Source organism: Phaenicophaeus curvirostris, chromosome 6 (genome assembly GCF_032191515.1).
Source record: "Phaenicophaeus curvirostris isolate KB17595 chromosome 6, BPBGC_Pcur_1.0, whole genome shotgun sequence".
In the NCBI taxonomy this organism is placed as follows: Eukaryota; Metazoa; Chordata; class Aves; order Cuculiformes; family Cuculidae; genus Phaenicophaeus; species Phaenicophaeus curvirostris.
In genome coordinates, this window is record NC_091397.1 from 52,853,243 (window position 1) to 52,983,068 (window position 129,826).

The 129,826-nt window shown below is 39.9% G+C and overlaps 3 protein-coding genes across 4 annotated transcripts; 2 read left to right on the forward strand and 1 right to left on the reverse strand.

Moving 5' to 3' along the window:
• The first annotated feature begins 1,682 nt into the window (after nt 1–1,682).
• RFTN1 (raftlin, lipid raft linker 1) lies at nt 1,683–90,284 on the forward strand. 2 transcript variants are annotated; one of them, XM_069860197.1, is made up of 9 exons: nt 1,683–1,836; nt 32,360–32,546; nt 43,053–43,158; nt 58,802–59,216; nt 63,338–63,541; nt 71,778–71,893; nt 83,256–83,359; nt 85,490–85,571; nt 88,897–90,284. In XM_069860197.1, the coding sequence occupies exons 1-9, from the start codon at nt 1,692–1,694 to the stop codon at nt 89,320–89,322; spliced, it is 1,785 nt and encodes a 594-aa protein (XP_069716298.1). In that variant the 5' UTR covers nt 1,683–1,691; the 3' UTR covers nt 89,323–90,284. The 2 variants fall into 2 exon arrangements, with proteins under 2 accessions (XP_069716298.1, XP_069716299.1); XM_069860198.1 differs by lacking the exon at nt 1,683–1,836 and adding an exon at nt 32,208–32,238.
• A 6,398-nt stretch (nt 90,285–96,682) lies between these two features.
• OXNAD1 (oxidoreductase NAD binding domain containing 1) lies at nt 96,683–116,857 on the reverse strand. Its single transcript, XM_069860199.1, has 9 exons — nt 116,768–116,857; nt 114,665–114,735; nt 111,397–111,556; nt 111,070–111,133; nt 108,052–108,158; nt 104,425–104,566; nt 100,698–100,940; nt 97,713–97,821; nt 96,683–97,058 (listed from the first exon to the last, which is right to left on the reverse strand). The coding sequence occupies exons 3-9, from the start codon at nt 111,525–111,527 to the stop codon at nt 96,904–96,906; spliced, it is 951 nt and encodes a 316-aa protein (XP_069716300.1). The 5' UTR covers nt 111,528–111,556; nt 114,665–114,735; nt 116,768–116,857; the 3' UTR covers nt 96,683–96,903.
• A 402-nt stretch (nt 116,858–117,259) lies between these two features.
• DPH3 (diphthamide biosynthesis 3) lies at nt 117,260–119,950 on the forward strand. The gene is made up of 3 exons (XM_069860200.1): nt 117,260–117,397; nt 117,886–117,960; nt 118,420–119,950. The coding sequence occupies exons 1-3, from the start codon at nt 117,290–117,292 to the stop codon at nt 118,483–118,485; spliced, it is 249 nt and encodes an 82-aa protein (XP_069716301.1). The 5' UTR covers nt 117,260–117,289; the 3' UTR covers nt 118,486–119,950.
• The last annotated feature ends 9,876 nt before the right edge of the window (nt 119,951–129,826 follow it).

A 129,826-nucleotide genomic window follows, 5' to 3' on the forward strand; every position in this document is an offset into this window, starting at 1 on the left:
ACATCTTTTGGAGACAGGGAGCCTAGAATCATAGAATCATAGAATAACCAGGTTGGAAGAGACCCACAGGATCATCGAGGCCAACCCTTCCTATCAAAACTAGTTCTTCATTCTCTGTGTTTGGTTAGTATCAAGGCAGAGGCAGCCCTAGTCTGAAATTTTTCAGGTGCTCATTGCTATCTGTCAGAGGTTGCAGGGAGGCTGAAACACCAATCTTTGTAATGCTTTATGCGGCACGTTCGCACGGAATGAATTCTATGCCTTGATGTACCTGGAGTGGCCCATGGGACCCCCTCTTTGTCCCTGGGTGCTTATTCTGCATGACTCTCCCTGGTCTCAAGGCATGAGTTTCTCTGTGTAGGTGGAGACAGGATGTTGGGTGGATTGTAATGAAAAACTTCACGTGTCTAGCTGATGTGCCTTTTTGTCTTCTCATACTCAGTGCTGGTTGAAATAATTTGCCTCAGTGCAACCAGCATTGTTGAAGAGAAATGAGAGGATTTTGTATCATCTGAGTATTTTCACCAAGCAATTCTCCCGTTCTTTCATACTCAGATGAGCCATAACATGCAGGTTGTGGAGAAACCTACATGATCAGGGGGCTGGAGCCCTTCTGCTATGAGGACAGGCTGAGAGATTTGGAGTTGTTCAGCCTGAAGAAGAGAAGGCTTTGGGAAGACCTTAGAGTGGCCTGCCAGTAACCGAAAGGGATGTGCAAGAAAGCTGAGGAGGGACATTTTATGTAGGATGAGGTGGAACAGCTTTAGATTGGAATGGTGAAGGTTTGAATTAGACATTATGAAGACATTCGCCCCAATGAGGGTGGTGAGACACTAGCACAGGTTGTCCAGGGAAGTTGTGGCTGCCCCATCCTTGGAAGCATTCAAGGCCAGGTTGGACGGGGTTTTGAGCAGCCTGGTCTGGTGGGAGGTGTCCTTGCCCATGGCAAGGGGATTATAACTAGATGATCTTTAAGATCCCTTCCAACTCAAACCATTCTATGATTCTCTACATGGTTGTCAGCAGTAATCCTTAAAATGTGGAGTGGCAGCTTCTTAAGGAGAGCTAGATTTATCTGGTCCAGTTCTGTAGTCATGTGCCTCTTCTGGTTTGCAGATGGCTTCTATAAAGTGCCATTATTTCCTGTAGCTTACCTGAAAAAAAAAGAGGCAGAAGGAAGTGATTTCTTAAATGCTGTTACTTCTCAGCAAACCTGCTTTTTTTCCATTGACTTAAAAGTCTAGATATTAATTTGAACGTTGCAAAGATCTCTGTAAGATAATGCTATCTGCTCTCATAGTAACTGCATATGCAGAAATTGTTATTAAGTTGTCAACCCATATGTTAGCAAGTTATTTTGCATTTTCAGCCACTTTTTATAATAGAATATGTGTATTCCAGGTATACTACTGAATGCATATGAAAGATGCATTAAGCTGTCAATTTTCCAATAAAATAATAGCATGCCTGAGAGTTGATATGAGTAGAAGTATGTATTTCAGTTACTCTCTGAGCATTTATTTAATTATACGATTTCATACAGTTTGTAGGTAGCTTGTATTTAAAAACTAAAAATGACCATAATGTACTATTGTGTTGCATGAAACCAGAAAGAAAAAAAAGAAAGTAAATGGTGTTTATGCATTTTTCCTTTTTTCCTTTCCTTGCTTTTTGTATCAGGAACTGCTGAAATGGGTTGTGGATTGAACAAACTAGAGAAGCATGATGAAAAGCGACCTGGTAATATCTATTCAACTTTGAAGAGGCCCCAGGTAGAGACCAAGATAGATGTTTGCTATGAATATAGATTCCTGGACTTCACAACACTAAGTGATAGTAAGTACACAATATTGTTCTTCAGATTTTTCTTCTTCTACTCAAGTTAATGTGTTATGTGCTCTATGATGGTTTTTGAAAAGTATGTGTAATAGTTAAGTTTTTGAAATGTCTTTAGTTTACTTAAATAAACGCCTTCTCTTTGATCATAACGCGGATGTGCACTGAGAGTTACTGTAAAGTTACTGAGAGTTTTCTGTAGATTTTTAACCTTAGAGCTACTGTAGGTTCTCAGGTTTGGTTTTTTTTTTTCTTTTAAGCCCTCCCTCTCCTCTTTTTTTTGTTGCTTACTCTAATATGGATTTTGCTTTCTTAATTTGCGTTTTGCCCAGGTTTCACGTGGTAAAACAATTTAGTTTATATACTCTTCTGCTCTCTTTTCTTACTCCCCTTCTGCTCCTTGTGCTCCCTCAGGAGCAGTTTGAGAAGTTAGTGTTTTCAGTTTTGCTAACTTACCTTAAATAACTGTTACGTGCTTACAAAGACTTACAGGTCCACCCACACGGGTGGAAACAGGATACTGGGAGACACTGAAGATCTAAATCATCAAAGGGGTGAAGGTCCAGTCTCACGCAATTTTTACCCTTCTTTCTTTTTCTGCTCTCTGAAATAGTCTTGCTTCATTTCACATGCCAATTGACAGATATTTCATTTCTTTCCTTCCTGATTGACATCAAGCATCTCTGCCAGTATTGCTCACACCATCGCCTGTGCCCTCTTTTACTTCAAAATTAGCCTGTTCTACAAGCAATGACTCCTCACACCATTTGGAAATCTGAAGCTTGAGCAGAAGGCTGGGACCTGCTTCTTGCTATATATAAACCAACACAGTACCAAAATCTGTTTTAGCCAGCTGGCAGGGTGCCAGGTAGAGCCTCTACGCTTTTGCCCTGCAGCGTGTTGCTGCTTCTCTTGTTTTGCAAGTCAGGTCAAAGGAAAAGCCAACGCAGTATGTCTCTCACTCACTGTGTGAGACAAAGAGCTGCTGGTAACGTTGCTTGGTGTGATACCTCTTGTGCAGTTCAGAATGTTCAGCCCACAATAATGTGAATTTGTTGTTTTTTAAAACTTGCTGCAAGTAAATTTGAATTTGGGAAAAGGTGGAGGCTTGGAGTAGGTGGCTGGACAGGAGTGTGCTTTTGTAGGCAGTGTGGGAGGTGAAAAATTTTCAGACTTTTGGTAGTGCTTATCTCCTGTCCTCGTGGATTCTGATGTTTTTTTGCTACGCTAATTGGGATGCACTGCAGTTATTGAGAGCATCAAACAAGTAGGAGAGGAATTTTTTCATGTTTATGTATCGCATTTTTTTCTCCATTTATGTATTTTTATTTCAAAGTGAACTGTTTGTTCTTTGATACTTTGACAACTTTTACTGAGATATACTGCACACTGTGTCATCAGTGTAAATGAATTGATATTGAGGATACACTTCTGGGATACTTATCGCTGTTCTGATTGTCTCATAAGCTTCAGCATGTGCATTCTCCTGATACCTCATGTAATTTCATCTTTTCACTGTATGGAGGAAGAATCACTGCATGTGATAGCAATGTGACTTGCCTTGTGTACAGAGGATGTCTGGCACAGGGAAAAAAATTAAACCCAGACTTTCCAAATCTGATTAAATGGATGGGTTTGTTGCGAAGCTTATTTGTACGCTTTTCTTACTCATCAAAGATTGCTTTATTGTGATTGTAGGAGGCATGGCTTTAAAGAGATTGTGAGTAAAATTACTTTTATCAAATTCTTTGGCTTGCCAAAGAGTATAAGCTATTCAGCTCCCATTGAATTCTGCTTTGGCATGCTGTATAGCCATCACTCTGGTCTCCAAAGATGACAGTGGATAGGCAGACAAGGTGGGGATGAGGCTGTTGTTCCTGTTCTTTTTCCTTAGTATCAACCATGTCTGTGTGCTCTTACGATTGGCAGAGCAACAGCTTGTGGTTATTCAGCTCTCCCTCTGTTCATGTCATTGGCTGTATGAAGGCTCACATTCCACTATGTAGTGTTACAGCGTTCCAGGTTTTTTCAGTGGTGGCAGCATCACTGGTTCATTTATATTTTCGCTCAGAACTAACCTCTGCCGGTGTTCATGATGAGTGTTTCAACTATGCCTGTGTGGATTCAGAGGCTTCTAAAATTGAAATGCTCACAGCTGTGTAAAAAGAGCTTTTGGATTGCGAGGTGTGTCTTCTGTGACTCTACTCTAGCCCTTTCAGTGTGTATACATGTCCTGACATCCCTCTTTTTCCACAGTTTTTCGGCTTCATCAGGTTTATAGAATAAGGCATGCTAAATTGTTAAGTGGCTGCAGAGTGTTTTATTGTATTCTTATTCTAGGCCTTATTTACAACACTAGGGAGCCTGACTCTGAAGAGGGGTACTCATTTTTCTCTGGGGCTTTTCTATGATGTTTGCCGCTCTGATAACTATCTGCCACAAGTGTTTAATCTTAATGGTGAGAAGGGTGTGATTGTCTCCCATGTTGCAAGTTGGAGCTAATACACAGATTACTGCCAGAATTTTTCCAAGTCCTTAGTGTTTCTTCACATGTCCCAAAGGAAACTCTCATTGACTTTAGACATAAACGTGGATGCTGGTCACATTTGCGGTTAGAAACTGTATGAATTCTCCAGTCTGATACCCATATAATCATAGAGTGGTTTGCTTTGGAAGGAACCTTAAAGATCATCTAGTTCCAGCCCCTCTGCCATGGGCAGGGACACCTCCCACTGGATCACATTGCTCAAAGCCTCATCCAGCCTGGCTTTGAACACCTCCAGGGATGGGGCATTCATGACTTATCTGGGAAACCTGTTCCAGTGCCTCACCACCCTTCCACTAAAACATTTCTTCCTAATATCTAATCTAAATCTCTCTTTTCAGCTTAAAACCATTACCCCTCATTCTATCCCTGCACTCCCTGATAAAGAGCTTTTCTCCATCTTTCCTGTAGGTTCATCCATAATCAGATATCACTTCTAGAACTTGGTGCATGTTTTAACTGCAGTTTCACAGGCAGCTAGGTGGATCTAAGTCTTCTGCAGTTATATGTAGGGCGATACTGCTTTACTCTCTTGCCTCCTATCAGCTCTGTGAATTGATTTAACTCATGGATCTGGCAGAAGGCTGTGCAGTCTTTTTGTTTGGTTGCTCTCTGCCAGATCACTGTCTTGTGGAAGGGTCTGAAGAATGCTGGAGCTGGCAGAAGTGATGGGAGTATGCAGTCAGGAAAAGAAAAAGGACCTTCTTTTAATCAAGGAAAAGAAAAAGGACCTTCTTTTAATCAGCTCACACTGTTATGAGCTCATTCCCTTAATATCACTGCTGAAAACAGGAATAAAATACTGTCACACCAGTCATTTCTTTGCTGTGTTAGCCAGAAACTTAACTTTTCTTGCTTGCTGTTTCTTGTTACCATTTACCTTCTAACAGAAACAGCTGAAGGAGTGTAAGGAAATATGCTCCTTTATTGTACGTTTTTATTAATTTCCAGACTTGAGCTTTGCTCTGCACTAGTGCAAATGTCTAGTGGAGAAAAATGTGTAATCAACTTGTATAAGTACTCTATAAAGCATAGATGCAAAAGATGAAACTAAAGTTGCAAATATAACCTTCATTCTGAGGTTTCTTAGTGTTTCGGAGTTGTTGTACTTGGAAGTAAAGTGTCTAGAGAAAGATTTCCTGGGCTTTGAAGGAAAGCAGACTATAAAGAACTTGCATTTTCCATCATATGCCACAACACTGATAATCTGTGTGTTTCTTCAGAATGAAAATGGCTAGATTTGCCACTGCCCTTTACTTCTTGAGCAAGTATGGTAATGGAAAATAACAGAGGTTTATTGTTGGCTGGAGGTTGGCACCAGAAGAACAAGGAGCACGTTGCTAAGGCATTTCAAAATCTTGGCGTTGGGTATGCTTGTTTTGAGTTGTCAGCTTTGTAATGTCTGCTTATGAGCCTTACCTTTCTGGTTTCTGCTAAGGTGGCTTCTTCCCAGAAATCACAGTCTTTCTTCAGTGTTGTCCCTTGACAGTATTATCCTGTGCTCTGTTCTTAGTCATCTGTACTGTCCAAAGCTTGTGGGCTGCGGCTCTCCCTCAGATGAAATCACACCAGATTTCACCCAGGTTAATTTGATAAAATCATCACATCCTTCTCAAGAAGACATTAATAGGTTTGTAAATTGGATGTCTTCATTGCAGGGTCAGCAAAATGCTAGAGGTGCAGAATAGAGCAAGACCTTTCCCCTGTCGGCAGCAGTGAGCTGTTAGGTTGGCCTGACTGCAACGTGTAGCTTCATTCATGATGTGCTTACCCAGCTCCTGAACTCTGTCCACCTTACTGTCAGGTCATTCCCTCACTGAGTCAGTCTCACTTGTCACTGTACAGTCCACTCCTGCATCATCTCCATCTCCAGCCAATTTCTTCTGTCAGGTTTCTACCCTCAGTTGTTTTTATTGCTGCTCCCCCTGAATCATTCCATCTGACAAGTCCTGATGCTCCCAGTGGTTGATGTGATGGATGCAGGTAATACCTTGGAAATGGGGCCCAGAACTGAACACAGTATTCGAGTTGCGGCCTCATCAGTGCTGAGTTCAGGGACAGAATCACTTCCCTGGTCCTGCTGGCCACGCTGTTTCTGATGCCAGCCAAGCTGTTATTGGGCTTGTGGGCACACTGCTGGCTCATGTTCAGTCAGCTGTCAGCCAACATCCCCAGGTTCTTCTCCACCAGGCAGCTTTCCAGCCACTCTTCCCCAAGCCTGTATCGCTGCATAAGGTTGTTATGTCCCAAGTGCAGGACTCTGCACTTAGCTTTGTTAAACCTCATCCTGTTGGCCTCAGCCCAGCGGTCCAGCCTGTTCAGATCCCTCTGTAGAGCCTTCCTACCCTCCAGCAGATCAACACTTCCTCCCAGCTTAGTGTCGTCCGCAAGCTTGCTAAGGGTACATTCAATCCCCTCGTCCAGGTCATTGATAAAGATATTGAACAGGACTGGACCCAGCACCGAGCCCTGGGGAACACCACTCGCGACTGGATTTATCTCCATTTACCACAACTCTTTGGGCCTCGCCATCAAGGCTGTTTTTCACCCAGCAGAGAGTGCGCCTGTCCAAGGCTGGTGGTAGCCAGTTTCTCAAGTAGGACACTGTGAAAAGCGGTGTTAAAGGCTCTACTGAAGCCCATGTATACTACATCCACAGCTTTTCCCTCATCCGTTAAGCGTGTCACCTTGTCATAGAAAGCAATCAGGTTAGTTCGGCAGGACCTGCCTTTCATAAACCCACGTTGACTAAGCCTCATCACCCGATTGTCTTGCGCGTGCTGTGTGATAGCACTCAAGATGACCTGTTCCATGACCTTCCCCGGTACCGAGGTCAGACTAACAGGCCTGTAGTTTCCCAGATCCTCCCTCTAGCCCTTCTTGTAAATGGGAGTAACATCATCCAGCCTCCAGTCAAGTGGAACTTCCGCAGTCAGCCGGGACCGCTGGTAGATGATAGATGGGGGTTTGGCAAGCACTTCTGCCGGCTTCCTCAATACCTTTGGGTGGATCCCATCCGGCCCCATAGACTTGTGAATGTCTAATTGGCCAAATATACACTTATGGCCTTTGCTGGAAAAAAAACCACAAAAAGATTATATATCCCCCACCTCAAGTGAAAAATGGTTGTTATTTTGCATCCCTCTCTGTATAAATAAAAGGAGCTGAATACTGGTTGTCTTGTACCTCTCTTATCTCCATGTTTTATTGGAATTAAGAAGTAAATAGTGAGTGAACATGAGAAGGTCGTGCTGACAAATGGAATAGCCTTAATTTAAAGCAACCAAGTTTTCAACCATGGCTTCATGGGGCAGGCTGGTTTGTTTTGTTTTGTTATTTTGTTTGAAATAGAAATATTTCAATAATCTACATTCCTTCCCTGCTCTTATCTGATGTATTTATTTTGGAATACTTCTTTTGAGATGGTGGGTCATGCAGAAACTGAGCTCTGATTCTTTTTCACCCTTTATTTCTTACATCTCTTTTCAGTTATGATGACCTGAGAGAAACCAAGAATCTGAGTTATTTATCGCTTCCCCCTACTCTCCCCCCTTGGAATAGTATAGTGGATTTTGGTATTTTGCTTTGGGTTTGTATTTTACTGACTTGCTCGGGTTTTTTTTTGGTCTTGCTTTACATTCCTACACTAATTCATTGGCCTGATGAGTTACAATGCATTTTGGCCTTGAGTAAAGTTGGCATGAAACATATGTTAGCCATGTGATGGGAATGGAATAGGGGTATAAATTTTTTTTTAAATGGCGAAAGCCTATATTCTGCACAAGCCGTTTGTGCTATAAAACCACTAAAATCCAGATGTTTTGACTGACGGAATGAAAAATAGCAATACTTCCCATGTTCCAAAGTTGTTCTTAAGTTATAATGTGAATACAAGGGGATATGTGTTTTATCTTTAATGTCAAGAGTTTGTCTCTTCGGTAAAAAAGAAGAAAATTATTTAAAAAGTAAGGGTATTGATGACATTTAAACATTTCCACTATTCTTGTTCTCAAGTATTTTAAGTGTTGTATGAGGACATGTATTTTACTAGGAAACTACTCCTAGTAAAACAAATGTACTACACACATAAAGACTTCATATTTGAGGCTTTTTTTTTTTAATATGTATACATATTTATATGTATGCATATATATACATAAAATTTGAAAGTGTATCTATCTTTGAAGTTCTAACAAGCTTCTGGACACTATACAGTAACGTTTTGGAACCAGTTATAGTGCTTAAAAAACCCATTTGTTACATTCATATTACAGTTGCTGGAGTTTTGATTGATTTTTATTGCCTTTTTCCCTAATAAAGACACAAATAATGAACCTTTACAAGGGACGTAATTACTGTGTTACAATCAATAGTTAAAGAAACATTTCACTATGGACATAGTCTTAATTTGGGAATAAACTGAAATTTATTGTGTAATTGTACACTGAAATTTCAGTGTAAACTGAAATTAGTAAAAACTCCGCAGTATTTCTCCCAAAGTCGGAGAAGAAAAAGTTTGATTGGAACTTGAAAGTGTCATACAGTGGGAAGTGTGGGAGTTCAGGATGGAGAAGGCATTTTTCCTGTAGAATAAGTGGGAATTGTTTATCAGGAAATTCTGTTTGCTGCAAAATGTAACATTTGGTTTTGACTTCAGTATTTACCATCTCTTGCTATCACTAATTTTTGTATTGCATTAAGCAGTTATTTGTGCCTGGCTTCTGCTTTCTGTTTCCCTTCACCATTCACTTAAAAAAAAACCAAAACCATCAAAACCAAACAAAACCCATCCACTTCTCTGAGCAAGTGGCTGTATGTCTGAAAGCAAACCTTGCAGCCCTGCTTTTGCAGGTGTTGTTATTTGATTTAAGACTAGTAAAAGCAATTGTTTCCCCATTGGTGAAGTTATTTAATTTCCTGTTTTCATTTCTGTAAGCAAAAGAACATAAATGAAATTAGCGTTCACGTTTTGTATTTCCGGTTGACCAGGTCTGTTACCACCATGTGGTCCTCAGGAGTGATGAAATAAAATTAGCAAGGCAAAATATTTTTAGGTTAATATTTTGTTGTGATAGCTTGAGCTAGACTCTGTATAGATTGTGTGCAGAAGAGGTCAACTATTACTTCTCTGTAGCCCACATTCTGCTTATGCTTCCCCTTTGATAAAGCTTTTTCCTTGTTCATATCTTCAACTTGGTTTGATTATATGCACTTGAACATATGAACACGATAAATAGAATATATAAAAATAAAATGAATGGGCGTAAAGTTGTTTGGATCTGGGCTTCAGTCCTCTCCATTAATAAGGCCATGAAGAAATGAAATTGTTTGGCTTCCCTTGGTATTTTGTTTCAGGTGAATTACAGTCTGTAGTAATACGTAACCCTTCAGGACTTGCCACTGTAAGTCACAGGAAAATTAAATGCTCATGCTGTAACAGTTTATAAAACTTATTTGTGTGTCTTGGGAAACTTGCAATTTGACATAAAAGGAGCATTCCATATGTTAGTAGTTTAATAAATGTAATAAATTACATCACAAATGCAATTGCTTTAAAGAATTGTTAGGGATAATTTGAACTTTTTACCATGGTTGGCTTTTTAATAAGGATGCATAACTCGAGTAAAATCTGTTAGACATATTCTAGTTTCTAAATACAGACTTTGCTTTCCATAATTATTGTATGTAGATCGTTGTTATGATAAACCGCATGCACACGTTCTCTCTTCTATATGAATAATCATATCTGTATATCAATAATATGTGTGTAATACATACGCAAACAGATGTATTGCATATGCATCCATATTATTAAGAGGCATAATTCATGAGGACATGAATATTCACTCTTTTACATTTTGCTTTGTGGCCACACTGTGCAAGAGAAAGTACAAGGAGCTTAGATAACGTCATATCATGCCTGTGACAGAACTGGGAATCGCTCCTGGGCAGTCTAGTGCTTTAATGGCTGGATCATGGCCTTCCAAACACCCTTCTCACTGAATCTAAAGCAAGAAGCTGGTCAATATTTTGTGAGTTAAATTTTTCTAGTACAGTCTCTAGATCAAATAGAACCATGGCACTTGTTTTGTGTTAGAATAATACGTTATAGGCTAGATGGAAGCTTACATACAACATGGTGTCTGTATTGGAAGTTTTAAATATGTTCAAGATCATGTGTATGATGTGTTTTGAAATTGTATTTTCAGCTTGTGATTGGACACAGAGTTTTCTTTTAGATGCTTTTATGGATTGTCACCCCAAATATATCTAGCAATGAAATAACCTCTTCTGCGTGGATTCTGCATATGTACTTGGGCAGTGGGTGTGTGAAAATGAAAAATGGACTGGAGAAGAAGGAACACCTGCAGGATATTTTCTATTTATGCATGTTCTACAGTGTGAAAAAATATGAATGTGGCAATAGTTATCTTTGTGCTAACTTTCCTAGCGTGTACCAATCCTTAGGCTGAAGAGCGGGTAGCTGTAGGACTCCATTCTTACCATGCACTTGTTCTTTGTATCTACTGTCTTAGCTGAAGCTTCTTACTGTAATGAATTCTTAGAAGAGATACATGCCATACATCACACATACGTGAATGTTGTAATTCAGTCACATCATGGAAAAATACAGGTCCGTCTAAAAAGAACTCTGAACTTCTGAGAAACTTTTCTATCAGCAACTCGAGAATTACACTGAATGGCCCTGTCTTTTCTTTTGCCTATGGCTTTGCACATTTTTCCAGTCTTTGTGTGGTTTTTGTCCTCCTAATGCTGTTCCAAGAGCTGAGGAGCTGCAGTTGGCAGTCTGCAAGGCTGGTAGACAGGCATTTCTGATGGAATGGTGAAATACTTCAAGCCACAAGGGCCCAATCCTTTTTTCTCAGAAACAAAACTTCTCTGTTTAACTGGAACAGGAGATCCCACAGTGGCTTGTAACTTTGAATAATAAATGTCTCATGGTTTAATTATGGAAGAGAACTGATTAGGAGTCAGTCATCTCTGCAGTAATCTGCTTAATCTTTTTAGGACTTGTTACCACAAATTCCTTGACACGGGCCAGATAAAAGATGATAGACAAAATCTGTGCAATATTTTAATTTTAATGGAGTTCCTAGTCATTTGCTTTGTAAATAAGTGGTGGTGTTTGGCTAAAATCTCATGCAAATGAAAGGTTTAGAATTGATTAATCCTTGGTGGAAGATACCCCCTTCGAGAGAAAACAGAAATGGGTGGTGTCAGCTGCTCTTGACTGTGAGAAATCATTTTTCTTAATCATACTGTAAAGAAAACACCTTGATTGTGTGGTGTTTTTTTCTGTTTGCATTTATTTTTCTGATCTTCTGTATGAGGAATGAGGAGTCTCTATGAAAGCAATGTGGATACATAGCTATTTCGCATCACCTGTAACAGTGTCTTAGTGGGTCAGACCCAAGGGTCCATGTGGCTCAGCACTGGCTTTTATTGGGCTGTGCGTGTCTTAAGCCAGTTGTGTGGTGCGAGAGGCGTTGGAGCAATAGCTTCTGGGGAGTTTACACTGCATTAAATGCATTTTGAAGGTTTTACTTTGGACAAGATTTAATGTCCTCCTGTACACTGAACATCCCACTACATGTGGCTCAAAGAAACCTGAAGGAAAAGAGTCTGTCAGATGTTTGCTTTCTGGCTTGCAAGCCCTTCTGGGAGCCACTTGAGGAGGTGTGATTCTTTCCCAATGCCTATCTCAGGCAGATGACTGTAGCTCATCATTGCGTCCGTCTGTGACGCTTGTAAAGAGATTTCACATATAGAAACAAACCTAATTTCTGTTCCAGGTTTGTTTTCTGTTCCTCCTTTTTCATATATGCAATCAACTATCTGATGACTTCTCTTTACTGTTTTTCTACTGGCCAAACAAAGATGGAGTTCAGGATGGAGTGATGAGCATCCTCCTCTAGCTGTGGCAGTGACTGTGCGAGCACATCCAGGTGAGCTGACTCACTCCTGCTTCCTCTCAGCTTTTGTCTGAGGAGGAAGACATGGACCGTGCTTTACTTTCTTGAGTTTTCACTCTTCTGTGTGCTCTGTCCTAGGTCACTGGAGGGTACTATAGGTGTGGGACACAAGGTTGGATTGGTAGAGGTAGTAGTCACCTGTCTGCACTAAGGTTACTGCGGTGGTTCAGAACTTGCTGATGTTACAAAGGATTGACATGACTTTGTCATCACTGGATGAAATTTTGATAGTCCAAACCTGCTCTCACAGGTGTGGCTATTGCCTCATGGAGTGCCACGAGTGCAGTATCTGTTGGTCAGTGGCTGACCAACTTGGGGTGGGCAAAGTCATGATGAAGGTCTACAATGGCATCCCTCATACTGTTCCAAGCACTGCCCTTGCAGAGAGGCACAGCAGAGCTGAGTGTCTAGAAGTGAGGAGGTTCGCTCTTCTCCTGGTGGCATTTGATTATTTATCCCTTTTAAGTGGGTGTAACTACTTTGTCTCTTCCCCGACTCTCAATGCCCATTTTGATTTTCTTCCTGTTGGCAGATATCTTTGGCTGCTGGCTTCATGGCTCTCAGGAAACGTAACAGCCTTAGGACTGAGTTGTTCGCTAAAGAAAAGTGTAGCTGAAAGGTAGCAGCAGCACACCATGCAGGAAAAGGGAGGGGTGATGATCAATCTTCTGTTCTGCTGTTCTGAGAAGTGACAAAGGAGGGAGAAGTGACAAAGAGAAGAGTGATAAAGTCTGTTCTTCTGCTCCCCTAACTTGGAGATGGGAGTCTTTTGAGGACAAGGGAGAGGGTTAGTACACACTGATTAAGTCCTGCAGTATGTAGAGAGCTCTCCCCTATTCTTTACAAGAGAACAAACATCTCTGCCTGGGAAGCATCTGTTCCTTCCCTGCTTTCCTTTTAGCTTACAGAGGAAATGGCCTGCCAGTCCTGTTCCTAGGATTTTGGCTGAAGCACCTAGTTCAGAGCAGGACCGTGCCCTGTCAGCTGCCTGATAGGCTGTCAACACTCTGCTGACATGTCAGCTCGTATGAAGCTCCAAAGGGTCTTCATAGCCAGAATCCTTCAAGCCTAGAAACAGCCTCCGCACTCTTTCCCACAAAAAAATGCAGCAATCAAGATGTCTGTCAGCCTCGTGATGAGCTCTAACATCCCTAGCCCAGGCTCCCTGCCATAGCTTTCCTGCTGCTGCACCCCAGAAAACACCGGGTGCGTTAGTCTTCTCAGCTGAAAAAGTGGAGTGGAAGGCACAGCTGCAGCTGAACTGCAGTACATCAGCAGAAGAATTCAAGTAACACCTTTACCAGCTTTATTCTCAGAGATGATCAGCGTGACCCAAAAGTTACAAGGATGTAAAAAGCGAAGTAGAGAAAGTGGGATCTACAACTTCTGGGGCAGGGGGTGGTGTGCTGGCGGAGCCTGCACCAGAAGCATTCCATAGTGGACTCACATCTCCAGAGGATTAAGTGGAGTGAAAACTAAACAGCAGAGCTTGGACATCTGGCACTGAACCTACAGTCACGGGGAGAATATGTGAGGTATGCACCCTATCTAGAGGCTGCATGCTGAAACGTACCCAACATCCTTCCAGTGAACAACACCCACCCCTTGCACCCCCCAGTACAACGTGACTCATCCGTGCTGTGGACTCTCTCTGCAGAGGATCACACATGCAGCTGAGAGAAGCTCCAGGAGCAGGACTACGTTGCTGCTGCTGCTCCTCTAAGATGATATGGACCACGTGATTTCACGAGGGGAAAGCACATTGCCCTGATGGCCTTGGCCACCTATTACTGTGTCTTCCAGGGTGGTAGAAACACTCTGGCTTGGACCATGCTGTTGTAGGTTGTAGGTATGGAGACCCCAAATACCGTGCTTAGTGCCATTGTTGTGGTGTTGCCCTGTGTTTGAACAGAGAAGTAGCTTCACAGCAGCATCTCTGAGTCTGGAAGCCTGAGAGGGCTGTGTTAGTGTGACACTTCATATCATAGAATCACCAGGTTGGAAGAGACCCACCGGATCATCGAGTCCAACCATTCCTATCAAACACTAACCCATGCCCCTTAGCGCCTCATCCACCCGTCCCTTAAACACCTCCAGGGAAGGTGAATCAACCACCTCCCTGGGCAGCCTCTGCCAGTGCCCAATGACTCTTTCTGTGAAAATTTTTTTCATAATGTTCAGCCTAAACCTCCCCTGTCACTTGGGAGAAGAGGCCAGCTCCCTCCTCTCCACAACCTCCTTTCAGGTAGTTGTAGAGAGCAATGAGGTCTCCCCTCAGCCTCCTCTTCTCCAGGCTAAACAACCCCAGCTCTCTCAGCCGTTCCTCATAAGGCCTGTTCTGCTCACTTTGTTCCAGGATAAATGTGGGCATTCATGCACAGTGGCAAGAGGAGACAGGGTTTTCAAAAAGGGGGGAGCATCAAGAGAAAGTTGAGCAGATAAAATAAGGAAGGAATATCAAGGGACAGGAGGAGCTGAACTCACAGACTGGAAAACCTTGAGGGTGATTGGTGACAGTAAAAATGAAGGGAACAGATATTACTTGACTTCGTAAGTAGGAAGAGAAGACCTGGCATTGCGTGAGTTTTCAGTGTTTTGGGAGCCTTCTATTGCCAGAGGTGTGCCTTTTTCCTGTGTTGATATCAATGAAGCATGGCAGGGGCTGCGGCTGTCGTTCTGACAAGATTTGCTATCGAATTCTGTCTGAATAAAACCCATGGTATTGTTCATGGGCGGGCATGTGGTCTTGTATTGAAGAAGACAACTTATATTTCTGGGTTCAGATCCCTCTTGGGTCTTTCATGACAACCTGTTTTGTTTTTTGAATCTGAACGTGACATGACAAACTCCCCCGAGTGTTTTAGACATATCCTTATTGAACAGGGAAAGGTTGCTTTAAACCTTAAAATGCTATCATTTCTAGAAGAGATCAACATTCAATTTAAATTTTGTCTGAAGAATAACCTGAAAATATTTAGGTAGTTTAAGTCCATCATGTCTATTGTGCATGGAAACTGCAGGATTTCACGTTTTCTTTGCTCAGTTCTGTAAATAGGCAGAATTGTTGCTTTAGCAACAAGCATAATTGTGACTGCAATTTAAATTAAGATTATGAATATTGTACTCAGCAAAATATAATGTAGTTTGCAAACCTTAATTATTGTGTCTCAAGCATTAACTGTTCAAGTTAGTCATTTTATGGTATTTGCATGGGGTTTGTGTGTGGATGCTTGACCTGCGTTTTCTTTACCTTTGCTTCCTGTAGGGGAAGGCATTGATCCTGTGTCCACGATAGTGTGTTTTCTATGTGAGACCTTTGTTTCTGTTCTGTTTTTCAGTGCCTATATGTCTTTTCACAAGGGATAGGTAGCCTAATGAGTGTTCTTCCTTGTGCCAGATGTGAATATACTGCTAAGGAAGATCTCAAACTGGTGCTGGTACGATGCACCTTTTTGCATTAGGTCTCAGTTTAATGCTGCATTCCAGGTGCTTCTGACACCTGCTTGCTGGTTCATGGCCAGTTTGCAGCAATTTCAGGGCTCTTCAGTGTAATTTCTTGGTGAAATACTGTTTGAACGTTACTGTCTTACAGCCATAACATATTACAAAGCTATTAACGACTAATCCAGGCCTCTAGATTGTGGTCTTCTCTTTAAGTGATGAAGCAGTCTGGGAAGATGTTCATGGCTTATGTGGAGGACAAGAACTTAATAGCATTTTCTGAGCACTGTGTTGGTCTTGCTCTCAGTTCCCATGCCAGCTCATTTGGCACTTGTTCAGGTATCTTGGCAAAACCCTGGCATGTGTTTGGGATTTTTGCCCTGTATCAAACACTAAACACAAGTCTCAGTGGCTTCATCTTATTGCAGTCATACAAATATGTGATACCCTGGACGTAAGAGGAGTCCAGGTGACATAATTACTGCATGAAATCGCAGCTTGCTTTCTGTGATGTAACTTGCACACACAGCAAACTCTTGGTTTGTGTGCAGTCAAGCTTCTGCAAATTATTCGATACTTATGACACATTGTGCTAGCTGATAAACTTAGGATCATCAGCAGTGTCATTTTCCAGATATGAGGTGGCATGTGAGAAATTTCAGCTGAGTCCGGTACTTAGTCAGCTGCTAACTGGTGTGGCTCATACTGGTAAATGGTAACCCATGCATTGTGATAAGGTCTTGTACAGGAACTGCAAGTTAAAGGCTTTCCAGCCAGTTGTTTTATGTAAACCCTGCTTATTTCATATAAACTGAGCTCTTTTTCGATGAAATTGTAAAGAATTCAGCTTCCTTTCCTTTCCCTCTCCCTCCAAATCATCATCCTCTCAACTTGAGACTTGCACTGATTAGCTACAGATTCTTCTTGAAAGAAACAGTCCTTTCAAGGGGAAGAGAATCTCATTAAGCCTTTGCTGTGAGCTGCAGCTCTTGATCAACACACGAAAGACAAGCTTGACAGTCATCAGGTGAGTAAAGAACTGCAAAAATATTACCTGCCTCTGTTAAACAGTCATCAGTTGAAAGAGTTCATCTCAGTCTGAGAATACAGAGGCTTTCGTGAAGTATGTGGCACAAAAAAAAATTACAGACAGCAAGGATGTAAGAAGTCCTAAAGATGCCATGTGTTTCCAGATGAATTGATAAAAGCGCTTAAATCTGAAAGAGAATTAGGTATGAGGTTTGCAAATAAATAGATGGAATTCTGAGAAAGTTAGGTAAACTGAGACATGGTTACTGGTGAAATACAAATAAACAGCAGTCTACTGCTGTAGTTCCTCAGTTGCTAAGCCCTCTATCGGTGGTCTTTTATTTCAACAATTGTTTCTTGAATTTCCTAGTAACAATGGATATAAGAATTGACAAGTAGTGCTAAATTGCATGGGTTAACTCGCTAGTAATTATTGTACCGATTATTAGTAAGCAAAAAACATAGCATCTGCTTTTATCTCAAATAACAAAACAAAAGAACGGAAAGAGAGTGACAGAATAAATGGTCCTTTGTTAAGTTATTGTCTCATAAAGTTTGGAACTGTGTCAGAATTGCTTTTTTGTTTTGTTTTTGTTTTGTTGTTTATTTACTAAGGAATGTTCAGCTCAGATGCAGCATCTGTCATTCTCTGCAGTGCTGCTTCTTCCCGATTTTTCCAGCTGGGTTGAATGCCTTGATGAAGCCTTTCAAATGATCAAATAGATAAAATTGTACATATTCTGTGGGATTATTTTCATTGTTCTTCACCACATGTTCACTGAATAAAATACTTCATAATTTTAAGACTTTGTTGTCAAGCTGCACTCTTGCACTACTTGTCAGCTTTGTTATTTGTTTAGTTTCTTTACTACAGTGAATTTGGGGGCAAAATTGGTCTCCTCATCAACAGATACTTTCAGGGAGTTCTTCCAGAACCATTGGTGGAAACTCAAACTGTTTTATCTGTGATATTTCATTATTAGCCAGTAGCAGATGTGACACTTCATGACCTAAAAGGACGTAGAAATGTTCCTCTGTTTTGCAGAATACACTTGGGACTGGAGAGAAGCTCAAGTGTCTTGAACGTGGGCTGTCATATGATTAGAAATTAGAGCCACGTGAGGCTACTTGTGACCTCTCTTTGGGCTGCATTATTAGGAACAGCGAGAAAACGGTACGAGACGTGGCATAGAGGCTTTGCACACTTTCACGGGTTTGTTCCTGAGGTATTGTCTGTGCTAACAGTGGCTGGCAAGAATAAATGAACGGTTCTGTTCTTGTACACTGCCTGTGAATATGCATCATCACACACCACTGTACCACCTATAAAGTTTATTTTGTATTCTTTTTAAAGGGAACTAAGAAATTGACCTGTTTATTTGTTTCTGTATTTTATTATTTAATCAGTAAGAATGTACATTTATGAAACTAATTTTTTTTGTATGTCACTAACCGGAAAGGGATCCTATCCAGGGGGTAAGAAAAGGCTTAGATCTTAAGATTGTTTACATAAGGCTTTTTAATTGCTACCTTTATACCATGAAAAAATTCTGTCCCTGTTGGACAGGACATCTGTTACTTCTTTATTGCATATACTTACTGGTTTGGGATTAGAGTATAATAACGTCATTAACTCATTCTTCGGCAGCTTTGAAGGTTGGGTGTCTTTGCTTCTTGCCTTTTCATCTCCATTAAATGTTTTAGATTCAGCACTTTTCCTGACCAGACTACACTGAGAAATAAAGGTAAAATGATGGCTTTTCATAAACATTTGGAGAAATACTCTGCTTCTCTTTACAAACAGAATTGCAACAACAACCATGTTATTGCAAAATAAGAAGCAAAAAAAAATATTATTGACTTTGGTCATTCTGTTCTAATAATGCTTCAATTTGTGGCCATTTTCCCATGGCCCACATTAAACAATAGATTTGCATGCTATCAGTATTGCTATGTGGGAATTCTTCACTTGAACACAGAAACTGGCTGCATTTTGCTGAAACAAGAGAGCAGGAGTTCGGATTCTGGAGAGTGACAGGAAAATTTGCTCTAAGCAAAAAAAAAAAAAAAGCAGTGTCTTTTGCCAAGAAAAACTTTTTTCTTTGCTAAATCCATCACCCATGCTCTAGCAGACTTGCTTAAAAAACCAAAACAGTACTTTTGGGAAGTGCTTTGTTAACTTTTAACAGCCTTTTCCACTACTCTTTGGCTTTCTATCAAGCGTTCTTGCCAAGTTGAAGTGATGTGGTATGTTTGGCAGTGACATACGCCTTTTAGGTGCCAGTGGTGAACTATTGCTTGCTAGTAATTTTCAATATTCTGTGAAAGCCTTATCACTGATAAATACACTGTTAGAGGTGTTATAAAAGGCAATATTCCGTAGTATCTTTTGCAGGATTTAATTTTCAGGTCCTTATTTTTGAAGGATTTTTCTTTTTTAGGAGTTTTGGAAGTGGTGGAGCAGTGAGCTTTTCTGGTTTGTTTCTGGACTGGTTTCCTAGGGAAACAAGAGTTAAAAAAGGCTCGCAGTCTGTCTGTCTCGTTCCTCCAAATAATTATAACAGGACAATTTCGAACCAATTTGCTAGACATTTTTAAAGGCAATTAGGCTGCTCCAATTTTTTTGAATGCTGGCAGCTGGGTAGAAGGCAGAGACCTGTGTTGATCAGGGAGAGGTGAGGAGAACCAAGCCACGTTGCATGCTCCTCAGTGACAGCTTGCTGGCTGGCAAGCCGGTGCATTGCTCCAGCATAGCCACAGAATCGCTGTTTCTCATCACTTTGAGGAATCCAGGGGGTGTGAAGAAAAGAGAAGAAGAGAAATCTGAGGCTGTGGCAGCAGTGAGGTCGGAGAACAAAAGCCACATCAGTGAGACTCACCCTGCATTTGCTATGCTAATGGAAAAAAACTTGAGTAGGAATTTGTATAATAGCACTGGTGATACGGGAAGTGAAAAGTTAGCAAAAAGTGTTCTGTCTGATACTGATTTTGATCAGATCTTTAATCACCTTTGTGTACCAACAGAGCTGGAAAATCCAATAACGTATTGAGTGTAAAGTAGGTCCTCTTTGGCATAGCTGTAACTCTCCCTTACCTCATTTCTAAAGGATGGAAATGCCTAATTCATTGTGAAGTAACAGATCCATTTGGTGACTCTAGCTTTATGTCTTCTAGAATTAGTTTTAGTCTGTGTTGTCATTCTAAAAATCGTAGATGGGGTAATGCATGGCTCTTCCATGTGCCAAATTAATCAGGAACCGTTCGGGAAATTGCTTAATTGGGATTATTGCCACCTTGTATTTTCATATATGGAATCATAGAATCACTAGGTTGGAAAAGACCTATTGGATCATCGATTCCAACCATTCCTATCAAATATTCCCACACAAATCTTGGCATGTTAAATATGCCATTGGAGAGGGGGTTTGCTGTGACCATTTTAAACACTGAGGTTCATCTTCAGACCTGTTCTGCTGCAAATACCAGAAAAGCTTCAGTTTCAGCTGGATTGCTGCCTTCAGAGTACCCGAGATCTCCAAGTACAGCTTTACTGTGGCATCGAGAGTGGGTCTTATGGGGGTGATACCAGGTCTGCTACAACAGTGAAATTTAACTCTTGCTTGTGTACAAATGCAGGCTCTTCACGTGAAACCTAACAAAGGTTTTCTGACATTTCACAGTGATGAGAATATATTCCTGTTGTCAATACAGCTGAACAAAAAGCGTAAGTGTGGGGCAGGAATACGGAGAGAAATGGTAAATACTTCCTGCAAAATGTTTTGCATTGGGTTTTCATTGCAAGCAGGTTCTCCAAGCAGGCTTAATGATTGGAAACAAAGACAAATCTAATTGACTTTTTATTCCTTTTTGAAATTCAGAGTTTTCCTGGAAAGTTCAATGCAGTTAGATGGATCAATTTTGTTTCTGTTGATAATCTTACAGCTGTTGTATGTTGTAGGTCTTGTAAAGGTGCCCATGGAAGTGTTTGTCTTACGATTGCTACAGGGTTTAAAAAAATATCCGAGTGCATTATATCTCCCTTTCCTCTGACTTTAATTTACCTGCCCCTGAATATATCCTGTTTATATTGAATTTCATTGTGTAGCATTCTTTTACCCAAGTTGCTTTTTCAAACACCCAAACCTGGGGCCAACATCTAATTGCAAAAATACCTTCAAGTAACACTGATTGCTTACTCATTTAATTCATGTTACATTTTTGGCCACTTTAACATTTATTTAGTTTTGCCAGTAAAGCTGAAAACAATTTAACAGACATTTGTGAAAAATTATGGGTTTTCCCAAATAGGGATATTTGATTTAAAGGAACACCAAAAATACACTGAAAAGTTACACTTTATGTTATCTTCCAAATGAAAAACACACATAATTTGGAAATATCTTCTTTTTATCTAGAGAATAAGATATTTCAAGCCAGGAAAAAGATAAAAAGATGAAAGTCACTATGGTCCTTATTCCAGTTTAAAATATTAAGTGTTTGGTATGTACTAATGCCTTTTGTAGAAGAGGGATGTTATTGGTTGATGTAGTTAAGAAATGAGAATATCTGAAATAGGGTAATAAGTGGACTTTAGTGACAGGATTGGGAAAAAACCTTCCATTTCTAGCTTTAAAAAAAAATCAAACAAACTTGGCACACATCATCCTAAATAAGATTTTACAAAAAAGACTGAAAACACGTATTACACAAAAGGGGGAAATGCATGTAAAACATTGGAGATTTAAAGTGAAAAGAAACAGAAACCTGCAGGTAAGATTTGAATAAAGCACTCAAGCATTTATGAAGCTGTGTGTCCTTTTTCTGTATATGTATACTGCAAAGTGCCACGTATATAGAGGCATGACCTGCCAAGAGGATTTTGGTTTCCCTGGAGACTATCGGTTCACAGTTGCACAGGTTAGCTTGGGGAATAAGAGCTATCTTAATAAATCCAAACCTTTCTTCCCAAGGTTATTGGATATGTCAGTGAATTTAGATCTTTGTGTTGAAGGCTGAATTTATAAAATGCAAACTTTTAATTGTTCTCTATAATTTCCAGCCATTTGTCCTGACGTGTACTTATGATATGCAGCAATTATCTTGTGAACTGGGGGTAAAAATTCTCTATATTTTAATACTTTGATGGCAGTTTTATCTTCTTGTTTGTCTGTGTTCTGCCAAGTCTTTGATTTTAATCACACTTTTCAGTGTATCGTGAAAAACATACATCAGATCATAGTGCGTGAATTCAGCCACAGTTACTGCTGTTTACTTCTTTCTCCTCCCATTTCCTTAAATGGGAGGAAATCCTCCTGACATTTTTCAGTTTGGAAACTAGACTTCAGTCAGATTTATACTTGTTAACTATCTCGTGAATATGGAAAAAATCCTAATGTAATGCATGCAACCTCCTTTATTCATCTGTGCTTGATTAAGAAGAAAAGCAGTAATCTCAGGATTGTTCTCAGTTGGTTTGAATGGAAATATGTAGATTGATATACAAACCTTTCTGGTTTTTAGCTCCTTGAAGAGTCAGCACATGCAGTGTTTTATTGACAATAGGATATACTGATTTGGAAAGCTTAGAATTGCTACAAATCCCATTTCAGAGGAGATTTTTTTTTTCAGATAGCAAAATATACCATAAAATGAATAAGTTCTGCATAATTTGGAACTAAGTAAAGTAAGCATTTTTTTGTACTCTTCTGAGGATATTATCTGTGCTTTTTAAATTTCTTTTACTGTGGTCCAAGTTTGCTTCTTGTAAAATTTGCAAAGAATCCAGTGTTACTTCTTACATTCTGCAGTTCTAAAATCTGAAGTGAAAATTTGCCAGAAGTATGGAAAGAACATCATGGTGAAGCAGAAAACAGAGAGGAGTAGAGAAAAGAGAAAAGGAGGAGGTTATGCCAGGAAGAAGAAGACTTGTATGTGTTAAGAAGTATGAGAGGGAGAGAAAGAGAAGATCTGGTAGGCTGCATGGTTAGCTGCTACACTTGGTAGTGTTCATTAGCATTGCTGCTGAGGAAAGTGGTGAGCATGTTAGCTAGAGAGGGATCAGAGCAAAAAAAGATGCATCGGCACCAAGTTTTTTGATGGCACAAACTTCTAAGAGATCGGAAGACTGCAGTTTTACCTTTTTTTTGACTCCTTAGGTAGCTCTTCCTTCCCTGCCTTTCAAAGTATATCATTACTGGCTTCTTGCTACAAGAGGACATAATTTGCTGCACCTCTATTGGAAGTGATGGGAAGTCCGATTTCCCTACTTCTTAAGCTGTTAAAATTAAAGGCATTTGGTGTTTAACTTTGGCAGCCAAAGGAGTTTAGCTTTGGTGTCTAAAGGCTTTAGGGCAGGGAACAAGTACTTTTTTGGGGGGCTTGGAAATAGATGTGAATTAAGATGCTGGCCCTTCCTGTAATTCAGAATTAACCCGTTCTCTGTAACTCAGTATAATACTTGCCTTTTAGAGCTTGTAGAGATAACAAGTCTGTATGAATAAAATATTGTGACTTTGAACACTTTCTCCTTTTAGTTAAACATAATTGGAGTTTTCTTGGGTTTGTGAAATGTAAATTATCTGTCTCTGTTGTCTGTATGTTTGGTCTACATCAGTTTAGGAAATACAACCAGGTAGGAGGGAGGGACAAAAAATATCATTTCAAAGAGAAGCTCAAGTACAGAAGGGATAGGATTTGGTTCTTTTTACTGTGCACAGTTTAAATGAGAAGTCCTTCCTCTTTTTCATCTTCTTTCATTTTGCTTATTGCATAGTCATTAATAGTTCTTGGATCTAGTTAGAGGCCTTAATTTTATCCATTTTGCGTAATACTGTCCGCAAACCAATATATGTAAGCTGTGAGTCACTTAAGAAGTGCTTGTCTATTTATTTTTTCATTTAGTGGAGGTGATAGCCTGGGTATTTCCTTTCTTCTGAAACACCAAAAATGAAACCATCCCATGTATAATCACTTCATGTTTGGGGCAAACATACCCAGTTCTTAAGATACTTATGTTATGCTTGCAAGGTACAGAAATAAAACTTTGACTGGACAACAAACAAGATAACTCAAATACGCAATTAGATCGGAGGATATAATTGATTAGGTGAAGTTGTCAAATCTCATTGCTTCTCGTTGCATCTGTGAGTTATTTTAGTACTTTCTTGATTTGACTAATGTACCAATCTACTGTTTCCTAAAGGAAAGAAAAGAATGTTGTTGTATGTCTACACATATACATATATGCACAAATGTATGTATGCATACATATATATGCATATATTTAGATACAGAGATAAGGATCAAAAGGAATATATGCAGTTTCACAGTATTTCTGTGGTTTTTTTCCCTCTGCCTTCTTAAGATACGGTGCTTTGCTTTTCAATATTTTTAAGTCACTTGATTGCATTTTCTCTGAAAGCAAACACTGGGAACTTATTGAACAGTCATCCTTCATTTAAACTCTCTATTTCTCTTCTGTATTCATTCTTATTTTCTTTGATGGGGACATTTATTGTATTTGCCTTGAAGATTGAAAGAAAAACCACTGAGAATGTAATTTAGCATAACCAAAAAAAGCAATGTGATTTATTCACATCTAGTGTCTCGCCTCTGCCAGCAGCCTGAACAGTAATGCAACCAGAATGTCTGTTTTGTCTTGAGAATTAAGAAACCTCTGTATACACCTCATGGAAGCTCAAGCTTTATTAGAAAGGAAAAGAGACTGAAGTACAGCTTGTATAGTTGTTACTCCAAAAGCTTGAGCTTTTAACTCATTCAATTCTGGCATTAGTGTGTTTCAGATAATTAAAGCTGTGCAGTAGTGTCAGAAGCACCACATATTTTCTGCTTGGTTAGTCGTACTGCTGTAGCATTTGTTTAGTAGGTTTTAGTTCAGAAACAATTATTTTGAGTTCACAAAACTTGCTGGAAGTATTGTTTATTGCCTTTCCTTTGTGTTCTTTAAGTCATATTATTAGTGGATTTGCCTTTATTTTCATTGCAAGCGGTCCAATTCTCTGTTAGGTTTTTGTTGTGGTTGTTGACAGGAAACAATTTGTGGATTGAATGAGGAAAGAATAGTTATAGTTAAGCGAGAGTAATATTACTGCATTGTTTTGCCATCCGTAAAAGAGAGTTTCTTGAAGTGTTTTTAACAAAGAATGAAATTTGCAATAGATGCCTTAGTATTTTTTCATTTGAGATTGACACTGACTGGAAACCACTGTCTTGTTCCAGGACCAGTCAATAAGTGTTTTGGTAATCCTTGAGTAGTCTGCTTTCTGCTCTCTAGAGTAACAAATTTGCCTTACCAAGTCTTACTAGTTGGAAAGGAAGACAATCTAGATTCCTTCAGCTGTTCCAAGCCAGTAAGTCAGCAGAAGTAAGAACTTTTTTTATTTGTAGTACAGAGAGGGGATCTTTTCCAGTCTGTGCTGCATCATGAGAAAAAAACCCAAAGTTCCCAACAGATTTTTAACCTGCACCTTCCTCCAGCTGAATTCTGCTGTTCACTTGCCTCTCTGCAAGGAGATGCGGTACCATTCAGCCCTCAGGGCCTGCACAGATAAACCTGAGGACTCTGACAAACCAAAAAGAGACCTGACAAGATGATCTTTCATTTAGCTGTCAGTGGTTAGCTTGCAGGAACTAGATGCTGGGAGCCGCACTGGTTTGTTTGTGTATTCCAATAGCTGTGAATGTGTGCCTTCTGTCACTAGGATTGTACCTTCCAACAAGAAATCACAGTTCCAGTAATACAGGTAATTCCAAAATTTCAAGTGGGGTCAAAATTCACAGAACCGTTTAATCTTTTTGATCATGTAAAGTATGAATAATTACTTTTAAAGTTTTGAATGTTATCCAAATGGAAAACCTTGCTGCGTTTGACATGTTCCTATGAAATGTTTTAATGTAGGTGAAATTGCATCTTCCGATGGGAAACGTTCTAGTTAAATTGTTTTTATTTGCCCTATTGCAAAGACAATGTTTTGCTCTACTAGCACTTGGCCTGCTGTAGATTTGATTTCTTTAAATTAAACTGAAGTTGCTGGAAAGGAGTTAATAATATTCAGTTAAGAAACAGCAATCCTTGTACTAAATAGAGGAAGTGTGTCTGCTTTGGTATTCTACAGAATGATCAAGGCTGTTGTAAACAATCACGAATATGCTTGGAAAGTGCTTTGTGTGAAAGTATGGGAAATTTTGTTGCCTTGGACCAGATTTATTCATTTGCATACACACATCCTCGGTCATACGCTCTCTTCCCACATTATTGTCTCCATTCATTGTTGTTATTTAGTCTCCTGCCAGCAGACATGCAATTATGACCACCTTGGTGGGATGCATGAGGCACAACAGAGCAAGCTAATAAAGGCAGGAGGTAAATGGCCAGATCTATTATAAAGCCCTGCAGGATATCAGTGGATGGTGTTGGGTAATGGCTGTATTACCATATGACCATAATTTTGCTTGTACCTTATTTTTATCCTACATGCTCGTTGCTAGATCTGCTAAGGATTGTGTATACTAACACCTGGCCGTTATATCCAGATTCCTTCAGGTGGTCTTCTGCGTGCTCTGCAGAAAGGAGATTTGGGTGGGCAGCAGCAAAAATACCGTGCTAGGTAGGGAGCCGCATGGAAGCGGAGAATAGGAGTGACCACGTGTGCGTGTAGTGTTTGATAGGAATGGTTGGACTAGGTGATCCAGTGGGTCTCTTCCAACCTGGTTATTCTATGATTCTATGAACATTTGCTCATTTCTAGCTCACAGGCACTACCCTGCTTATAGACCCTATCTTTTGAGCCCATAGCGTGGTGAGGGAAAGCTGAGCTACGGTTGCCCTTGCAGCCCTTCTGTTGGCTGCCTTACTCATCTGAGGAGGCCTCTGTAAGCTCTGAGCTCTCCTGGGGAGGAGGTGTGAGGACATTGTCTTTCCCATGAGTCACCTACAGCAACTGAAGCTTTGCAAGGTTTGAGGTCCTGGGAGGAGGAGGTATGAGGAGCAGCACGAGCGACTTCATAGCTTGCTGGCTCTGGGTGCCTCAAATGGGAATGACTTACAGGAATGACCAGGGGCTTGGGAACAACCTCATCCTGTGCTTTGAAAAAGAAAACAGTATGACTGCATTTCTTGAAGGGACCTAGCCTCTTGATGTCCATTTGGCCTGATCAGGTAGGCGTATTGTGCATGTGGCTACCAGCCAGGGAAGTGAGTGGCCGTGTCGCTTAATAGTCTGGGTCTGGTGAGTTTGCTGGTCTTCCTTTTCTTGTTTCAGACCCCATTATACACTGCATTTTGAGCATGTATCGGTGCAAAGTGCTTTCTTCTGTTCTGAGCACAGACAGAGAGCGCGTGTGAACTGTGTACGCACCAATTTGTTTGTTTTAATGCAAAGGAAAAAGGCTTAATGTTTCATAGTGAACTGGGGAACGTGACTTTGAAAATGCAGATGAGCATGAAAACTTTAAAAGTGAATGGAAATGAGCTAAAAGGGATCCAGTGGTTTTGTGGAACGTTCTCCTGTAATGTGAACTGTCATAAATGGCTCCATCAGCCTTTGGCAGCTGTGACTAGAGTAAGAGCATAAAAGTTGAAGCAGGAAAACATGTTAAAAAATGAAAATACCAACATCAAATTTCTGTTGTTGTAGTAAACAAACTAAATAAACACCTAACGCAGGATAATAGAAATCTAGAGTAGAACCTTATGCTTGTCCTTCTAAATAAAGTATTAAAGATGTGCACTGAAGAAACTGACCTACATTTGACCCTGAATTTGACCATTTCAGTAAAGAGAAATTAAATAAATGCCATTTTGGCATTTAGCATTTTGCTTTTCCTGGAGCAAGGCTATCAATCACATAGAAAGAAATTAAAAAACAAGAACATTTCTTTTAGCTTTGTCATAAATGTAACTAACAGGAAGGGGAAATTGCTGCTTATCAAATAGAATGGAGTTAAAATTATCTGATTCTGTTGAGTATATATATTATATAAAGATGTTCTGTAGTCGATGATTGTTTTAATTAAGCATGGGCTAATAGATGAATCCATCCTTCTTTTTATAATGCATAATAGACCTTTCTCATTTAAAACTTTTCAGTTATAGCATCTCAAAGGTACCAAATCTTATGGTTTTAATATACGTAGATAAAAGTAGCCTACATGTAGACTGTTGTCTTAACTGTCTTTTTTCTAAATACTTCATCGGGTTACATCTACCTCTTTAGCATGGACCATAGCACAGCTGTCAAATGTCATATGAGATGCTTCAGTTTGAAGCCGGATGAGGTCGGTGACTGTTTCATCCCTGTGGTAGCAGCCCTGGCTGATCCACTGGAAGGGAAAGCAGAGCTCTAACACAGGAGGAGCTAGTCTCCTCTATACTGGTCTCCCCATCTGTATTTCTCAGCCTGCTCCCAGTCTCTCAGGATCCCTGTGACAGAGTGCACCACCTTCTTCTGTTTCCCATAAATTGCTTTTTGGAGCTGCAGAGATGACTCCTTCCACATATACATGACTCAACCTGTAGATTTTTATGTCAGCTCAATCCTTTTATTGATTTTTCTCTGGCAAGATGGGGACAGAGTGAGTATTTGGTCAGGTTTTTGCATTAGCAGCAAAGAATGTAGAAGTTCTTCCTCAGGAAAGTCACCTTATGGATATCAGTTGTTTAACACAAATCTTTTCTTCTTAAAGGATCTCTGCGCTGTATTTTTCTATATGTATCTGAGCAGCACTGGAAGTGTTTTCAGCTTCAGTTATCAGTCAGGCAACAAACTAATTTGCCTGGTAATCAGTTCCATAAGCAGGCAGCACTTCCTATTTCCACTTTCAGCCTTAGCAAAATTGAAAAACAAATCATCTGTCATTTACAAGTTTCTTACACACTAGTCTAGATGCACATGGAATAAACAAAGGAATCTTTTGAGGTCAGGTTGTGAAGTGCAGCAGTGAATAAGGAACCATGGAGCAGAATATAAAACTTAGAGCTAATTGCATTTCAAGAGCAACATGGAGGCTGCTAAAATAATTGAGCTTTATCTTTTGGCAAAATAGAGTCTTATAATAAGCACTCGAGTTACACAATATTTTATTTGGTTTTTCATATGCTGTTTTGCCTTACATAAGTCCCTGCTGTACACAGTTTTGGTTTTCCTCTATCTTTTGAAAGTGGCATGATGCGAATTCTCTTTAACAACTAAACCAAAAGTTATAATGGATTTTATTGGAAGTTGTGTAAGGTTTTCTGAAATGTTAGCATTTTTCTAAGGTAAAGTAAGGAAAGACTAGATCAACAACTGGTTTTGTAAATTAGGCATTTTCAAGTAGGTTGACCCTAAGGGTGTGTACTTCAGAGTAATTAGCTGAATAAATAGTTGAAATCTTATCATCTAAGTTTGAAGACTGTTGAATGATGAACACAACTCTCCAGGAAGGTGTGATGTTGTTTTTTCAATCTGCTTTTAAAAGGAACTGTATGATTGGTAACCTAATTTAGTGCCCAGAAAGATACTGGAATAAATAACTTATAAAATATCAAGAGGATGATAAGTAGCAGGGATTTCTTGGGGGGAATTTGCATCACACTAACAAGTCTGCCTGTGGGAGGGTAACAATAATGCACAGCACATGTCTGCAGATCCTGGAAGCTTATGTAGACCTTATTGGCATCAGTTGTGTAACAGGAACTGTCTTTTCTGTTTGAAGGACTGGTAGTCCAAGGAGAAACGAGCAGTAGTTCAGCATCAAACCAAAAAGATGTATTGACTGTAAGGCTTAAAATGCTTCTATCCAGAGTCTCTAAAATTCAGCATTTTCATTAACTATTCCAGCAACAAACTGCTGAGTATGTTTATTGAGGTTTGCCAATATGAGATGTACTGTTTGCACTGTGGAGATCAGAATCCAGAATGATCTGTGAAAACAGAAATGAAAAAAACCCCTAACATTCACTACGGGCAGAGACATTTGGCCACTCTTAGTTGTGGGGGAAAAGAATTTTGTTTACCCCAGGTGATGTATACTGACATGGGATGTACAAGAGGTGTGGAAAAGCTTTTCCATTCTACAAAGTAGTGAAGATGCTTGTGCTGGATCACTGTGGCAAGGCTTATGTACTATACTGGAAGAAAGATAAGGACTGATTGATGAGAATCAGAAGAGAACCATCAAAAAGAATTTAGAAATCTGGAAAGCACAAGGGAACAGGAAATAAACAGAAGAAGGTAAGATTAAGGCATGATGGGTGTTAGGAATTGTAAAATGCTGTTGCAGGAAAGAAATACTCTAGTGAGGAAGTAGCAGTATTGAATTTCAGGCAGGGAAATTTAGGCCAGGTGCTAGGAAAAGGTTTTGGATGGTGAGAATAGAGAAGAATTGAAACATGACTTATGGGGCTTGTGGAATCTCCATTACTAAAGGATTTTAAAAATAGATGAGAAAAACTTTGAGAAACAGCTAAACTAGATCCTGCCTCTAGGTAATAGGAGGGACTAGCTGGATGATCCCTCCCAGCTCTTAATTTCTATAACCTTTCTTTTTTAATGGTCATATGTACATCCTGAGGCTCAAATTACATGCATTTTCACACTTCGCTCTCATGTTTAGCTTTTAGGAGGAAGCAGTAATTCTCTCATGAGAGACTAAATTCTCCCAATAACGACTAAACTTTCTACTAGTTTTACCAAGGCATCCTCTGAAGAATCCAGATACTAGGTTCATATACAAGACAAGCATCAGTTTTCGTAGGTGATTGTTAAAACCTGATGCACCATTATGAGAATTAGTGTTACTGAATAGTGTTTAGTCATTCCATTGTATCCAAGTACAACCCTAATTTAGGATGGTATTCTGGTTTCATATTCTTTTAATTAATTAAACTATTTACTGCATGGTCTATAATTTTTGGAGTCTCTGATCCACAAAAGGGAAAAAGTAGTTCTAATGTCTGGGTTTCTTTCCCCATTTTGATCCTCAGTAGAGTCCAGTAAGTAACAGTCAGACTTATGCATTATTCATTGGGGCATCTCTTTTTAAGACTGTGAGTGATCTCACAGTAGAGCCCTACTGTCTGTCAATGTAAATGTTGCTTGGATTTCTTGTTTTATTTGCAAAAATAATAAAAATTCTGCATCTTACAGTTCTTGGTCAAGAAGTTTCATTATCCACTTCTGGAACATGGTTTTGTATGAAGAAAAAATCATACCAAGCACAGCTATTCTATTATTATTTAAATTATTCCTCTGTATTATTGGTTTTGAATATTTATTAGTTTTTTGATAACCTCTTTCATTATTCATAAAGGGTAGCCGCACAGTCTGATGAAAAAAGCAGTACAATGAAACCTTATTTAGCATAGCTGGCATCTTTCATATAAACTGTTCTTCGGTGTATTTTTTTTTAATGAAGGCCTGCAAGTTGCTGGGAACCTCCATCGTGTTTCTTGCAACATCCCACCCCTTTTGGTTACAGCAGGAGAGGAAACGATCCAGCACCTCGCCGCCCCGTATGCTCTAACATGGTTAGGGATGAAATAATAAATATCCCACAAGAGAAATGGAAATGGTGAGGCAAAGGTCAGGAAAGAAAGATGTCTTTTCACATAAGATGTGAAAAACATATGAAGAATTACTGACAGAGAGAGAAAGAGAATGGAAGGTTAGTTTAGGTGATTTATGGGAGTTTTGGAAGCCTGCAAGAGTCCAAAGAATAAGGGCAACTGCTGTACTGACTGCAGGATCTGGGTGTATGTTGAGTGTCTGACAGGAGCCAGCATCAAATGTTGCACATGAAGGTGTAAAACCCTACAGTAAGCAGACTGGGGAAGGATTATTTTCATGCACTAGGTCTCATCCTCATCTGTAATGATTATAGCTTTGCTTAAACGCTGAGGCATACGGTTCAGTGTCTGTTCTAAAACATTTCTCATCACGACAGGTATGCATTGCACTTAGTGTTCTTGTTGTCAATATATCTATGAAGTACTCTTTAGACATACTGGTAGATATTTGGCCTTAGCAGCATTTTGCATCGGTGATCTCTTAGTCTGATAATACAGCTTTTGTGTAGGTGGATGCTTCTGTTTACTGCTTTTGGATTTGACATGTTCTACCTTCACTGACAATCCCCTTTCTCATTTTGTGTTTTTGACTCATGGCTCACTCTCCTCCACTTGCATTACTATGACGACTGCTGAAACTTTGAATATCTTTTGACGGACTGCCTTGTTTTTATTAAATCCTCCACTTCATCCCTGCCAGACTATGTAGTGAATTTGGCATTTTAATGTATCTGACTTGTTTAATTGCACCAGTCTCTTGTGTGATGCAAGTCCCTTGCCAAGACAGCCTGCTTAAAATCTGAAATACAAAATGGGCCTTGGGAAAGGTCATTTTTTGTGTTAATATTATAGATCAGTGTGGAGCTTGCTTGACGCTGGAGAGTCAGGATTTTAAAAAAACATGGTTGTCCGTTGTAGGATTATTGACCAATTTCTTTTTGTTTCCAGCTGAGCTGCCAGGATCATCTGCAATCAAGCTCTCCTCCTTGCGTGATCTTCCAGCTCAGCTACAAGAATTGTACCAGCAGGGCTTCGTCTTGGCTGCTGTCCACCCTTTCGTGCAACCAACTGATGAAAAAGAGAAAACTCCCCAGGAACAAATCTTCAGGGCTGTGCTTATCAAGAAAACAGAAAGGTAAAGCACTTCCAGTGATCTGGGATAAAAATAGACAATATGATTTCCTGCTGAGTTTTGACCTACATCAGGAAATTATAGCAGTTTACTGTGCAAGACTTGATTTTTTTTTTTTTTTTTTTTTTTTTTTGTGGGCTTGAATAGGCTTAGCATGTTCTTCGTGTTTACAATTCATCTGCAGTTTGGCAGACAACTCAGGGAATAACAAGTTGAAATATGCTCTGTATTTTGGGAAGTGTTGTCATGAGAGGCAAACAAACAAGCCCTATGCCTGACAATTTGTGAGGATCATCCCACTGGTACCCTTTAAGAATTCATAAATTAAGACAGAAGAATTGTTTGCTTAGAAAAAGCGTATTTTGTATTTAGGTGCTTACAGTTAATGCAATTAATTTGAGAACTGCAGTACTAATGCATACTTCTCAAATTTATCTGTAGACTGTAGGCCCTTCTTTCCTCTAAACAATACAAGGATTTAAAATTTTTCAATCAGTGCAAACTCTTTACATAAAAAGATGACTCTCCTGCTTTGTTCAGTCTCTTACAGTGTGTTAAGAGTATTTTACATAATCAAAGTCTGAATATGAATAAACAGGAATACTATTTTTTAAGTTTTAATCTGATTTTTTTTAAAAAAAAACAGAATGTGCTGTTAAGCTGTCCAGGAGGAAATTAAAATCTGAATACTTAAACCACGTATTTATGACTTTTAATGATTTTAATGATTTAAAACGTATTTTAACATTATCTGACTTCCTACAACTCCTCAGCTACCTGCTTTGTTGTAGCCATTCTGTGCAGTTTTCCTACATTAGTTGAATTCCCTAGTCTGCCTCTTTTTACAGCGACAGTAATTAAATCTCATTTGCCTGTCCTAGTCCCTCTCTTTGTGCTGATGCTTGAAGGAAAGCATGTCACTGTTTTAGACACCTCTTTAAAAGTAAAGTAAAACCACCAGTCACTGGTAACCAATTGGTGGCAGTTACAGACAGGGTCGAACTTTGGTCTGTGATCTAAGGAAAAAACGTTTTGCATTTCATTACCAAATACATGTAGGCATTAGGTGTCACAGGCAATTTTAGCTTCTAAAATAACTCTCAGTTTACTTTGATGTGCTTTTAGTTTTATTAATACAGAACTTCACGATGGCTTAGCTGATATTATTGTTTAAAGGGTTTCCAGTTTTATGGTCAAAACATAAACACTGTTTGCTGAACAGTGGACTTCTTGAGTAATATTGGGATAAGCTTTCCTCATTTTGGGGCCTTGCTTTCCCTGCCTACAAAATGCCCTGCTGCAAATAATGAGAGTATTTCCATGCATGAGTTTGCAGCGTTAACTAAGTGCTTAAGCGCTTCTGCTTGCATTGAGGGCCAAGGGCTCAATATATTCCAGGACTGAGCTGTGAAGACACGTCAGGGAAAAGCAGCATCCTTCTCGGCAGAGCGACATGGTCTTTGAGCCAGAGTGCTCAGCGTGTTGCTGTGGTCTCGTACCGTATCCAGTAGTTTACATCTGTGCAGAATGATTGTGAAGAGTAAAAAATCTTAATTGCCTACTCACTCACTTGGGTGCCAGTGTTTCACACACTTTAGACAGCTGTAAATGACTGTACAAAATTGAAGACAGTAGAGAGTCTTGAACCAATTATATTTCCTTTTACATTCACACTCCATTTCTTTGCATTCCCTTATCTGTCATTTCTGACTGCCTAGGGAAGCGGAAGAAACTTGGTGCAGCGGGAAAAAACAGACAATACCAGAAAGGGAAATGACATCAGTCTGGTGTTTCATATAGTTTAAATGTTCCCAAGTTTGGCTGAGACTATGAGAGAAGCTGCTTCCACAGTGTGTGGGTGCAGTGAATGCATTGCCGAGTGCAGTGGAGGGATGGGTGTTGCACAGATCTCAGGTGAACTTGGTCTGCGTAGAGACCAGATGCATTGGAACTGTGAGCTCATCCCATTCTACTAACAGGTGTGGGGGAAAAAGTATGCGAAGGCAGGAAAAGATAAGACACACTGTTAATGTTTTTAATTAACTTTTCTCATTACACTGCTGATAAAGAATAAATGATACTTTTTTTTTTTTCACTGAGGATTGTCATCAGGTCTGTGGCATCTGCAGGCTGTCACTATATAAAACAGTTGAAATGGTTGGACTCGATGATCCGATGGGTCTTTTCCAACCTGGTGATTCTGTGATTCTATGAAATCTTGGGTAGAAGGTGAGGTCCACTTAGGATATTTGTTGATCAGATGAGGGTTTATTTCTGTCATAAGATTTTAAGAGTGTGCATAGTCTAACTACAGTTGTAGGATCATTAGTACCATCATTTATTTTATGAAGTACAAAATGATCCACTGCCATTTTCTCTAACGGTGCTGCCAGGCATTCATGGGGAGCCAACGAATCTTAAAAAGATCCTTACTTTGATGCGGGACCTACCCTTAGGCTTCCTGGGCACTTTCTGCAAAACTCCTGAAGCTGTAGCTCCGCACTGCAGGTGTTTCACCATGGATGGCTCCAACACTACGTGCTTCATCTCTCAGTTGTCCAGCAGGTACCAGGTGTGGTTTGTCACTTTGCTATTCTTGTTGGAATAGCGAAGTGGAAGAGAATTGAAGTTGTTGTATTAGTGCCTCTTTGGTACAGTAATGCCAATTCTGTGTATACAGAGACAGAACTGGATACTCAAATTAATCACCTTTATATGTCAGTTTTATGTTTTAAAATGAATGCTGTTGATTCACATTTCAACAGCTTTGACTTAGAGCATTGCCTGTCCAAAGAAAAGCTGCTATACTGTGATGTGCATCAGGGACTACATTCTGCTGCTATCGTGGAGACTAGCAATGTCTTAACTTGCTCAAGATTATAATGGAAAAAGTAGCGTTTAGACATGTTATGCATTAAAACTCTTGGAAAAGTATCTGTTTGGGTTATTCCTCCTATTTTGCCATTGTCTTGCAGTTTTAAGATCCTTAGTGTGATTTTACAATGCCGTTGTACATTTTGGGTGGCTTTTAAAGTCACTAGGATAGTTTTGTGTTTAATCCGTAGTGGTGTCTCTGTGACTATATTATCTTAGCTATCAAATCAGTTCTGGTAAATAAGGAAGTAGGAGTCTTTCCTGCTCTAGGACATTGGAGAAAACACATTCTTAACATATACAGAAGCCATAAATGTTCAAAAGCGAGGTTTGTCCCTTGGAAACATTAGGCAGAATAAGAAAATAAAGGACAGAATTATTTTTTTAAAATCAACAATACAGTTGTTTGCACTGCAAAAAGTGTCATGTACAATTAAGTAAGTGAAGTAAATATAGGAGTGTTTAATTCTTTAGAGGGAGTAGGAAGGAAGGTATTCTACCAAGTACCTGAAAGACTGCCATTGCTCTCGTTAAACTCAATGTAATACATTTAAATATTTCTGTAGTACCTAATTGCATTGTGCATATTAACCGGTTGATTGGAAGTCATTTGGAAGTCAAATAGAATAGAGTTAGATAAAGGAATAATAACTTTAAGGCTCCTGTGAGTACTTTTTCTCATTCTCTCTCTAAATTTCAATAGACTTCTTAATTAAAAGCAATTGACTGTTTTACTGACTGTGCTGAGTTCTGAGATACTTTGAGTTCTTGGAGTACGCATCTTATAAAAAGAAAAATTCAAGGAAAAATCTTTAAGCCTGGGATTTTATAAGACTTTTTAGCTGAATGTAGGGAAGGCTCCAGGTGTGAAGTGGAGCCCCTGGGCTACTGGTTTGCATTGATTCACACTTGAGAAAAATTGATTCGCACTGATTTACACTTGAAGACAAGAATCTTGGGAAAAGGGGTGTATGGTGGTATCCTGGAAAGCACAAAGATGTGACAGCGTATTTCTTCTGGCTGAGGGGATGAGGGGAAGGTCCGTGCATTTGGGAGGTTCTGGCTAACCAAGATAAGCAGAGCAGCACTTAGGTTCCCTTGGGGAGCAGAGATTGTTATTTCTTCATGTGTGTAATAACATTTCTCTCTTTGCCCTTTTTATTTTCATACTCACTCTTTTTTAATATCATAATCTCTGTTTAGGTGTCTTGTGTTCATTGCTGTTTGGGACAGCTTGTGGCTGCTGCAGATAACCTGCTCCCTGCAAAGAAATTGCAAAGTCAGCCCTTGGACAAAGTTATAAAAAAACCATAGCACAAATCTGCTTTAATTTGTTCCCAGCTCTCTGTAGTGTGACACTCTTGCCTGGTGTCTTGAGTGTTTGAAAATTCAATATCAATTAAAATATTTTAGTTTTCCTTTCCAAATACTGTGTACCAGAAAGCAACCTCCGTTCTCTTCCACAAGGAAAGATGCATGGTCCAGGCTCGAACTGTCTGCTTGCAGTAGTGTTTACATATTTGCTGATGCTCCATATCACCACAGCAGGGTGAAGCTGGGGATATAAATTGAATTCCAGAGAGGTCTTTCCTCTATGTGATTCCCTCAATGTCTTAGGACAAACCCTTCTGCAGGTTTTGCCTCCAATCAATAAAGCAATCAGCAGGGAAACGTTGCCATGTGAAAATACATTAAGTAGTATAATTTAAGAACAATTTTTTTAGAGTAGACTTCTGTGTTTACCTCAAACAATTTTGCAGCTGTTTTCCCTTTCTGTAAAATAATGAGGTGTCAGGTGTGCCAGTGATATACTTGATGAGATGATTCTGATTCTGTTTCTGTAATTTCCCTGTATCCATTAATCGTGATGAAATGTAAACTTTCATCACTTGGCCAAAAATAATTCTATTTATCTGCAAAGGAATTTGACAGACTGAGTTCAAAAGTTTAATAGTAAACCAGGATCTCTTACAGTTTCTTTTTTTTTTTTTTTTTTTCTGGTATGCAATGTTAATTCCAAGTGATTTGATTTCAGTTAATGGTGTCTTCTGAGATATAGCTAAATTCTTGTGTCCTCTGTCATTTAAAGATTGAATTTACAGAAAATACAGAAAATTCATTTAGAGGAAGTCTGGATTTATAGAAAATGTAACATAGCATGATATAAGTGCAAAAGATTGAAATTACTTAAACGAGAGCAGTTGTGTTGTTTCTTTGATGCTGTGTTTTCATTCCAGTTGTCACTGTCCACTTGGTATTCGCTTAATTGTGTCAACTGTAGGCTTCAGGCAGCTAAGTCAGGGGAAATCCTGATCTTTCATACCTGAAAGACTAACTACTTCCACTCTCTCTTTTTCCAGTCATAGCGAACTCCCCTTTTAAGAGTAGTGAACAACTCTTCCCATAAAAGGAAGGGAAACAGTGTAATACCAAGGAACTGATGAAGTAAGAAAAGACATAATTATGTTGGGAAGAAGCAGCAGCCTCTGGAAGAATTATGCTTTGTGAAGTCTTGGTTTAGTCCTCTGGCATTTGGATTTGCACATTTACCTTACACAGGCAAAGGAAAATGTTTTTAAAAGCATCCAGACAATTAATCAAATTTCTGCTTGTTAGCTGTTTCAGACACCTTCTAGCTCCTAAAAGCCTTTCTTCTCTTCAAGACTTTTTGTTAGGCACTTGAAACAGGGAATTCCTGCCTTCACTCCACTTTTCTACGAATCCAGTCATTTCAACATTGGTAGCAGCTGAGTTGGTTGAGTACGATTTACCCTTGCTACATCCATGCTGACTGGTCCCAGCACCCTTCTCCTTCATGGGCCCTGATATGTGCTATGAAAGATCTCTGCAGAAATAGAGGAATTCAGGTTGCAGGCATTTCAGCCCAATATAGTCTGAGAAAAAATACCAGTGATCTCCTCCAGCGGTCCTGTTTTGCCTGAGTTGACGGAACTAGGGACTTTGTATTGGTGCATATATTTTTAATTTAAATATAAATGCATATGTGTTTACGTATATGGGTGCCTGTTTGTTTTTCATGTAGGATTTGGGCTTGAAGCAGGTGAATGTCTGACCTTGCCTTCATGAGCATTAGGATCAAACATGTTTTGTGTGCAAAAGCAGTGTGTGTTGTTGCTCTCAGCAGGCTGATTTCAGCTTGCTTAAAAAAAATATTTATTCCGTACCCAGGAGTCAACAGATATCTTCCTTTAGCTCAAGGGACAATGGCTCGAGTTTTTAAAGCTTGTTCTTTGTTTCAGGTTCAAAGAAATGCATATTTCCTTACAACAACTTTTATCATTGACCCAAAATAAATGTTCTTTCATCTGTTTTCTCAAAATGATATTTCACATTAAAGATGCTTATGTATCCATACATGCCTGAACTTTTCTTAATAAACTCTATATGCTGTCATTAGAAAAGGTATATAAATTTTAGAAACAAATAATATATGTTCCAGTGGTATGGTTTTCTATATTAGAAAATTCCTAGTAAAGAAAATGCTTAGGTAATAAAGTTAAACCAGAGTCACGTGAGTTGGAGTTGAGGTTGTTATGATGCAACATACCTGTTCTTACATTTATTAAAAAATGGTGTATTTGTTGGGTGGGCATCATAAAGCCTGTGGGGTTTTAATTGCTGCCCTCTTGGTTTTCTGATACGCTAGGTTTGCTAGATTTTTTACCTGGAATTATACAGATACCACCTGCTCCTGTAATCATCTTGATGTGGTTTTACTTGTTTGTAATGTAGATCAGTTCGTTATAAATGCACAGTTCTGTTTTTAACTGTAGAGCTATTCCTATGTAGTAGAAAAATCTCAAATCTGCAATTTATTCCTAGCATCGTCTTAATCAGGTAGTTATTGTGGAGTGTCTGTGCACCTTACAGGTGTGCTTTTGGCTTTCTGAATTCATGGGCATGGAGAACTTAAGGAAAATTAGGACCAAATGTTGGCTTCCTCATTTCCTTCTTGTATCTTGAACAGACTGGAAGTCAGGTTTGTAACAGACACCAAGTTGTCAGCTTTAACTGTTACTAAGTAAGTTACTAGTACTCTGCAGCTGGTTATGGTTTATCTACCATGAAATGGTGCTTAACTGCAAACAGCTGTGCAGGAAATGACAGCCTACTGAAAAACCGTCGTAAAATATTTTTGGCGAGTGAACTTCTAGTTATAAGTGAAAATCTTATTTACTCTATGTATTTTCTTCTTCTAGAGGGCCTATTTAGGGTTCAAGATGCCACTCTTTAGGACTCAGCCTTTTATGTATCAGGAACCCTTGAGGGTACCCTCCGCAAACGCCCTCCCTCTGCACAAAGCCAGGTAGACTGAAATTCCATCTCAGCTCCTGGCCACCCCCTGGGAAGAGATCCATGGCGATCACTGGGAGTACAGTACTGACTGACAGAAAAATCCTTCTTTGGGAAAATCAATAAAGGTTAACAAACAATGAGATATGTAACAAAGGAAGAAAAACAAATGAAAGCCTATGGTGTGTGACATACAGTGTAATTTCCCATCAATCTCCACTGTTAACCAGTGGTTATCCTCTCCTGGGGTGGTGGGTAGGAGGCTGCTGTTCCCCACTGCAGGCAAAGAGATGGCATTGCTGGCACTGTCCCCTCTGTTCCCTCTCAGGTATCAAAATGCTTCATACTGAGTACAGGACATTGTAATGAGTCGTGGTGTATCAGCTTCTCCAGTTCATCTTGGCTTCCAAGGGTACAGCCTTACTGTATCCAAGTACGCTTTTTTCAGGACTGAGACCTTTAAATTAACATAAGGAATTTTTATTAGAGGAACAAAGGTAATAAAAAACCCGAAATGTTTTCAGAAAATAAAGGGAGGAAGATTCAGTTTTCCAACCTAGGAGGAGGAAGAGAAGAAGAAATTGCTGACTCTACACACACAAGAAAAAGAAGATCTTTCAAACTCTATGGGTTTACACATTCTTTTTACTAAACTGAAAAGGGAAAGCCTTTCGCTTTCTGTTGAGAAATATTTTGTGATGAGAAAGTGGAAATTAACTTTACATAAAACCATTGCTTTAATTTTAAAATACTTTACACGTTGGAGTCCTAGTCACTTCCTGAGCTATAAAACTGATAGGCTCCAGAGTACGGATCACTTCATTATTTCTCAAATGACTGACATCAGTCCTTCTTCAGAAGAGAACAGGGGAATCCAAGTGCAGGAACAAGACTGAAGTCAGGAGACCTGAGCTCTGCTTTTGACTTTTTCTCTGACTTCTGTGACCTTGATAGATGTGTGTAATTTGGGAGTTCTAATTCATAGTCTCTGATTAAAGCAATCCTCAAAGTACTCCTATTAAACGAACAAAACCAAACCCATAGTATCTTCTGTCCAGTGTAGGATTTACCTATACCTATATTTAGCTACTTCTGTATAGCTATACTAAAAATATTCACAGAGTTTAATGAGAGACTTCTATTATATTAATTAAATGCTTCACGATTAATTTATGAAATGCATTGTTTATTGTATAGAGGCTGGAAATTATTTCTTGTCCACCTGGATTTGCTGAGATTGTTTTTGCTGTCTGTGAAATCCACAGCTATTTATTATTTTCATGTGAGAAGCTGTTGCTTTTGTTTTCTTTGTTTGTTTTTGACAGAGTAATAGGCTCTTAAATGTTTCCTAAAAAGGTGAATACTACCAGCATAGACAAAGACTTGCCTTTAACATGTAGAACATATTTTTCTTGAGCATGGAAAAAGACTTTTTAGTAATAGAGTACTTCTGTGGGAAGATTTTAACTAAAGGTTTTATGGCCTTTAGCAGGATCTGTTACTTATGTTCAGTAAAATAATGTTCCTAACAGAGCAGGATGGTACTGATGCAATTTCTTCCATAAGCCCTAGTGCAGAGGTAGCTCTAGGACTTTTAGAGGAAGAATTCACTGTCTCCTGTTTGCTTAAATATTTACAAGCAGCAAGTGTATTTCAAAGTAGGTGCTTGTTGAAGGGGGAAAAATAAACAGGTCATTTTAAGCAATTGCAGTAAGAATCACTATAGTTTTATGGCTATAAGCTGTATTTGTTAAAATTTTTTGTCTGGAGTCAAGAACGGAATGGGAGCACAATTCATAAGAATTTAGAAAGGAGGGGGAAAACAAATAAGGAAAGGGCTTCAGTGTTCCCAAACCAGAGTGGTACCGCCTGTCCCATGTGTGAGTGAGGTAAGAGAAATGAAGTGAGTATAAAAAAAAAAAAAAAAAAAAGAAGTGAAAGTGGGAGGATCAAGTACAGAATATAATGTCATGTGAGGCTTCAGAAAATTTCTGCGGTATTGCCTAGGAAACACACTGCCAGCTTGCAGTCAGCAGCCTACACATCTCGTGGCTCCGAGTAAGTGTGAGCATCTCAGGAAAGCCCCTGGGACCGCCTGTAGCTGAGGCGTGTTTTATGTGTCACACACTCGCAGTCCTCTGCACAGGGCTTTTGTGCAGACTGGCTTTTGCAAGCGTGGCGTGCCTGCAAAGCCTTTGTTTTGTTGTTCTGCTCCTTCCTCAGCATTCTCCATTCTAACTGCTCTGGTCCTGTAGGTATCGAGTGCATTAAGCGACTGCTGGCCTGAGTTAGTTCTTTACTTCAAACTAGATCTTTTGACTCTGTGTGGGATGTTAGAGTACCTGCTTTGTTACTAATCCCAAGATTATAGGGTAGCTTTTATTTTTGTACATTCCTCCATGTGTTCTCCTAAAGAACTGATAAAAAAAATGATTCTCTGGGTTTTCTCTGTTGAGCAGGTGTATCTGTTTCCTTCACGGGAGTTTGGAGGATATAAAAACTGCCCTCAGTAGCACTACTTTGCAGTGCGTGCCTACAGACTGTTTCTCAAGATCATTCAGGATAACTTCTAAATTTTCCTTGTGCGTATTTTGACCGATGCCATGTTTCCACAGCACTGATTTGTTCAGCAATGTATATGGCAGATGCCGTACACTTTGAATTATTTCAGGAGTTAGTGTCTTCTGAGAGAGAAGGGATTTCATGCGTAGCTTTACATTTCCCAGCAACAAAGCAAAGGTAAAGACTGAAGGACGGACTACTTTGATTAGCCCCAATTTTTAAACATTGGCTTAGAATGGTGGTAGAGAAAAGAAGATATTCCTGTAATTACTGTCTGTGAAACATAGAATCGTAGAATCACTAGGTTGGAAAGGACCCACTGGATCATCGAGTCCAACCATTCCTATCAATCACTAAACATAACCTGCATCAGGTTTCCCTGTGGGGGCCAGGGCATCTGTCAGCCCTTTCGCTTGGAACCTGCTTTCTACATGCTCTGTGTTGCATCACCTGTGGATCTCCTTGGCATTGGCTGTAGATGCCAGGCTGACAAAAGTGTTTCTTGGACAGATAAAGAAATTCTGAAGTCCCTGGGTCCTTACACCGTCCACAGTCACTGGTGTGCTGTCCTTCTCTAGCAAGCAGGTGAGATGCTGTAGCTACCACTTGTCAGAACTGAGTTGAGCTCAATGGAGTGAATGTGCTGAAATAAAAGTTTTGTCTGAAGGTTGGCTCTCCATGGGAAATGTTATAAAGGGATTGTCTGGGTATCCAGTGTTAAGAACAGAAACTGATTTCTTTTTCTGTCTCTTTCTCTAGGTCTCCGAAAGGTGATGTCCACAGTGAAGGATATATCTTGGAGGTAGAGTGCTGCTCCTTAAACCAACTTTCAGACAAAAAGGAGATGCCTGATTTTATTAAGAAAGTGAGTAAAAAAAAAAAAAAAAGTAAGGCAAAACCCAGTATGCTTTTATTTGCATTATAATTACTTCTAGTTCTGTTGACCTGGCAGTGGGAATACACGTACATTTTGAGTAGCTGAAAAATTTCACTAGAGCTTGATGTTTCATAACTTTTAAGTTTCTGAAGGGCTATTATAGTTATGAGAAGGGCTATTATAGTTATGAGAGAAACAGGTTTGTTCATATTATTATAAGAAAATAATTTGTGGCATCACAGGACACTGACCTCTCTCAGATGATATCAACTAAGTTGCCAGTGTAGAAGACAGTCCTATAATGGTGTAAGCATTTTAAATTGAAACAATATATGCAATTTCCATTTTAGTGTCAAAATACCCTGTGGTGGGATAATACTGCAGCTAAAAGGCCTATGAACTCCTGGAATTCCCCAGATTATTTGAGTTTTGTTTCACATGAAGTTAGCAGTTAGATATGGTACTGGTAACCTAAATACCTTTATTATCTGGAATAGTGTTGCTTTCAGTAAGCTTTTATATATACCAGGGAATTTGAAAAAAAAACTGCAATTCTTTATTTGTTGCCTTACTTTTAAAATTATTTTTGATGCTGTAATATTCTTCCAGACTGGAAATTAGCAGATTATGTCAATTTTAGTGAAGACAGATTCATTGTGCGTGTTTCAAATTTTGCAGCATCTGTTATAAAAACTAGCATTAAATGCTATATTTACTTAGCCACATGGTGTAAGAATAGTGTGAGTAGGCATACACCCCTAGCTTTAATCCATTTTGCCGTGATAATAGTTAAGTAAATTTTGCAGAACAAATTTCAACACAGGCTGTCTGAGCTTGATAGGGGCTCAGCTTGACAGACTGCACTCATGTTCAATCTTTCCTTTTTACTATGAATTGTAAAAACTGGATTAAAGATAATGCACCTATGACTATCTGATCATCATCATCACTTAAAGATATATATAGATTTTGCTGTCAGAAGACACTGAAGTTTACTGATCTCTTCCTAATATTCAGAAGTTTGAGTCCAATTTTTGTTTCGGGGCTTATTGTGTTATTGCACTTTTATTCTGACACTATATTCAGTTATTTCAATATATTCAAACTTAGGCAAAACTGATGTAGTTCTTGTGTATCAGTTTCAACATGTTTGATTTTGTTCTTCAGTTCCTTGAGTTGAAGTAGATATATAGGCTTACCTGTCACAACTGGTAGCAAAGTTTTATATCATTACAACAGAAAATTTCTTTACATTTGCAACTTCAGAAAGAGTGTGGCTAACATGAAAAGAAAATGACAGTCCAGGAGTCAGCTTATTTCCATAAATATCCAATTCAGAGACTCGTTAAAATGCTTTTCTAGACATGGAAATGCTTCTGTTTGTAAAAGCCATTTGATTATGGGGTTCTGGAGATGCCTTTTTGAAATATAATAATTTAAATTTTAATAGCAAAAATGTATATTTACTGTTTCTCTGTAGGCTGAGTATGTCACTCATCCTCAGATGTTATTTGATGTAGAGGAAGATGAAGTTCTTTGAAGCTGTTGCTGTCAAGTCTGTGCTGTGTCACTGTCTTTACCTGATTAAACACATTGTGAAAGTCTCAGCACTTTTATGTAAATCCAAGTTAGCAAGCAAGACCTGTTTAGGAGTAGGAATTAATTGTCATACTAACTAATTTGTCTGAGCAAAAAAATGTCCATCACTTTTAAGGGCATGAAAACCACATGTTTACAAATGAAATAAATGAAAAATAAAGGACATTATTCAAAGAAGGTAGTAACAAAAAGCTGTTAGAGGGGACAATTGTTTGCTTTCAATAAAGAACAGCCCTGTAGTTCTTCTCAAACTGCGGAATGCAATTGAAGTTAATAGAGTGTTGTAATTGAATAAGCAAATCCTTGATCATACAGCTTTTCATAACAGAGGCTTTTAGCACAGGTTTACCATCTTACTGCATGGCAAATTACTATATTTAAAAAAAAAAAAGATACCAAATAGATCAGCCATATTTTCAAGACAAAATAAGAAGTCAAAATTTTCTCCAATTATGAACTTACTGGAAAAAAATCCTCTACCTTCAGAACATTAATTTTATTATGCACTGCTGAGCAAGTATTGTTTTCATAGAGTTTGAACAAGGATGCAGTTTTAATATCTTCTTTTCTTAAATGAGTATTTGCTGCATTGAAAATGTACGTCGTATTGAATATTAACTGGTTGCTCCTGGCAAACACAAAACAATTTTGCAGTGGCATACAGCGTAGGTAATATCTTTTTTCCTGCTTCTGTAACTCCATATAAATGGTTAAGAGTAATGAAGTGGAAACAAGGACATTACTTCACCTGGAGAATGCCTCTCACTCACTTAAATACAGTGCCTCGGTACAATGTTGATTGTAAAGCATTTAATAAATGCCGGAGAAAACTCTCCAGTCCGTGTTCTGTTGCTGAGATCCCTCTGTGCTTCAAGACTCTGTCCCAATTCTCTATTTTCTTCTATTTTTGCTATTGCTATGGGTTTTGACCGCAGTAAGAGCCATAGAGGACAGGAAACAGATAAGAATTGGGGGCATAATGTTGCATGGGATGCACTCTTCCTGTACCTTAAAATCTTGTTGGCATCATCCTGTTCTATTTGTTCTCTCATATCAATGTGGGTCTGATACAGCTCAGCAAGTCCTAAAGAGCTCAAGCAGTCCCATGGTGTCTTTGTCATTTAATTCCTGGGCAATGAAAGAAGTAACTTAATTGTTTTGTATGTACTTCACTGCTTCACTGTACTATTGATACTAGCATTCCTGTCCTTAGCTCTCAGGTAAAGCACAGATTAAAGATTTGTCTATTTGCTTTTTAATGAGCAAAGCTAACTTCTGATCACTGTGGCTCAGATCATTCTGAAGTTGTTGCAAGTCAGAGATGTTACTTCTAAAATACTGTATTTTATAATATTTTAATTTATGTCTTGTGTAAAGTAGGGTAGCTTTTAATTGCTTCCTTGGTTGCTTTTTATTTCTGTGTATCCTGTTATTGTTTTTTTTCATCTGTGAGTGTTCTCCTGAATCTACTGAAACAAGTAAGGAAAGAAAAAGCTAGACTAACATCCCAAGAAAAGATGGATATTTTGGATACACAGCCATATATGAATGCTAAATATGTTTCTCATGACCTTTTTTCCCTCATCAATCTGAGTTACATGCTCTAGAAGAACTGTAACAGGCAGAAGGGTTTACTCCTGTGTTCACATCTTTGTGGTGTTGGTGGAAGCTTAGGAAATGGAGGATAGTTTCTTTAACATTTCTTCCCAGTTCTGACTTCTTAAAATTTAGGAAGCACATATTTGTATACTTGGTTGCATGCTTAATAATGCTCTTTCAGGAGGAAAGGAAATTCTTATACATTAACATTTTTCACTTTGACCCCATTGCAGGGTTGATCTGTTTTGTCCCCATGGACTCATTATCCGTCCTTAGGGAAGTATGATAAGCATGGAAAAACGTGGTTTAAAAATGCTGCGGCTTTATGGAAAATCAAATGCAGGAATCTTCTTTTTGTGTTTTTTGACTAGTCAAGGATCTCTCCCTACTAGTCTGTCCTTACTTGACTCAAATGAGGCTAAATCCTTGAAAGAAGCCTGAGGTTGTGCAGGTGAATAATTGATTTTGCATTTTCAGAAGTGGACCAGTTCAGCTTAGAACACGACTGCATCGTGAAACAGCTGTGTAATACTTACCTTACAATGACATCTTCCACACGAGACAGTGTTTGTCAAATAGGTCATTGCTATTCATAGTCATGGTGAACTTCAGTGAGTTTTCAAATGCCATCACCATCTCTAGCTCAAAAGCTGCCAGTAACACGTCACTCCCGTAAGTGTTCCTCTGAACAAATTCCGTAGTCTAGAGTAGCCTAGAAATAATCTTAACTCCTGCAGATGTAGTGAGTTGGCCTGTAAGTTTGTTGAAATTTATTTTCTAGTAATAGCATTGCTGGGCCATGGAAGTCTTGGTACTTCTCAGACTTAAGGGAGTGGGACCCCAGGGAGGAACATGCCAACAAAACACATTGCAAGGATGCTGCCACTTATGTACTTGTTCTGGAGTTTGATCTGAAACAGTGACCACCAGTTCTCCTTGGTACAAAGGCAAGTTGTGTAGGGACTGGGCTATTTGGAAAGAAAGTTACATTAGTAACACTTGCATGAAGAACTCAAATCTTACATTCCTGAAAGATCTGCCGTATTTGAGCCCTCTTGCCAGTTTTATGGAATGTATGATATCAACTCTAATGATAATATAGTATTTACTGTATTTTTTTAAAATAAAATACCAGGAATAGAACTGGCATGAAGAATTGATGTATTTCAAGTGTTTGTTTATGTATTGGAAATTAATACGCTCTACCAACAAGCTTGAACTGCAGTTGAACTTACTCGGTGTACTCCTGAAAGGTGAGACGTTTCTCAGAGGGATTCGATCTTCCTGCCCTCAGTCCTTAGGAGGGAGTGACAGGCAGAAGACGGGGTGAGTTAGGTTAGGAACTCAGGTTAGGTTAGGTTAGGTTAGGGTTAGGAACTGCTATGCACCCTGAACTGCCACAGGTCAATCTCACGACATGTTTCTCCATCCCGATGTTTTTATCAAATTACTGAGGTACTCCTTTTCCTGCTCTGATGTTTTTTTCCCTCCATTCATCTGTAGCTATTTTGGTGTTATCAAGATAACTGCTATCTCAGTTCATGCACGTTGTTTTTTGGAGAATTAGCTCTATTATGGCTGTAATTGGTCAAACATTTTTGTATTGGTATTGTTATTAAAATACAGCTTAATTCTCCGGCTTCTTCTAAGTTGCTAGGTAGAAGGAGAGTTGGAGTACATAGGAGGGCTTCCGTTTCTCCTATAAAATAAAAACTGAACAGCTATTGAATTCTCAAGAGCTTTTTTAATCTTTTCCATAGGTTATAGAACCTCAGAATCATTTAGGTTGGAAAAAGCCTTGGAGTCCAACCATAAACCTAGCACTGCCAAGTCCACCACTAAACCATGTCCCTAAGCACTACATCTACATGTCTTTTAAATACCTTCAGGGATGGTGACTCCAACCCTTCCCCAAGCAATCAGTTCTGATACTTGACAACGCTTTCAGTGAAGTAATATTTCGTAATATCCAATCTAAACCTCCCCTGGTGCAATTTCAGGCCATTTCCCCTCTTCCTATCACTTGTTACTTGGGAGAAGAGACCGACACCCACTTCTACAACCTCCTTTCAGGTAGTTGTAGGCAGCGATAAGGTCTCCCCTCAGCCTCCTCTTCTCCACGCTAAACAGCCCCAGTTCCCTCAGCTGCTCCTCAAAAGACTTGTTCTCCAGTTCCTTCATCAGCTCTGCTGCCCTTCTCTAGACACGCTCCAGGACCTCAATGTCTTTCTTATAGTGATGGGCCCCAAACTGAACACAGTATTTGAGGTGTGGCCTCATAAGCACCAAGTACTGGGGGATGATCACTTCCCTACTCTTGGTTGCCACACTGTTACTGATACAAGCCAAGATGCTGTTGGCCTTCTTGGCCACTTGGATGTTCCCAGTCCAGGGAGTAGTTTAGCCCATGTTTGGCTCTCCACTTAATTCCTACATAGTTAACTCACATTAGAATGAGCATTTGTCTTTTATGATCAAAACAAGGGGACTTCACATATCCATATAGTGTGTAAAAATGATATTAAATTATTTTGAACTCTTGAGTTTTCAACTTCTTTTGAACTCTGATTTTGAACTTCTAAGTTTTAAAACTCTCTTCAGCATCTAACTATGAAATGGAGAGAAGAAGTGAGAGATGAGAAATATGTCATAGGACAAATTTTTCCATAATAATAGGTAATTTATATATATATTTGTGTTTCTAACAGTATGACAAGCAAATGAGAGGACAAAAATCTGCAATTTCCTAGAAAAACAAATGTGAACATTACTAATTGTGTAATTTTTTTTTAGCTTTTATTTGTAATGGCTTAAGAAAACACTGGGTTTTATATAGCTGATCCAGTATTTATCACATTCTTGTCTCTTTTTCTTTGCTGTTTCTTATTCTTCATCTTTTGATCTTTGCATTGAGGTTTCTTTTTTAGAAGGAACAAAGAGATGCAGCTTATATGTTCTGGAGAGCGCTCCACTGTTGGTGGATTTGTTGACTCTGTCACTGCAATTTTACAAGGATCTCTTCTGTGAAGTCTCTGATTGCTCTGTTGGTGCCAGAGTTCCTCAGATGGTTATTGTGATCCTAAGCATTGTTCTTTCCTTTAGATACGTTTTAGCTGGCCTGTTCAGAAATTTCCTGGAGGATTTACAGTGAGAGCAGGTGGCAGTAAAAGACAGAAGAGGGGGAAAATTCAGTGTTTAATATTGCTCAGAGGATTGTTTTTCAAATGAATAAGCAGTTCAAATTTACTTCTATGGCTAGAAAATGACCCCTCTAGAGTACTGTTTATTACCTAGGATTACTTATGTAGATGTGATCTCAACCTCTTCTAAAGTCGTTTCCATCCTGAAAACAAACCCAAAAAATCCCACCCCAAAACCTTCATTTGCCAGGGTATTTGCAAAAGAACAATACAACATTTATTTCTTCAGCGCACTGTAATGAAAAACATTACAGAGCACTTAGTCGACTGCTTTGTTTTCTGCATGTTTTCAGTGCAAACAGAGCTCTTATTTTATTTTTAAGTATTTGGATCTTAGAAGTAGATCTGGTCATGAGGCAGAAGTTGAAGCTCAACATCAATGGTTCAGCTGTTTGTGATCTGCTCTGATAACAGTTATTAAAGTGCATTTTGTTAACATTTTGTAAGTATATATATAACAAGAGATGGTAAAAAATAGCGTATACTGTGTTTTAAACAGCCTGGTGTGAGGGGAAACATCTGTTCCTGGTTAAACTTCTTTCAACTTGTGTTCTTTTGACTAAGCCCTGTAAGAGTGGTGTTGATATATATCTTCCATGAACATTGCAAAACTATTTTCAGGACTCTCCCAGGAGCCTGGTTGTGCTTTTATAATCCTTTGCCCCCAGCAGCTTTCAGAGTCATCCTCTTGACCAAGATAAAAATAGATGTTATGAAGTATGCAGTTGATGTTTTTAATGATCCCACTTCTGTCTGGTGGGAAAAATAACCTTTTTTTAAAAAAAAACAAACAGTGAATATGATAATATTTTATACTGTGCTAAACTAAAACATGGGCAAATTTTTCAAATTATAATTTTGCCTACAAGTAACAGATGGCTCGATGAAACAATGTGATTTTAAAGAAACATTCTTTGGTTTATATAAAGATAAAAGAACGTGTTCCCTGCAAATTAAATATAAAGTTGGTAAGTTTGAGACTGAATTCTTGATTGTAAAAATATTCCTGTTGTCCTGAACCTTTTTGGTTTTTTTGTTTCCATTCCTGGGGACAGAGATGGACTAAACCAGTGTCCCAGTTTTGAATCACATTATTGCTAATTGATAAGTTATTGTTTTCTCATGTTCTACAAAGAACACGGAACTGTGTTCATACAGTTAAAATGGTCATTAGATGCAACACTCAGCTATCAATTTCTATAAATCTTTATTTTCCCCTTGCTTATGTTAACTCACTAGTGTCAAGAGTTTCTCTCAAGAGATTCATGCGATAGTCATGGTCTGCATTTTTAAAATGCCTGTTCTCTACAGCAAGTGCTCGGGACAGAGTTTCTATAGACTTTTGTTTAACAGCGTACATCAAATATTTGGGTTGAGTGAGAGTAGCTGGCTGCTCTGTAGCAGTTTATTCCATGTCTAAAACAATTTCTGAGGAATAAATCTTAAATGATGTGGATAAATTCAGGAATTATTTTCAGTATTTAGGGCAAGGATAGGAGGACATGGTATATTACATGGATTTTAGGCAGGTACTGCAGTCACTGAGCTGTTGTGCAACAATGTTTGCCCTTTGCCAGCTCTGCGAAGAAACAGATGCTAAAATAAGTCAATAATTTGAGAAGAGTTATTGCCCCCAGGGCCACAGAGGGTGAGACAGTGTAGTTGCAAGAGCTGTCGTCCAGTAAGATATGCTGCAAAGATCAAGTGTACTTGCACCATGCTGCACTGCATGTCTAATATGGTTATATTGTTCTCAGGAAGGAATGTGCAACTAACCAAACTGAAGAGGAGTTTCAGATTATTGCTCTCATCCCTGCCTTGGCTGCAGTAGCAGGAGACATACAGCTTGCTGTAACTTAATATCTCTTGGCAGCACTGTCTTAAGAGGCTGTCTTCTGTTTTATTCAGTGCAGCTAAGTTGCAGTAGCTACTTGCTTCACTACATTTCTCCCTGTTCTTGTAGCTTTCAATTCCCTTTTGCAGAGGCTACTGCCAATGAGCACATTATAAAAGTGCAAAGCTTGTGTTCTTTTCCCTGATTGGTGCCTTGTTATGCTCTATCATGTATGCAGCGAGAGCTTGAAGTGTCAAGTCAATGGTTCTGTGGAATGGGCTGTGTACTGCAAAGTTGGAAAAGCAGCGTACATCTGTTTCTTCAAGAAGCTGATTAGTTTTTAGCCAACTTTTAGATCTGCCAACTTCATTCTAATAGTCTTATTTGAAGTTCCTGAACAATCAAATTATGGTCAAGATTTTAATTGAAAGCATCAATATAAACACTGTCAACAATACTGCTTAAAGGACAACTCCATGGTTTGGGATTATGGTAACGTTTTTCAAGGCATCACTCCAATGTTTTATCCCTGATGGCCTATTTTGATGTAATTGGCAGTGAAAATACTTGGTAATTTGAAAGCCTGAACACAGGCTGGGATTTGATTTTCTAAAAGCTACATTTATATTTACTTATGTTTACATGAACATGGGCTATCAATTTCAAATTCAGAATTGGTGACTGTGAATTAGAAAAGATTAAAAATGCATTGGAAGTACAGGTGTAAATGACAGACCATCCTAGTCAGGAAGAATCATAGAATCACCAGGTTGGAAGAGACCCACTGGATCATTGAGTCCAACCATTCCCACCAATCTCTAAACCATGCCCCTCAGTACCTCATCCACCTGCACCTTAAACACCTCCAGGGAAGGCAAGTCAACCACCTCCCTGGGCAGACCGTTCCATTGCCTAATGACCCTTTCAGTGAAGAAGGCTGCATGATTTCGAAATCTGGAGATAGGGAAACAGAGTCTTGGAGCAACAACACTGAGAAAGGAACAGCAGTTGCTGCTTTGCTGTTTGATGAGTAGAATTCTCTTTTTGTTGTAATGTAGTATTAGACATGCAAAAACGCCAAAGTCACAAAAGTTTTGAGCCATTTAGAAAGAGCTAAACCCCATCCTTTCGAACATTAGCTAAGCTTAGTTAGTTTTAAAATAAGCAGTAAACTTATGATGACTGTTGCTGTCTTCTCAGGAAGGAGTGTATGGGACTGACAGAAAATATCAGAGGCAAACTAAAAGCCTGTCTTAATTTTAAACATCTGTTTTCAGGATTGAACAGACTAGAAGGGGGATGTGCAGTGTTTGTGAAGAAACTTGTACTACTAAATATTAATGACAGAGGACGTGGTTGGAAGACTGTAGTCCCGAACATCCTTTTCCAGTTCTAACTCCTGGCACGCAGTACATAGCGTTCTTCTCAAACCACAAGATCATGTTCATTGCATGAAGATCCCTGGTGCTGTGTCTGTTGTCGAAGGAAATTTGTTTGAATCCTAAAAAGAGGGTAGAAAAATACAACCATCTTGTTTGTGGTGCACATTATGAGATCTAATGCCTCTAACATTGTTATTTTAAAAACAACAACCAAATAGACATGCAGACAGACAAGCATTTCTTTTATTGGCTCAGACAGTTTATGCTTGGATTAAATAGATAGCGCTGAGCAAAATTAACCAGCTATTGTTTCAAAGCCATATGTTTGGCCATCGTTAGGACCAAGTAGCAGTCTTTCCCTTAGTCTGCTGCAGAGTTAACTAAATGCATCTGGCCATTGGAAAATCGGTTCATTGCTCCTAGAGAATGTTGTCGTTTCTCCAAGTCATTTTTATTATTTGTGCTCTTTGTAAATTGTTTCTGTTGGTTTTGTATTAGCAGCAGTCCCCTTTACTGGGTTGCTATGACGTTCTTTCAGTACCTTGTTATATCATGAACCATACACCAAACCTATTAACGACGTTTTCAGTCCTAATATCTAGGTTTAGAAGGTGGTTTTTTTTTCCAGATCATCAGGAAGTGTAAGCCTTGAGACTGTTTAAGACTGCTATAAACCGGAGTGCCTTGATGACATTAGTAAAACTGCTTTCTCTCTGAATGCATCCCAAAAATGCCCAGCTGCTGGCATACGAGAGTCAAGAGAAATTTGTAACAGTTGTCTTATTAAATCATTTGCTTGAAAATCCTTATCCAAGGGAGAAATCCTCATTATTAAACTGCTGTGCATTATTTCCCATGTTTATTATTGTGGGTAGAATACTGTCCTGAGCTTATGGGAAGTGTTTGGTTTGCTACATGCTGTCCCATGGGGGAAATGTACAGAATCTCCCTATAAGCAGTTATTGAAGCTGGTGAAAGTGTGTGATTCTGTTCAGCATAGGCTTCTATATCCTTGAGCTTCTCTCTATTTATAAGTAGTACCATTCTGCTCGCTAGGAATAGGAGATTAATACGGAGCTGATAATGCAGCAAGAAATGGAGAATCACAAACAATATGTGGACTGTACAATGAACGTGCCAAGTGTCTTTATTCTGAATAGATTTGAAAAGAAAACCTGTATGTGGCTGTTCAAAATAAGCTTTCAGCCTGGAATCTCTGTTCTGCTTTCATAGCTGTGAGGTTTATATTTTAAAAACAAGTGGTTTCTAGAAAAGAGGGTTTTGTCATTCAGCCATACTGTTGTCAGGTGTGGTTTTACAGATATTTAAATTAGACTGACAGCTATTTTCTAATTAGGTAGGGAGCCTTCAACAGAACTAGAGAAGATGGGACGTAAATTTGCTACATCAATGTAATGTTTAGCGACACTCCTTTGTGCTGCTGCTGGTTCTTTTTGTCCGAATGCAGTATAAAAATTGCAATCAGTCAGTTCCAAAATCGACAATAACACTTCACAAATTTTAAGAAATGTTAATACAAGTGCTCCAGCTAAAATTCAGTTAAGGTAGTGACATCGGGGCTGCACACAGTGCTTGTTCCTATTCCTGCTAGAGTTAGTGGGAAATTTGATATTTATTTCTCAGACAGCAAAGGCTAAATCTGTCATTTTTTTCCCCTCAGGGAAAATGCCAGGTTTCTAATCAAGCAAATTATAGTGATGACATTAAATTCTTTAACAGCCTCAGCCCTCTGTACACATGAAATTTCACCCCTTTTTTCAGCAGGTTCTATTTTTAAACTGGCGTAAATCCAGTTTATTGCACTCAGTTATAAATGAATTTGGATGTACCTACTTGGAATTTATACAGATTGAAATTAAGGAGTTAAATTCTGCATCTGTGGTTGAACAATAACATCTTTTATGATGGAGACCTGTTCTTTTATTTGTGGTTAATATAATCCAAGCAGCACTTTATGAGGCGATAGAGATGTTTCTGTTCCTCTTGGGGAAAGAACCAAATAATGGTTTTTATTACTTTAAATTTTGTTAGAATTTCCTTTTTAAAAATTTCCCATCATGTAAAGAACAAGTGTGGGGCATATTTAAAATACAAAAAAAAAAAAAGTCAATACAACAATTGAAATTAATATGTATCACCTAGTGTAAGGGCATTTTTAATCTAGCATTTGTTCTGATGTGATAGGTGGTGGAGATGCAGTTCTGCCTTTTATGCTACTTCTTTAGTCATAAAATGTAGTATGACAAGGACCTTTGTTAGTTCTCTTTATTCGTGCTCTAAATTTGCACATAAAGACAAGTGACTGTCGTGTTTATCTGATCTGGAATATGTTGTGGGTGACCCTGTCAGAACAGCATCATGTTCTTCCCATGCAGTTCAGCCTTACCCCTCCTTTCTCCTATGCATTGTCCTCTTACTGATTTCCAACACGATTTCTGCTAAGATATCTTCCCAAAAGCCTGGAACAGACGTATCATTTTATTTGTACCAGCACAGGATGCCTCAAATGGCCCAAAACCCACAGGTGGCTGGTAGAAACAACCCTTCTGTCTTGTGTAGCTCCTGGGCATGACCTCTCTGGGTACTGAGGTTTGGGCGTGTTTTTAAGTCTAATTCAAATATTCCGTATTTCAAATACAGGAAACGGGAAATGTGAATGTATGCTGGATGACATAATTAATTCTGGATGTGAAGGCAACTAAAATTTTGTACTCTTTAAGCTCTGAACAGGATGCTGAAAAATCAAATTGTCTTTGTTCGTAGCTCAAAAATGTTCAGGCATTACATTTTATTTATGAGGGGAGCTAGCCTCATCATGGTTTTGTGGAAACTTGGAAGGGAAAACGTGTTTGCATCTGCTGTTGCATCACTTTGCTGTTCTGCAGCTTAGATTGCACTGTTGATGTAACATTTCCTGCTAAACTGACTTTGTTGAAAATAATGAGGTGCTTGGTTCTCCTTTACCTAACTGGGAAAATTTGAAATATAGGTTTAAATAAGGTTTGCTGATTGATGTGTTGGGAAAGGGCCTTGAAGGTACAGTCCCTTTTTCCAGTCCTTCTGCTCAACTGTTAGGTTGATATGACATAGACCTTCACTCAGTCCTTAGTTCCTCCTATTTCTGTTCTGAGAACAAGAGCCTCCAAAGAAAAACTTCAGCATCAGATATTCCTTAGAACAAATACTTTTTTTTTTTTTTTTTTCAGTGAGCCAAGACTGTAAAATATTGCTACAAGAGCTCTGAAAGCTGTTCTCATCCAAATAACAGCATGGGAGAGTCTGCTATAGATTGACAAGCAGGTTTTATTGACCAGGACCAATAACATGACTGCATGTGTACGATCCTCAAACTCTTAAGAGTCGCATACTAGTTAAATTTCTATAATTAACTGCCGTGCGACCTACTAAACAAATGTAGTGGTGTATCTGTAGATTAGTGATTAGAGGTGACCTGAATGTGTATCTCTATCATTGACTGAATAAAAAAACATTTGTAAACTTAGAACAAGAAGTGAGGACCATTAAGCAGATTATGAATGCATCTATCATTGACATTCAGTTAAAGCTTTCTGAGCAAGTTAGTTACACGTTAACTTTCTTTGTAGACAGACATTTGATCAGGATACTGCTAATAGTATTTTTATTTGGAGGTTATTGTTCTCCTAAGCAATTAGCTTTAATTAACTCAGCATCCCGTGTTCGCCAGGCTAAGCACTTGTGAAGACTGTTAGCTTGTTTCCTGGAGAGCTCTGTTTAAGTTCCTGTGATCTCGAGTTAAATTAACGTGGAAAATATCATAGTGGATGGGAAGAGGAAGTTCTTGTTGTTGATCAGGTATAACCTATAGGTTTGTGTATTCAGAACAGTAACACATTACCAGGAAGCAGATGATTCATTTAGAAAAAAAAAAAAATCTGTGGAGGGAAGATGCAGAAATGAGCTTCCTCTTAAAAACAAAATAGAAAAAAGAAGAAAGTTGTATAAAATGATTCCTATTTACTTGCTGTTGAAAAAAGAGGCCTGAACTGGTTACTAGAATTATAGAATGGTTTGGGTTGGAGGGGACCTTTAAAGTCCATCTAGTCCAACACCCTTGCCTTGAGCAGGGACATCTTCAACCAGGTGAGGTTTTTGAGTCCAGGGATGGGGCTTCTACCATCTCTCTGGGCAACCTGTTTCAACATTTCACCACCCTCATTGTAGAAAAGGTCTTCCTTATAGCTAGTCTAAATCTACCCTCTTCTAGTTCCCTTTAAGTATTGAAAGGCCACAGTGTGGTCTTACCAGAGCCTTCTCCAGGCTGAATAAGACCAAGTCTCTCAGCCTTTCTTCATGGGAGAGGTTTTCCAGCCCACTGATCATTTTTGTGGCCCCCTTCTGGACCTGCTCCAACAGGCCTGTGTCTTTCCTGTGCTGAGGGCTCCAGAGCTGGACACGGTGCTCCAGGTGGAGCCTGACCAGAGTGGAGTAGAGGGGCAGAATTCCTTCCCTCGACCTGCTGGCCATGCTTCATCTGATGCAGCCCACGATACGCTTGGCTTTCTGGGAGCACATTGTTTACTCATGTCCAGCTTTTCATCCACCAGGACCCCCAGGTCCTTCTCTGCAGGGCTGCTTTCAATCCCCTCACCCCTCCAGGCTGTATTGATACAGGGGTTGCTGCAGCCCATGTGCAGGACATTGCATTTGGCCTTGTTGAATTTCATGAGGTTCCCATGGACCTACTTCTCAAGCTTGTCCGGGTCCCTCTGGATGGCATTCCTTCTGTTGAGTGTGTCAACCACACCACTCAGCTTGGTGTCGTTTGCGAACATGTGAGGATGCACTCGATCCCATCATCTATTTCATTGATGGAGATACAGCATTAGCACACAAGTTTATTTGAGCCTTGGAGAGTGATTAAGACACTTGAACTCACTGGAATTATGTGGTATGCAGGGAACATGAAATTATTTCTCCAATCTCAAGGCATTTATTTTTGAAATATCTATGTGTTTAGATTTCATATTATATAAGTAGTATACATTACGTGAAAACCTTTCCTTTTTTGGTGAGTGATTTTGATAAATGAATGAGCAGACACTTCTGTTTTCACAGAATCCAGGCTTTCACTGCAGCTTCTCCTGGGTTTGAGGAGGTTAAGGCTGGTGACTCAAATGGATGGTGCATCCATAGCGCTGAGTCTGCCTAGAAGAGATTTCTCTTTCTTCTTTATCTCAAGCCTTTATTAGCTAATTCCAGCTTTATCAAATTGTCATTACTACTAATCCAATGTATTTTTCATAGGGTCTTCTGTGATCTTTGATTCCTTCATTTTCCTCCTTGGTCTAAAATGTGGAGGATTAATAATAGCACCCTTCAGTTTCCATTTTTTCTTCTTTGTTCATCCCAGAGTGTCTTTTTCTATTCTGAGTTCTGTGTCTTCCCCAAAGCGATGTATTAAAATAGCTTTGCTTTTATGTACTCATGATGTGAAAGTTTGCTGTTTGTCTCTCAATCCAAACCAGGAAAAAACAACAACTGTTGTCGTAACGTATATAACATGCATATAAGAGAGAGAATTAATAGCCATTTCCTTGCATAAATGTCATGATCACGCACGTAATACAGCAGAAGGTGTAAGATGAGTCCCTGACTTCATAAGGTTGATACTAAAACTTTGTGTGCATAATACCATTTCCGATAATTTAGCATAAGTGAAATTTTCAGACAGATACTTTATTTCCTGTGAAGATATATATAAGCATTTTCTCATTTTTATTTTTTTTTTTATTTTTTCCCCCTTACTTTCACATTATTTCAGATGGTTTAAGGACATTTTCATGCTGCTTCTCTAGCATGTAAGTTTTTATGTAAATGTAACATGACAATTTCCTGTGGTAGTGGACAAAAGTAGCAAAATGACAGGCTAGCTGCCTTGAAGGGTGTTATTTTCTGTATTTCTGTTTAGATAAGACAGCTTGACAGTTAAAAATCTAATCTTCTTTGACTGGTAGGTTCAAGATGCTGCAAGTCAAGGCTTGAAATTTGTTGGAATTATACCTCAGTACCATTCCCAAAAGGACTGTCTTGTCAGTGCCTCCCTGACACCCACCAGTAACAACTCTGTGCAATCAAGAGATAATAAAAATGTTTCCAATAACCCTGAGGATCATGCTTCACCGGATGGCGAGAAAATAGATGGCATTAATGGATACAACACTCCAGCACCAGGTGAGGAAAATGCTGACCAGTGTGCCATATCCAGGGAGGGTGAAGGACAGGCTACTGAGGAGCTGAATCTCAACACTATGAAGGGAAACAATGAACGGTTTCCAGACACGAACCCAAGTGTAAGAGAAGCAGCAGACAAGCCAAACGGACTTGCAGAGAATCAAACACCAGCACGATGCTTAAAGCCACTTACTGGCAGTAAGTATTAAAGTGACCTCTCGTACATAAAAGTCAAGTTAAAATTGCCTCAATTATGTTCCCAGCTCCCTTGAGGGGAGCGAGGGTGTGGGGAGGACCTACCTGCTATAATATTGAAGAAAAGGTGAACCAAATGATCCACTTAACCTGATTTCAACATGGTTGCGCATTCACAATGACTGAGCTAAGTCAGATCGCAAATGAAGAGATGATATAAGCAGGTACAGCTTTGTTATGGCCCATTTGTATGCCTGAGTGTAAAGACTTATTTTTATCTGGTGTTCAACTGAATTGGTTCTTTTTTGTATTTGTTGTGATACCCTGAGAGCTCTTGATCTTTTGTATCCTTTTGCCCATTTGAATAAAAAACCCTACTAATCTGCCTGGCAAGGCTTTGCAACAATAGAAGGAATAAGTCACAAAGCCTTATCACAGTTACCGTCTTTGTAGCAGGTGAACAGATAGCTGAAATTAAGCCACATCAGCAACAGCAGGAATATATGTGATCTGGACTCTAAAGTCTCCTAGTACTTTATAGCCAGGCTGGGGTCAATGCTACGGTCAGAATTGTAATTACTGGAAAGCAACAATTACTTGGTAATGGTTTATGTTTGCTAATTCATAATAAAGGTCCTCTTGGTAATGATGCTTCTATTAATATGCCTTTCAGTCCTCATACTTTTTTATTTTTGTTCGCCATAGACTAGTTTTCCTTCTTTTCCTTCTTTTCCTTCTTTTCCTTCTTTTCCTTCTTTTCCTTCTTTTCCTTCTTTTCCTTCTTTTCCTTCTTTTCCTTCTTTTCCTTCTTTTCCTTCTTTTCCTTCTTTTCCTTGACGTATTCCTCCTCAGGTGTGCTTTCTACCTTTTAATGCCATTTTATGCCACCAAAACCAAAAGTCTCAGCTGAGGTCTCAAAATACCCTCCTTAAGGGGTTTGTTGCTTGAAGGTTACTTCAGCAGCAGGAATTATAGTTCAAAACAGGATGTAGATCAAAGTAATTCAGAAAACTAAGTTATCAGAAAAAAACTATTTTAGCTCTGTTTCCAGGTTAAAATCTCAAAATATTTTTCTTTCCTGTATTTGCTTAAATCCTAGAGAACAGCATGAACACTCATTTCTATATTACTGCTTTGCTTACTTTCTTTACAAGCTATAAATCTAGGTAAGGAAATTCCATCAACATTCCTTTCACCTGGTACTGTCCTCTACTTTTAATTTGTCCCTATTCTTTGTCTTACACAGATTCAATCAGACAATCCTAGACCTCTGAGGACTTTTTTATGTAGGACTGAGGAGGACGTTGCATTGTGCCCTCTTTGGACTATTGTCTTGGTTTTGGTTGCATTTTGGCATAATTAGGTTTTTGCCATCAGATCTGGATCTTTCTGGATCAGATCACTGGACTTTCATCAATTTTTATTGGTCAAAGAGGCATCTGGATTTGGTCAAAGCATAGCTATTAATTGAATAATTTATTCTGGTTTACACTAGAATCTTACACATTATAAAACCTCTTACTTTTATAGTTCTAAGCTAGTTATCTCCAAGTTTAATCAGATCAGTTCTTTCCCTTAGCAGGTTTAATCATCTTTTTTGATGCTATTCTTCTCCATAGTGAACAGTGGAAATCTTTTGCTGCAAGTAATCATCTTCACAATATTTCTGCTTAATATGAAGCTGATCACCTCCACTTTTCTCAACTTCTGTCTGCTACACTGCAGGATTTTATTAGAGCTGCTGATTTACCAGAAAAGAGGTTTTATTTTGAAAAAATGCTTTTAAGTTTCCTTTTTTATCTGTCTTTCTCTGAGTTCTTTTTGGCTTTATGTATTTCTCATACAGTTTTTTTAATTGGTGAGTTGTGCAAATACTTTCCAAGACTGCAGGTCTGGGAAGGCAGTTTTATGTGACAGTTACCTATAGTAGGATTTTCCAAAATCTATTGCCTGTACAACATTGCTGATTTCTTTATTACTCTTGTATGAATTTTTGTTATTACAGCACTCCCTTTTCCTCCCATGGAAAACGCATTTCAGTCTTTGGCACTAGTTCTCCATCCTTCCTTGGGAATATGAAGAGGGAAAGCATCAGGTGTTCTTTTTTTCCACTTAGCCTACTTATTCTATAGGAAGTAACCACTCTTGAACTCCTTCCGTACATAAAACTTCAGAAAAAAAATGTAATAGTTCTTGCTATTTGTTGAATGTTAAATTTGTTCTTTATACCATTCAGGTCTTATTTTTACACTACTTCATTTTTTTTCTGAATATAGTACTCATTCACTTCCCCTTTTATTAAAGGGCTCTTCAAAGCAGTGTTCAAAATTATTTGTCTGTGAACCGGCACAGATATCCAATGATTTGTCCAAAAGTGCTGTGTTACCTAGAGCCAAACTGAAGGTGTCTTTGTCCGTGCTTGAGCAGTCAGACTTGCTGGTGAAAACTGTTGTTAGTAGTGACTTGAACAGTGGTTAGGACTGGTCTACTCTACGCTCAGTAATGGTGACAAACCAAGTCAACCACTGAAAGACTCACACATTTTTAAATGTGTGTTGTCAACAACCCAGTGTCAAATTATCTCTGTATCATTTTCCAGTGCTGTGTTTCTCTATTGTTAATATAATGTCTTCATGTACACTAAAAAGATCTTCATTTCCAACATGAGTCTATTTTGGGTGTCAGAATCAAAATGATCATATAAGTTTTCTGTGTATGCTTTTCTGAGTTTGAATTGCCTTAATTTTATTCTTTCTAACCAAGTAGTAAACAGCGAGAGAATTCACGCTAGCAATTTATTCCTTCCTACTCTTCTTTGAGTCATGGTTCATATCTGAGATCATTAGGATTCTTTTTCGTGTTTGATTATGTCACGAGCTTCCTGCTCTCTCCTTCAAGTGCTACCAGCCTGTCTCTGAGCGTCTCCCTTCTAATACCTTTTTCAGTTACACCCTACTTCTTGCTCAGTGATGTTTACTGGAGAGCAATCTTAACATTTCTCTTGACGTTTCTTTCCTTACTCTAATACTTGAGATTAGAATATAACAACTTGAAAACAAGAGTAGCTTATTGAATGAATGAATTTCATATAATGTCTTTACTTTTTATATTAATTTCTTTTGGGAGAATTTTTGGCATTTGGAAGTCAATAAAAATTCTACCAATGATTTCCATATCCATTAATAAGTAAAATATTAATGTCAATTTTTTTTTAATCAGTAATTGTATTGATCATTGTATGCTTCTGAGAATTTGCAAGGTGTGTCTGCACTTAAACTTGCTTCCAGTTTTGGGGCTGCGAAAGCTGAGCTTTGCTGTCAACAATGACTTTTTTTTTTGTGATGATAAGCCTGCATTAACTGCTCCTATGACTCAGTAGAGTAACATGGAGCAGAGTCCAGAAAAAATTTTCATTTGTAAGAACCTTCACAGTTTAACTTCCAGAATTCAGTTACTGTTGTGTTAATGTCTCACCTTGTCTCAGACCAGCAGTAAATCAACTAAGCAGCTAGCATGGTCTCTACAGTAATGTTCTGTTGCGTTTTCTTAAGACAAGACTACTGCTTGCTTGTTCCATGCTATTGTATTATCAAACCCAAGTTCTTTAATACTTAAGTTTAGTGGCCATGGGCTATGGAATGCGGGTTCTCCAAAATTTGCAGTCAGGGTTTGCATTTGAACTGTCCTCAGTGTCACAGCTCTTTTAACAGTTCGTTCAGTAGGGGAAAAAAAAAGGTACTCCGTGCATTAATTTTTAGTGATTTTGTGACTGCTGGGAGTACTTAGAGCAGTTTGTGGAGCATGTTTTCCTATCTTGGTTTACACTGGTAACTCCAGTAGGAGGGTTGTCCATTAGTACTCATATTACTGTCTTTAAATCTTTTATTATCAACACTGAATCCAAAATTGGCAACAAATATTGGCAATAAAAATTTTGTATTGCCTTTTGAGACCCTACTGTGCTGGACGCTAGAGAAGTGTATTAAGGAGATAACCGCATCCCAAAGTATATTTTGCAACTGCTCAGTGTAATCCAGCAAGGACAAGCATTGGGTTATACATTGCTTTAGCTGAAATACCATCAAATAGTTATTACATTACTCTGTTTTTTTACTTTTTGGTAGAAACAGAGATCTTCGCTCTCTTCAACAAGCCAAAAACCCCACAAAGATGCAGCCAGTATTATACGGTGACAATCCCTATGAGGATCTCCAGGAATGGGCAGACTGTCAACAGCTTAGAAGCAAATTGGCTGGAGCACATGACTGATCACTTCAGGAAAGGAGGCTCATTGGTAAATGCCATCTTCAGCCTTGGAATGGTAAATGGTATGGAAATTACAGAAAGCATTATGCTGTGATTATTTTCCTTTCTCCTCTAATAGAGGTCATTATCTTTGAAGAGAAGACATTTGGGAGGTGCTTTAATATAGGCTTGGGACAGATTTGGTTTAGAGCAGCCTATTTCAGTGAACTGGAATGAAAGCAGAGGAAATATTTTGGCATTTGAATAAGGAAAAGGGATCATGTATTGTATTTCATAAACATACTAGAGATGATCCTGTAATTGCATAAATACACAGAATTAATAAACAGTAACAGGTAAAATGAATTACACTAATGAGATTGTAAAGCAGATTACATAAATGGAAGAGGGGTTTTCTTCTTAGCTGTCTGGCCACACGCTGCATCTGAGTCTGATTCCAGGTTAGTGTAAGGACCCTCCAGTTGCACTTGGCCAATGTGTAATAGTTACTCTCAGTTTTTGCAGAGACCCTTTCCACCTTGATGGTAGTGTTTTATAATGTTGTCTTCTATGTTTATTTCATCCTTGCTAGTATGTTTGTATAAGTGATGGGTAAATGTTGGTCTTAATTTAAGAAGGGAAGCGTAAAAAACAGAGTTTTGCATGTTGTGAAAATGTGGCACGGAATCCAGCTTGGTGCTGTAGCCAGTCTCTGCTGCACTCGTGGCTACCGTGATGTCTCTGAAGACAAGGCTGCTATACAGGGAAGGACTTAGTGCATAACAGAGATCTGAGAGACGTAACCAGAGGACGAGGAGAACAAACCAAGGGAAGTACTCGGACCTGAAGATGTTAAAGTTACAGATAGATTAATTTTACTGGAAAATTATGTGATTAGTCTACCTCATAGTTAAAGTGCTAAAGGCTGAGTCTTTCACCTAATATTGGTTTGGTTTACATTCTTCAAGAGGAATGTTGAAACCCATAGATTGGGCACTGCTGCTAAGATTCCTGGGTTTGTGCCTCAAAATTATAGGGAAAATGCTTCCAGGGCATCTTATTCCCGATTTGCTGCTGCTCAGAATTCCAGGACACATGATAAAGCACAGTAATGTGAGTAGGTTCTGGTAGAAGTCAGTAAGGAAATTAACAGGCAGTCCTAATTTTTCATTTTGCAAGCAAGTAGCAAAAAAAGGAAGGTCTAAAGTTCAGCTGATGGAATGCTTTCACACAGCTTCCTGGAAGGCCTTGTAATTGCTAATTAACTTGCTTGAAAACAAATGGTCATTTGCTTTATGTGTATAAATTGCAACTCATAGAGGCAAATCTAATTGGTGCTATCAGGCTTAGTGTTTTCTTTAATAAAAACTGATTATCAGTGCACTCTAAAATGCTTTAAACACAGCATTTTTCCCTTATTTAAACTTCTAAAGTTCATTTACATAACAGAGGCCTGGGGGAAGTTCATGTGCTTGGATACCACAGTGAGGAGTGCTGGATAGCTGCCTGTGGACATAGATAAAATAGGCTTGAATGATGACAGTAAAGTTTTGAAGTAAATAGGACAATGCATTGTATAAAAGTGGACAGATTCCAGCCTAGGTTGGATTAGAGATTGAAGATGAACAGTTAGTAAACATTTTTATTAACATTTTACAGTTACAGGAAGAACAGGCTTAGAAATTGAAAAGCTCGGAGTTAAGGTTTCTAAGAGTGCATTAATTAGAACAGTTATGTTCAAATGCCACGATCATGCCCATGCTATTTGAAGAACATTTGCTAAAAATATCTGTAAGTTGCTATCAGTTACAGTTAAATGTTTATGATTTAAATTCTAAATTTTTCCTGTGCTGCAGAGAAATGGAACAACTTATACGCCAACCAGGGTATGAAACAGCACAAGGTAGGGAGGAGGGAAGAAAGAGGGGGCTGAGGGCTTCTTAGCCCCTTACTTCTTTCTAGTCTTTTGTGGCAGCCTATCCAGCCCTTGATAGCGAGTCTCCTTATTCACTGATTAATCCTCTTCCAAATTAAGGTGATATTAGCATACTTTCTTTAATTGGTTCTATGACATTTCTTTGTTCTGGGGGCTGATTTCCTCTTTGGCTTAAAGTATGAATACGTTATTTTGCTTATTAGACTTAAAAACAGGGTTATTATCCTCTTCTTTTCCCTCTTGTCCTTGGAATGCCCAATGAAATGAAGATTTCCAGATTGTCAGTAGTCATAAATCTGTTTCTTCCTTCTGCCAACAGTTTAATAATTAGTCTTTAAAATAGTTTTGAAGTTCACTGATAACGATTGTTTCTTTTTGCTTATTGTGCCAGATAATTGGAAATATAACACAATTGCAAATTGCAGCATGTAAACCATGCAGAGTTACACCATATATTAAATGTATTCAGATTTTGCTAGTCATTTAGGAACAGAAGCTTGCTCGGTCCTCAAATGTTCTTCTGTTGACAAATAGCAGTTATTTTAATTTGGAGTTCAGTTTCTTGCTGGTGCTTTTCATCCAACCGGTGTTATTGCTAATTCTGCCTGTAGCCTAGGTGTAAACTGATCCTGCCTAGGGATCCAAAGTGATCATAGAACTTTGCCCTTGCCTTCTTGTAGTGAAAACTGGACACTAGCAGCAACCTACAGATTATTAGCAAATGGAAGGGGAGTAACAGGTGGGGGCTGTTTCTTTCCTATAAGAGCAAGTCTCCGAGGTGAGGGTGAGAAGAGGAGACACACCTAAGGTTATATTTTGATACCTTAACAGAGTATTCACAAGCTCATCTTTAGTTGTTTTGAGCTGCAGATCTTTACATGCCTTGCATTCTTGTATTTGTTTTACTGTTCTGTCCGTGAATTTCCTGTCTTTTAAAGTTAGAAAAATCTACCCAACCAACTGGAAAACACTGAGAGTACTTACAGACAAAGCAAATGAAACAAAATGTGAGTTGCTTGGGAAAGGGAAGTAGTCAGGTTTTCAGAAGGTCACATTGGTTGTCTCTGTTATATTGGCACTGCCTCTGACACAGATGAACCAGTGATGCATCTGGCCAATGATAATCACCTTATCCACTGAAGTGGCTGGAATTTTTATCATCCATAAGGAATTATTTTCTCTGTGTGTACTGAAGGTGAAAAGATTCATGAGGAGGGAAGAATGTAAATATGAAGCAAAGGCCAACGTTCAGGTCACATGCCACATAAAGCCACGGATAGCTAGATTTCCTTGTTGAGAGCAACAGCAGCCTAAAGGTTAGTTTCTTAGACAAGGGGGATTTGTAGTTCAAAGACAAGAAGGGGAAAATTGTTGCCCACTAGGAAAGCTGTCATGGTAAAGTAAGAAATCTTTTCCCGTATACTTCTTGTAAATCAGAAGCAAGAACATCAAAATAGCTTTTTGTCAACTGAGCTACATCAAATATTTATACAACCTAGTGAAAATAGCTTTTTGTGCACAGTAGGATACCTTAATAAAAATGCAGTGGTAATGGAACATTTTCAGAGGAAGGACAATGATTGTAACCTTTATGTTCAGAGCCTTTTTTTTAAGAAAGAGTGAAGTAACGTCAGTTCGAGAGTAGAATTTGGGAAATGATACCACAAACAGCAAAGTCAAAATGGTTTGTTTTATTGGAATGCCTTACTGCCTGATCGCGAATGAATTAACGTGTAGAATTACTAAAGACTCTTTTAATGTAGGCTAAGTTCCAGGAGCTAAATAGTGCCTAACATTACCAAAAGAGAAAAGAACTGTGTCAGAATCAGGAAATATTATTCTTTGCATGAGAAACAGTGGAAGTTTGGAAGACCAACTCTATCTCACTGTGGATAGGTTAGGTAAGATTCAGCTAAATAAACGTAGGCAGGGCAGACCATGGAGGTTTCTGCATATGAGTTGTGCTGTTGTAATCTAGACCTAGACCAGTATAGTCAGTAGGATTTGTGTTGTGATCTGCCTCATCCTACATTAAATATCTAAGAGATCAGATAAATGGGAGTGGGTGATTCAGTGACAGCGGACCTAGATGAGACTGAGATACTCAGTGTTCGTGGGGAGACTATCAGGAATGCTGAACCAGCAGTATGCCCTGGTAGTAGAGAAGGCAACAACGTACAAGGCTGTAAGGACAAGAATAAAGCCAGCAATAAAAGACGGTGATTACCCTCTACTTTTGGTGCTCATTAGATTGCATCTAGACCATGTGCTGTGTCCAGTTTTGGGCACTTCTCCAAAGCAAGGAGGATGCTGACAAACTAGAGCTGATTTAGCAGAGGGCCAGCAAGATAGTAGTCAGTGGCTGGAGACTTGTCCTGTGGTGAAAGACTGAAGGAGCTACACTGGTTCAGCCTGGAGAAGGAACAGCTTTGCGGGACCTGACTGCCTGGCAGTGCCTACAAGGAGGCTATCGAGAGGATGGATCCAGTCTCTTGACTGACATGTATGGTAGGAGGATGAGAAAAAATGTGCATAAATTGAAACAAGAGAGGTCCGGGTTGGATATTAGAAAAACTTTCTCATCATGAAAACAGTTACGGTCTGGAAGAGGCTGCCCAAAAAGCTGTGTGGTTGCTGTCCTTGGAGATTTTCAAGATGCCTGAGCAATCTAGTCTGCATTTGTATTGAACCTGCTTTGAGCAGGAGACCTCCTGAGATTATTCTATGATTCTTTGAAAATGGGTCCTTAATGCTTCTTTCTCTCCATCAGTTGTAATGAAAGCCTTGGATGACTATATCTCAGCTGTAGACCTCTATATCAGAAATATCTAATGTTAGATTACGTAACTCTCACCTAATGGGCCAGCTCTAGAACACGTGACTGTAGACTTAAGTTGCTGCAGACTCCAGAGCACTTTTATCTGGGTGATAAAAGTACTGCAGGTAGACTCAGTGCATCTGTTTATCGCCTTGCCCTTCCACATCTCTGTGCAGGAGTTTCCCTGAATTTCCTACTGGTCCTGACACGAGCATGTGTTATTAGTGCCTTTTCTCTAAAATACGACCCCGCTGGCGCTCTTAGTGCCGTTTTCTCCTTTCCCCCAGTTACTCTCAGCATCCCAAATGCTTCACATGCAAAGGAATTAATTAATGATCCATTTATTCTTTCCCTTTCCTCCCCCTTTTGTCTGGAAAAGTAGTAGATGACCTGTAAAGGGGAAAATGTACAGCCAGTGCATGAGAATTGGCAGACATGCGTTCATGGTATGAAAGTTTAAATGTTGTGGCACAGCAGGTAGGGAGGAGACTCAGTTGTGGCTAAGGGGCAAAACCTTGGTAAGTATCATGAACTAATTTCTCCTACTGAGTTTTTCACCAGCATCGCTCTGTTGGGCAGACACCAGTATGCAGCAGATATCTCCCCTTCATCATTTTTCCCATTCCAGTTTTCTAATTTTCCATAGGTTTCTTTCCTGGCCAAAAAAAATCAATGGATCTTAGGACTGACTGGATGTAGCATTCAACAGTAATCATTGTACGTGCAAGAAGGAAGCGCAGTCAAGTGTATCTACTGCCTGTAGGGTCTCATGAGCTCAGCTATTAGTTTCTAAAACATTACATATGTGCCATAATGTTCACATATGTGGAAGCTGTGAACTGTGCGAGTGGAATGCACAGCAGAGTGAAACATACAGGATGATTTATGAGTGAGCGTAAACACACGCATGCTGGTTATATTTTGATCACTTATTAATTAGCTGGCAAATGCGTGGGGTGAGCTCAAGCTGCAGTTGTGCCAACAGTGTGACACTGAATTTCATTAAGAGAATTCACGATACAGGAGCAGTGCACCGGCGCTCTATAAGGCTTCCTGGCAAGACCTGTGTCCAGTCTGTCCGGTAGGGATCTATGGGTTTCTGCTTTCAGCCTTAGGTGCTGTCCTGTCATCCTTACTTTAGCAAATTAGAGGGTTATTTATACATTATGCGTCCTAAAATAGATTTGGGTATGGGCTTGGCCATTGCAATGTGATGTATTTCACTGAAGTTATTTCCCATTTTGAAATGTAGGATCTAACAAAGGGCCACTTCTGAATGAAATATGGTAATTAAATCTTATACTCATTTGTATGGGGCAAGTTTGTTCTCCCTGTGGTATCTAACCTGTAACCCAGTGATCCGGCCTGTTATTTCAGAACAAAAACATCAGTTTTCCGCACTCGGATGAGAAATCTGTCTAGATGACATGAGTTACTGCTTTATAGTCCAGCTCATCCTCCTTAGAAAACATGTAATACTGGCTTGCTTTAATGGTGAGCAGTCTTCGTCTCTCTTTCTTCTAAACAGAGTTACAGGAAACCTGCCTGGGGAGACAGTCAGTGTGAAAACAGACCGTGTTTTTCTACCTCTTTGAGTCTCCCAACAGAATCCTAGGGAGAATCCCTTGTAAGTGGTTTGCAACTTTCCTTCACAACCAAACTCAAATAAGTATGCTGTGTTAGTTTAGATACAGGTATTTGTGTCTGCTCATTTCCAAGTCTATGACTTGAGTGAAACTGCAGCAAGAGAGAGCAGGCAAAGAGCAGTGCAAAGAGAAGCAAGGAGGTGTGCAGGTGCTTTACATGTGGAGCAAAACCACGTTACAGTGTGTGTTTAGATATAAGCCTCCAGCTGTAGGAGTCTGGTTTGTTATGGGCTTTGCCCACAACAAATTTATTATTTCCAGAAAATAAATTGAATTTAGATCATATAATAACATCAGAAGATGTTGACTGAGATTGTGTCTACAAGAGGTAAGAAGCCTCTTAATCCTCTTCACTGCCTCCTTTGTGAAAATTGGTTCCAATGTTTTTCCTTGAAGGCAGCAGTACCTTCCCACTTGCATTTCTTGACCTCATAACATCCACCAGGGAAAGCAGGAGGACGTGATTAAACAGCTGAGCAGACTTATCCAGAAGACTCTCCTGTCAGTTCAAGAATCAATCAGTTTGACATGTGTGACTGCATTTCAGAAACTTACGTCTTACCTATGCAAGGAGTGCAGTTTTCCTAAAAATGTAGAGAAACTATCATAGAATCATAGAATGACCAGGTTGGAAAAGAGCCACCAGATCATAAAGTCCAACCATTCCTATCAAATACTAACCCATGTCCCTCAGCACCTCATCCACCCGTCCCTTAAACCCCTCCAGGGAAGGTGACTCAACCACCTCCCTGGGCAGCCTGTTCCAGTGCCCAATGACCCTTTCTGTGAAAATTTTTTTCCTAATATCCAGCCTGAACCTCCCCTGGTGGAGCTTGAGGCCATTCCCTCTTGTCCTGTCCCCTGTCACTTGGGAGAAGAGGCCAGCACCCTCCTCTCCACAACCTCCTTTCAGGCAGTTGTAGAGAGCAATGAGGTCTCCCCTCATGTGGAATACAACACTTAGGGAGAGGATGAGCAAGATCACACAGGATAAATGTATTATTTAAACTAGAAAGGCTGAAAAACACATGTGATAATGTGAGAGGAGTTTTCTGTGTTCATAAAGAATACAGTACTGCTTATTTACAGTTTTTCTAAATGTAATTCTATGGCTTCATGTTTTACCTTATTTTAGCAAAGGAAGGTAGGTGGGGTTTTGTTTTTTGGTTTTTTTTTTCCAGTTATTCTGGTTCCGTTCTGTCACAGAGCTGACAAAACTTGAGTTCTTGCATATGGGAATGATTGCTGATTACAGAGTATACGGCTGAGTTGAAGGAGAAAGTGCTGCTCAAGTAACTAGTAGTATGTGTTGTCTGAAAAAAAGGCCGAACGTGCTGGGAATGCAAATGAGAATGAGAGAGCCACTAAACCAGATGGTCAAAATGCCTTCATAAATTGATTAAATAGTTATGAATGTGTCTTTTCTTTCATGGTGTTCAGATAGGCCAGATCATCCTTAGTCCATGTATATCACTGTAACTGCAACAGCTGATCCATATATAGGCTTCTGACTTGTGTGAATGAATGGGCATAGTTATTAATATTAATTTTCTTCCAAAAGCCCTTGAAAAGTTGACATAGTACATGATCTTTAGCCCCCAAAGTGTGTGTATAAATTCCAGGAGGTGAGCAGTACTGCTGAACTGAGGACTGAATTGATTTTGCCTGCTCAAAATGGGAGAGATGAGGTTTTTATGATGGCAAACTCTGGAATAACAGTGGACAGTGACGTTTGCTATTAAAGTGTAGGATTGCTCTTAAAAACTGCTAGAGATATTAGTCTTATTTAATAGAGCTAGACTACCAGAGGAAGGTTTATAAACTTCTTTATTAACATCCTTGAGTACTAAAAATTCAAATTCTTTGCTGCACATGGGATGTCTTCCATAAAGCTTACAAACATCCCTGTGTTTTTACAGATTCTTTACATGGGACAATGGATGGAGTATTCTTCTTTGAGGATGTCGCTGTGGAAGACAGAAAAACCACACAGGGCTATGATGCAATTGTTGTAGAGCAGTGGACTGTCCTTAAGGTATGTGTGCAGTTTTTCTTCTTTGATTTTTTTTTTGTAAATCAAGATGCTTCAAGACTCCAATGTGGACTCTCGTATACTGATCTCTGCTTCAGCAGTACCAGATTGGCAACTGAGGTAAAGGTTAACACCAGCTAGGTGTTACTCTAGGTTTGTATGATGCATTTTTGATTTTATAAACTCTGTGCTTTGTTGTGGTATAGGAAATATGAGTGATGGTGAGCAATGAAACTCAGGGCTATCTGTCCCAAAAATACAAGTGTCTGCTAGGTTAACCGTACAGAGGATTACTATTGATAATCAGGGCAACATGATCACACAAGTCATGGTAGCACAGCAGTTCTAAAGAAGGCAGCCCTTTAGGTAGGCTTAGCTGGAGTCAGAAAGCACAGAAAAGTGCATTCGTTTCTCAAATATTTGTTTCTCAGATATTTGCAAGGCTGGGCTTAAAATTCCTAGTGACCAGAAACAAAAAGGTCACGGGTGGGAAGAGGATATTACTGCGTGACTCATAGAAGGTTTTTTTAGTTTTATTTGATTTCTCTGGTCTGCCAGAAATACGTTATATATCTATAAAGGCAATGCCTGATCGTTTCACTTGGAATATTTTGTAAATGGTGCAAAATCCTAGGAAAGGCAAGCAAGGCACGCACATGCCAAAAGGACAGATTAATGGAAAACAGGACAAATGCTAGACTAAGTGTGCAAAATTCTAAGAGACTAGGATTAAGTGTCTGCATATTAGATGGTGACTTCATAGTGTAGCAAGAAATGGCCATATAGTAATAATGGCTAGAAACCTCTTGAAGAAGATTGTAATTCGTTAATGGCAACTTTTCTTGTGCTAACGTGCATCTGAACAAACAATTCCTATATTACATTTAATGTTATTCCGGTTATTACAGACTTGACTGTAAGGTCTCATTCATTTTTAGGGTCAAATTGTAGTGTTGCCACCCAGGAACAAGGTTTTCGGGTAATGGCAGATGGTTCCTTGAGTGCATTAGGTCGATGCTGATGAAGGCTGCAAATGTTAAGAAGCTTTAATGTTAACCACATGTTAAAAACTGTTAGGAAAGGAATAGGGGGTGAAACAGCAAGCCTACACTACTATGTAGTGTTCCATAAGCTGTGGTTTGGCAGCACCTTGTTTCAGAAGGTTATGTTGCCACTGTAATTGTTCAGAGAACAATGAGGATGATCAATGATACATGTTAGAAAATGTTACACGGTGTGTCCTTTCAGCCTGGAAAAGAGAAGATTTGCAGGGAATGGAACAGGTAGAGGTCTCCTAAGTCATGGGAGGTGTCTAAGTAGGCATTTACTGTTTGCCATCTCTTCCAGCAGAAGAACTGAGGGTTGTGAAATGGCACTAATGAGGGCCAGGTGCAAAACAAACAAAAAGGAAATAATTCAGTAGGTAATACTCTATGCAGCAGCAGCAGATCTGTGGAACTCCTTTCTGGAGAATGCTACAGATTCAAAAAGTTTAGATCAGTTCAGGTGGAAGTAATGTTGTTTACTCCTCTACCTCATCTATCTCTATTTTTAACAAGCGTTTTAATCCAGATTAGAAGTACATTTTTGAAGTGAGCTTTCTGATCCTCCTCACATAATATGCCTCGCCTCACATCACAGAATTGTCTGATATTGCATAAACAGGTTTCCTTTCAGCAGAAACTAAACCAGACGTGGGGAAGGTGTCCTACGTGCTTGCCCTGATACATGTTACTCTTCCTTAGCTGTCACTTAGCTATGTTGGAAGCAGCTTTCTGAGTGAAGTGAATTCTTGGTTTGAGCCTGTTTGGCTCTTAGACAACCAGTGGAAGGTGCTCCGTCTCGGTAAGCTTTTTTCCAATCTGGTGATTCTATGATTCTATGACAGTTGTGCATAATGGCCCCTAAGTACCTCTTAGTTTTATCTGTGTGAACACAAAGAAGTTTGTCTTGAGCTACCTGACGAGGACCAAACCACTAGGACAAAACAGAAGAGAATCTTCTAACAGGGCCCTTTGAAGCATTAGAGCTCTGTTAGCCGGAGTATCTTTTGCCTTCAGTTCTAACAATTCCATGCTGGAGACACATCTGGCCAACAGATTAAGGAATCAACCTCCCAGTGCCATCTGGTATGTCGAGAGATGCTGTACTGCCATACACCATGTCTGTGCGAGGGCTAACGAGGAGAATCTCTTGTTCCAGACATAAGATTTGGTATGTGCAATTTCAGGAACTGTCTGATAGCATAAACACAGCTTGTCAGTATGATCAGATTATTCTCTGCTGTAATTTAAAATGTGGATGCTGGCAGTTTTGCTCTTCTGAGATCAAGTGTCCCTCTTTTGGGGACATTATAAACGTGTTACCCACCAACCTGCAAGTGGAAGAATATGGAGAAGAAAAAGGCTGCTCAAGAAAGGGCACTGAGGTGTTGGGGAGCTCTTGCAAAGGTCTTACTCATTTAGAGGAAGAGCAGAGCTGACCACCTCTGTTTTCTTTTCCTGACATTTAAACGACTGCCTGAATATTTCATGCCTCATGCTTTCTGAGACACAATAGGCATAGGTAAGTAAAGTCATCAAATGAATGGAAGATGGGAAGCCGGGGGATCTGTAGGCACTTGCCCAGTGTCGTACCCTGGAGACCAAGTCACTTCTCTGTTAAACTGTGTTAGAATTCACCTTTATTTACCAAAAACATGGAATAATGTGATGGCAGAGGAAGAGACTGTAAAATGGGGGACATAGAGGGAAGGGGACGAAGTTCAGTAGTGACAGATGTCCGAAAGAAAATAAAAGCTTTGTTTCTGTTCTGAGTACTTCAGAGTATAATTATCACAGAGCTAATTATGGAGTAGTGGAATGACTCATTAATGTAGGTGTTCTCATTTCTTGTAATATAGGTTCAGCTCTGATCTAGATTAACCTTTTCCATTTGTCGTTTTGATTTGTACCAAGGCACTGGGAGAAGCACTGATGGGCGGCATGACACAAACGTGTATAATGGATCCTTATTTTAAATTTGTATCAGATTTGATTATCTGGATGAGCTATGGACTTGTTCAGATGTGGTCTGAACTGAATGTAAATTTATTGTGCTCTATCCCAATTAAGAAGAAGAAACAAACGAAAGAATCCCAGCCACAACAAAAGAAAGCTGTTTAAAAAAGGAAGACACGTAGCATGTATCGATGACCTTAGTCACAAAAAGAGAACCCTTCTAAATGACAAGGAAAAGTTCTGCTGTTTAACCATAAAAGCAAAAGAGAGGGCTTGGCACACCTCTTAGCAGAGAAAGTGCTGCCTTTTTAATTGCTAAGGCTAATAGAGAAAACAAGCTGAACAGTGTGATGCACTCGTATGTGTGTAAAATGTCAGCTTGTAGAGGATGTAAAGCTCGCAGCTGTCACAGTATGTGGTCCCGCCAAGCAGCAGACAGGATGTAATAGCTCTGAGTAATTTAACTCTTTCTTCTCAAAGGAAAGCTGTGACATCCTCTGCAAATGACCACAGCACTTACAGTGACAAAGTGCTGCTCTCATCCCTATCACTTTAACTCTAAAAATGTCAAGGCACATTATTTCCACTGGAGTCTCTGAGATCTAGGACCAAAACTTGTTTGATGGTTTTAATTCTGCTTGTGTAGGCAAATGTGGGTAGACAGTTCTGATTAATCAGAGCCTGCATGATTTCCCTCTCCACAACTCTAATCTGTCACCTTGACTTCCCCATTACAAGACAGAGTAGCTAATACTGTCTTTAAAGTTGAGTGCTATAACATTCATTTAGATTTCTGTGTTGTTCTGCTTCTGAAACCTTGTTCATTCTGAAGATAATTGTCTTTGATTTACAGGCGTTTTCTCATGGACAATGTTCGACTGGTGTTTTGTCACTGTTTTACTTTATGCTATATCAGGTCTTCAGTGTAGCGACATGAATTAAAATCTCAAATACACCATAGTGTTGCCACTTCCCTGCGTAACTGAATGGGGTCAGTGGCCGCTGTAGACATCGTAAACCTTTTAAAGTGTGACATACCAAAAGATTTAAAAAATTATCTCCACTGAGCCTAGGTTGCAAGTTGCCTTAATGTAAGGCTTGAACAAATTCCCTGGAAATGAGGATTTGATTTGTCTGTAAATCTGATTTAGGTCATATGTCAGCTAAGCTATGTTCTGCTGTCTCTGGCTATGGGACAGAGGCATGACCAGGTCAGCAAAGGAGCTGATGGCAATGGGCATGAAATACCATTGTATGTGTGACCCTCTTTACCACACAAAATACATAGATGTTGCTTGGGCATAATATTTCGGCATTTTCCTTTGTTGCTTTCCAAGAAAAGCTGAACAAAAACCTTCAGGAGCCTGTAATCAACAGATTTTTTTATAGCTCTTGTTTCTTTTACAAAAGGATACAAAAGCAACATATATGTGGGTATATTTGGCTACTGAACTCTACTAAGAGACATATGCTTTATCTAGGATTAAATTGTGCAGACTAATCTTTCTTTGGTTTTGTTGGTAAATTCAGTAATAAAATCTAGCAATACGAATTCCGAGCTTTCCTGATACTGGCAGTATTGAATGTCTAACAAAGCAAACACCTCTTCCACATGAGTAAAGGGCGCTTGAAATGGACAGAAAAGCACAGGATTGAAAGTAGTCTGAATGAAAAAAAAACCCAACCCACTTTCCTTCTGTCACAGTTTGCTTAGGTTTGTGACAAGATCAGAGATAAGAATTAGTTCTCTGCTCACCCATAAAATCTTACAGCAATATGTGACTGCACCAGATCTGGACTTTCTACTTAAACTGAGAAAAAGTGTTTCAGTCCTCACTGAAACATTCTAAAAAACACACAGCATTTCTTTTCCCCAGCATGTCCCCTTTACCTATACAGTAGCGTCCTGGCTAACGCATCTCTTTGACTCTGTGCTGCTGCAAGGTGGGTTTGGGAGGGACCTCTGCGCTTTGAGGCACAAGGGAAGGAGGTGCTGGGACCCCAAAAATGGCAAAAGCAGCCTGCACCTAAGTGAAGGGCAGGGCCAGCGTTTGCTCTTCTGCTATCTGAACCGGTGACCACGAGAGGGTCTGTGCTTCAGCTGCATTTCTCACATGGAAATAGATATTAATTTCGTAATGATGGATTGGTGCACAAAGCCTTTTTGCAAAAGCCAACTTCTGTTCAAGAATCAATTAGAACTGAAGGAACAATTAAGCTGTGTGTGGTAAGGCACCCTGGAGTACACAAGTTGTCAGGTAGTGGTTTTCTGTGTTGTTTTTTTTCCCAAAACCAGTTGATGGACAAACAGCAAAATCATCGATGACCTAAAGATGCAGCACAGGAATTGGGAAGCTAATAATTCAAGAAAATGTGCTGATGGATTGCTAGATCACATGTATTTCTTGTGCTCTCTGGCCAATTACATGTATATTGCCTGTGCAATGTAAGTTTTACGCATTTCATAAGATGCTTTCATGCTTTCTTTGTGGAGAACTCTCCATACCAACACGACCACCTCGTGGAGCTTCTACTGCCGATCCTGGGTTTCTATAAAGGCAAAACTGTGTTACTGCACAAATGTGCTTCTCTTGTTACAACTGCTAGTGATATCAGGAGCACTCAAATGTTTTTATTAGTACTAGAAAGTGAGATTTGCATCTGCAGAAGTCGCTGAGAGAAGTGGGCTTTGTGGGCACAGGAGAGCTTTTTGGTTGTTTTTTTTATTGTACCCTAGACACGGAGACAGATGTGAATGCTACTCAGCAGCCTGTGTGTGTATTGAAATTGTGACTGGATGCATCTGTATCTCAGAAAAACTGTGTTAACAGGATGCCACCGGGTATACTGTTACAGCCTTATTATATTCTCAAAAGTATTTCACAGTGCATGAATTCACATATATTAAATAATCATAAATAAGTCCACATATGTGCAGAATAATAAGCAAAAAGCCTGCCTGTGGATTTATTTTATTTCATTTTATTTTGTTTTATTTTGTTTTATTTTATTTTATTTTATTTTATTTTATTTTATTTTATTTTATTTTATTTTATTTTATTTTATTTTATTTTATTTTATTTTATTTTATTTTATTTTATTTATTTTTTTCTATTAACTTTCCACTAAGGTGCCAATTTAGCAGCTCTTCTGTGTTGGTCAGTGGCCCTTTTGCTACCAAAGGCCCCGGTGGTTCCTAGGGATGCAGGAGCCGTCCCACACCCTGCTGCTCCACAATTAATGGATGTGCAGCAAGTGTCTGCTGGCAAGTGCTATGGTGTATTACACTTGGAAATTTAGGAGCAGCTCAATACTAGAGGAGCATATTCCAACTTCGATTGCTGAAAGACCTGTGAAACTTCTCTTTTGTTTCCAATAAATGTTTTTAATGGATTGATAATGTTACATTATTAGCAGAAATTACCTCTTGGAAGAAATCTGAAGAGGAAAAAGGCAAATAATTCACAAATCTAGAGCTTGGATTTAGTCTCCTTGTTGGCTGTGGTACCGAGAACATAAAACACTTGCAGCATGCTTTTACCGGGTCATTCTCGCACAGCCCATATATTCAGTTTATCTCGTTATATATTCCTACTTTTCTGCCTTTTTGGCTTCCTCATCCTCCCATCAGTGCCCTAGGAGGGAGCTCTGGCTTTGCCAGTGGTGGGGACTCCATACTAGCTGTGGCAGGGGGTGCCCCTTGCTGCCCTCGTGGGCTCTTCCCTCTATTATTTGAAAGGAGCTGGGTTTGAATGCTCTGCCCGTTTCCCCCACAAACAGTAGGTTACACTTTCAAAGCAACTCATGTTTTTTACTTCCCATCCTCTTTGCCATCTGTCTGTACATCTTAGTACGCAGTCTGTTAGGATTTGCCAATAAAGGTTTTATTAAGATTTATTTAATGGGATTTTCAATCTTCCAGTCTTTAATCCACGTTGGAAAAAAATATTAAATAGTGACAATCCGTCACTGCCTTGTAACTAAATCACATTCACTTAACCCGGGAAAGAATGATTTTTAAAGAACTTTTCTGTCTCAGAAGAGCTTAGTGGTTGTCTTGTTTATTATCTTGCTGTGGTTAAAATTGCCACAGTAGGGGGGGAAGAAAAGAAAAATTGTTAATGCGTTTGTTTGTCTAGCTTGCCCTAGATATTATTGTTATCATTTTTTAATCTTTTTCTTTTCTAATGAGCAGAAGCAACTGTGAAAGGAGAAAATGCTGAAAACAAACAGTACAACTATAAATAAAATTATTTCTTTTCATGTGATGTAAGTCAAGGGGAAAACTCAGCTCAATATGCTCTGGCTTCTTGACACTCAAGGTGTGATCAGAGATTACTTATCATCCACAGGAGAGTGGGAAGCAAGTTAATTAAAATTTTCCACCCTTTCACTGAATGAAATGTCTCCCAGTTTGAGATGCATTATTTGAACACTTCTTTTTCAGTAGAGCTCTGGCACATACTTTCTACTTCTGCTGGTGTTCAAATCCAATATTTGCTAGCTAGAAAGAACATTGCAATTTCATCGAATGAAACTGTACGTTTGAAATTTTATTTCCATTGTCTCAAAACCAGTAGATTTAAGAAATTAATATATTAAATATAAAATGTACACAAGATTACTCTTCTTCCTCTGCACCCGTCCCCCAGTGTGTTTGTTTAGAAGCGTTTTTTTTGCTTTGGAAAGCATTTAATATGACACCAATTAAAGGTCTGTATAACCGTGACTCCTGCTGGCACACAAATTCCAGCCGTGGGATAGGATTACAATCGATGATTCAGGAGGAGGAGGGAGAAGTCATTTCTTGTGGTCTTAAAGAAAGCTTCCATTATCTGTATTTGCAAGTAAGGAGCTTGAGGCCCAAATGAATTACACCTCTTTATTTAGGAGTGACTCCTTTCTCTCGTCTATCATCTTCAAACGCAGCCAATTATTAGGAGTGGTTTATATCCCCAGGAACCTGGGAAAGGGGTGCAGTGGTGTCTGACTGCTGCAAGGTGTCGTGCAGAGTCGGTGAGAGCTCAGGGGAGCCGTGCACCTCTGCATAACGTCCACGCTTCCTTCCTCCAAACTGCCTGCCGTGCAGATTGTGGTGTCAGGTACCAGAACACATGAAAAAGAGCAGGTCACCTTTTTGTAACATTGCATGGTATTCTTTCAACAGAGTTTTTTACATTGCCAGATTTAAAAAAAAATAATAATTCTTTAAGCTTAATTGACTTTAATCTTAAATTGATTTTCTGATAACTATGCACTTTTAAACATTCTTTACCTGCCGTTTTCCCTTCTGCCCGTTGCAATTGTGAAATACAACATTATATGCTGCAGATGATGACAAGTCAGACAGGTCCTAAGCCAGCCATGTCTCACCACTCAGAGCCAGGGGGGACAATGGGCTGTGGCAGGAGTGACGAAGCGTCCCTGACACAATTTGGCTTCTGCAGCAGTCAAATGAGCTCTGTGTGGTATTTATGTCCTTCCTCATTGGCGTAATTTCCCTCTGATTTTTGATGCTTATTGCGTATCCTGATGCAAGGAGAAGGTTCTTTTTGCTAATCACCAACCTTAGGCAACAAATTCAAAACAGAAATCCTCTTTGCAGCATAAGATGTTGCTTGGGGCACAAACAACGTCTGCTGTACCAGTGTTTCCTGACCCGCTTGTCTTCTACCTTCCAAATGAGTGATCTCTCTCTGGTTTTCCCTCTACAAAACAGTGTTTGATGAAGAGGATGTTTTGGTTACATCCTTTTCCATGTCCTTCCAAGTCCCAGGTAGGCTTGCAATCACAGATGCTCTGATCTTGTTCTCAATGCTCATGTTGCGTATTTTCATCTTCAATTTTGGAAGGTGTTGTTGACCCATCTTAGAAATCTCCATGTGTTATTAATCTGTTTTCCTGAGACATTTAGGCTGGACATTAGGAAAAATTTTTTCACAGAAAGTGCCATTGGGCACTGGAACAGGCTGCCCAGGGAGGGGGTTGAGTCACCTTCCCTGGAGGTGTTTAAGGCACGGGTGGACGAGGTGCTCAGGGACATGGTTTAGTATTTGATAGGAATGTTTGGACTCCATGATCTGGTGGGTCTCTTCCAACTTGGTTATACTATGATTCTATGATTAGCTCTTAAAGGCACCTAGATACATCATTGTGTTTGCATTACCCTTGGATAATCTATTTTTTTAAAAAAAAGAGGGTGGAAATATCTATCTTATGATGGCTATAAAGAGTGGGAAGGGCAAGGAGGCAAAATCGGAGTTTGAGGAGACTCTGAATCTGACATGGTCACAGCTGTGTGAATGCTTCAGAGACCAGATGGTATTGCTCCCCTTTTGCAGGGCATCTTCCTCTCCTGGAAATGGCAGTTCTGGTCTGTATATGGTGATGTTGTGAAGTAGCTGTAGCTGAAAGCCTCTACAGAAATCAGAAGTTTCATTAGCAGAGTGTTCTTTTGCATGCACTTTCTGGCGTAGAGTTTTTGTTCTCCTTTTTAAACAGGAGTGATACAGCTTCTTCAGCTTTTTGCTTTTGTGGTCATGATCAGGGTTTTAATAGGTATAGTCAGGCAGTCATTCAGTTATGAAGATATCTAGTGACCTAAATTACATTTGTTAGAAGAAAGGAATAGCTGAGACTGGAATTCACTGAAATACCTTGAAATAACTACAGCACGATTTGGATTAGTTCTGATCAAATGACTTTTATTACCATGGAACAAATGGATTTTTTTTTTGAGCTGCAAAGCTATTGTGCCTTACCCAGAACTGGCAGTTAAAAGTCCTTGCATGCACATGAAACCAGTGTGACTGAGCTTTTTGGCAAATATGGTTGTTATTCCAAAGGAAAATGGCTATATTTGTAGAGACTAGTAGTTACCATTTGCCTGCTTTGTGTTTATTAGAATTAAAAACTAGTAAATAGGCTCATGCATCTATTTGTTAAATTACTGGAAGCCTTGGCAATTAGACACCTCGCTGTTGAAGCCACCAGTAGTTCTTTCTGTGCGAATTACAGGGTTTGCCATCTAGTAGAAAGAATTAGCAGGGCTCTGCTGGGTAGAACTGCGGTTGGAGCCAGACTTCTGCACTGAAAAGCAACATTTTTTTTGTCTCGCCCACAGATTTCCTGATTCAAACGAGCAACGAAGGCATGTATTTGTGAGTGATAAAAAGAATAGACCTGTACTTGTATTATATATTTGTGGTTGTTGGCTATTTTGCTTTTGATCTGTCACAGTAGAATAATTCAACTGATTTCAGTGCAGATCTTCAGGATTTAACTCTAGCCTTGACAAGAGTAGGATCTGACCAAACAATGTTGTAGTTTTTTAACTACCTACAGGCTTGGGGAAAAGTGGCTGGAAAGCTGTTTGGAGGAGAAAGACCTGGGGGTGTGGGTTGACAGCTGGCTGAACATGAGCCAGCAGTGTGCCCAGGTGGCCAAGAAGGCCAATAACATCTTGGCTTGTATCAGAAATGGCGTGGCCAGCAGGTCCTGGAAGTGATTCTGCCCCTGTGACTCTGGCACTGGTGAGACCGCACCTCGAATATTGTGTTCAGCTCTGGGCCCCTCACCACAAGAAAGAAATAGAGGTTCTGGAGCGAGTCCAGAGAAAAGCAACAAAGCTGGTGAAGGGGCTGGAGCACAAGTCTTATGAGGAGCAGCTGAGGGAACTGGGGTTGTTTAAGGAGGCTGAGGGGAGACCTCATTGCTCTCAACTACCTGAAAGGAGGTTGTAGAGAGGTGGGTGCTGGTCTCCTCTCCCAAGTGACAGGTGATAGTTGCACCAGGGGAGGTTCAGATTGGCCACTAGGAAAAATTTCTTCACTGAAAGGGTTATTGAGTGCTGGAAAAGACTGCCCAGGGATGTGGCTGAGTCCTTATCCCTGGAGGTGTTAGAAGACAGGTAGATGAAGCATTCAGGGGTATGGTTTGGTAGTGGACAGGTACGGTTGGGCTCAATGGTCTTAGAGGTCTTTTCCAACCAAGTGATTCTATGATTCTGTGATTCAGTATTTTTGCTTGGGAGGAGATAATTGATAACATACGATGAAGTTGTCCTCTTCAGATCTGGAACAACCTAAAGATGATTCAGGCAGGGTAAAATGAGGATCACAGATACTGACCATTTCAGAAACCTTAATTTAACAGTTTGGAATGTACGGGTGATCGGTCCTATGTCTCATGTTTTCAAAGATTTTCCTTCCTGCCTAGGTGAACACACAAAACAACCCACTTCAGTACAAAGTGCCTTTCTCCCTCCGGAAAACCCACACACTTTTTTTTTTCTTGGGGATTTTTTTGTGTCAAACTGAATGTTGCTCTCCAAGTGATGATGCTAACTGTTAACTTTTCTTTCCTAGGGAGCTGAAGTGCAGACAGATTACGTTCCACTGCTGAATTCCCTTGCCATGTACGGCTGGCAGCTGACATGTGTGCTTCCTACACCAATTGTGAAGACAAACAGGTAGAGAGGGAGTGGGCAAAACTTTGGACCTTTTGACCAAAGAAGCTGCTGTACAAGCACTGCACTCACAATTCTGTGTGCAGTTAGCGTGGATTTCCTTGCATGCCCACAGTAGCTGCCCTTGCAAACCTTGCTGCAGCTGTTCTCTGGGTTTTCTGAGCATCACAAGCCGCCTGTGGCAGGAAACACGTGGCTGGCAGGCAAAATACTGCAAGGTGGCAGTGTGGTTTCTGCGTGAATTTTTGGGTACTGTCACTGCCTCTCTGTAATCTCCTTGATTGTAAAATTTCTGCTCTGGATCTCCCAGTAACTCCTCTTAGAGGAAAGACAAAACTTGTGATAACATTTGGAGTGAGATGTTGCCTGTCTGAATAAAAGTAATTTTATTCTTAATTGGTGACTGCCTAATGCTGCTGATACACCCAGTCTAGCTGAGCAGCACCATGCGAGATCGGTGTATCATTGTAGTCTTGAACTTTGCTGTTATTAAAATTTATAGAATCATTGAATCAGAATGGTTTGGGTTGGAAGGGACCTGAAAGATCATTCAGTTCCAACCCCCTAACAAGGGCAGGGACACCTCCCACTAGATCAAGCTGCTCAAGGCCCCATCCAGCCTGGCCTTGAACACCTCCAGGGATGGGGCAGCCACAGATTCCCTGGGAAGTCTGTGCCAGGGCCTCACCACTCTCACAGTGAAGAAATTTTTCCTTATGTCTAGTCTAAATCTACCTCTCTCCAATTTATACCCATTGCCCCTAGTCCTGTCACCACAACACTTTGTAAATAGTCCCTCTCCAGCTTTCTTGTAGCCCCTTTCAGGTACTGGAAGGTCACTGCATGGTCTCTTCAGAGCCTTCTCTTCTCCAGGCTGAACAACCCCAACTCTCTCAGCCTGTCCTCATAGCAGAGGTGCTCCAGCCCTCTGATCATCCTTGAAGCCTCCTCTGGACCCGTTCCAACAGCTCCATATCCTTCTCATGCTAAGGATTCCAGAGCTGGACACAATACTCCAGATGAGGTCTCACAAGAGAGGAATAGAGGGGCAGAATCACCTCCCTCGACCTGCTGGCCGCGCTGCTTTTGATGCAGCCCAGGATGCAGTTGCCTTCCGGGCTGTGAATTCACACTGCAGGCTCATATCAAGCTTTTCATCAATCGTCACCCCCAAATCCTTCTCTGCAGGGCTGCTCTCAATTACATCATCCCCCTTCCTGCATTGAAACTGCATATTGCCCCAACTCAGGTGTAGGAAGATTTTAAATATAAATGCAAGTCATTTAAAAATACTCATCATAACTGTGGTGAAAAACAATCATCCCACTTGTTAATCATGAAGATGGCACATTCTGAATTTTAACTGGTCAGGAATATTTTTATATATACACCAATATAGTCGGTCATGATTTTTTATCTCAAAAGAGTAAAAATATTCCTAGTTTCTTATGAGATCTAGATGAAAACTACTGTTACACTTAAAAGCCTAAAATGTAAAGGCCATCTGTGCTGTGGGAAAGTGGTATTTAGGTTTTTGATGTATGTTTAAATCTAGGAATAAATGGAAAAATCACAATTATGAATCATAACCCTCGTCTCTTACAGGTTTTCTTTCTCTTCTAGCTTTCTGTATCCCACTTAGAACTTCAGTAACAGGTCAGGTTGACGGTGCAGACAGGCACAGTCTAAGTCCGGTGTCATTTTATTGAGCCTTGTAGCAGCTACAGACCTGTAGGGAGCACCCAGTCCCATTCCAGATCGGCGCCCCAGGAGAGGGAGAGGGAGCACTCCAGTGTCTCTGAGATGCTTCTGCACACAGGCACCAGGGTGCTTGGTTTTCTTGCTTTTTGCTCCAAACAATTTATTCTGTGTTTACACACTAGTGCTAAAACATTCAGCAGAAGTGTGTCACAGACTGACAGGCTCTGTCAGGCTGAACAGTTGCTCTTTTTTTACCAACCCCCCAAAATACGAGGCTGCTCAAAGACACCGGGAACAGGCAATGCTGAGGTCATTCTTCATTTTGTTCTTCTTTGACCTGCAGAAATAAATGACTGAGATGGATTTTCACTTTGAATAATGCTGGATGTGAATTTAATTCATTCTCAGGAGTGTGCATCTGTTTCTTTTCAGGGAGGGGAATTTATCTACAAAGCAAATTGTATTTCTTCAGAGACCTTCTTTGCCCCAGAAAGCAAAGAAGAAAGAATCTAAGGTAAATAACCTTGAGTTCCTGGTTTCTTTGTTTTTCTGTTGGCAGTATTTTAATATTGTAATTGATTTCTCATAGAAGTAAAAATGGTCTATTGAGTGTTTCTTGGCTACAGTAGAGAGACACAAAGAATCGAACTGTTTAAATGAAAGAAACAAAAAAATGTTCAAATTATGTGAAAGCTGGGATGTGTCTATCTCTGTTGAACTCATGGCAGCAGGAGAGATGTAGATTTATCTTTACAGCTCAGCCATAAACCTCCATACATAACCTAAAACTCCCTGCCCATATTCATTGCCTGCAAGATGGAACCAATACCACTTTCTCTCACCCATTGCCTGTCTTTTCTATTTAAATTGCTCTCTTTTTCTTGCTGCATGTTTTGGTAGAGCCCAGCACAACGCAGGCCTGATCTTGGCTGGTGTTTCTGTCTGTTGTGTGAACATTAATGAATTCTGCTAGAATTTAACCGAAAAAAAAGAGCCCCCTGTATCCAGCTAAATTATCCAAGAACGTAGCTGTCAGCTAACAATGTAGATATGTGGATACACATACGTATTTCCATTTTGCAACGTGTAGCTGTGGGAATCATTGCCCAAAACTGTCACGTTGTACAGCTGAGAGGTAAATACAAGGACTGGAAACTGGGAAAGTGCCAACCTCCCTATAGTGCTTCAATTTGCCTTGCCCTTTCAGTATGCAGAGGGATCAGAAAACCCAGGTGAAGTATGGAAGGGATCTCTGAAACCACATGGTGAGGAAGTTGCTAATTAATACAGTTTTATTTTTATTCTAGCTCCGTGCACTTAGGTGAGTGCTGGCTGGCCAGTTGTCACTTGGAGGCGTGGTGCACTTCAGGCAGGAGACTGGGAAAGCTACGCAGAACTGAGCACTAGGAGAATTTTACCCAGCCTTTTGGATAACTACAGATAGTTTTCATCCATAAACCCCTCACTGGTTTGGAGCCAGGTTCTGTGAAAGTTGTCTTTTAGATACAGCGGAGACCAGGAGGGCGTTTGAACTGACTGAAATAGGAGAACACGAGTGTGATTTAGGATTAGCCCTGTCTCATTTGCGAAGCTGGAGCCCAGAGTATTCTGTGAATATCTTACAAAGCCCATCTTTCTTGGTTTTTTTTCCTTTGTTTTCAGGTGATTAAAGGGATCTTGGGATGAGAATTGGAGTGTCTGTATTTGATCATTCTTTTTCTAGCACTGTGTGTGGTTTTAATGGAAAGGGTGGGAACCTATAAGCAATTATGTGACTTCAAATAGAGGAATTAGTGTGATACTGATTCCTTGTATTATAATAACAAAGGCATACCATGCAGATGACTCCAAACTTTGTTTAAATTTTTTCATTCGGGGTTATGAAAACTTAATTTGACAGTGTCTGGTTGACAAAACAAAGGATTTACTTGTTGGCAGCATTAAATATACAGACATAGTTGAGGGCAAAAATTACTACAGCACATTTTGATACCAAAACTCAAGGAAAAATGGGGTACAGTGATTGTAGTTATGTAAAGAAATGTAAGACCAGTTTAGAGTCTGTAAGTGGCTGTTGCATGTGATTTCAAAGATGCCAAACTCAGCATTTCATTAAGTTGACTAATATTCTGCCCATACAACGTCAGGGCTCTCAGGTTGTTTTAACTTGCGACACAGGATGTCAAAAATGTTCACAGATAACCCCTCGGAGGGGAAAATGGGCTGATAAGATTAGAAGGACATTGCAGCGTCAGAAACTGATCTGCCCTATCTATGCACATCAACCAGCTGCTGTTCAGTTTAGCCAGAGGAACAGAAAAGGAAACATGCAAGGAGTGATACAACCTATTTTTCTCTTCAGTAAGACAGAATTACTCTTGCTAGTGCAAAATTCAGTCAGTGAGAAAGTTATCCTGTTCACTTTCTACAAAAGTGCTGCTTATTTCAGCAGAAACCAGCTGCATGCACTTTAGTGAAATACAACGTAAATACGTGACTACATATCTGTACACCTGCATGTTGCACCCAGAGCCTCCTGCAGCTGGATCTTTCTCACATTCAGGGCCCTGATCTTACCTTCCATCAAAGAGCGCTTTGAGTTAAAAGGGAGCTGTGAGCACGCAGCACTTCTGCAAATCAAAGGGGAAAATATTGTAGCATCTTTGAATTTTAAATGGTTGAGCTCTAGAACTGAGATGTTATCTTTCCTCTTTCTCTAAATTGTAATGCTATTTAAGTGCAAGGTAGCCTCCTCTCAGTAAATTCAAGAAGAACCTTGTGAAGGCCAGGTTGTTTTGTTTTTTTCCTTTTCTTTTTATATTAATTTTTGGCTAGCAGAAGGAAAGAACATTGCTCCGTCTTTGTAATCTAATAAACTTAATAGGCTTTGAATGGCTTTTTGATTAAGGAATGGAGAGCTAGATAAAAAATATATGAACACAAATCCTTTTTTGACCAACTTTGGCACAGACCTGGTTGCACTGGAAAAAACAGATCTTGGACCACAGCTGAACTCGATGGATGTTGTGATGAGATTATTTATGCAATCCAAGCATCACCTCCTTGCCCAGCCCTGAGTTTCCATCAGTGTGGACACTGCTGATGAAATGGTTGTGTGCATCCACATGTACTTAGCAAACTTGTGTAGGATGGCTCAGCAGTGGCTTGGAACACGATCTGGCTTTCCATGGGAAGGTCCATTTATTATTTTGATAAATGAAGCAGATATATTTGTCAGGCTTTATGTATCTTTCCCCTGTTGAGTAGGATTCCACGGTACTGCTAGTTCCCTTTTTTCTTTAAGAGTATTTGAAAGAGTTCTTCTGAAACGGGAGTTGTGGTCAGTTGTGGCGAGTGCTGCTAAAGGCAGCTTTGTGCTTTCTTATCTAAAAACATTCATACAAATGGTTCGGAATATTTTACTGTTTGGGTATAGTCTTGGGTGTAGTGTTAGTCCGGCTGCTAACCTGGTGAAAAACATTGGAATAATGCCATGGGATCACTTTCTCTGTCTGCTGTTGTGCAGCTTTGCATATTGTTGCTTTGCACACAGTGTGCCAGGATGCTGTAGGTCTCCAGAACATGTGGAGAAGAAGCTACCGAGCACATGGAATGGCAGGAGCAGGATGCACCGCAGTCTTTTTCCTCTGTGTAGTAGATGCATACGTGCAGGTACAAATGATCTTCAGCCACCTGATTTAGTCATGCAGTTTCTTTAAATCTTGGGTCTTTTTGGTCAAACTGGTCTGAATTAAAATAATCAAAACATTGATACTCAGCACAACGAGAGTCCATGCGAGATTGTCTCTAATGCTCTTTAAATTTTGGATTTCTTGTAGTTTCACTGGAGGTTCTCCAAAGAAGACATACACAACAAACAAATGAAGAAATCCACGAAGGCCAGATTAAGTACTAGGGAGAAGCAAATGACAGAGGAGAAGCAGGAATTTGAAGTCACAGAGAACACAAGAAACTTAGAAGCACAAATCTCAACAGCAGCCAAGCCTGATCCAGAACAGCAGCTGGATGATGTCATAGACTTGGGAGATGAGGTGGCTGGGACCAACGACAGAGGTACCCATCATGATGGGGCATCAGAAGAAACGTGTCCTGTCAGTAATGATACCGATGACAATGACACGCAGGTCTGCCTCAGCCAGGAAACGTCTGGCTGCTGTGTGGGTCAGGTAGCAGACGGAGGAGACTGTGCTCCGGCATCGGATGGCTGCAATGGCAGCGACGGAGCAGGGCTGGACATGGACTAGTCCTGAGAATAAGATCTATGCGCCATGAATCTTGTGAATTGCTGATACTTTGTCAAGACAGAAGAACAGATTTCACTAATCATCGCTAACACCATTGCTCAATCCAGCATTTCTTTGGCATTGTACTTACTTTGCTCTTTAGCATACTGATATCTCGATGTCTTAAGTAACTACAGGGCCTGGGCTTTTTAACCCACAGAAATCAATTGCAAAATCGCATCCGCTTTACAGAGTGTGAAATGCTCTACGCTATCTCCTAGAGTGACACTCTAAATTATAAAGTAGGGACAGAAAACATACTCGAGTTTTTCTGGGGCCGACCTTAGCAAACTAGGTTTCTATCTAGGTCGGGGCAAACATTCCACTTGGTCAGATTTTGCTCTATAACACTCCCTTGTCCAAGTGTCTTTGCTGGAGAAGTTATTGTGCCATATGTTATTTTGTCATGAAGCTTGTAGTGTCATGAAAATGGTATTTGGGCTTAAACAGGCTGAAATTGGAAAGCTTAGATAAGATGGCTGTTATCTGTATTTATCTCAAATAGCGTACTTACTGAGAATACTCTGTTCTGAATATTATTAACTCTTGCAGATCTTTAAGCAATAAGCAAATCCTGTGCCTGTTTTAGGCACACTGGGTAAACAAACCCCATGGTAAGTTTGTGCAAGGCAGAAGATTCCGATATAAAATGCCATTTCCTATTCACTCCTGTTTATGTTCTCTTTGCCAGTCGACAGTTCCTCAATAGTTCTGGGGGTTTCTGAAGACAGAAAGATGGGGAGGAGCAGGTAAAATGTGTGTCTTTCAGTGGCTGCCGTCACTGGAATTGGGATTAGAGGTTACCTCCTGTCTCTTCGTGGTCATTTTGCACCACTTCCTCACTAATACAAAATAAGTTGTGGGAAAGAACTGAAACTGTAGACAAATAGGTCAGTGGCCAGTAAATGTCCCTAAATGACATTTACATTAAAATATTTACAAGTGAATGTACATGTGTAATAGAGTTCCTGTGCCAATGTTCTCCAAGTACTTCAGTGTTCTTAAAAATGTAGGAAGTAGCTGTTTCTCTCTGCTTAACTGCTTTCACCTCTATTTAGAAGTTGTCAAGTTGTAAGAAGGTGAGAAATACATTCCAAATTCCCCTGATTTTTGTTTTTCTAAAGCAAGAGCTCCATAAGCGATTTGCTGGTTTTTTCCCCCTTGACTAATTTGTGCCTGATTAATTATCCTTGGTCTTCAAATCAAAATGCTGCACAAGGAACTGTGTTCTGTATCAAACATGCACGTAGAGTGGTTCAAAAGCATCTTCCATGCTTAATAATAATGCTTGGCAGAACATTGCAGAGAAGGGAAGAATCCTACCGCTTCGAATATTCATCTGACTGGGACAATGGCACTCAAGTTTAAACCATTCCATTTCACACACACAAAGCCTGGTGGTATTTCTTTCATTGATTGAAGAGGTTTTTATTTTGAATTCAGTGCTTTAACCACAGGACTAAAAGTAACTTCAGTTTCTGGTGGTATTTTTCAATTACTTCATTCTGTTTCTTGAAATTAGAGTGAAGTTCCAATAGCCTGAAAAAAAAAGCGTTATTTCAATTGTTCTACTTAAATACAAGGTCTCTGCTCTGTACAGTTTTAAGTACCTGTTTGCAAATTTTATTAGCATATTATTATTATATTAGTTCCTTGTACTGATGGTTTCTATTTCAAGGACTGGCTTTGTATTAATCTTGTTTAAAAATTCTCTGTATTTAATGAATATTTTGCTAGTAGAGGGTGTTTCAGTAGAAAGAACTTTCCAAATACTTTGGAATAGAAAGCGTTTATTGGCTTGCAATTTGACCTTGTTTAACTGGTTCCCAACTGCTTACAAAACTAAAGAAAAATAAAGGTCGTGAGGAGATTTCTCATTTGTGGTACTTGCACAACTGCCAATAATTGATTCCCAAAAGGAGGAACTTGGGGTCTCTAAGTGGTGATGACGGAAAGCTCCTCAGCACGGAACTCACAGTAGATTATGGTGCCAGAGAACTTGCTACTGGGTTTTCCATCAGCAGTCTGATGGAGCATGGAAGGGTCTACGAGGAAGTCGCGCTTGGTTAAGTGAAAGCTTGAATTAAAACTTTGTTCCTGTAAATGCTGGAGCGGCTTAGGGTTGGGAAGGTTTGAAGAGCAGTTCAGTGTTTTTTCAATTTAAAAAGGGCAAATGGTTTTGGTTTTAGAGTCACATAATTCCAACTTGTGGCTTTGAGTTACTCTAAGTTGGTTCAGGTGGCTAGAGCTGTGTGAGTGCTTCCACCATGCCCTTGCCTCAAGTGAACTGAGAGAGTTAAATCCCCTCGTAGAGGGGTGATGCAGGCGGGATGAGGGCTGGGGAAGGCAGGCTTGGGGCACAGCAGGCAGGCTCCACAGCTGGTGGGTGTGTTGTGTATCATCTCCGCTGCACTTACCGTTCTGGGCTTGAAAAAGCAAGCCCACCAGATGGCCAAGGGAACCGAAGAAAGCGGTTGTCACCTTGTGGGAAGCCTGAATGGAGAAGAGAAAGGGTTCAGCCAGAGCTTAACTCCCACATATGAAAACCTGGCCAATGTAGGGAAACACGCCAGCAGTGGATAGACTGTACGTGAGAGAAGCTGGAATGGGAGCTTGGCTGCTGAGGTACAGCCTCTGTCTCCCAGAGAAGCCACAGTTAACTCTGAGCCCCCAGCTTCATAGCAGCAAGAGCAACAAAGCTGGTGAGGGGGCTGGAGAACAGGTCTTATGAGGAGCGGCTGAGAGAGCTGGGGGTGTTTAGCCTGGAGGAGGCTGAGGGGAGACCTCATTGCTCTCTACAACTACCTGAAAGGACGTTGTAGAGAGGAAGGAGCTGGGCTCTTCTTCCAAGTGACAAGGGGACAGGACAAGAGGGAATGGCCTCAAGCTCCACCATGGGAGGTTTAGGCTGAACATCAGAAAAAAAATTTTCACGGAAAGAGTCATTGGGCACTGGCAGAGGCTGCCCAGGGAGGTGGTTGAGTCACCTTCCCTGGAGGTGTTTAAAACACAGGTGGATAAAGTGCTGAGGGGCATGGATAGTGATTGATGCAAATGGTTGGACTTGATGATCCCGTGAGTCTTTTCCAACCTAGTGATTCTGTTGCCACCTCACCAGTGCTGGCTGGTGACAAGGAAGCACCACAGCACACACACTTGTACTTTAATGTGGTGCTCTGTGTTCTTGTTAGACCAACAAACCTTCCATGTGTACATCAGCCCCAGGAGTTTCCTCTCTTTCATTGGGAAAAGGAGTTACACATGCTGGAGTCCAGAGCAAGTGGTCATCCGAACAAGACAACGGTTGTTAAATGGGATGAACTCAAAGGAGAAACTGAAGCTCAGACAAGTAAGGAAGTGTCAAAGGCTGAATGAAGATGGCAAAGAGGAGTGGGACATGGGTTTTATACTGGAACAAACAGTGGGGGCAGGTGCAGAACTAAGATGGGTAGGAAGTACTTAATGTTGAAGCGTCATAATGAAAATAGTTGATGTAGAGTACAGGACGGGTTAAATGCACAAACGATATGACTGGCACATCACCTTGCATAATTTCTTTGATTATTGGATCTGTGCACTTGAAAACAGTGTAATTGAAGTAGCACGCAGCAGCTTTAATGAATGCATGGAAATGAAGCATAAGTACAAAACAATATACTACTATTTTTTTTTCCTAATTTGGCTCCTCTGTCAGCCGCAGTTTCTGAGGTGAGCAGAGGAAGGGGTTTGCATTTGGATATCCTGCTTTTCCTTTGTAGTTGCCGTGACTCTTTACATTTGCCTCAGGGAGCCAATTATAGGGCAGAAATAAAGCACAATCAGCTTTTCATGCAGGAATTTCATCCTCCCAGAACCGAAGAATATAAGAAGAGCAGATACTAATTTCTTGCTGATAAAGGCTTCTCACAAGTGTGAGGAATGCTGGCTAACAATACCAACGCATCTATGGATTGAGTTGAAGATGCAATTCATATGTCTCCAAGGCTGCTAGTGGGGATGCGCTTCTGGTTTTAAAAGGTGATCCTTGCCAAAGCCTCCATCAGCAGAAAGGTGCCTGTGGTGCTGGACGTGGCAGTTGACTCTAATCAGTATTTTACCTGTATGCTGAAGGGGTAAGAAAAGGCTTTTCAATTTAAGTGCTTTCTTGTTATTCACTCTGAAAGCACCCTACTAACTAAAATGATGTAATGACTGAATAGCCACTTTTTTTCCAGTTAATTAATGCAAATCCTATAGGAATACTTCATATTCATTGTGCCAGATGAGCACACAGCAAACTGATAAATGTCATAGGAAGAAGGAAAAGATTCAGCCTAAGGCAGCTGTAGCACCAGGTAACTCACAAGTTTAAACATAAGCGAATAGATGGACACGTATCTCACGTATCTCACTCCTTGTATTTTGTTGCAAGAAAAAAAAAATTATCAGTCTGCTTTTTCTCCTGAAATCGCTTCTTGGCTGATGACACAAATGTAAGAGGAATAAACATTTTCTAAGATTACGTGTTATGATTTGACAACGTGATAAGAATCTTTCTCCAACTCAGTAGCTGCTGAGCAGGAGGGGTTGCTCTCAGTTCCCGACAGCGGAGGCAAGTATCACAGTTATACAATTATTTGTATGGCGTATCTTTATATTGGTTAATTTTCTTGGGTTTTATATCTCTCCACTTCTGGTGGAGTCAGATCCAATAACAGACTTTAAGTTGAAACTGACGTTTCACTACAAGAGCACTGAACTCTGGAAAGAAGAGATTTCCAAAAGATTCTTAAGTGTCAACAGGAAACGGCTACAGAGGAAGGGGATGTTAACAACTTTCCGGGTTTCTTGGTGCAGAAATGGCATTTATTACCATTATGTGCATTAGGGAGTGAAGGCTTCTGTGCCCTCAGGCAGGAAGGTAAGAAAGAACTTCTTGTCAACAGTAACTGAGGTTACTGGTTCGGGAGGGTGGGGCTCTGAAATTATTTTTCCTCTGTCCCTTGGTGCAAAGCTCGTGTATGTTGCGTACGACTCTTGAGGCGGGTGAGCCCATACATTGAGATGTCCTTGCCCCATAGCGCTCGTTCTGAGTATAACAGGGGATGACAGAAAGAGGTTAGAGGGAAGATGATTACAGAAGGAAAGGGGGTTTAAATGCATTTCTTTAAATGGACATTTTGGTACAAGTCTGAGGAGCAGTTTGTGAGAGAGATGTCATTTAAGATGAAGAAAGCATGTGCATTAAGGGAAAAAAAAGGGTAAACTCATTTATAATCCACTTAATGATTTAAAAGTTGTAAGGAATACAACATTTAAGGGCCTCTCAGAATTTTTTTATCATTGCACTGTTAAAACATGCAGGAGCCTAGTGTGTGGTTTTTATTTTAGGGCACTTCCCGACAGCCATTTATTGCACTTTTCTTGGAAAAAAAACCCTGCCTCCTTCAAGCATCAGGCCCTGGCATGTCAATTGCGATCTTTGTGAACACAAACGCCCCTTGGTTTTATTTTTTGTGACAAGCACACTGTCCTATTTACATTCTAGAGTGAACAAACAAGGAACCATTCCTTGAACTGGGGGTACTCAGAAAGAATATTCTCTCATTTGAGTAGGAGGCAATTTGATGAGACATCCCCTCTGGGGCTGCAGTGACTGCTGGGAGGTGGGGAATTTCAGTTTGCATATAGTGCCACATGTATGGAAGCACAAGCCTAAGTGGAGGAGGCTGCAGGCACAGCAAGATGAAAACTTACAAGCAAATTGTTATAGTGGTGCTGCCTCACAAAAGGCAACTCTTTAAGGTCCATCATTCCGAGTTCACTTCTTCCTGATCCAAAATACAGCCCGTTTCCTTATGTTCTGTTTGTTCTGAGCTGCAGTAAGGATGGGTTTTTCTCTTCGAAGCTGTTTGCTGAAAGCTCTAGGATTGGTTCGGTTAGTTGTTCAATCAGCTTCTGCAACATTTACAGTAGTTCTTGAGCTGCATGCAAAGCACGGCCCTGGAGCTTCCTACTTAGGCTGTCTCACTGGCTTTGCAAGATGAGGGAAACGTGGATGTGGTGAATGGTATCCTACAAGCTGTATGTTTTGGAGATGATAACATGAGGTTAAAAACTAGAGGCTAAAATCTGCCTACAGAAGCTGAAACAATTTCTTGGGGAGAAAGCTGGGCTGGAGGCTTTTTTATCCAAGCACTGGGAAGTTAGTTACCCTTGCTTCACACCAGCAGTGTGGCTGGAAACCAAGTGATGGGATTAGTATCTTTGCAACTCCTGTTTAAGGCAGAGGAGAGGGATGCTGATGGCAAGAAACCTGCTGCATTACCTATTTGACTATTATCTGAAACATTTAACTCAAGGAAAAGAGCCATTAACAAAGAGAAGGCCCTATCTGTTTAACATTTTTAATAATTCAATAATACCTTAATATATTTAATAATTTAAATGTTCCTTATTGAGGTCTTCCAATGTACCGTGGGAATCTCTATCACTTAAGGACCAGAACTGTCTACACTGATGATTAACCAACTTGTAGCTTTCTGCTAGTTGCACAGTTTCTGTGATGAGTTCTTCTGCAAGCTTGGAGAAGCTTCATGTGGGAAAGGCCTAAGTATCAGCCATTACATCTAGAGGTACACTCATAGCTTAACAAGCAAACTTCCCAGAGACACTTTTCCAAACAGAATTGGTATGTCCTGGTCCCTTCTAACACTCTGCACTGAAGCAGGATTTCAGATTTCCTGTCTTGGTGGTTTCTGGCCATTGCTGCTTCTGAAGATGCAGCACGTGCCTGCACAACCTGTCTCAGCAGCAGCAAAGGACGTGGGTTCATGTGAATAACTGTACAGCTCTGCCAGAGGATAATAGATTGTTAACACATCCATACTTCTAACTCACGTCCTAATACAACTATGAAAAATATCTTATTGTCAACACATCCATACTTCTAACTCACGTCCTAATACAACTATGAAAAATATCTTATTGTCAACCCAGTTGACTCACTTAATAAACCACACAAAAGTCTGGATTTTTTTTCATTTTATCAAGAAGTAGCAAGAGAAGGAAGTGCCACCACAGCAACTCTACATCTATAAAAACATTAACTTATTGCACAGAGGAGTGGAAGGCAGTGCCTTAACCCATCAGCACAAAAATTTGGGACAGATTCAGAAGCTGTGGCCTAAATTATGATTTATTATAAACTGACGCAGCACAGCTGCAAAACTAATTCTCTACAACCACTGAATCAGGCACTGGAGGTCTTTTAAAAACTAACAAAAGGAGTAAAGTGAAAATATATTGCTACCTGTACGAAGTAAGCAAACCATCAAAGACAGAATGGTTAATGTCTTTAATATAAAATCACCTTTTTCAAAAAAAAGCAGCAGCACTGTATTGCAGGTCTATTACAGTTAAATTAAAGGAAGACCATCATGATTGATGACATCTTTGTGTATGAAGTAAATCTTCCAAATAATTCATAGTCCATTTCTGTACATGTTAGCTTATCAAAATACACCTGAAACAAAGTATGTATTTTTGGTTCATCAGGCGCCACTACCACCATTTCTCAAAGAAAACACAGTTTCTAGGAACACCGATGTTGGATAGTAGTTTGGAGACAGATTCTATCATTGGAGGTGGACCACAAATATACCATAAAGTATCCTTAGATACATGTTTTTCTAGATCCTTTTCAGATATTCTTCCCTCTGACAAAGAAAAAAGCAGGACATGAGAACAGAAATAATAATCATGAAGTAATTTCAAAAAGAATGACTGGTTAGAGGCATTTCAAGCACTCATTTCTTAAAAATGCCAGGCCTCTTTCAGGGTAATGGGTATCAAGATTTGAGACTGCCAAAACCATTTGTTCTTCTTGGGGTTTAGATCAGAACTTCCAGTTGGAATGCATGGAGTATTAAGTCACTGAAGAGGAACATGGCTTACATACAAGTGAAAATCCCATATTCAAATGAAAAAAAAATAGTTCATTATCTCTAACACAAATGCAACAGAAACAGAAACATGACGAAGTATCTCTTAAAGGCAGTCAGCTTATCCTTCATCAATCCCTCCTAAAGCAAATACTTTGCTTAATAGTTTCTGGAATGAAGTTTGCAGTGGGAAAATACCAGTATAAAGTTTAGAATGAACAGAGGTTTACTAGAAATGGAAATAAAAAACTACAAAAAGATTTTTTTTCTCCAAAACGTAATATGTACAGTGAAATTATTTAGGTTTAACTCATCGCATTTTGAATCTTTAAATGCAAAAATACTAACTTACACATTTAACTTCATCCTCTATGAGGTAATCAAACTTAGGCTTTAGGTATCATCTATGTACATGGCCAGTTCATTTACCTGTAACATGTGGCTGAAGTTCTTCACAGATCTGTGAACTCTGCCGGGTAACGTGGAAACGACATGTGATCTTTCCAGGAAATGCATTCATCAAACCAAGAATATTTTTCTGTAATGTTAAACACTCTTGCTTATACCACAGGCCATTAAATCAAAGCAGATGTATGCACAGTCCCAGAACACCAGTGATTATTACAGAGTACTAAGTCTCTTGCCTTTCAGCGCTGAGAACTTGATGGGCTTGATTTCACAGGGCTGACCTGCACATGTGCACAGAATTTCCATAACGTGGCATGTGAATACACTTCCAGCTATGTTGTCTTATTACAATAGGTTGCAATTTGTAAGATTTGGACATAAGAACCAGTTACATCCTTTCCTCATTTCTTCCCATATAAATTCTCATAATTTCCTCCTTCCACTTCCATATGGGTTTTCCATTTAAATAAACCCCTGCAGTATGTATTTACCATTTGTTGGGAACTTTTTGAGACTCATCTGCTTTATCTGGGAAGTTTACTACACCCTTGACTCTCTTGCGTTCTCCAAGTAAACTAACCACAGTGTAATGCTAATGCTATTTTATACCAGAGTAGAAACTCAGTAATTTTCAGTTCCCTAACTCACAACTGTGATAGCTACCACCAAACTCCAGTGGTTTCAGTTCAAATCATAGTAAAAAAACCCCTAAAAAATAACAAAATCTGTCCATCGGATGCTGTAGTTAGCTCTGAAATGAAGACTTATCTACTGTCTAGATCCTGTACTACTGTGTGTTTTCATTGCTGGAACTGACACTGGAAATTCTTTCTTAAAATATTCTGAAATAAAAATAATTTCTACTCTGTGAAGAGCTAAAGGATCTCATTTTGTTTGCTTACTAACCAGTTACTACACTGAAGAGTCTGCCATGGGTTGCTTAATAAAAAAAAATCCTTACGGCAGATTCTACATGTTAACAAATCTGTTTCCGATTCACTTAAAAGACACAGAATGGACAGCAGCACAGAGAGATGCTGCCCCGTACTGTTCACTAGTACCTCTAATGCTGGCCTGCTTTCACTGTTCTGGATGTGACTCTAAACTTCCATCCCCTTCATATGGAACCACATACAATTTGATAGCAATTTCAAAACTAATCATGTCCTGTTGAAAGCCAGAAAGCAGCGCCTAAGGCAGGACTTAGCCTGCTTAAATAATCCTGCAGTCATTCACAACACCTACTTGTAATCTATCACCGTGATTCAGTGACACTGGACAGAAAGCAGCGGGTATCATGTGACATCAAACACCGAGTACTATTTTCTAGTAGTCTACTTAGTGGGCTCTCTAACTGAATGAAGGAGAATTTCAACAGCTCAGCCTCTTTGCAGCCCAGTGAGTTAGTGTACAAAAAAAAGCAGAGAGCTGAGTAATACAGACTAATGAGAAAAGATCCATCTCCCCAGTCTCCCAGCCACAATAAGGAGATACGGGTCGCATTCAGTCCTTGCGAAACCAGGAAAACCCAGCTAACCAGCATCTTGAAATAGCAAAGTTACTCTGCTATCCTTTGTAATTCTATTCTAATGCTGTATGTGGGCGACACTACACATAGCTGCTCCTTCAGGGAACAGCTCCTCCAAAACATTAGCAACAACTAAGCATTTCCTCGTAGAGATTTGTACAGATGTATCTCAAAGCAACATAAAGACTCTAGCGATTTCCTCAATCCTCTGCACAGAAGTAATGAGGTTTCACATACGCATTCTGTATTTGAGGGACACATGAAGAATGAAGGGACGGATGTATTTTAAGCACCATGACATATCATTGTGTTCTCTTGTGTCCCAGAAGCTCTAATGCAAAAAGCTCTACTGCCATAAAACGGCTGAAGTGAAACTGGGAAATCCTAGCTCCTGAACCAAAATAATCATACATTCTTAAACCAGATTGGAAGATTAGCAGTTGGCCAAATGGAAGACTAAACAGGTTCCAGTTTATTATTCTGCTTCTAGCAACAAACAAATGACTTTTCAAAGAAAGCAAACGTCTTCATATCTAGAAATATGGTCCAAGTACAGAATAAAAAATAGTGATGGATCCTATAACAATTTCTGGAATCATGTTTAGGCTGGACATTAGGAAAAAATTTTTCACGGAAAGGGTCATTGGACACTGGAACAGGCTGCCCAGGGAGGTGGTTGATTCACCTTCCCTGGAGGTGTTTAAGGCACGAGGTGGACAAGGTGCTAAGGGGCATGGTTTAGTGTTTGATAGGAATGGTTGGACTCGATGATCCGGTGGGTCTCTTCCAACCTGGTTATTCTATGATTCTATGACAGATTTTCACCTTTATCTTACAATCAGAAGCATTCAATACTTGAAATAAATTTAAATCATTAGGGATGCTTCTTTATAGAAGCTGTGCTAATATGACCCTAAAATGTTATTAGTGACCCTTAATGCCTAAGTGTGACAACTGATCTAAGGAAATGTTGATGAAGTATTATAGAAAAAATTTTACATCTGCTTCATTCATGCACTAGCCCCCAGTTATAACTAATGCATTATCAATAAAGGTCCCCTATTTCCTTTGGATAGAATTACTCTTGCTAGTCTTTAAATTCAACACCATCTATTCTGAGACTATGTGGTTACAGTATGACAGCAAATGGCACTGTGCACCTATTAGCGTGTTGATACATATACATATTACAATAGATACAATCTTTTGTATCCTGTGATACGAGACTACAGTAAAATGTAGGCATTTAGGTCTAACTGACTTACCAGTGAAGCCAATGAGACCAGTTAAACCCAATAGTAGTCCTAATTTGTATACTGGCTTAATTATCAAAACACACATCGGATTTGAGGCAGGAAGTGACTTTTGCCTCTGTACAGTGTCTTACACAGAGGGGCTCTCTGGAATTTGGCAACAGAATGACAGGTACACTAATAGCTGAACATCTGAGTTCTTTTTTTTTTTACCTTTTTATTTACCTTAAATAAGAGTTCGCTTGTATCTTTTGCACTGTAGTACAGCTTCACTGTTCCCATTTTGTATCCATTTCCTTTACCCTCTGGGTATTGATGAAGATCTGCTATATGCAGCAGTATAGAAAACAATGGGTTAATTCCAACACCACCTGCTATCAGCACTAGTTTTACAGGGGAGTCACCAGGCTGAGGATCAAAGAAGAAATCACCTCCCACTCGAAGAGCCACTTCTGAGTCAAGAGTACACTAGGATGAAAAAGAAGACACTTAATTTCAAAACTAAAAGCAAAAGCTGAAATATTCTTGCATCACAGTCACAAGACTTGCTGGGCTGTGAATATTTTATTTTTACTGACCAGTGAGGGAAAACTGAAGTACTTTAAAGTAAACGCAATTTCCAACTATCTGAAGTTATCTGTTTCAGTGTCTCCATGGACCTAGGTCTACTTAAAGAAGTTTCAGCCTTCTGATAAGGCTGAACAGCAACTCCCTCTTCCTGCCCCCAGAAGAGTGGAAAGAGGAATAATTCATGCAGAAGTTCAACAGCAGCACGTGGTTGTGAAAACCCGAGGTTAACATGTGAGATCACGCTTTTACCCAAACCCGCTCATGTCAAAAAAGGCCATGCTATCAGGTCACAGAAGGCAGAATGAGTTGCAAAGACACATGAGGTTTTTCCATCCCTGTTCCTAAAAAATAAAAACACTCTCAGAAATGAAGCAAGTATCCACAAGAATATTTCTTGCAGAACCACTTCTGCATTTGCAACTTCAAATTTACAGAAGAAACATCAGCGGGAAGCCCTCTCTCTTCCTCTCCGCTTGTACACGAGAAGTTATTTTTTAAAGAAATTTGCCAAAGTATGTGGGGTTTTTTTGATATATGGAAAACTAAAGCTAACACAGAAAAAACATGTGGGCTCACATCTTCTTGGTGAACCTGCAGTGCACCCCAGTATGAAGGGTAAAACTGCTGTACAGAGAATTCAGGTGACTTCTCCCACACTACTGAAAGCTAACAGAACAAAGAGGAGCAGAAAACAGAACCCACTTCACACTACATACAGAATTTAAAAACGAAATCAAGAGGACAGGGCAATCAAGGAAGGTGGGAAAGGCAAAAAGAAGTCAAGCTACAAGAACTGCTGAAAAATGAGCAGTTAATCATCTACAGGATAAAAATGCTTCCTCCAAAAAATCCTCTTGAGATCAGAAAACAGTAATTGAAACAAAAGGATTTCCATTAATGACAACTCTATAGTTAGCAAAGATCTAAGCATGTAACATTTCCACCAGGAAGAAGAAGGAGGCCCTCTGATGCAGGCATTGCACAGAACACGGAGGTTCCGAAAGCAGTGAGCACGATCTGTAAAAAAGTTGCCTGCCTTAATTGTTGTATGAAGTATTATCTCTCAATTACAGTGTATGACAACCAGCATTTATTACTTGAAACTCCTTTTTCTCTCCCTTTTCAGTATACACTGCCAGGCTTTCTTGCTCTGCTTTACTTTGTTTTAGAGAAGTATGAATCCAGTCCAGGTTCATGTGGCAGGAGAACGTAGAATATCATATCCTTTGTGGAAATAAGCATTTTTAGGGAGAAACAATCTCATTCCTGTCTAATTTGCCTCCTAAAAACAGTTACAGCTCATCAAGATTATATGATTCTAAGATGGGACACAGGACAACAGGAGAACCTCTCTTAACCCACAGTCTCCCACATATTTCAGTGTGTTAGCCACAGCAACGATAACAGTAAGTCAGTTTTCAAAAAAAACCCAATAAATTCAGGAGTTAATACAGTGAGAAAACATTGCCCTTTAGCCTGCTTTGTAAACACAGCATTGAAACCAGCTCAGACAGGGAAATGAAGCAATCAATAAATTACGCATACCTTCTTCTGGGGAGGGACTTTTTACAGGGGCATGTAGTGACAGGATGAGGGGGAATGGCTTTAAACTGGAAGGGGGAAGATTTAGATTAGACATTAGGAAGAACTTCTTTACGATGAGGGTGGTGAGACACTGGCACAGATTGCCAAGGGAAGTTGTAGCTGCCCCATCCCTGGAGGTGTTCAAGGCCAGGCTGGATGGGGCCTTGGGCAGCCTGGTCTGGTGGGAGGTGTCCCTGCCCATGGCAGGGGGGCTGGAACTGGATGACCTTTAAAGGTCCCTTCCAACCCAAACCATTCTATGATTCTATAACACTATGATTCTTCTAAATGAAATGCTGCATTTTTCTAAGCTACACTGTACGGAATTTCATTATTTTATACACAGTAATATTAAAGAACGAATATGAATACCTCTGAAAAAAAACAGAGTGAGTAAATGAGTACTAACTTTTCCCGTTAACAGTTTTTTTACCATATATACAAATTTTTCAAACTCTAGGTTGCTCTTTTTTTCCTTTTCCTTTTCAAAGGAAAAGCATGCACTTTTCTTCAGCAAGAACAGTCCATATATACCCTGAAGGTTTCTCCTCAGCAACAGGTTTGACCTTGCTTACCTGCTAAATATATATTTTCCCATAAATTCAGAGGAAAAACAGCAACAGGAAACTGATTCATGACATGAAAAATCCTTAGTGAACCTCCAGAGACTGAGAATTATGAAGTTATGCCTTCACACCCTCTAAAGAGCAATGCCCAAACCCAGACAACTGTCTTAGGCACTGCAGGGTCTGCTGGCACATGCACCACAGGTTCCGCAAAACATCTCAAAAAGCTTATTTTGTTTACGTACCAGTGGTGAGAATTTCCTGTAACACCAATTAAAATACTGCGGTGGTCACATGCTAACTACTAGATTAGCACCACTCTAGATATTCTCAATTCTAGTAAATTTGCATGAACCTCTACTGTGACTGCTGACCACTCAACAAAACTGCAATATTTGTAAACCTGGAAGAGTCTGTCAACTTAAACGTTGCAGCCACATTTAAGAAATACAGATGCCAAGCAAAGACCAGTAAATAGGACAGATCACAGGGGGCTGTGAAAAGAACAGAAGTTGATAGGACAGGTCATCTATGAAATATGACCAGCGGTAGAAATAGGACTCTTCTGACTATAACTAAACAGGGTAAATGGATGAACAAAAGATCACAAGAGGCCAAAGTACCAGATTTTACTTTTAATGTAGCAAGAATCAAGCTTTGGGTTATGTCAATATTAGGAAAATATTGTGTATTTAAACGTAGCGTTCTGTTGTTTTATAGTTTCAGAAAAACTGATCTAGATATCTCCCTTTGCTCCCTCTTAATAATCTAAATTTATTTATCTGACAATGATTCCTGGTTTGTATTTGTAGAAATGGCCAGGAATAATGGCAAATTATCTATCAGATGTAACTTTGTAAGATGTAATACAGCCTCTTCTCAGGGACACAAGCTACAACAGAGATTTTTCAACATTTTTCAGTTCATGAATCCCAAAGGAGTGGGAACTGTTATATGCACTAACTACAATATCACTGTAGATCCACCAAGTCCAAGTGGAGTCAAAAGATCACAATAATTATACTGCGGCATAAACACACAATTTCTGTCCCTTATTGAACAAAAGGTTTTAAGATTTACATTGTATTAAAAATGGTTGAAAAAGTCAAGAGGAGTTTTGTAGTCAATAGTAAAAAGTGGTCTGCAATCTCATACTCCAGCTCCTCTGCTCCCCTACCAAAAAAAAAGAAAAAAAAATCCAAATCACATAATCAACAGTTACTCTAATTTACCTCAGTGTGAATCCAGTGAGCAGGAGGATGAACAGTGTGCTTTACTGCTAGCTCTAATGTTCCTTCTCGTTCCAACAAGCCAGGGCTTGAACATATTGAGAATCCCCCAACTACAGGTACTCCAGGAATAAAGAAATCAACCCTAAAAATAGACCAGAAGCAAAAGTTTAAAAAAAAGCCAACAAACCAAACATGGAAAACAATAACCAAAACAAAATGGCTGCCTTTCTTTTCAATTATCCCTCCTATACAAAAATATCTTTGCTTCCATAATGTAACTTTTCCAAAAAAGGTCTTAATCTTGAGTAAGGACACTTCCTTAGAATTTTTTAATCTAGGAACATGTTATAAACTTTGTTAAACTAGCAGGTTTTTAAACATTTCTGCTTTTAGCATTAGATGCCACATCTTAGAACAGGCTAGAATTCTAAGTGTTTAAATAAATTATTTGCATATTAAAACAAAAACACAATATGGTCTGACAGAATGGCTTAAATCCCACTTTTTTTGGTCTCTGTGATGGATGCATCAATGTTCAAACATAAGAAGATTTGGGAACTAATTTTAGGGCAATGACTTTGATTAAACATTTTCTTTTCTTGGGAAGATGAAATATCTGAAGTAAAAACAGCCTGTAAAAATTCCTTATGTGAAAAATCAGCCACCAGATGCAGAATTGCTTTACCTACTGAACTGCAGCGCCCTCTGGTGGCATGCAGTTCCCTCCAGTTGATAGGAAATTGAACGGGAATAAATTATTACATTTTTTTAAAAAGTTAAAGTAAACCATATATGGGTTTCTACAGATTAGAAGGTAACATATGGCTAAGCTTTGCAACACCGGCAATTACAAAGTAGGGAAGACAAGCCATTACTACACGAGCTGTAATTGATTTTCATTAAAGCAAGGCTTCGATATCCCAAACAGTTAGAGCATGGTTTGTGATCCAATATTTAAATTACTCTGTGTTGCACAGATCTTTAAATACTTCAGTTTTTTATAGCACATAATAAAATCCCTGTAATTCAAAAGAAAACTACTGTTTAAAACTAATTGTGCTGTTCCACTTAGGAAACCACCACATTGGTAAGCAATCCCAAGTACTAGAGAATCATCATTCAATTAAAGCCTGAGTTAGGCTGGCTCAGTATTAAGTAAAATGAGAATACAATGAGAAATACAGACTGGCTTCCACTGCACAGGTATTTTCTCTAAACAGCCAGGTTGTATTCCTCACAGAGATCACAAACTGTTTAAGAAGTATTTTGAACAGTTGACTACTTTTTAAACAAAAGATCTTGCTTGATTACTCCCTACAAAACTTCAACCTTTGAGGAAAAACATCCTCTGATTCTCTCAAAGAATGCAGCAAGCGTGACATACACGGCACCATAGTGATAATATTTTTAACTTCATGCTAATAAACTTGATGGTGTCTAAAGGTATCTGACTGCAAACGAAAAGTGAACAACCAGAAAAAGCTGAGGTTTATTTTGCTCTCCTCAACTTCTGCAGCCCCCCTGACTGTAGGGCCCAGCTTTCCTGGCAGTAAGGTTCTAAGAGATTAGAAAAGAATACTCTGGCATTACAGCATTTATTGTATCAAACACGTCAAGCTGCTACTAAAGCTCTTTACCACCCTCTGGTGGAAAATAATCTTAACTACTTACACTAACAAGAAGAAGAAAAAAGAAATTAAGTTTATGCTGTGAAGTAACAATTTATTTTCACATCAAACTGTTCTGCTTGACATACAGGGGAACCGCATTTGCGCCTGGTAGGGAAACATGCATACAAACCCAAACATAGTTTTTAGCCTTCTAAAGTACTAATGTAGGCGTATGTTTCTTTCCATATTAGTATTTCTTTCCCGTTTACATAATTATGAGAGATTTCAGTGCACAGTATACTACTGTATTACAGATCATGAGCTTGTATTTCTTGTGGCTTGTCTCCTTTTAGTTGTGTGTAGGAAGGGTAAAAGGACTCCTGAAAAAACGCTGCCTCTGACATCTTAAGCAAAAAGAGTACTTGTAAGGCAAACAGAAGAAAAAGCACCCTATGTAAACCCACAACAAGGAGACGTGCAAGAAAATATAAAATGGATCTTATGGTGCTTTTTCATTTCTATCCTTTTAAAGGCTTCCTACACTAAATCTTTAAGAAAAGAACAGTCATTACCAATTGCTGTAGGAAGAGGTCAGAAATATTAAAACCATGAAGCTACTTCTTCAAAGTATTTATAATGTGCATATACCTCAATGCAAGTTTCAGTAAATCAAAACTGGTAACAGCAACAAGCGTCTTCATTATTACTTGAAGTCAGATGAAGACCAATACCTGCCAGCCTGCTTGCAAACAAATTCACTTTTGCTTCTGAAAAACTTGATAATTAGCACACTTTCAAAAAATATATACGTTTTGGTGACAATCTTTGGCCGTAATGTCTTCCTACAGCAAATTCTAACAAGTTAGCCTTTTCTACTCAGGAAATTGTGGCCTTGTGTTTTAGACTGCTCAGCAAAAAAATGCAACCACAGTTCATAGCTACAAGTATAGAAAAGTTGTTGTATCCCTCACAATAGCATTAGAATACTTTCAAGGAAGAAGAAAATGTAAAAGTAATTATAATTAAAGCTTTCAGTTTTCAGCATGATAATTTCTAAAACGTTTTTGGAGGGTTAATGCACTTTCCAAGTACTGGCAAGCATGAATTTAATATGAGTCACTGCACATGTGCAAAAACTGCAGCAAATTACTCCACAAACAAATTATTGCAATCAACATCTTGTGTTCTGGTTCTAAATTTAAAAGCCAGCATATTAACATTACATGAGTAACATATGCTGTTAATACCCTAGCAGCTATACTTTGATTCCAGCACAACCACTTTCAGATGGCTTAAGCTAATAAAAAGTTTAAGAACATTTAAATGACCAATGCTGAAAGCAAATACTTATAGTTTTAAATTAATTTTTAAGAGGGGAAAAAAACGTGATTGAGTGGGAGTATTTTTAACAAGGAAGGAAGACGAACATGAAAATCCACTAATTCCCTGGGAAAAAAAGCTGTGAGGTTGTTTAAACAAACAGCTAATTATTTCAAAGGCTTAATAATTCAATTTTGTCTTTACTTTCAAGTTTGTCCATCTATATTTATATATTAGGCTGACCTAACAGGCTTCATTTTCAGAGCAGAAATGTCTAGGGGAAGAAATAAAAGTTAACAGGCAATTCTGATTAAATTATAAAACAAAACTAAGTAACTCGCTAATCTGCAGCAGTCTCGACTCCACTGTAAAAATAACTAGTAAATAAAGACAGTAAAGACAGACTGCAGAAAAGTGCAGTGTACTTCAAAGTACTTTTGAAGAAACAATGCAATATATCAAAACATTTAAGAAATATAGTTTTTCCTCCCCTTCACAATTACTATCAGCATATTTAATAATGGCTCTTTTTAAAATTATGCCAAGTATCAGCTATTTCACAAAGCACCCAACAATAAAACATCTTATTATGTAAACTAACAATTTTTTACAAGGCTCAAGTATCAAAGGCCTTTTAACACTTTGTTATAGTGTGCTTCTGCTCATAATTTTCCCCTCAAATATTGGAAGATCTTACCACTGTCCAGCTTTGAAAGTAAAATCTTTGTTTGCAACAGCCAAACGAAGTCTTTTGACTGTCTCTGATTCGTTGGTGATTCTGCACACTTTTGCTTGTGAAATTACCTAACAGAAGGAAAATAAACCATTGCATTACGTAGACATCATGTGCAGCTCAAGAATCTGCTTATGAGACACCTATCACTTTGCACGCTATCATCTGCAGCATTCCATTACCTAAAGCATCAAAATTTTGTCACTGGGGTAGAAAAACAAAAATGGATTCACTTGTGCAGTCACTGAATAGAGAAATGGTTTTCTACTTACAGTCCCCCATGTCTGTCACTTTTGTCAGGGTTATTTTAAGATGACATACAAACTTATTTCAGCTGAAGACAACATAATGATAAAGAGAAGCGATTGTTAGTTATCACTTTTCAGATTCTTTTGACATCTGTACAAGACAAACATTCTTGCATCTTTCCAGCAATAAAGTAAAAAGATGTCTGATACAAAGACCAACAAAGGAAACTGATAAAAGCTGCTAGTGAAGTCCCAAGAAGAATCCTGGATGTGGATCTAGTTTTATTTAAGTAATTAAAAGCCTTACTGAAAGATTATGCATCAATGCATAATGCATTAATGAAAGAAAACCAACAGGCCTCGTGTTACTGCTTTTAGACACGTACCCATTTGACCACACGTGATCTATGAACACAGGGAAGCTGCAACACAAACATTCATCGCTAGTAAACAGGAGAGTTTTTGTTTGGCAACCAGATGACAAGGGATGTAAGAGCCATAGTTGATACCAATTTTGAAGAGAGTTAACAAAAAGAAAAATAATGCTAAATTTCTAAATGAAAAGCAGATTTTGCAACAGGACCATCGGGGAGGAGCTCCCTACTTAAATTCTTCAGTGCCCATCATTACAAAATTGACTTTCATCACCTACCTGCATCCCTTCCCTGCCTTTCCTTTTCAGCTGTTGCGTTATAATTATTAACCTTTTTCCCTCTACAAAAAAAGTAATGCCCTAAATATTTTCTACACAGGCCAATGCACAGATTTTACTCTGTTAAAAAATGCTGATGTTGTTTACCACACTAGGAAATAATAATAATACCATCAAACCTCTACTATTTCTCATTTGTATAAGATGAAACAGATTCAAAATAATTTAAACTTTAAGTAACTACGCTGTAACTTAAAACACATGGCAGGAAATTAATTTATTCATAAAGCAACATCTGAACACATCCCTTGTCCCATTAAACAGCAGGACATTTGCTGATTTAAAATAAAGTAGTATACATTTCCACTTTGGCAGAGAGCATTAAATGGGGAATGCAATCACCCTAAGTTAACAAGAGAAATGTCAGGCACGTGACTTAAAAGGTTGTTTGGGTAGAGAAACCTTAAGTGCAGGAAATGGACATTAAGTCTGGATCTTCTTCACTCCCTTCTTTCTCTACAGTCGAGTCCGTAATTTGTTCTTTGGCTGGTACTTCTGACACCATGGGAAATTTAATTCTTCATCACTATAGTTATTGCAGAAACTGAATTTGAGTCAGGGTGATCAAAGACATTCAACCACTATTTTGGACCATCACAAGAATATCTAACTGCCCCAGAGCAAGGCTGCAGTGAGAGGGACAAGGACACAGGAATACAGACTTTGCCACTGTTATTTCAAGGAAGTGTTTTTCTTCCCCTGGTCCATTCCATTACCACTCCAACAGGAGATATTCCGTGGCATACATGCTAATGGAACACAGACTTACGATTCTTTCTTTTTTCTACAGGACTGAAATGGCCAAATAAGGCAATACAGGCTGAGGGAAGCCAACTGCTGATTATATGGAATTTAAAACCACACAGAGGATTTAAAATAAACTGATTTCAAAGTAGTCAGAAATAAAGTAACAATGAATAAATCAAGCATTTTAAAAAAACCCACAGCAAAATCCTCTGACATGCAGAGAATTCGTGGTAGCAGAACTAAGCTCTGCTCTTTCACCTACCCCATACAGCATCCTTCTCTTTCCCAGACTTTACACCTGTACCACCTCAGAGCTTCCAACACCTCATAAGGATCCGCTTCCTGCACAATTTACAGCTACCCAGTGTTTTATGCTGAGCAGAAAAAATAAGCAAGCCAAGCAATCAGAAATGCCCAAGACAAACATGGCTGCAAAACTCAAAAGTGCAATAATTTTTTTCATGTGCATTTTTTCATGTGCACTGTCATTAGGTGTGAGTAGCTGAGGCACAGCTCGGACTGACAGCCCAGACAACAGGCAGAGCAAACCTGCATTTTTCTCATCTGTCCACAGTCTGTGTCCTAAGTGCTGAACCTCCAGTTTAGGCGCTTACCTGCATATCCCCTCCACCCAGCTTCCTTCTGAGAAGAATTCACTTGGCCTGTGATTTATTCTCAACTATAGTCATAGTTAGGGAAAAATCTAGCAAAGAAGAACTCAGTTACGTACACATAAGCACATCAAGTACTGTACAGTGTGTTTGAGAACATAGCTCTGCTGTGTGACACATGCAGAACTGGCCTGTCATGAACAGCTATTCAAGACTGAGAGAAGCTAACTAAATGATGGAGAAACGTTTACACTTCTTATCTTACTTCCTATGTTACAAAAGGACATTTTCCACATTTGTCTGATCTAAAACTCTGAACCAGAATTGTAGAAATCCATGAAAATCTGAGAAGTCTGTTTAGAAACGATGGGTATTGGTATGCTTTCATTACTTATTGTAAGCTATACTTGACAAGAATTCTATTAAATTACTTGTCCAACACAAGCAGCATCACGTCACCAGCAACCTTTATAACTCACTACATTTCACCCACCGACTACAAAATATGATTAATTTACAATATCCAAAATGAAAAACGAGGAGGAAAAGAAATAAAACAGATCCCAGTAGAAAACAAAATGAAGCCTAAGAATCAAATAGAATTATCTAGTTTCTTCACACCAGATAAAAAAATTACTTACATCCTAAAGAATAGAACACTAACCTCCTGGCGAAAATTATTTGCTGTCCTCTCTAGATGATCCATTTTCCTTTTTGATTTTATTGTGCTGCAACAAAAAGCAAACAAAGATAATTGTCGTTTTGACAGCTGTGCTACCATCCCTTACTGATATGGATTTCTATTAATGTAGCAATTTACCAGTGTAATCCAGACTACAGATGATGAAAGTCGAAATAAGAATTAAATACAAATACTTAATTGGGAGTTAAATAAATATTTATAGGTCTGGAATAATTTGTCAGCTTCATTTTAGCAGTATTATCACGACGCTCCCATTAAAAAAATCTGGTTTGTATGTGGAGAACCTACCTGTTCACTGTGCAGTAACGAAAAGCAGCGTGCCTCAACACCACCGATGCAGAATGAGTAGGAAAGATTCCACTACAACTTCTCAATAACTGAGGAACAGTAAAACCCACATAAATAGTACCATGAGCCATGATTGGGCTGTCTTCAGAATCACCACCTCCTGAAAAATCCATATAAATTTTTGTTAAATAAAATACCCAATGCTTGTTGCAGCTTGGTTTTACCCTTTATTTCCATTAAATGAGATAGACTAAAGTTCAGCTGGAGCCAAAACTAGCAAGAAACATGTAGGGTAATGGTGGGGAATTTTAAAAATACAGAAGTATCATGAAGAAGTTATGTGAAAATGTCCATCCATTTATTGAAGGAGCGGATAACATTTTCACAGAGGATACGGAAAAGGCTGAAGTACTCAACACATGTTGTCTCAGTCTTCACAGGCAAAGGCTGCACCCAGATCTCTGCTTGTACCACTACGTGTTTGGTAAGGAAGAGGGATAAGTAGGAGTGAGGCCACCAACTGCTTAGAGAAGCTGGATGTAGCCAAACGCACAGAGCCAGATGGGATACACTCAAGGTTGCTAACAGAAACAGCTGACATGCTTGTGAGGCAACTGTGTCATCCCCTATGAAAAACAGTTATCAAAGAAAGTCCCCAGTTGACTGGAAAAAGACTAATGCATGGCCATTTTTAAGAGAGGCAAAAAGCAGTGTCTATATGCCTCTTAATCACACAGTTGCAGCCCCGACATCAACCCCAAGGCACTCTTACTATTACTAGCGAGCAACTGAAGCAACTTGAAGCCATTAAGCCTTCAAGTCTGTCTGCCTGCCCAGCTAGACTTAGAATCATAGAATAACCAGGTTGGAAGAAACCCACCAGATCATCGAGTCCAATCATTCCTATCGAACACTAAACCATGCACCTTAGCACCTCGTCCACCTGTGCTTTAAACACCTCCAGGGAAGGTGACTCAACCACCTCCCTGGGCAGCCTCTGCCAGGGACCAATGACCCTTTCTGTGAAAAATTTTTTCCTAATGTCCAGCCTAAATCTCCCCTGGCGGAGCTTGAGGCCATTCCCTCTTGTCCTGTCCCCTGTCACTTGGGAGAAGAGGCCAGCTCCCTCCTCTCCACAATCTCCTTTCAGGTAGTTATAGAGAGCAATGAGGTCTCCCCTCAGCCTCCTCTTCTCCAGGCTAAACATCCCCAGCTCTCTCAGCCGTTCCTCATAAGACCTGTTCTCCAGCCCCTTCACCACTGACAATATTCAAAACAAATCAGAAATATCCTTCGCTTATGAAGTATAGGAACAGGTTCATAGCAAGCCAAGAGATCTTTCTCATTGCTTGAAAATCTGCCTAACATGGATTAGCATAATTCTCTATCATATTGTTATCATCATCTGTCAAATTATTGTATTATTTCTATGATGCAGTCCATCGCTTCTTTAAAGCATTCTTAAATATTTTTCTTCCATTTTGATCTCCTTGCCTACATTCTTTTAGAGCATGTGATTTATTTTCACAATGTTGTTGTTTTTTATTTTGAATCCTTTGAAATGGCAACGATCCAGCTTGTTTAACTAATCAGGCCTATACTCTGTAGGCTTTCACCAACAGCTGCATTGGCTGGTCACTTGGCAATCTGTCCTGTTTTTAATCTTGTACAAATGTAAGGCAGAGTATTCATAAATTAGGCTTCTCAGAAATGGAATACATTAACTGTAACTACTCAAAATGCTCACTTTCAAGAATAAGAAATACTTCCTGCAGCTTTTAACTGTTCATAATTCTAAATAGCTTTTTGGCACTTAATGCTACAGAAACTTTCCAAAGTGGAATTATTTAAAAATCTCTTACCACCACTGAGCAAAATTACTTTTTATTCCACGGCATATACAGATTATTGTATTTTTTCCAAAATACTTCAGCATTTTCAACATGCAAATGTGTAGAAGCTATCGATAATAAAAGTATTAACATACCTAAATTACTTTAGCAAGACAAAGTACACATCTAATAAGGAAGTCACGCTCCTCTACATCAACTTGTTCAGTCTGTAAACCCTGTGTGCTTATAAATGGTTGAGCTCCTCAAACTGATAAGAGCATTTTATGATTTGGGGTCTTTTAGAGAGCGGGTCTTTGTTGCACCCATCTACATCTTCTTTTTCCAGACTTCCAAGTGCTTTTTGATTCTTGTTTTCAAGTGTTTCTCTCTACCACATTAACTAATTCAAAATAAAAATTAAGGGAGTTTGAAAGTATGAGTGAAAGTTCTTATGTAAACTATTTATGCCAATAGCTGTAACTAATAAAATCACCACAACATCACAACGAACCACAAAGGCCCCATGTTTTACTTTGCCAAGGAATGAGAAAGATTTAATTATTCTTTTTTCATATTTCTTTTAAATCACTTCATATCCTTCAAAACCCTTTCCGTAATTAATAGCTACTAAATACAGCAATATCTTCTGGTAAAATAAGTGGCCTAACTTTAAAATCCAATACAAAGATTCTGGATTGTTTATTTTACATATTTACTTGAATTCTGCTGCTAAGGTTTACAGTGACTTAAGACCGGACTAATTTTCAACACTACAACTTTAGAAAGCAAACATGTTCAGTTCTATACATGAAAATGTAAAACCAACTAACAGAGAAAAGGTTCAGTATCAATACATAATTCTGAAAAACAAATAAACGTAAGCCTTATCTTACTGTAGCAGCTACAAGTTTGAAGTCAGGGCTGAAAGACCCTATTGATTGTTTAAGACTGAGACTCTACTCTGAATTAAAAATAACTCTTAAACAGTAGTTGAAGAATTTTATACGATCATCAATCACTTTCCAATCTTGAAAGTCACAGTAAAAATCAGTTGTAATTTTTAATCTGTAGCTAATAAACTCCCAAATCTCTTTTAATGAGTCCTGGTTCTCCTCTACCATACGTGAGTCTGAGTCACGCTTTTACAAAATGTGAACAGCCTCTCCCCATCTGTCATCTGTGCAACTTTCTTGGTTCATCCAGGTCTTTGGCAATTCCCTGCCTTCCAGCAAGCACAGTGCTTCAGCCTCCCAAGCTCCTGTCTGGTGGGATGTTATCCCTTTGTTTTTCCTTTTCTTCTTACCCAAGCCCTTACAGAAATAGCTGCTCAAAATACTCCCTCTCCTCCTTTGCTCAGCAGAGAGAAATGAATGTTCCTTTTGTATACAACTCCTTCCTCTCCTTAAGCAAAATTCAAATTCATTCATTCTACTTACTCTTGGGCCAGGGTGATACTGCTGGAGATCTACAACCGCATCTCTTCTTTTCCTCAGTTCTACATCAGTATCTGAAGGGAGAGAGTTGCTTTTAGTTAACCTGTACCACATGGAAGATCAACTTACTGACACAAGAAGTAGATCCTACTACAAAAAGTGGAATGTTTTTGATTTAAGCTAAAGTAGAGTTAAGTTTCATCTAAGTAATCGTATTTTTTTTAAGTTAGACAGAATGTCCCTCTGATAGTACATGTTCTTTAAAACAGTGTTTTTCTAGACACTATTCATTTTTCAAAGATGATAAAGATGATGTGTGAGATATGGTACGTGTTGAGCAGATGCCTCTTCTGTAATCACTTCTGTAGCCCTTCCCTATCTCAAAGGCAAGGTCAGAGAGCTGGAGCCAGCTCCACATTAGGAAGACTGTTGACTGTTGTTAAGTTCACAATGACATTAAAACTAGATCTTGGAAAATAACAGAATATGCCTAAGATTTCTGGGAAAACTTATGCGTATGCATGTAAGTGGGAAATATATTCTGTAATGAGCTCCTGTCTTGCTGCACATGATTGATGGAGATCATTCCCTCTCATTGCCCAGACCTGATTAAAAGATGCTTGCTTTCTAAACTCCAAAACAAGTCTTAAGAGAGTTTATTTGCTGGCATTTCTGGTATTGCTACTACGAAAACTAATGCAAGAGAGCACTGAGGGGGAACACAGGGATACTTTTAACTAAACATAAGGAGGAATTTCTTCACAATGAGGGTGGTGAGGCACCGGCACGGGTTGTCCAGGGAAGCTGTGGCTGCCCCATCCCTGGAGGTGTTCAAGGCCAGGCTGGATGGGGCCTTGGGCAGCCTGGTCTGGTGGGAGGTGTCCCTGCCCTTGGCAGGGAGATTGGAACTGGACGATCTTTAAATCATAGAATCATAGAATAACCAGGTTGGAAGAGACCCACCAGATCATCGAGTCCAACCATTCCTATCAAACACTAAACCATGTCCCTTAGCACCTCGTCCACCCGTGCCTTAAACACCTCCAGGGATGGTGACTCAACCCCCTCCCTGGGCAGCCTCTGCCAGGGACCAATGACCCTTTCTCTGAAAAGTTTTTTCCTAATGTCCAGCCTAAACCTCCCCTGGCGGAGCTTGAGGCCATTCCCTCTTGTCCTGTCCCCTGTCACTTGGGAGAAGAGGCCAGTACCCTCCTCTCTACAACCTCCTTTCAGGTAGTTGTAGAGAGCAATGAGGTCTCCCCTCAGCCTCCTCTTCTCCAGGCTAAACACCCCCAGCTCTCTCAGTCGCTCCTCATAAGGCCTGTTCTCCAGCCCCTTCACCAGCTTTGTTGCTCTTCTCTGGACTCGCTCCAGAGCCTCAACATCCTTCTTGTGGTGAGGGGCCCAGAACTGAACACAGGATTCGAGGAGCGGTCTCACCAGTGCCGAGTACAGAGGGAGAATAACCTCCCTGGACCTGCTGGTCACGCCGTTTCTGATCCAAGCCAAGATGCCATTGGCCTTCTTGGCCACCTGGGCACACTGCTGGCTCATGTTCAGTCGCTGTCAACCAACACCCCCAGGTCCCTCTCCTCCAGGCAGCTTTCTAGACAGACTTCTCCTAGTCTGTAGCTGCACAGGGTTGTTGTGCCCCAAGTGCAGGACCCGGCATTTGGCCTTGTTAAACCTCATGCCATTGGACTCTGCCCAGCGGTCCAGCCTGTTCAGATCCCTTTGGAGCCTCCCTACCCTCCAGCAGATCCACACTTCCACCCAGCTTAGTGTCGTCCGCAAACTTGCTAAGGGTGCACTCGATGCCCTCATCCAGGTCATTGATAAAGACACTGAACAGGGCTGGACCCAGCACTGAGCCCTGGGGGTCCCTTCCAACTCAAACCGTTCAATGATTCTATGATACAAGGCTGGTAGATGCCTCATCCCTGGAAACACTCAGGGCCAGGCTGGATGAGGCTCTGGGTGACCCGATCCGGGTGAAGCCGCCCCTCCTCACTGCAGGGGAGCTGGATGAACCTTCACGGTCCCTTCCAACCCAACCCGTTCTATGATTCTACGATACTTCAGCGAACAGGATAGTAAATCTTTTACCAAAAGCAAGCACGCCGAGACCCCCCTCTGGCCAAACCGTCCCTCCTGCAGGAGTCAGCTCCGACAACACCTTCCCCTGGCGGCGCGGCTGGGCGAGGAGCGGAGGGGAGGGCCTTTACTTGCGCCACCAGACGCCGCCCGCGAGAAGCAGGAACCGCCAGGAGGAAAATCACCACCGACCCCTCAGGGAGGAGGAGACGGGGGCGGCAGCCGGGACAAGCGGAACCGGGAACGCAGGAGTGACGGCGGCCCCTGTCACGTGACCCTCCCCGCCCCGCCACGTGACGAGAGGCGCTCGCGCCCCGCCCCGCCGCCGCCGTCACGTGACGAGAGACGCTCGCGGTCGCGCCCCACGCCCGACAATTCCCTATCCCGCGCCCCGTCACGTGACCAGAGGCGCTCGCGCCCCGCCCCCAGGCGCCATGACAGACCCGGGGGGCGGTGCGCGCGCCTCAGCGTCCCTTCCGCTTCCTGTTTCCTGTTTCCTGTCCCGCCTCCTCCAGCCCCTTCGCCCCCGGCATCATGTCGGTGTTCCACGATGAGGTGGAGATCGAGGATTTCGAGTACGATGAGGAGACCGAGACCTACAGCTACCCGTGTCCTTGCGGGGATCGGTTCCTCATCACGCGGGTAACGGTGGGGAGGGGAGGGGGCAGAAGGAGAGGGAAGGGAAGGGGGGAGAAGGAGAGGGTAGGGAAGAGGGGAGGGGAGAAGGCGAGAGAGACGGGTGAAGGTGAGAGGGGGGGAAGGGAAGAGGGGAGAAGGAGACAGAGGGGAAGGGAAGAGGGGAGAAGGAGACAGAGGGGAAGGGAAGAGGGGAGAAGGAGAGGGAAGGGTAAGGGGGGAGAAGGGGAAAAGGGGAGGAAGGGGAGGGAGAGAGAGGAGTAGAGAAGAGGAGGAGAGGGGGAAAAGAGGATGGAGGGTGAGAGGGAGAGAAAGGGCAGAGGAGATGAGGGAAAGAAGAGAAGTGGAGAAGGGAAGAAAAGCAGAGAGGGAAAAAGAAGAGAGAGGAGAGGGAGGAGGAGACAGGGAGAAGAGGAGGGAGAGGGTGGGAACTAGCCTGAGGCTGTGATGTCTGTGGGTGAGTCCATGACCTGCCTCCTTCCGGGCTGCTGCAGGAGGACCTGGAGAACGGTGAGGATGTGGCCACCTGCCCCAGCTGCTCCCTGATCCTGCGTGTCATCTATGACCAGGTGGGTGCAAGGAGAGGGTGGTCAGCGGGCTTCTGCAGGTTGAATTTTGTTTTGCCATCCCTTCAGGTGGCAGTGTTTGAAAGTCTCTGGTAAATCTGCGATAGGGCTGTCAGAGAGTCGGGGGACCTTTCATTGGTGACGATGGCTCCTGTCTTGTCTTGGCTTTTCTGGTGCCTTCTTTCTTCTGTGGTATTTGGGCTTTAAAACATGCCTCCTTGGGTCAGCATGGTGTGGAATACAGAATACAGTGATGTTATAATCTATTTACGACTAACAGTGCCATCAGGTAGCCTGAAGTTTTTTTATCTAATAGGCATGTTATAGCTTTCATCTTTTGGGAGATAGATTCATACTAGTTATACCCAGGCTAGAAAACAAAATGGTTATCTAGTGTTTTTTTCAGGGAGAGGAGATAAAAAAATAATGAAAATCAACTAAAACTCTACTTGCTGTCTTTAGGAGCAGTTTATGCGTGGTGAAGTTGTCGCAGAACCTTTGACAAACAAGGAGTTGATCAAGTGCTGATGAACATATCAGAACTGTTGCTGCTCTAGAGTGAAAAAACACAGGGATCGCAACTGCAGAAAAAGATGTGGTCCTTCTGGAAGTGCCTGCTGCTGTGAGATACAAGTGCAATAACTGTCTTCCTAATTTGAATGAGAATTTGCTGGGACATCAACACATGAATAGGATTTCTTCAAAGGGGTTATACATTAAAAGAAATACATGAGGTGCCATATGTATTCCAGAAGACTTGAGGATTATGGTCTAATTGACGGCAAGTCAGTATAAAAGAAGTGTGCAGGGTTGTGAGATTATAATATTTATCTAGCAGTGGTTTCTTACTGGAGTGGAGAAAAGCAGGCGACGTGGGGCCATGGAGAGCTGAAATGGTAGGAGGCAAAATTAGAAATCCATAGGACATGATGTCATACAGAATGACAGTTTTCACACAGCATAGTATCACCTAGGGTGTGGGCTTGTGTACTTCCAGCCCATACTCAATACTGGGAAAAACGAAGAGGCCCAGAACAAACACTGTTGGTAAATTGTTTTTACTACTGTGAGCACAAAGAAGGTGCAGTTATGTTTATATCTGCAGTGGGGCTGACAGCCGAGTCTGGGCAAATTTGTTCCTTAAATTGCTTTGAAACAGCTTTGATAGCTGCTATCAAATGACTGACTTAATAATGATGTACTTCTGTGAGTGTTGTGTGAAACAAAACAAAAGGAATCAATCACTTTTTACCCTTGCAAAGCTAGTAATGTGGAAATGGGATTGTTGTTTACATGTACTTTCTCAACAACTTTGTGATTTGACTGTTGCAGCAGATATAAAATGTGCTGCAGTTCTTTGTGCCATTTGTAGTAGTACGTTTGTTAGATTTCTCAATCTTCCTGTGTTAATTTCTGATATTTTCTGCATAGGAGATGCATACATTTCACCTAATTAGTAAAAAGGAATTTTTTAGGGTAGAAGAGAATTGGAATAATACAAAAAAACGTACGTTGACTCCAGGACTGCTTCTTGTATTTTTACAAGCCACTGCATTTAAGTATTTATTTAAAACTATGGTCATTCACGTGTTCTAGTGGTATTTGACATCTGTGAAGTTAAATTTGGGAAAAAATAGTTGTGCAGGATTAATACCGTTGTTTTGTTCCAGGCACTAAAGATAAGCAAGTCTTACGGAATTATTGCATTTAAATATTTTTGTTCTTAACAATGTTCTATGAATGTTGAAGATGAACATCCTATTTTTTTTTTTTTAAAAAAAAAGGGAAAAAAACCCTGTGCCCTTCAGTTAGAAGTTTTTTACTCCGGTGTGCACAACTCAAAGTGTTTTCATGCCTAAACCAGAAGGTGGCACTCGTGCTACTTTGGTCTCTGTGCTTCAAAAAAACAAAAAAAAGCTGTGGTACTTTGGTTAAGTATATCTTATGAAATATTTATTTTGACTATTTAAATAAAGATATTTAAAACTTAAAACTGCACCAGTGCTTATGATGGGCCATTGCTTATTTTATTTGTGCACCAGCCACGGTGGTTGCTGCTGCTGTGGTAATGAGACTGGAAATTGTTCGGTTTAGCTAATAAAAGGTGTTTCTGTCTATGTTGTAAAGCAAGATTGCAGGAGCCCTATTTAAGCTCCTGTTCTACTCCATAAATATCTTGAGTTTTTTTCACCAAGTATTCTACATAAAACTAAATAGAGTGAATTTCAAGTGGAACACCAGGGAATGTATACTTGGATGTAGTTACATCAAAGTAAACTGCCAAGTGTAGCATCTCTAGAGGTGCATAGATTTGCAGAAGTAATTTGAAGAGATTTCATTCTGTAATGAAGGTAAGGCACTGTAAGACTCTTCTGAAAGTTGCGCAGAGAATCGTTTATACTACATACGACTGAATTCCCACATGGTTGCAAAAAGTGTTTGTCAATTGAATTTTGCTTGATGTGCTAGTACAACCTTTGAAGTGATTCTCTGTAATGTTCCCTGCTCACCTGAAGTGGAGGCAATGGCTTTTTTAACTGTAATTTTAGCAAAATTAATTGCTTTATTGCATCAGTTAGGAATGTCAGTGCTTAAGGTTTCATGATAAGCATATTCTTACCACGCAGGAATAGAATCCAGATTGTGTAATGCAATTTATATGTGCACGTTAAAATTATTTGGTTTTGTAGGATATATGAAAACTTTCAGGAAGCATGCGTTATGTTTGTTTTTCTGGAGCTTTTTTTTTTGCAGCCCAGCAAGAGTATCCTTACCTAGAACATGATGTGGCCACGTTTGCCCCTATTAACTGCTCTCAGCTCAGTCTCATTGCAGTGTCTCGAGGATCTCAGTATGCCCCAAAAAGGGACAAACCAAGGATGGATGTCATGTATCTTCTATTGACCTTAAATCCTCTGAGAGAGGATTTAAAAATTGTTGAGCTGTTTTGTTGCTTTCCTTTCTTCTCTTCTATAGAGAGGAGTGAAGTTCTGTTGCAACAGAGTTCATGTTTTAGCAATGCTAAAGCCAAACAGCTGCCTGCAGTTGTGTTTTGTTAACTTCTAAGAAGCTTTTGACTCCAGGGATTGCAGACAGCTCTTCGAAATTCTTCTGTACTGTGTATTTCCACACCAACAGTCAGTGCAATCCGAGTAAACCGTCAGAAATATTCCTTTTTGGGAATTCAGTCACAAGGTTTTTTCATAGCACCACAGGCTCTTGCTCAGCAAGCAGGCCCCTTTACGCATTACTTGTGTATTAAACATTCTTAGAAACCAGTGGTTCACTTGTCTTCTAAACAGGCAGTTGTGTAGGACACAGAGGTTTTGTGCTTCTGTTTGTACCTGACAAGAGGATTGATTGATTATGTATCTGTTCAGGTTCTTGACTCTGCACAGAAGAGTCCAGTGTAATGAAAACAGCATCATGTGAGCATGAATGGAGTAAATCGTATTTACTAGATATTAGAGTGGATGGAACAACTAATGGTCGGTATTCAATCCCTGAAATTGGTAACACTGTTAAACACCACTGAACTCCCGTGTAACCTTGAAAACAAGCAATACACTCTTGCCACAATTTTATGGGAAGAAAAGGAAGATAATTTGTTCTTTGTTAAACTGAAGAAGGTCTCCTTATACAGGCAGTCAGGTTCTTGTTTACATTTCAAAAAAACGTGCTGAGAAGGTTGTATACTTTTGGCTGATCATGCTGTGTTTCAGTGGCATGCGTGACTGGTTTTGAATAGTTGCTCTAGAAGACTGACAGAGGCCCTGGGCCTCCAAGAGCTGAGGTCGTCAGGCCACTGATGTCAACTGTTGCACTTGTTTGTATGTTGGGGAAGTGTTAATCTCCTAAAGGACCCTTATGTAAATACCTTGACATTTCTTCCCTCCACCACGATCTTTAATTTTCATTCTCAGCACCAGTCAAAAAAAGACCTCTTAGGCACAACACTAGTTTAATAAAGATCATTACATGGATTACCAAGTGTATCTACTAAGAAGCAGACACTAATTAATTTCAAATAAGCCATCAAAATTTCAGTTAAGAAAGTAAACTCACAAAATGTAAACATATTAAACTTTGTATTGTCACTAAAAAATACAGTTTCTGTGTAGCCTGTTTCCATCTGTCTTTTGTTCCAGTTTAGTGTTCATGTCAGGCTGACTGTAGCTGTTTGTTACACTGAACGCTTCTTGAAATGTTTGTACAAATAGGATTTATCAAGGTATTTAGCATAATAAGGAATGTTTGCCATGATTTTCTCCTAGCACAGGTCCCCGTGGGTTGCTTTCTCTTTACATTTACTTAGGATGCAGCTTTGATTCTCCTTCATGGTAGCCAAAAATACTGATAATGTCTCAATGTCTCTCCATAGCAGCTGTGGCAGGGAGGAGACAGAGGACTCTGTAACCGTGAAGGTGCTGGGCTCATTGGCACTGAAACTGGTCAGACCTTTTGAGTGACTGGCAACAACTGATGGGAGCTGTGCCAGGCTGGAAAACACCTGTCACAATGTCACTTGTGGTCAGGGAGGAAGTGGGTCAAAAGGGACTAACTGAAAGGGTAAGAGCTTCGGCAACCTGTCACCACTCCTTCCCACCCCTTGCCATCACTCTTTCAATCTGTTTGCATACCAGGTTGTCTGTTTGGAATTCTTGGCAGCTCACCAGTCCAGCAGAGTTTTCCTGTCATGACATGGAAATGCTGGTGCTGACCATAATCAGCTAAGAGAAGCTCACTCTGAAGGTTGAGTGATATGTGAAGGTCAGCGGCAGAGCTGCCCCGTCCAGCAGTGCCATCAGCCAGGCAGACAGGCAGGCAGTTGCCATAGCTACTCTTAAGAATCATCTCTCTAAAAAAAAACCCCAAATTAACAACAAATTGGTCTTTTCTGCTTTAGGTTATATGCTGCATTATGCAAATCCAGCCCTTAAGTCAAGCAGAAAGTGAGGTGCAGACAATCCGCCTGTCAGGGAACCAATAAAGAAAGCTTCTGCCCTAGAGGCTGAGGTGAACTGTGGCAGTAGAGCAGGTACATGCGTCAGAGCAGAACTGGCTGTCCTAGGGCAGCCCAAGGACCTCCTTGGTCCCCTTTCATCCCAAGCAGCTAATGAAAAGTCAAATAATGACCAGGGCAAACATTTGGGGTAGTTCCCTAGAACACTCTACCGTGCAATTGTTAGTCATGGACTTCTTGAGACTGATGCATTTGTGTTGAATAGCATAAATACATATTCCCATGAATTTGTCTGGTCACTTTTTGTGTCCACATCACAGCGTAACATCCACTGCATCCCACAGAAAGGAATTCCATGTTTTCAGAACACTTTATGAAGAGAGGCATCTCTTTTTGTTTGTTTTGAACACTAGTTCAAAATTACTCCCTAGTTCATTGGAAGGCACTTTTTGCATAGGAAGAGATAGTTCCCGGCTCTCTCCTCTCTAGCCTATCGATGACTGTTAAGAATTTTTTCTTATTTTCCCTCAGTTACTTCTTCTTCCAGTTTTTAAAGTTCTTGTCTTGCTGGCCACTCTCCCTCTGTACACAAGCTGCTCTGTACCTGTGAGTGTCTCTCTTGCCCTTCTGAGGTCCTTGCCCAGCAATCCTGCTCCATTTTCGAGAGGAAGAGAGATAAGAACTGTGCATAGTTCTACACATAGGTGCATTGCACATACATTAGCATAATGATTTCTCTTCTCTTCTCTTCTCTTCTCTTCTCTTCTCTTCTCTTCTCTTCTCTTCTCTTCTCTTCTCTTCTCTTCTCTTCTCTTCTCTTCTCTTCTCTTCTCTTCTCTTCTCTTCTCTTCTCTTCTCTCAAAGATTTCTTGGTATTTGCTGTGCTTTTTTTGACACCTGCTGAGGACTAAGCTGACGTTATCTTAGAACTAATGTTTATCAAGGAAAAAAACTAGAATCTAAGCCTCAGAGTAACTGTGTCTTTCTCCTATTTGCTCATAGCCTAGGCATCTTTTAGAAGACAAGGTGATCTGAGTTAGGTATCATCAGCTCAGGTTGTCTTTTTGCTAGTCCCTCTCAGCTGGGATAACGACTGCCACAGCCTCCTAATGGCAGCTGATGAAGGTTGCCAGCTCCAAGCATTCTGGTAGAACTGTCCCAGACTGGTTAGTGCACTTTTCCTTCCATCATTTAGCTGGCTTTATTTGTTTAGTTTTCTAATTTGTTACTTCCTTTCCATGTTCTTTTTATTTAGCTATATTACACTTACATGGTTTTATCTCTTTCTTCAAAGCCACATCTGTGTGCCTCTTGTATTTCTTTGTCTTTGCTGCAGTTGCTTTCCTGATGGATATTTGAGTTTTTAAGGCCTTTGACTGAAGCTGGTGGTGTGTTTTAACGTGAGATTTCTTTTAAATTTAAACACAGTGTATTTACTTTTCTAAAAAGGAGCATGGATGCTGCCCAAGATACACATATGAAATAATACCCCTTTTGAAAGAGCAAACAATATTTTTTTTCATTCAAACCTACTATTTACTTGTAACTTTATTGTCTGATACTGGCCTAAGGAAAAAAAAAAAAGTCTTATACTGAAAAAAACATGAGTGATTAATGTGATAGAGCGAAGAATTCTTGCTTATACTTTGAAGAAGGGGTTAATTGTAACTCACAGTCTCCCTCCTCTTGCAGAACTACTCAAGATAAAGCTGTTTCTTGGAAGAATACCCTTAGGAAGTTAGTGACCTAGAATGAGCTTGGCATAGAATTGCCTTTTAGCCTTAGCTGTGATATTCACTGCTGCGATCTCCATACACAAATCGTTTCTGACAGGCTTTACAAACAGCCTGGGGTCAGAGCCTATGAGCTTTCCTTGGGCAAGTAAAAGCTGCAGAGCCAGGAACTTACTTCATTTCCCGTTGAGACAAACAGCAGAATTCCCAAATGCTGGGATGGAGCACAGTGAGACACTGACAGGCAAATGCAACCCCTCGTTGTAGGACTGTGAAAAGGACACTGTGAGCAGCAAAACGTGCTCCCTGCCAGGGATGGTTCATGAAGTTCAAGCACTGCTGTTAACTGGAACTCAGACTGTATTTTTAATATCCCTTCACGTAAGGCCCACGGGAGAGCAGGTGATGGCACACCAAGCTGGCATCCTTCCTTGGGCATCAAATATGTTTCTGTAGCCCCTACACCTCCACTGCAAGCTGCTTAGAAATCTAGAGATGTGATTTTTCTGTGGAAGCAGGGGTGAGCTGGGGAGAGGACTGATACCCAAGCCTTTAGGCATCCTATGGGGATGCCCATAGATGTGCATGCTGATTGTGCATGTTAGTGGGACAGTTTGGGGGGATGCATTGATACAGGGCCCACCTGCTTATGGGGGGGAGGATTTTTTCCCACACTAGGTGTTTGTTCCAGGCACTAATCTCAGAATTTGTTTCTTGCTCAGTAAACCTAGCAAGTAACCTAGCAGCTAGGGCTGCGTGGTTATCACTATTTGTACAGCAATTGAGGGACGATATATAGAAGATACACAGTTTAAGAATTTAATCTTGTCCCCACAAAACACTCTCATCCTTGCAAATCCTTTTTCTTTCTTTTCCTTGATAGTTCTTTCAGGTCTGGGATTTTCGTAACCAAAGGGGAATTCAAATCAGCAATGGGAGAAAACACCAAACAACCGCAGTCAAACTTTCTCAGTGCTTCAAACTAATAGACCTTCTTCTCAAGATATTACGCCTAACAGGATTTGATTGCACTTTCTCAGCCAGAGAATTTCTGTCAGTACCTCTGCCAAACGCACTGTCTCACAGAGGGAGGATTTGATAGCGATCCAGGTTAAGCCAGCGTCTTCATTCAGAGACAATGACTGCCAGCCCCACACAGACTGCAGCGGGGCCACCCAAATCTTGAGTTTCCATTGAGGAAGGCCAAGTTCCTCATATTCTTTTTTATTTTTGCAACCGTAGCAGGGCCGTGTCCTTGGTTTTTTTCCATGCCAAATAAAGCGTCTGTACATTTTGTCTAGTTTGTTTTCGTATGGTTGAGGCGTTTATACCGGGAGCACCTGCAAAAATAGAGGTCTGAAGAAAGAGTTTCGTTTCTGACAGGTTAATTAGCCAGAGGAATAAGAAATTATCATGCTAGATCTGTAAACACACTTGCAGTTTGCCTTGCAAGGGCAGCTTATGAAGATTAAACTGGCTGGGGATATTCTGAGCCCTAGGCACAGAGAGCCCTGTGAGACACAGCTAATATAAAATGCTCTGAGGCAGATCCTGCCATCCAGCACAGCTGCGTAAATATGAAGTAACTCAGGCTGCTTTGGGGGTGTTACTTCAGATCCACTTCACCCCACAGAAGGGCAGAATTTAAATGAATTACCCATGAACAGAGAAAAAAAAGGACATGTGCAGTAAATAATAAATTTCTGGGTTTTCTGCCCTTCATGATTGTCTCTCATAAATATTTCAGACTCAATTGCTGCTTCACTGTGTCAGCCAGAAGATCAGACTGGGCAAGTGCATTTCGGTGTCATTCACGTCTGAAGCTGTTGTGGCTCAGGGTGAGGCAGAACCACAGACAAACCCCTTATTTCTAGGGCTGTAACACTGTCCTGACCAGTGCTTTTTCTTTATCTCTTGCTGAATTGAAAAATAAGGAGTAGAGAGGAGAAGCAATTTTAAATGCATAGAAATCAGTTTGGTCCAAAAGTGTTAACTGAAGCATTTCAGCACCTATGAAATGAATAATTCCATTCTGAAGAAGTATGGAAAATATCACAGTATTTCTCATCCTGGACAATCCCTCTGTGCAGGCTGGCACTTGCCATCAAACTGTGAGTAGTTTTGATTCCCCCTCAACTTAATTTTTCAGGGGACTTTACTCAGTGAGTAACGAGCCTGATTTCTCTTTCCTGTGCATTACTGCTGGGTTCTTTCTGTTGACTTAGTTTTGTTTGGCAGCTATACACTCTCTGTTACAATAGCCTCCAGATGTAAAGTATTTAATCAGAATTGGCCTAAATTGCCATAACTTGTTTCATGAGGTCAGGTTGTCGGCCTCACCGTCAGATGCACCCAAACACGACCTCGCTGTGTTCCACACACTCTTGGTGCTCCTGACCAGTTGTGCAACACCCACTGAAGAGCAAAATACCTTAGTGAGATCTGAAGAGCTACATCCATGCCCAGAGACACATTGATTGTTAAGAAACATCCTTTTCAGAAAATTTGAAACTATTCCGTTTTAATATTCTACTTTCTTACTGAGTTGGCTGTTGTATATAAAACCTGTCAAATGTGTTTTATCAATGTGAAATACTGTTTACTTTTGCTCATTCTTGCACTATCCAGATCTTCATCATGAAGACTCTTTCCAGTATTTCCCCCCTAGATGTAGCGTATTGTTATTTATTGCTCATGGCCACCACCAAGAAATGACAATTCCGAGACTGTCCGTAGTTCATGGTTATTCCACTCGTGGAAATTCCATCATTTATTTAATTATAGCCAGTCCAGCAGAAAGCAACCAGAAAGCTAAGTGAGATGAGCCTCTCACGTAGGGCAGGGAGGAAACGTCAAGTATAGATATGTGCATATTTCTGATGTGTCCAGCCAGAAAAAGAGAAAAATTAGTCTTGGGAGAAAAAACAGACCACCTGCATGTGCTCACTGTCTGAGAAATCACCTCCTCCATCCTGCCACTTCTCCTGCTGTTATTTGCTGTCCTGTGTTCTCCATTAGGATTGTCTTTCTACTGCCAGAAACAAGGAAAAAAAAGGATGTGGCTCTCCTACGCTCTTGCTGGATGTAGGTTTTTGTCCATATCTAGGGGGTTTTACCTATTTTGCAGGTGTGTTTTAAAAATTTTTAAATAATATGATTACACTGATGACACCTCATATAGGAGCAGCTATAAATAGCTCTTTCCCTTTCTGCAGCTCAGTATTCTCAGTTCAGAGGAGGAAATTGCTGGCCTGGTAGACCTAGATCCACACACAGTGGGAGGTTTTTAATGTACTGCCACAGATGGAATGATTTGGCTAAGGGCTGCAGGCAAAAATCAACAGGTTTTTATTGTCAGGGGCCAAAATGAGGGTTATCTGGAGGGACAGAGTTTCATGGTCTGCTGTACATTTCCAGTGTTCATCATGCCCAGAGTATTCTTTTTGAGAAACTGAAAATTAGGGGTTAAACCTTTCATCTACAGAGTCATCTTGAAAATCCATAATGAAATATCAATAATTGAGGATGGCTGTTTGCTAAAAAGATTACAGACAGGCATAAAATAACAATCACCAGTAACTATAAATGTATTTTATGTCTTGGATATTTTCCTGGCAGACTTTAGTCTTTCATTGAGTGAGTAATGCAGTAGCAGCTCTGGATTTGGACAGCTTGTGCTCAAAAGAGTAGTAGGATGTTTTGGGGGTGCCAGAGGGGAGAACGGATTTTTTTATTTTTTAATTTTAATCAGCGTACCATAATTTTCCTTGGTTAGCAAAAGAACTATACTTTCTTCTACAAACAGGGAGCTCCATTTCAGTTTATTCTTTTGCATTATCCCGTGTAAGAAGGAAAATGATGAGATAACTCTTTCTGGACAAAATCCAGAATGTTAATTAAAGAAATGGCATTTTTGACATTCATTCCTTACTGGCTGGAGTTCATGGCCATGTTGGTATTTCATGTCTTGCTTTCATGTTAAGACCTTTCCAAGATGTTTTCTCTCTATGATATTTTTTCTGCCACTAGATGTCCTAAATACCAAAAGGAGGCACAAAAAATAATAAAGAAAGGAGGCGTAAAGTCCCCACATATTTGACACTAGAACATTCAGTACCTGAAGAGGGCACACAAGAAAGCAGGGGAAGGACTTTTTACAAAGGCATGTAGAGGTAGGTTGAGGGGGAATGGCGTTAAACTGGGAAAGGGAAGATTTAGACTAGGTGTTAAGGAATTCTTCATGATGAGGGTGATGAGGCACTGGCACAGGTTGCCCAGGGAAGCTGTGGATGCCCCATCCCTGCGGGTGTTCAAGGCTGGGTGTCCAGAGCTTGATTTTGCAGGTAGGGAGAGACGAAAATTAAAACTTGAATACTGATTTTCCTCATTCTGCTGAGTCTGCAGCCGTTGCTCACATGTAGATGTTATAAACATGTTTACAAGAGCTGGCAAAGAAAATTTCAACAAAATATTATTTTATCGAAATTTACCAGCTTGTTAAAGCAAGACATCCCAGAGGAAAATGTTGTTTCTTATGATGGGGTGACAAGAAAGCAGAGCCTGGCACCTTCCCATGGGCAGCCCAGCTTGGATACCTCTCTCGTCATATCTCTGGTGAGCATCCCAGCCCTGTTTCAGAAAGTAAAGGAAACACAAGGGGAAACAAACCAAAGTCAGAAACCATGGAAATTTTGCAAAATAGACCTACCACTCTGCCAAGCCTGAGCATCGTGTTATACTGTCTAATGTTGAATGAAAATGTAGGAAAGACCATATTTTTCAGAAAAGACAGGCAATTTCTAGTAATTAGCAAATTATGACCTCGTACTTATTTTGCTTATCAAGTTGTTTTTCAGTTTCAAGACCTACTTTGTTCCACCTTTCCCTCTCATATCTGATTTGAGCATTTTTCTTGGCACTTGGGTATCTTGAGAGCGCAATCATGAGTTACATGCGGGAGGTTGTTCTAACAGCAGGAACTAAAGCTGAAACCACTTATTGTTTATGTAAAACTAAAAGTTATTTCCTTAGCATCGGCAGCAGGCTCCATTCCTGAGGTTGTAAGTATGTGCATCTACACAGCCGCCACAGACTGACCACAGTTTGTTACACTAGGAAATTAGCATCTCCTTTGCTTCTGGAGCGAGTCCAGAGAAGAGCAACAAAGCTGGTG

Bases quoted from the DNA above. Each gene is read 5' to 3' on its own strand.
- RFTN1 (XM_069860197.1), top strand. From the start codon at position 1,692: ATGGGTTGTGGATTGAACAAACTAGAGAAGCATGATGAAAAGCGACCT. The intron at 59,217-63,337 runs GTAAGTATTAAA...ACTTTTTGGTAG, and splicing joins CTTAAAGCCACTTACTGGCA to AAACAGAGATCTTCGCTCTC. The intron at 85,572-88,896 runs GTAAATAACCTT...GATTTCTTGTAG, and splicing joins CAAAGAAGAAAGAATCTAAG to TTTCACTGGAGGTTCTCCAA.
- DPH3 (XM_069860200.1), top strand. From the start codon at position 117,290: ATGTCGGTGTTCCACGATGAGGTGGAGATCGAGGATTTCGAGTACGAT. The intron at 117,398-117,885 runs GTAACGGTGGGG...GGGCTGCTGCAG, and splicing joins ATCGGTTCCTCATCACGCGG to GAGGACCTGGAGAACGGTGA. The intron at 117,961-118,419 runs GTGGGTGCAAGG...TGCTGTCTTTAG, and splicing joins TGCGTGTCATCTATGACCAG to GAGCAGTTTATGCGTGGTGA.
- OXNAD1 (XM_069860199.1), bottom strand. From the start codon at position 111,527: ATGGCTCATGGTACTATTTATGTGGGTTTTACTGTTCCTCAGTTATTG. The intron at 111,134-111,396 runs GTAGGTTCTCCA...TTTTTGTTGCAG, and splicing joins CGTTACTGCACAGTGAACAG to CACAATAAAATCAAAAAGGA. The intron at 104,567-108,051 runs GTAAGATCTTCC...GTCTATTTTTAG, and splicing joins ACTTTCAAAGCTGGACAGTG to GGTTGATTTCTTTATTCCTG.